Below are 144179 nucleotides of genomic sequence, written 5' to 3'. Positions count from 1 at the left end.
AAACCCATGCAGACACGGGGAGAACACACCAAATTCCTTACAGACAGTCACCCAGAGCGGGACTCGAACACACTACCTCAAGGTCCCTGGAGCTGTGATCCACCCTAAGACACAAATGTTATCAAGAAATCGAAACACTTGCAACATGTAAATATGTTCATATAGCAACTCACCGCAACCCTGAACTGGATAAGTTACAGACAATGACTGATCTATAAAAATGGACAATCAAATAACCTGTTGTCTATTTTAATCAATAACAGCACAGATCAGCATGGCTTGTCTTTAGCAAAATCAGCATATGTTGTTTATGTTCTGGAGACAATGCTTGACAACCAGCACCGGCATCATGTTAGTGACCAGGTAAACACCAGACCAGCAAAAACCAACATACATCAGCAGGCATGGTGGTCTGTGCGTTTGGTTAGCAGCAGGGTGTGGAAAAATAAATACAGTGTAAAAATTTAAAAAGAATATAATTCCACTTGACACAGTGCTGCTCACCTCCTTCAGCTGAGAGTAGTCCATGGGGATGTTTCTGTCTGTCCTGGTAAAGGGCAGAGGCAGGGACCAGCCCATTTAGTCTGAATAGTTGCTAAAAACTTTACCTGCATTGATTAAATGTTAGCTAAATGAAGAGTGAAATGTAAACACCGATGTATTTTGGAGATATGAAAAAACTAATGTTAGACTAAACATCTGGGCTAAACAGGGCTAATTTCCACCACCAAAACAAATCAGATGTTCTGGGTGTTAAGGTTTTGTCAAAGAAGAAAATTAAAATGAGATGTTTTAGTGCTTTAAATAAAGAAATTATGACAGTTTAAATGTTTAATAATTAATAAAATTAATATTTAGGGCCCCTCTAACAGGCCCTTAGAATCATCCTAATTTCCCACCATTCGGCACCCTTGTGTGTTTGAGAAATATTTCAACAAATATGGTCCACGGGAGGCCTATATAATGTGCTGTAATAGCAGCTTCTAACAGCAAGGTTTAAGCACCCATTGAGAGATAGATTTGAACAGCAACAGATGGAGAGGAACCAAAGCTATAAGGAAGAAAAAGCTTTCAGCTGATGGATTATCTCATCATTCCCATTCCTCTCTCTCTCTCTCTCTCTCTCTCTCTCTCTCTCTCTCTCTCTCTCTCTCTTTCTCTCTCTCTCTCTCTCTCTCTCTCTCTCTCTCTCTCTTTCTCTCTCTCACTCTCTCACTCTCTCTCAATCTCTCTCTCCCTACTTTTCTTTTTCTCCTCTCGCCTCTTCTTGTCAGGCCCTCACTTCGAAACATTGTCTTGTATGAGGTCACCACCTTGTATAGCTTTTGATTGCTTTCTTTTCCTCCTGGTGGGTAAAAAGCCGTGAAATGGCACAGCTGCTCAAGTGTCTGTGTCAATCTTTAGCCCTTATCAGCTACTTGTCATAGGAGATTTAGTGAAGTCTTTTCCTCCTATTCAAAGCCAAGAGATCCAAGTGTAGTTGTAAATCAGCAAACTGCATACCGTTCCTCTGTCATATTCTTTGCATTGCTCTCAGAGATGTCAGCTATATTTTTGATTCTGATATTTGAAATATATGCAACTTCCATTAAATTGCCTACATAGATTACATTGAAAATGAAACACTGGACATGTGTCAGTTGCTGATTAAAATTTTGAAGTTTGAATAATTCCTAAAGGGACAGCATGGTGGTGCTGCAGGTATTATTGCTGTCACACAGCTCCAGGGACCTGGAGGTTGTGGGTTCGAGACCCGCCTACCAATGTGTGTTTTTGGACCTTGGGAGAAAACCAGAGCACCTGGTGGAAACCCACGCAGACAACATACCAAACTACTCACAGACAGTCACCCGGAGCGGGACTTGAACCCACAACTCCAGGTGCTTAGAGCTGTGTGACAGTGACACTACCTGCTCAGCCACTCTGCCACCCAACATGTAAATGCATTATTAAATATAAATATCTTCTTACATACACTCAAAAAAATAAACCAAGGGGTTTGTTTGCCTTAGAAAATTAAAATATATTGGACCTATGTAAGTTATTTACGTTTTGGTTCAGTACCTAATTCATTCTTGTCCGATTTACATAAATATAGGAGTTTTTGGGTGAATAAAATGTGTTTAGTTTGGTACAAATAAAATGATATAAACTGGTACAGTATTTCATTCGCTGACTCCTACTGAGCATGTTCAATTCCAAAATGAAATGAGGAACAAGAAGAAACATGACTGCACAGGCGCAATTCCACTGAAGCAGGCTAAAAATCTGAATCCGTCTCCATTCACAAAATACATGTAAGTAAAGTTCTTGTAAGAGAAAAGATATATATTTTACTACTAAATGTCAGCAATATAGGCTTATTTGATTAGTCAATTTGTTTATAACTTTAAATGTTTCTAGCCTGCACAGCTGATAGTAATTCCCTCTTTTAAAACTAAGAAGGAAAAGCAATTTTTGTTTTTACTTTTGTATAATAACCATTTACATATTTGCCTTTGTTGTGGGATGAGTAATGTTTTCAGTGTAGTTGCTGTTCAGGATTTTGTTATAGTAACCAATAGTAAAGGAGATTATAAGCAGGGCAGTAATGACCAGCCTTTACCAGGGAGCAATATATATGGAGCATACAGTCCAATTGCAAGTATTTCAACTTAAACTTTAGTTATTTTAGCTGTTTCTCATAACATGAAATATCATGAAAACTACCATGATACATTTTAAGGCCCTTGTTAACACTAGAATCACTGAGCATCATAACAATCCTTTACAAAAAAAATTAAATTTAAATGACTTACACCAAATACATTATTTTTTATTTCCATATTCCACAGCATCCCAGCTTGGAAATGGGTATGTAAGTATATTCATACTATGCTATTTTGTTTGGCCTGATATTGCCTCAACCTTCACTACTCACAAGAACTGAGAAGTACCTTTGAAGTGCTCCAAAAGATCATCATGAACCTTGATGCAAAGATCATCACCAAAGGTGCAGTTCTTAAAGAACAAGCTTCTACAATGAATAGTTTTGCAAAAGGGACTAAAAACACGTTTTAACTGTGTGTATGCATTAATGGCTGTTTATATGTAGGTTCTCAAACATATATGTATTGGCTATATATTGTTGTTGTCCAAACAAATCCTCTGAATCTCCCAAATGGTTATCTTGGGGGTGTTAAATGCTTCCTGTAAAAAAGTTTCTCCTTGCTCCACAGTTCTGGTTGGAATTGAGCATGCTCAGTAGGATCCCCTCAAAGTTTAGGGACTATACTTCATATAATTAAACTGAAGTTTGTTGCACTAACAAAAACAAATACGTTTAGTTTAGTGAAGGTCAATTAAATTGAACTGACATTTTATACATGCATTCAGTCAACAAATGTAGCTTTAGTTGAAGTAATTACGTTTATATATGCTGATTCTACTCAATGCATTTAGATGTAAATGTGTGGCATAATTAAATTAAATTAAGTTATTCCAACGATTTATGTTTTTGAGTGTACACTCTATGATTAGAATCCGCTCTTTGTACAGCACTCAGACTACACTCCATGCTTCTCTCACATTAGACTGGATTGTATTAGTGCATTAAAGAAGGTGAGACATTCAGCAGGTGGTCACCTTTCTTTTACTGTGCCTTTTGGCTGTGCTATAGATTTTTTCCTGATGTGGGAAGAGTGCATTCATATGCACTGTCAGACGCACTCTTAGTCTTTAAGACTAAAATCCCACAGCATTTGCTCACTAAGGTCAATGTATAGTTCAAAAGCATTCAAAACAAATTCATACAGATTCATTTTTAAAGCTAGGAGAACATGCTCAGTGTTTCAAACTAAATCTCAAATAAGTATGGTGTCCACATTTTTGTTAAGCGGCAATGTTCTTGCTTCTATTTACTATATAAAATAAAAAAAGTAAATAGAAGCAAGAGCATTGCTCATGAACAAAAAATATACTGCATGGGTTTCTTCTGGGTTGGCTAATTAAAAGTGCCTCTAGGTGTGAGTGTGAGAGTGATTGTGTGAGTGTGTGTCACCCTGTGAAGGACTGGTGCCCCCTCCAGGGTGTGATTTTCCGGATAGTCTCCGGACCCAATGCGACCCTGAACTGGATAAGCGGTTACAGACAATGAATGAATGAATGAATATAAATATATGTAAATTAGAGACACCTAAAAATCTTCCCAGCTGTAGCTTTAGATGTGTTAGTTTATGCCACTTCACTGTATGTCTACTGTATGCAAATATTTGGAAAGCAGCAATCAAGCAACTTCTTTCCGTCTTTTTTAGAGCATATGATGATATAGTAGCCACTTTGTTGTTTTGAAGTCCTTGCTGTAGCTCAAAATATTATATTTGTAGCATTACAATACCTTCCTTTTTTGACTTTCAATGAAAAAGTCCCAATTCTCCCAATCATTTTGTTTACAGTTTGAAAAATTGTTTGTGTGACTGCATTGTAGTAACAAAATACAGCTAATTTGTCTTCAAAGGTTTACGAGTGTTTTGATTAAGTTGTCAGTAGTGTATAAAATGGATTAATGACGGAAACATTCTTCTGTAAGTAATTTTCTAATGATATAACTTGTCACATCCAGGCCCAGTCCTGTCTGTTTTCCCCACCATGTGCTCATGTAACACATGGCCCTGTTTGCTGTTGTCCCTGTCTCCGCCCTTGTTCCGCCCTAGCCCCACCTTAGTCCTGCCTCTGTCCTGTTATTGTCTCCAGGTGTTCCTCGTTTGTCTTGTCCTTATATAGTCCCTTTGTTTCAGCGCTCCCTTGTCTGGTGTTGTGTGTGTAGATATGTGTTTCACAGCCTTTCTGTCCACACGTGTCTACTCCGGTTCATGGCTTTTCCCTGTCCGTCCTTGTTTAGCTTTGTTTAGTTAGTTTTGTCTTTATTACCCGTGTTTATTTTGATTCTGTCTGTGTCAAATAAAATTCCTTGCATTTACGTCCATCTCCTCGTCCTCCCTTTGCAGCCGTGACATAACTTTAAGGTCTAAGGTTTTAAGTTGAATATAAGTTTAGCATCTTTGTGCTAGTGTCAGTTTCATAAAAAGAAAGTTAGCTGGAGAGAGAGGCACTCTATAGACAGAATCAGTCATTATGCTTTAAACTTTAAATTGCTTTGACCCTCACTTCTTGAAGACACTATGGAAACCTTTGCTCCTCTACAATTCCTTACTGCTTTGATAACACTGTTTGGTGTAATATTTATGAAGTGGCCTGGCACCTGGACGATTAGGGCCAACTGCCCTGATTCTCTTGTATTTAATCTTGAATCAGGGACCAGTAGCGTAGCGACAGGCCACTTTCATCTGCGGTCTCTGCAGCCTTTATGTTTGATCTTGGCTTCCAGGCTTGTTTTAAAGGACTACAAGGAACAGCAGCAGCCCTGTCATTAGACCCAGCACTTTTATCTGCTTCAAAGCCACCGACTAGACAAAGCCATAAATCATAATGTAAATGCCAGCTGCTTACAGTTCTCACTGTACAATGTGGGCCACTGAAAGCGTACAGTTATGCGCTCACTGATGAGCTGTCACTGAATGTGTTGATTAAAGATTGTTATGGGATAATGCAGTTACAAAAAATGAATGCAAATATGAATGAACAAATGAATTTAATAATTCAGACAGTGTGATCCACATGTCACCGTAGAGGAATGGGTCCATTTTCAACCAGCAAAACATCTGAGATAAATCTTTAAATAAATAACAAACAATTATGCCACTATTAATGTAGGGGTCTGTCCAACAACTGTGGAGAAAATAGTAGGGTTAATCATGAGTATTAATAATGTGCCATCTTTCTTATTGGCTGAGAGTGAGACAAGTACTTCAAGGTGTACTGTCACTTTGGATAACGGCAGGCATTTAGGACTGTTATTAAGCTTTGTTATAGTTAACAGACCTGTCTTAAAAATATTAAATATATGAAATAAAAAGCAAAAATATAAACAAGATTCTCAGTAGCAGATTGATAAAACAGATAGATGACACATCTATGTTTCTTCCAAGAGCAAGATGTGTATCAAATCCAGCAACAATAATGTATAAAGGGCAGTCAGTAGTGGAGATTACTATAATTCCTGGGTTTGGTGTTAAGGCTGGTTATGAGTCAGAGGTCTCTAAGGCCTCAATGCTGTAAACCCTCCTGGTGGACATTAAAGTGTATTGCTCAATACAGTTACATTCCACTCTTTATTACAGTAGGTCTTGGGAAAAAATAATCTATTTCTCAAGTGTCTCTGATGGACTATTCCTCTATAGAGTCACGTATGTTCAAATGATGCAGTTTCATCAATGCTATCCTTCATCTGATTTCACCATAATGTTAAAATAATGGTTCACACATGATTAGATTTCTACATGAACACAGCGGCAGGAAAAGGACATTTATTTTAATATATATATAGTCATTTCAGTAACATTTTGGAAGGGAATATCATTGGTCTCTGAATACCATTATAAAAATGTAGATGGGATTGATTCTTGGCAGCTTGATAGACAGAGAGCCTGTCCAGCCAGCCATCACAGCAGCAAACATATTTCTTACTGAGCTTGTTGCTTAGCTACCAGCTATTTCCATAGGTTTTCATTCTCAATCAGGAAAAGCCTTAGATGAAACACAGAGACTGAAATCTGTGTTTCTTAGAACTGATAGCATCTTTTAGATTACAGCACATGTAATCCATCAAAAGAAATAAATGGTATTTCGTTGTTCATTTGTTATGCACTGATCAAGTTAAAGCCAAAATGAGCAGTTTGAAGAAAAAGACCAGCGCTGGGTTTTTCCAAAAGCTAGGGCATGGCAGATTGCCTCCTAAATCTCAAAAGACAAGAGCCCTGAATGCAAGAAGCAATTAAACATGACAAAGAAAATGGAAGAACACCGTAGTCAATCCCTCCATCCGTGTGGGGCTAGAAGAGTTGGAACAGGAGGAAACTTTTAAAAAGGCCTTTACAAAGGTTGCATCTTTTAAAATTTATGCTGAAAAGAGTACTCTAAAAAAGTGAGCAGTCAAGCCTGTGAACACTCAGATGCAGTAGATCAGAATGGATATTGTTTGTCATGTCTAAAAATGGGCTACAAATTCTCTTACAGCTGATTTAGCATTTACAGACTTCAGAAAAGAGTAATAATGAAAAAGGAAGAGGAATGAATGAGGCATTTCCCAGCTGCATAAGTAACTTCGCCACTAGTCGATTACTATTTAAAACTTGTAAACAGAGAGCTTTAAACATTCAGAACTGACTGCAGTAAATGTATCAGTTGGGTAGAATGATGTGCAGTGCATGGGATTTAACATTTCTGAAAACACTGAAATTCTAATTATATATTTATGTCTTTATGTCCCATGACACACAGAAAGCAGCATGTGGTAGGGGTAGCTTAAGAGATGAGAAAACCTTAAATTGACAGGTCATTAATTAAAAAAATGAAAAAAAAGTGCCACAGTTGTTTTAGTAATTTGATTTCAGTGTGTTAGATACTAAATGGTTATATTAATAAAAACAAACACTTATATAAGCTTTTAAAAACAACTGACATAAAACTACATAAACATCTATAATGGCTTATTCCAACAATTGTCATTTGTCCTCTAAGCTGCTTTATCCAGTTTTACTCTAGAGAGTGTTCAGACAACAACACCTGATTGAATAAGCCCTTTAGATGTTTATGTAGGCTTATGATATTTGAGATGAAAGGATTCTGAGGGAGTCATGTAGCCTCCTGATTTAATGTTTAAATAATATTACTGGATATACGAATTAAATCTAAAACTTTATTAAATGTGTCAATAGAATCTGAAAAATTACCCTATGTATTGTTTTCTTTGGATAAAATGTTTAACACTTTCATCTATCCAGTGATTTCATCCATATAAGCTACACAAACAGTAAAACCCAAACTGATTAATGTAGTAAAACAAACATTTGGCAATTACATTTATTAAATGAAAATTATAATGTGGACCTGAGAAGCGTAAGAGCAATGCTTTGCCCAGAGCCCAGCCTCAGTTTTCAGTATGCTCTGAGATACTGAATATGCTGATGAAATTACCTTCATTGCCACTGTTTTCCTTGTTTATGCATTGAAATTCGAATCACTGATCCCTACAGGCAGATGTTTTAGGAATTAAACGTACGGCCATCCTGATATTCATCAGTACACTGAGCTCTGCAATAGTTCATGTTTGCATAATGAATTAAGAAATTAAAGCTGGGAGCTGCCATTTCCTTTTGTACACAGTCTGTGGCCTGTTTTCAGATGACATTTATCATAGCCAGAGCCACTTGTTTAATTTAATTTTCAGGCAATCAGTATCAGTGTTGCATTTTAAGTGAAGAGGTTGATGATTATTTCAGTTTTCAGCATTTTTAAAATGCTGTGTGAAAATGATACAGCATTAAGTTAGACGTTTTTGTCTTTTTTATTATTGGCATCAAAATTATTGGAATAACTTGAAAAGTAAAACTTAACTCGATACTTTGATACTTTTCAGTGTTTCACATGATGTGAGAACTCCATGTCCAATTAACACTCTCGCAAAATATTTTGATGAACGGACCAATAGAAATAGTCCAAAACTGCACGGAACACAATCATTTGACACTGAACATTAAGAAGGTTTTTATTTTTGTTTTCATATTCTGAGAAGATTGCATTAAGCATCAATGAAGATTTTGTCATACATGAATCTGCAGACTGAAAAAACGTGCTGAAAAACGGGAGAAACTGCACATAAACTCATGGTCCTCATCTGTGTACTGTACTTAGATGTTTGTGATTAGATCACTGTGATACCTGTGAGAAGGCCAGTGTTACTGCTGTTCCCACTGCTGCAGTGCATAAATCCCTAAGGTGTGAGTGTGTTTGACCTGGAAAGAGAGAGCAAGGCTGGAACAGGTGCAGGAGTATGACTCCCGGCCTGGGCTCCTGCTCCTCGGCCTAATTAAGATCTGGGGCTTTGTGCAGCCGTGCCTGGTTACTCTGGCAGCCTATGAGGGCTCAGTTTTAAAGGATTTAGCTGAGCGAACTAATAAACACAACCTTATTCTCCCAAATCACTGTTCTTTTGTCCACTTTCATGGGAAATGCTCTTCTTTGCTGTCCCCTTAATCCTACGTTGGAAGACTTGGCCTGTAAGTGCCCCCACTTCCTGCCCTCTATCTGTCTGTTCTTCTGTCTCTCTCTGTCCCTATGCCTCTGCCTGCTTTGTGCATAAGATAACAAAAAAAATCACTCTCAGTCATATGGGCAGTTTTACAATAGGTGTTATTTTTAAAGCATCCTCTAACCCACAGGGGACATGAAGCGCAAGCCTGTCTAGAGCTCACAATCTCAGGCAGCAGGAGAAAATTAAGTAGAGTTAAAGACCTCTTTCAGGGTATGAACCGAAGAAACACCAGTGATGCAACAGTATTATTCAAACACAGTGTGCTTAGCTGTTTATCAATGCTTTATAAACCCATTACCACTTCTTGAAATATGAAAGCAATAATTATTATTAATAATAACACACCGCCTTGACAACAATATGGGGACAATATTTCTAATTAATGACTATATTTATTTTAGCTACATATTGCAAATAGGTTTATAAAATCTCCATAGATTAGCACTGCCAGAAACATATGCTTAACTGTAAAACTCAGGTACATTTAGCATGGCACTGTCATAAAATGCCACCTTTTCAATAAAGCCATCAACTGTGTCCACACTGTGTCCTGCTAGAGCTGCACTACCCAACTGTATGTGCTGTTGTTTTTGATATGGAGATTTTGACTGGTTTTCACAGAGACCTGACCTCAACTCCATCAAACATCTTTACCAGGAATGCAGACAGCACAGATTAAAGATGTTTCCATGTTTCATGAACTGCTCATGCATTTCTTGTAAGTAAATTATTAATAATATGAGGTTAACTGACTTAGTTAAGGCCACTGAATCTAAAAGACTTCCTAGGTGCAACTCTGAGATTTATATCAAGTGCAATATTGAGCTGGCTTTTCAGTACTGCTTTATATAGACATTTTTGTGCAATGCTTTACTACCATCTCAAACTGAAAGGTTTTGGACACTTCTGCAATAAGCCTTTGAAGTAAAAGGCTATTTTGGGACTGACAGCAACAAAGGAATATCTCATCTGCCCAAAACAAATAAGCTAAAATAACTGATTAAAAAAAAGAAAAAATAACTTTAAAAAATATTATCAGGCTTTTACTGAAGATGAGGATAATTGTTCATCAGCAGGCAATTTCGTGAAATTATGTAGACAATACATGTACCAGACAAACACAAAGACTCTGAAGAGCTGTGCCCTGACATTTGACCACTTTGTTGACCTCTTGTGGGTGGCTTTAAGGCCAGTGCAGCCAATCACCTGCTCACTTAAGCAGTGTGCTTGAAATCATCACAGGGGAACAAGTCAGGACATTACACTTTTGGGCTTAGCCCCAATCAGACCATCTCAAATTTGTGTTTTAAACAATTACACAGATGGACAAGTGCTTTAACTATAACGCAAAGGGTAATCCACATACCAGGGGGCATGGTAAATACATAAAAACCTGGTCAAACCATTGTCCAGTAATTGGTTATTTTTTCTGAAAGGAGTTTTTCTACTGTCACACTTCTAAAAGTGACAGATGTAATGCACAATAGAACAGCCAACAGTTTGTCACTGACATTTGAAAGAAAACTTTGAATGTACTTTGTGAACTTGTCTGACTCATGTTGTTGATGTTGTTGTTGTTGAATAAATTAAATTACCCTAATTTTCCCTCGGTTTAGTCATTGCAAATTCCACCCACTAGCCATGTCTCTGGTAACCACATCATGCTATAAGGCTGAGAGGGTTACGGCCAACACCCTCCGAAACCTGTGAAGCCAGTTACCATCTTATTTCAAACTTCTTATAACACAGTTTCATTTAAATGCTTGGATCTGCTTGGAGGTGACTAACATCTGCTCAGATAACAGACACTTGCATTCACTAGCACACTTAGTGCCATCTTACCCACCCAGAGAAAACATAGACTCTCTTGGACTCACTTGTATCAACAAAAACTAACTCACTTGTATCAACAATACTAAAAAGCATATAAACTGGCTAGTTTAATATGTATATATATTTGACATATCAAAATGGCGGTATTTCCAAAGACATTCAAAATATCTACTTGTAAACGTTCTGGCCCGTCAAACTTCATTTAACTAAATAAGCAGTTGAAAACACTGTGCACATGTTTAAGTCTTTCAATAATGAGCAGTGCACTGTAAAAAACAATCCGTGCAATTTACGGTAAAAAACTGTCAGCTGTGGTTGCCAGAAATTCACAGTAAAATATACAGTCACGTTTTTGGCAATCATAAATTACATTTAAGAACAGTACATTTATGTTAAAAAAACAGATATACACTGTAAAAAAACACAGTATTTACATAAAAATAAAAAAAAACATTGTTTTCCGTAAAATTAACACATAAATTGTGTGACAAATGAGAGAATGGAAAGTGAGATATGGCCATATTTAGGTATAACCAAGCCGCATCCTATATTCAGCCCTTAAAAGGAGATATTGCTGAAAAGACCAAAGAAATGTGTGGTATCTGAGTGCCACACTCCAGCACACAGAACACAGGCTGATGGTGAACCTTCCTGACCAACACACATACAAAATAATCACTCTAATGCATCCCAAAATCAAAAAGTGTCAGAGACAAAAAAAACAAACAAACAAAGAAAATCACAGAAAATATGGAGAATCAAGGCATGCTGGGAGCTCCCTAATGATCTCAGCTCCTCCTAGTACTTGGACACTTGTACCGCCCCTAATGGTTTGTGCATTTAACAGTGAAATAATGTTTTTTACAGTAAAGCAATGTAAAAATTTGTATTTCGGCTGATAAAAGTATTTACGGTATTTCGTTGTTACAGAAACTATTTTCAACCTTTTTAGAGTTTACAGTCATTTACTGGCATGGTTTACAGTTTCTACCATAAAATTCACAGACATTCCACAATTTGGGGGCCCCATTCTAAGAGCAGCCAATAAAAAATAAAAGATTTGCATACGTGAAGATGTTAAGTGAATGTTGTTTATAGTATTGTGTTGCTTCGCACCTTGATATTTAGCAATCACCATAATCTTGTAGTTGCTATTATCAAGGAAATATAATGAATCATGTCATGAGTATAATTAATTTAATGTAAGTTAAATTTAGTACTTGCCATTAGAGCAAACGGAGATTAAATGTTTGGGACCAGCCAGAGGATCTTAACATCACTTAGACTGGAAAGGACAAAAAACGCTTCTTCAACACAAAGTGGTTCAGGAGGAAAATATGTGTATTGTGCATCTCTGGTGAGTCTATTTTACATTAATAAAGCATGTTATATTGGTAATTGTTTCCCTGCTCTGAAATGTTGTTTTATATGTGTTATTACAGTTGCAGACCACAATGATCATATAGAGTTTAATAAATCTTTATTTGTAATGTGATGGTGAATAATTATAAAACGGTAATATACCTGTTGTGTGACCCGCCAGATTTTCCATACCAGAGACACCACTGCATGAAGATATAACTAAAACATGGGAGTAAGTCTTATCAGCATTTTAACACAGAGGTCATTATTAAAGCTATTGAAACTGTATTTAGTACATATCTAGGTTACTCTGCCGCATGGTCAAATGCAGCAAATAAACTTTTAATGAAATTGTAAATTCTACAAAATAAAGCAACAAGAACACACACTTCCTTGTATTGTTCTGTACTGGCTCTGGTACTGATCCGATGTGAAAGACATGTCATGCCAAAATCGCTACCTGCGATTGGTCCTTCTGCATGTCCGTCAAATATATTTTCTGTAGTAGGTGGTTCTTGGAAAGTTAAGTGGCTATAGGTAACAGATTCACCCTCAATGTGAGACTAAGTGGACCCCATAAATATAGTGCCATAAATATAGTTGCTATGGAGTTAGTAGTTAATTGGGGTCATAAAAATAAAACTAAACAAATATACAGTTTGCACTTGAATAATTTTATGTTGTATTATATTTAGATAATAAAATAAAATTAATACATCTAGAAACAAAATAATCAAACAGACCTGTCCGTGGTGTGTTCCTGCCTTGCACCTGAAATCGACATGGTGCTCAGAGTATGTGCTCATACCGGTTACTCAGGGCTGTCAATGCTCGAACATTGGCTGTGAGTCTCACACATCAGCTCTGATCTCACTGTCCTGCCACACTTGCTATTTCTTATCCATTTTAATCATCCCTTATCTGTGGTCTTAGATCATGTTTAAAAAAAAAACCTTGAGTAAAACATTTTGTGCCAGAATACTATTCTGACACACAATGAAATGATTCTATGGACAAACACACTCGTTTTTTGTTTTTTTTTTCATTTCATTATCTGTAACTGCTTATCCAGTTCAGGGTCATGTGGGTCCAGAGCCTACCTGGAATCATTGGGCGCAAGAATACACTGCAGGGGGCGCCCGTCTTTCACAGGGTAACACACACACACATTCACTCACACACTCACATCACCTACCAACATGTGTTTTTGGACTGTGGGAGGAAACCAGAGCACCCGGAGGAAACCCACACGGACACAGGGAGAACACACCAAACTTCAAACACACTCATGCACACTGAAAATCAGACTGCTGTTAATCCAGCCACCTATTGGCAAAATACTGTTAAATAGCTGTGAAGCTCACTCAGTCGGTCTATAATCACTTCAACACATCATGAAAAATATTGTCTATTAATCGTTTCGAGTTCAGAGTTTGTCATAAGGTGCACACATGGAATGTGTACATCAAACTTATGTTGATCTTAGTATAAAAAATGATATATCTAGATTATATTAACAGTTCAGGATAACACAGTAATATTACTCAATTACAAAAGGTCAAAATGACCTGCCAATATTGCAGTATAAATGAATTCCCATATTTAATTAGACAGAAAATGATTCAATTAGAAAACTCCTGCAGTCAATGTACAGCAAGAATTAAATTATATTTTAGTCAAGTTCTGCGAACATAAAAATATGCACAAAGTTGCTTATAAGCAGGTACATCTGCCCAGAATGACTGAAACAAGGTTTCGTGCAAGGTTTCCCTCCCGCAATATTTTTCTTTCTTTCTTGTAATGATAGGGTTTCCCTCATTAACAAATGAAGTGGTAACCAATATTAAATGCCCTAACATTGAAAACTGATGTGTTAACACTGCAAATTTTGTTGTCCATAAATGTTCAACCGCCTGTAGACATCAAAATGTACATGTGGACAGGACCAAAAATGAATGCAGGGAAACAAGAGAAAAAGAACAAAAAGCAGAGGATGGAGTAATTGCATGACAACTGGCTATGAATAAACTGTCCACAGGTGTGACTGTGTGAGTGTGTGATCAGGATGAAGCAGCTAAAGCAGATGAATGATTACATTAATAAATTATTAATTTTGCCTCTAATTTTGCTAGGATTTTACTGTTAAATAGGGCTCTTATTTTCCTAATTTGATGCAAAATTGCCAAAAGGAATTTACTGGGATCTTATTATTCCTCTCATTCACTGAGACCACAGAATATTTGAAAACAACTTAATGTCTAAAGAAGAATCTATTACTTGACATAGACTTTATATTAAAGTGCTCATATGCAATCTTTAAGACACATGACTTGTAATGGAAAAAAAAATTGTTGAATGTTTTTGCAAGCTTATTTCAGGAGTCATAAATGGCTTATAAATGCTGTCCTTCAGCAAAGTGTTAACATTCATTCTAACTTGTTTTTGACCATTGTAATTCTTGCTGTTAAGACACCAATGTCTAATTAAGGGGTAGAACAACATATTACTCAGTTTGTAGCATTTGATAATTGGGTGCTTTTCTCCGTGTGCTGTAAACAATCACAGTGGATTTGTGTAATCAGCGGCAGGCCTTGAGTGAAAGCTCAATGCCTCTGGAAATACAGAGTGTCGAGTTACCTCTCTCTGCCCTAATTACCAGTGCTTTGGTCTGGGAGGTTGCTGAGGGCTGCTGGAGTGTGGTAATAGCCCTGTGAAGGGAAGCATTAACATGGATGAGTAGGCCTGAGGAGGGGGTGGTATAAATACCTGCACACGACATGCATGTGCCACACAGGTGAGTTGATGCTGGCTCTGAAGACTGAGCCTAGTGCGGGTGAAAGGGGGAGAGAGAGAGAGAGAGACAGAGAGAGAGAGAATCATGACCTGCCAGGCCTTCAGCGGTACAGATTCTTTTGCCACACTGAGTGGAGACTCTGCTCTGCCACTGCTCATGCATCACGCTGGAACACCTGACTGTCTGCCCGTCACCAGCCACACAACCAACATGGTGCAGCCAGGTAACTACCACCCTCCTCACCACTTCCAGTCTCATTACATCTCTACTATTTCAGCATCATTTTTCTACTGAATCTGTGGTTCTTTGCTTCCTCATCTTCTCTTTCTTGGAGGGTCCACATCCACCTCTACCCCCAGTCTAACACTTCTAAGTTAATGAAGATATTTGGAAGATCTTGTTCTTGTTTTTTTGTTCTTGCTTTTTTTGGTTTTGTTGTTTTGGTGTTGTTGTTCTTCCTTTTCCTGCAATTTTCACCTTCAACTCCAGTACCACCCGTTGCTCACTCTCCAAAAAACTCAGCATCACTTACAGGCCTGTAATCACCAACATGTTTCTCTGCACTGCCTTCTTCCTTTTCTTCTTGTTTTTGTGCCTGTTATAGTTGTTGTTCTTCTTCTTCACCTCCATCCTAAATCTCACATCCTGACACAGACACAGGTGAAATCAAGCTTCCTTCTTCTTCTTTGTCTTTTTTGATCTTTGCCTTCTTTTCCTTATGTTCTACAATGTCAACTGAAATCTCACACATCTAATCAGGACATCTAAGGCAGAAAATGCTGACTCTAAAATCTAGTGAATGAGTGGTCTTAGCTTGGAAAGGTTGGTGACTACTGTTTTAGGCTTAACTTTCAACAGGTGAAAAGGTCCAAACTACATTTTGTTAACATAATCAGAACCTGTGCAAAGGAATTAGATGTTTTATTAGTGCCGCCTGCAGTTAGATTCTGTTCACATATTGATGGTGTTCCCGGGCACTTTTATTACTTTGCCTCATGCAGTGTAACATTTTCCGAGCTCCCTTCCCCAGTGGAGGACCAGTCTCTCCTGTGTGAATAGGAATAAAGGAAATTTGCATATTTTGTCTTATGGCGTTCTCCCGTGTGGGCGAGGACCAGGAGAATTGTTAGAAGTAAAGGCAGAGTGGCAATAGAGACAGCTGTCTAAGAATGTTCCCAAAGGGATCCCAGGAGCTGGAACCTGACGTGAGAGAGCGAGAGTGAGAGAGAGAGAGAAAGAGAGAGAGAGAGAGAGAGAGAGAGAGAGAGAATTCAGTCATGACTTATTTTGCTTTAGAGAGAGAGTGAGTGTGTGTGTTTTTGTATGTGTGTGAGAGAGAGAGAAAGTGAGATGTGATCAAGCTGGTTATGAGGAGAAACTGTGACCTGTAGACCCTGTGATGCTGCTCTCCTGCTATTGTCATCACTCTCTGTCTGGCTCTCACATTGAAGCCATGACCTTTCGGTTGACCACACATATGAGCTCTTCCTTTTTTCTTCTCTTCTTTTCCTCATTGTATTTATTCTTCATTTTCTTCTTGTTTTGCTAATCCATTTTTTTACTTCTTCAACTGCTGCTTCTTTGTATTAGTAAACATAGCCCCTGAAGCAGTCCTGTATTGGTGCTAGAGAAAAAGGGATACCTTCCTATTTTTGTTCTTGTTACTCATCTTCTTGTTCTTCTTTTCCCTTCATTTTCCCCTTCCCTTTATCTATCTCTGCTTTTAAAGTTCACATTAATCCAATCTGTGGAATACAGCAGCACATACATTTACTGTTACAAGCCTGAACTGCACTCATTACAAGGCTCTTCCTTTAACCCAGATGATCTATTCTGGCTCCACACTGAATTGTATAACACTGCTATTCTATATCTCATTTACATCAGTACAATGCATTACAATGAAAGAAGTGTGTTGTGTTTAATAGCTAAGACAGCAAAGCACTTCGAATGACAACAATTTATTTAAATAAGTGAAAACTATGCAGACATGTCAAATAAGCTCAGTTTTCACAGCTGTTACATTCACATGGGCAATTACAGAAGCAGACGTTATTACTTTGACATGTTGATAACTAAATTAGCATTTGTTCTTTATATTAGGGTTTTAATGTTAGAAACTTCCCTAAAAGTCTAAGTAATCTCCACAAATTTTCTTTGCTCTCCTTGGTTACACACAATAACTCGCAGCACAATTACTTACCTGTGTGATTTAACACAAACAAAGCAGATGATGTGATGTAGCATTTCTCAAGATGTCGTTTCACTGCTTTTCAAACAGAAGTCTTCGCTTAACTGGGTTTTATTCCAGGTCGAGGCACCTGTGAGTGCATGTCAAATCATTCTGATTAACAGGGAAGTGTGACAGAGTGTGTGTCTGTACCCTGAGCATTTTGAAGAGCCCTGGTTATCTAATAACGCATTGACTCAGCCTGTCATGCTGATATCTAAAGTGCCGCCTCATGCTGGGCAGATGAAAAGAACAAATAATGGAGATTATCTTTACAAGATTATGGGTGGGAGGCTTAATTCAATAGAATTCCACTCAAAGTCTGCATGCAGGGGATGGAAATCTTCTGATTAAGCCAGCTGAGGTTGTCTCTGATTGAAAATATGTGAAAGTAAGATAACACTAGTTCCTCATGTGGCGAGTACTGGAATTTTGGATTAATTTTAAGAAATGTATTTTCTGCTAAATTAATTTCGGTGGAAAAATTGCATTTATCCAGGTTTAGAAGTGAAGATAAACCATGTTTTAGTTGATTTAAAAATATATAGCCAGAGGCGATTGCTCTAAGACTGCAAAGGAAGCTCAGCTTCCCCTAAAATGTCAAAAAATAAGGGATCAAATATATACTGTTGTGTGTACATGTCATTGAATAAATATGCATTACAACGCAATCAACTTTTGTTCAGAATCAGCTTCTTATCACTGGTAAAGACTTTCCTCTCAATCATTCCCGCAGCTTCACAGTGATTTAAACAGTGTGAACGCTCAGTTCAATAGTGAAGCAGCGAAGTGCAGCAAAACGAGACGGGTCATTGAATAAGTGCTTGGCTTTGTCCCGCCCATCGGACGCTCAGCGTCTCTGGGGGTCTATGGGGCAGTGGGCTGGCCTCGGCTGGCCCGGACGCTCAGCTTCTGCATGATGATTGGAGGATCTGTCTGAGGCTGAATCCCTTTTTGATTGACAGCGAAATGAGCGAATCAGCGATCCTTTGGTGTAAAGATCTGTTGGAGCATTACATTTTCATTCTGTTTTGAGTTTAACCAGAGACTTTCTTAATCCTTTTAGCGGAATTTTCTTTGTTAAAAACGACTAGCGACAAATCGGGCTTCTGTGGGTTTTTTTGTAGCTGCTTGTGTTTGGAGACTGACTTCTATCACTCTTTCTGACTTCTATCACAGTTTCTGTCCAGCGGGTGCTGCTGAGCCCCTCCACCGTCACAAAGCACTCACAGGCGGACACACTTCACATGGGCCAAGGCCGTTTAAGCAGTCTAGCTCTGCTGGCCATTGAGAGGACACTAGTCAAGTCCCTGGAAAAGACGCCTTGTTGGTACGACAGGGTCACAGATCATTTTCTTAAAAAGGAACGGAGGGTAGAATTTACATATAAATAAACCGACACATTTTATGATGTAGGCCAAAATTGAGCTTCCCCTCCTTGAAAGACCAGCATCCGCCACTATATATAGTATATTAAAGATTAGAATGCTTTACTGACTGCCTTAGTTCATATAATACTTAGGGCATCATACAATGTAATTTTGGCTTAAGAGCTTTTTATTCTTTTATTTACTTATTTATTTTCACCTCCCATAACATCGTTCGTTCATAACATTTCATCACCTTCTTGTTTCTACACTCACTGTCCAATCTCTCAGCTCCACTGACCAGAGAGGAGCACTTTGTAGTTCTACAAATACAGACTGCAGTCCATCTCTTGCTGTGAATACATTTTTTGCTCACTTTCTCCATGTTCTTCAATGGTCAGAGCCACCATAGAGCAGGCATGGTTTGTGTGGTGGATAATTCTTGGCGTATAAGTGACACTGATGTGGTGGTGGTGTATTAGTGTGTTTTCCACTGATACAAGTGGGGCAGAAACAGCAGGATGAACTGCGGTCTGTAATTGAGTGGAGTTTGAGAGAGGGCTGTGAGTGTAGAAACAAAGAGGTGGTCATAATGTTATGGTTGATTGGTGTATGTTTCTTTATTACAAAGACACTGCTGTTGATACGGAATGAGGACAGATAGTATGTAGTAACATAGATTGTCATTTTACCCTAAAATATGTGTAGGGTTATATACCTTGAAAGACTGGTATAGTCACCGTCAACATCTGTGGACATCTGGTAAAATTTTGACAATTTATTGGATGCATTTAATATAGACACTGCTTTAAATGTTTTTACAAACTCTGAAGAGGCACAGAGTCAACTTTATTTGTTGCTAAAATTTTAAATGAGTCTTCAAGGCACCATCAACATCTGTTGACCTTTGGACAGGGACTAAATATATTGAATCTACAACCTTGGAAAAGGTATAGAATCTCTTTAATTGCTACTAGTGGAAAAAAAAACTAATCTTGTATTCACTGCCAATATCTATTGACATCTGGACAGGTGCTCAGATGCTGACAGTGATTTCAAGACTCGGGTAGTGTAAGTGCTCCTTTTATTGATTCTACAACACTGAAAATGGCATAAAGAAAATGCTACTAGATAAAAATTTGCATTTATTTTACATGAGTCTTGCAGTCATCATCAGCATCTGTGGACATCTGGGCAGATGTTGAAAGTGCCTATAAAATTCATGTAATATAGATGGTCCCCTTTCTCTAGAACCACCCCTAGAGACAGTATTCTCTCTTAACCATGTGGAATCAATATAAACGATGGCCTTTTATTCTATCCAGAGAATTCCCAAGGTAGGACATGTCATTCTTCTTGGCACTTTGTTCTTTGGTGTAACTGATAAGATCACATATATTGTCCTGTGCTCCTGTCCACAGTTCCCTCGGGTCTGAACCTTGTCCAGTCGTCCAAGCGGCCTCACATGCATCTATCCACATCTGCCCTCAGTAACGCCTCAGCCGGCCTGCACTACTCAATGCCCCCATGTCACTATGGCAACCAGCAGACCACCTACGGCATGATGGCAGGTGTGTTGAGCCGCCTCACTGCTCAGCTACGTCAGTGCATACTTCAGAAGGACCTGTGGCTCAAGTGCTTTGAGTAGTATAAATCAATCAGTCCTGCTCTTTGCGTGTTTCTGCGTACATGTATGTTTGATGTGTGATCATAGTGTCGATTTTTGTTTTTTGTTCTCAGCACAGGAAATGCTCTCAGCCAGCATTTCTCAAACCCGCATCCTGCAAACCTGCAGTGTTCCACACCCCAACATGGTCAACGGAGCCAACTCACTGCAAGGTACAGCCCACCGCATCTTTTCCAAATTCAGAACTGGGGTAGAGGTTTTATAATACATGCTCAGTCAAATTTTATCAGCTGAAACACTCACTCAGAGAGCCTATAGCTGACATCGTTGAAAGTGGGAATGCCACTGTTGTGTTCTGCTCAGGCATGTGTAGGGCCTGGCATTAAAGCAACTAAATACCAAGTGATTAGTCTAGTTATGTTAGTGTGTTATTTTTATGCATGTGAATTTTTTTTGTATCAATATTGATCCTGGAGTTTCTTTAGAGCCTTAGTTCCTAAATCAAAATAAATATCACTTTAAATTTAAATTTAATCAAATTGTTTTCAGTGTTTCTTTAATGCTTAAATATATAATAACTACTTTTATAATAACTACTTTTCAGCAAATATTTTCTTTTGGCCATCTCCTCCCTTCTGCTTCTGTTGTAGTTTAATTTTTTAATGTCTACATGCTACATTTTTTCTGGAACACACTCAACAAAAAGCTGCTATAAGCCCAATTACACTTATAAAAATATTTAGAAAATTGTATTGAGATATTATCCCTTATATTGCTAGGATATGTTTCTTACATTAGCTGAGAGGCTAAAATCTACTGTTAGAGGTGGAATTATGTTGCCCCCTAGTGTCGCGTGACAGTGATACAAGCACAATGAAGCTGTTAGTAGTGTGATTACATGGAAGAATTTGCTGTGAACTGCCTACTCACCCTTGCGTCCTAATTTCTCAATGCTATTTAGAAGCACGAAGCGCAGCATTCATTGCTGTGTAAAACTGTGGCTGTTTCTGTAACGTGTTGGTTTCAATATTACAAAGACACAGATATATATAATACACAAATCTGTTTTAAGGCCCCATTTTTTTGGATATGACCCATTTGCTCCGTAGAAAATGGCGTACACAAATCAATGAGAAGAAATTGGGTAAGATGCAGTACATAAAGCCAGCACAAGGCGGAGCCACAAACCTGTCCTATTTTGTCAACCCCCAAACTACTTGTCACTGGTGCCTTCAAATGAGATAAGCTTCACATGATTTTACAATAATAGTATAAGGTATAAAAGTATTGTACACCATTGCTAATGAACACATTTCATGGCCAGATTGTCAGTTAAATAAAGCAAGATGCACTATGATTCTTTGATTCTTATAAACTGGTTTACAATTTTCCTGCTGGCCCAGTGTCTAATGCTGCTAACCACTGTCCTCTTCTTGCTGCCATTTTAACCCCATAGGTGCATTGGCTCCATGCTTGTATAAGTTCCCTGAGCATGGTCTGGGAGGGGGGTCATGCACTCTGTCGCACAGCTTCCCCCCTCTGCCGCAGGCCTTGTTCACGGACGAGCCCGGCCTCGGGGACATCAAGCAGGAGATACGCAGGAAGAGTCGCCCCCCAGAGGAGCCCCCCGACATGGACTCACCTCAGATCCGTGAGCTAGAGAAGTTTGCCAACGACTTCAAGCTGAGAAGGATCAAACTTGGTTTGTCCTATTTATTCTTTTAGTTACCAACCATGTGAACCTATGAGAATTTTGGCAGCAATATTTGGACTAAAGTCTGTGAAAAGTACACTATATCTGTAAATGTTTTGGACACCTGCTCATCCTGTTTTTTAAGTTAATAATGTTAAAAAGGAGTTTATCCCTCATCCCCTGCTGTAACAGATTTTGTCTTTGTGGGAAGGCTTTGCACTAGACTTTGGATGATTATTTCTAAATAACAAGTGCCACGCCAACCCATCCAAGCAGTAATAGATGGTGTGCTATCACCCCAAAAAACACAATTCTTCTGCTCCACAGCCAAAGTGCTGGGGAATTTATTCTATTCTAGCCCAGACTTGCTATTGAACTTGGTGATATTAGGCTCATGTGCAGCTATTCCAAGGTGCCCAATTTTCTACTGTGATTACAACAGCTATATATGCACAGCTGAATACATGTCTCATGAGGCAATGAGGGCTGAACTTGTTGGTACATGAATAGATAGATAGATAGATAGATAGATAGATAGATAGATAGATAGATAGATAGATGTGTGGAAACATATCATACATCTATAAAATATGTCCAGTGTTATTTCCAGTGGTATGAACTGAAAATACATCATGTTTTATTAACAGGTTATACTCAGACTAATGTTGGAGAGGCTCTGGCAGCTGTGCATGGCTCTGAGTTCAGTCAGACCACTATTTGCCGCTTCGAGAACCTGCAGCTCAGCTTCAAAAACGCCTGTAAGCTTAAGTCTATCCTGGCTAAGTGGCTGGAAGAGGCAGAGCAGGCTGGAGGTGAGTAGATGTTAAGGGGAACATAATTTTTCCATCCTTTGTTAGGTTAATATGCTGTACCTACACAATATACTGAGTGGAGTGATTGTTTGGCACAGGTTTCTTGCCTGCTGTATATTCCAGGCATAGTCCACATTGATCCAACTATAAGCAAATGAGAGCTGAAAATCAAATATAAAAATAGACACTGCTCAGAAAATCTTTAATAAAAGTGCATTCATGACTAAATGATTGTTTTGCACTTCAGGCAATCCACCTGAAATTTCACCAAACAATATTATAGGCTTGATACAATATAAAACCCATATACTGTATACTGTTTTTGTGCAGCCTTTCCTGTTCTTATCTGGACTCAAATCTGGGTTTATTTTATCTTTAAAAAAAGATTCAAATTCTTCCCACATTTCAGGGCTCTTAAAATTGTAACAAGAATCTTTTTTATTATTGTTTTTCCCCTTGTGGGAAGTAATCACTATGTGCCAGTCAATCCCAGTTGTGTCAGTAACACACATGCTTTGGAAACAAAGTTTTAACGAATGATATTTTAGACAAACCAGAAATCTTAGATTTAGTTTATACGAATTTGACCTCTCTCCACAGCTCTGTTTAATGAGAAAATGGGCATGCAGGAACGCAAGCGGAAGAGAAGAACAACCATCAGGTAAACAGTGCAGCTGAACTCAGCAGAGATATCTGACCTCATTATTTCACAGCGCTATTCGACAGAAATGTATTTTTAATTCACTTCCTCAGTCTGGGGGCTAAGGAGGCTCTGGAGAGGAACTTTGTGGAGAAGAGTAAGCCGTCATCTCAGGAGATAGTGCGCATGGCAGAGGGGCTTCACTTGGAGAAGGAGGTGGTGCGGGTTTGGTTCTGTAACCGCAGACAGCGGGAGAAGAGAGTGAAGACAAGTCTCCACCACAGCTCCCTTATGACCAAAGAAACTTCAGCCTGCAGGTAGAGCTGCCTGCTGTGTTTATTCAGAGCGCAGTGCCTTTACCTCTTAAAAACCACAGACATAACAAGACATAAAGGTAATACTATATTACTGGGATTATCTTAAAATGAATGGTTTGCTGTTTGTTTTGTACCTGACACAAGGCAGTAGAACATTTCGGTGAGATTTTAATGGTATGCAGCCTCAAAAGCGTTAACAAGGCCAAGCCCTGATGCAAGACAGTAGTTCCAGATCATAAATACTACTTGAACTCAAAGGTATTGGAAGATACTAAATCACTCCAGAGAACATAGTCCCAGTGATTCACAGACGATCTTCAACTCCTGTGTAACAGCTCCAAAGCAACCAGATCATGTATGCACTTTAAAGTAGCTCAGTTAATGAATTCTCAGATGTTGGACATGTAGTGTATTTTTTTTTTTGCTGGGTGATTAGCAAAACCAGGAGCATACCAGCATAACCCAGCTTAGATGGTTCAACCAGTATAAATGCATTCATTCAGGTGGGTAGTGAGGAAACATAATCAGACCACACTGCATGCTTGTTATATTCTTAAGCTTCATCAACTCCATACACACTGTGTAGTCATCGTGTTTTATTTATGTTTTTTAATGTTATGTTTTGACAGCTACATACTCGCTTTCCTCTGAAAAAGTGAATATAGCAAACATTTAAGAGACACAGTTGGACCTTAGGGATATGTTTAAACTCTTTGTATCTAAATGAACTAGGTTTAATGTTTTTCTGACAGTGGATAAACTAAGAGGTTGGATTGATAATGTTTTACATGAAGTTTTGTATAAACCTGAGGCTTACACTGTCCGCATTCACAAGCAGGAACAGTTATTCTCACTGCTATTTTTGGAAAGAATATATTTTGCCATGAGAGTAAAAGCTGTGACTGTAATGTGAGTACCATAACATTTCTAAGCAAAGAATTTTTCCTAAAGATTAAAGCTGATATTTTTTTTCTAAGTATTTAACATTATTATTGTAAGAAATGTATTTTTTCCCTCAAAGGTTTTTCCACTGTCCTAATGTTTTTGGAATTATTTAAGTTATTTAAATGTATTTACGCAGATCAGATTATTTTGCTATAAAACGGTGTATAATACTGAATGTAATATATTGAGTCACAGTAAAGTAATCTTGTCACGTATTGTTTCCATGTTCCGTAATCGCTCCTAGACAATGGAGAACTTTGTTCTGAGGAGTGCATATAGTGGCATTGTTTTACAGCAACACAAAACAGAAAGGGATCAATTTGTGAAAGAAAATAGAATTCAATTCTTTATTCAGAGCACTTACACCACAACTAACAACTGTGTGACAAGAGGAACAGGAGAAGAGATACACATTTACACACTGAGAAGTTGTGGAGGGATGAATGTGTCCCAAGTGTGGAAGGCACGTGTTAATTTACGGCTCCAGGTGTGTGGTACATAGTGCAGCATTTGCTCTGTTTTGTCCCTGTTGGGTTTTACTGTGGAATATTTATTGTAATGCTGTAGTCCTCAGAGTAAGAAGGCATTAAAGCATCTCACCAGTGTGCATAACTTCACCAAGCAGACTGGATCATTCTCTACCATCATCAGCACCTTGCCTGTTCTCATATCGGATTTTTTTAAATTAATCTCATAATGAAATTACCCATTTAGTGCTATTATATACAGTGATGATGGTAGATATAGATAAAAGACTATATTTCTCTGTATGTATTTATGAACCAAGGCAAAGGCTTTTCAAAGGCAATTTTAGTTTGTTCATAAAATTATTTTGAATGTCTTTTCTGCACTTACACATCATCATTTCAATATTAATGGCCTTCTCAGAAATTAATCTAGGCAAGGTCATTCTCCAAAAACCCATTAAGACCTAATGTAGAAATGATGTTTGCTAATCATAATGAACAATGGACTGTAATTTAATGCCTTAAAGAGTAACTTCTGGTTCTGAGATTTCACGTCTTACATACTTTAGATAAACTATCCAAATTCACACAAACCATTGAAGTATGAATCATGTATGTAGCATGCAAATACATCAAAGGATATTGAGAATTATTTTATTGTTTACAAAACCAAGATGAACTGTACATTCAGAAAGTATGTGCTGTGATTCACTGGATGTTTGAGTTAAAAAGAAAGATATAAATATATTGCTCCTCTCTAAACTGGCAATGCCTACACCAGAATTCAGTGACAGTGTTATGCATCCTTTACATTTCAAGTAGCACAGCTACTTGCTGTGCAATGGAGACACTAGCTGGACTGCACTTCAGCTAATGAATACTTCAATTATTAAAATAAGAAGCACACCAGAAATACTAAGCTACATTCCCAGCACGGGTCATTCTCATAGCTTCACCATTTTATCAGCAAGTACACAGCTCTGACCAGAACAGGGAATTCACACCTCAGACCTGTACTGTAATTAGTTGCTATGTGTTTGGATAAGGCTGTGATAATGACTTGAAACAAAGTGTTCAGTAAATACAAGACTACATAATTAACCAGAGCTGACATGAGGTTTTCTAGTCTCTCAAACACCTGTGTGTCTTCATTCATTTAACCATTAAACCTCTCAGTTGAGCTTTTGAGCTCGTATTGCTGATACAACAACTTGTACATCATTGCCCATCATGTGCAGACTTCTAAATTACAACTTCCGTCGGTTTGTTAATTAATAACATTCATCACCTATCTGGCGAAACTGCTGAACAGTCATTGTGTCGCAGCACAAAGAGGTGGAGAGGATTTCATCATAATGCCATTAAAAAAATCATGCAAGACTTTCCTATGAGAAGACAAATTCTTATCAAATTCTTACCATCTCATTCATCTCAGTGTAAATAAAGCATTAGTTTACCTTATTTCCAACATTCAGGATACAGAATCTACAGGGAGATAAAGACAAGTGATATAAAGACAAATGAACACTTTATCAGTTACAGAAATATGTTTGGAAATGGCATTAGTTACATACACAGCCCTATCAGCCTTGGGTAACCAAAGTAAACAATGCAAGTGGCCTCTTACCAATTATATTTGTATGCAAACTGTATTACATTTTAAATGTTTATAGTACATTAAAGAAAGTCTTGCTCTGGTGAGCCTCATGTCCGTCAGATTGTTGAGTTGTTATATCCTCTGACCTTCTTTTACACCTGGTACCATGTTGTGCTTTTATATAGTGTCAGTGTCATATTAAAACCATCCCATTATCACCATTTAAGCACCAAAGTTGCCCTCTACAACAGCAGGTATTTCCTATAAAATCTGGTTGCATTACCTTACAATAAAAGTTGCTATTTACATTTACAGCATCATTACACTATAAAATGATGTCAAGCTTGTAACAATAGAGGAACAATTTTTGGTGCAATATAGAACCCTTTTTAAAGGTGATACACAGAACCATCTATAGCACATTCTCCATCAATCTGAAGAACCCTTTCATAATGCAAAGCACCCTTTAATAATGCAAAAGGTTCTTCAGTTGTTCAGTGTTTTATAGAGAACCATTTCCAATACAGAACCCTTGTAGAGACATCATTTTTAAGTGTATATATCCAAAAGTTTGTAGACACATATAATATTTAGAGAAGTATGCAGTTACTTCAAAGTGAACCCAGTGCTGACTCAGGTGTTTCATTGTGCAGACATAGCTTTTATAATTTCCCAAAAGCATTCCCAATAGAATGGGATGCTCTAGGGGACCTGCTTATCAACCTAAGGGCACCATCCCTAAATATACCGCAGCACTGAGCTCAAATCCTCACAGCAATGTTCCATCATCTAGTCTAAGCTTTCCCAGAACTGAACAGGGTGTTTAATTCCACTTTAATGCCCTTCATTTCAGAAGGAATGTTGGATGAGCAGGTGTCCACAAATTTGGCCATAAAGTGAAGATCACATTTACACTTTTAAGTCATTCATTTAATAGCAAGTCCTCTCTAGCCCCTGATGGTGTGTGTGTGTGTGTGTGTGTGTGTTTGCTGTAGCTGTAGCCCTTGGTCATGTTTAGAGTGCAGGTGTATAAAGGATTAGTCCACTCCCAGAGCCTTCAGCTGCCTTTCAATATCTTCGTCTGAAATGGTGGCTGTCTTGGTCTTGGATGCACTAGGGAGCCCCTTTCCAGCTGAAGGAGCTTTCACCATCTGCACAAACACCATTAAAACCATTCAGAAGGGTTACAACAGTTTAATAACTGCCCATATCTGTACAGCTGCCTTTCTCAACTCTTCAGTTTAAGCTTAATACATAATCTTTCTTTATTCCATAAAACTAAGAAAAAGAGCTGTGGTGCCTAGCTCTAAAACAGAAGCAAAGTAATGTGAAGAATATGTTTTGGCCCAAGGGACCACATCACACATCTGTGTGAGTTGAACATGCTGGCAGGAGGCAGGTAACAAACTAAGGGCAAAGCCAAAGGAAACTCATCTGCCAAACCAAATGCTCCAAATAAAAAAATCAGCCAAATGAGCATGTGCTGTAGGTGGAAAGCTAGAGGAAAAGAAAATGTCACAGTAAGCGCATGTCTCACCTTTCCAGAGATTTCAATGCCAATCTCATCCAGCATCTGGTTTACAATGTCCTGACATTCCTCTTCATCGGCTGATTCATCAAATATTTCATCCAGAGTGTTGTTGACTGAGGATGTGAACACAGATTACTGAATCAGTTAACAAGGCCCGTGTTGTACTTCTCCTATCTAAAATATGTCTGTTATTTACAGTCGTTGGAACCACTGAATACTGCAATGTCTCAGAAATCTTTACTTAATTCAGAAAATATACCAAACCCACAAGAAAAACAATGACTGTGTCTAAGCCATCATTTATAAAATGTTTGATCATAAAAAAGCATATTCTATTTTACTTTATTTCATTTCATTAAAAATAATTGTACACAAACTTCTGGGCCACACTACAGTTTTGAATATATAGGATCCTAAAATATATCTAACAATTTGCTTAATATGTGCTACTCACTCATGTCTTCAGTCATCTCCATTTTCAGATTTTCTTTCTGGAAGTCCTGCATTGTCTGTAATGTCTTCTTTGGATCCATTTTTTTATTGACAGCCTGCATGGTCTGCGAAACAGAGACAGACCAGGACATGAATCAAGTTCAGAGAGGCAAAATAGGGCATTATTTGACAGTGTGATAAAACAACAGGCAGAATCCACCATGGATGAATACATTTTGAATTCAGCTCAACATAAATCTGGATGCAAGTAAGTGGAACGAGTGGCACATAAAAAAATAGGTCGAGCTGAGAGCGGGCTTTTTAAAGGCCCTCTGGGTCCACAGTAGCGAGACAGACAAAACAGGAAAAGTCACATTTGATTATAGAGAATAATTTAAACAAATCATCTCTGTCAAACTCTCATTACAGACAGTGTCTCTGCCACCTTCTCCTTCACAAAATCTCCACTACAGCACTACAACTCCCAGGATACTCTGACAGTGAGATGAAGAAATATCCATAGCTTCTGTACTGAAAGAGTGAAGATACAGTATCTTATACACAGAGAGTTTCTTTGTGGCCTCATCCACTGTAAACTAGTGAGAAAAACATGCTGCAAACAAGCTACAAACAATTCTAATTTAAAGTATTTTATGACAATTAGACCAATACACACACACAGAGGGAGAGATGTTCCCTCTGTGTTATATATGTATATATATATATATATATATATCACAGAGGGAACATCTCTCCCTCTGTGTGTGTGTATTGGTCTAATTGTCATAAAATCTGTTGGATAGTAATATAGGCCAGATTTCAGATTTAATTTCAGATATCACAACAGATCTTCTAATAAGTGTTAATGAGGACAATGGTGAGAACCCAGACAAAGGGAGCCGTCCTCTTAACAGTCTTTCTCTGGGGTACAGAATGAAAAAGAGTTTTAAAGCCAGTGCTAAGGAGCCACTCCACAACATGCTAATTAGCCCTGCTTAAGCATTCTTTTGAAGTACAGTATGTGCCACATAAGAGCTTCTGCTTGTGCAGCCTGTGTAAAGTTAGCCCCGCAACACTGACTGGTACAGGTTAAAGGATGTCTTCTGGGACAAAAAAGGTGCAATGTCTCACCTTAGCTGTGGTAGACATTGCTCCAGCCATCTTCATCTGAGAGTTCATGACCTTGGTCTGAGTGGACATGGAGGTGACCTTGGAGCTCACAGCATATGTCCGATTCTTCTGTTTCCTCAGCTGCACCAGCTGTTTAGCCAGGATCTTACACGCCTCTCTGTTTCCAGTCTTAGCCATTTTCTTGATTTCCATTTCCTGTTAAAGATAAATACATATTTACCAAAGACTGCTGTTAGATATGGCTAGATGAGATGCATTGGTTTGGCACCTAGTTTCTACATATTTAGAGATAAAATTGATGATTTAATTTCATATATCACATTCATTTATGGCATTAGCTCTTATTCAGAGCAAAACATAATTAATGTTCATTGTTGTTTCTATCATTACTTAATCATAAATTGTCATATTACCCAATAATTTCGTAGTGCTTATTACTGTCTTATTACTTAATAAGGCTTAAGCACCCTTAATTAATGTACCCTTATTATATTGTATTCATATTTTATATGAATCAATTTTGGAGTAAATGACAGCTATCAGCATACATTTTAGCACACATATAATGCAAGTATCATAAATAGGACCAGGTATAAACATTATGCAAAAACAACCAGTGCACAGAACAACAACATCTGAGTAGATAAAAGAAGCAAACTGGAAATCAGTCTGTTGTACTGTTATCTAATTATTATATTTAAGCTATAATTCTTTAAAACTCACAAACCTCTAAATTTCACATTACACATTTTGTAAAATATATGAAGAATTAACATATTGCACATTTGACACATCCAATGTCATTAAGTCTTTTTTTAAGCCATGGAAATACCCTGTTTGAATATTTTGGAATATTTTTCCTATTCCTGTAAGTCCATTTTGGAGATCAGAGATTTAATAAAAACTACAGAAACTGATGATGCCCTGATTACTAGTTTAGACTCAGAGGTCTGTGGGTCTTTGTTTTACTAAGTGAATGAAAATGGCCTACCAGGGCTCCTGGGAATAAGTGCATCAGACAAATGCTGTATTTGCAGAGTGATGATGGTGAGTGTGCACAGTCCTCTCCTGGGACACTACAAGAGACTCAGTTTACTGGAAGCTAGAGAAGCCCATCAGCTTCACAACAGCTGGGAGCATGCTGTATTTCTGCCTTTACAACATACTTTACATATGGTTTATTAAATAAATTATCCACATTGCTCATAAAAGATCTGCTTCTGCCAAATTTAACAACACAAGTTCTTCATTGCATTCATACTGAACTAATTCTATCCTCAAGGAAAGCCTGAAGTGTTTCTTGAGCCAGATGCAGAGCACACAACATTCCTGCATCACTATCAGCAAATACCTACATACGGGTGTGTGTGTGTGTGTTTTGTCATTTCGTTTTACGGGTTTTGTAATTGGCCATTTTTAGTTACTTATTCTCAACAAAATGAAGTAGTTTCAAGCCCAGGACAGGGAACATCAGAAACAGGTTTCTACTACAACATTCTCCCCAAATAAATAATACCACACAGGTACTCTCAGTAATTTTCTTTTAATGGTCAGTGCAACATTTGATGACATTTTTTTGGCATAATATATGATAAAACCAACAAATCCATAGAAATATTTAATTAATAATGTACAGCAGTGTAAAACATAGCAACAAATATTAAGAATAACATAGATGTAATTGTAACATTATTATTATTCTGTGAAAAAAAAATATTTGTACAACTGAATAGAAAGCTCAGTATTCAAAGTTATGTGCTAATGGAGAGCACACACACACACATAGGTACACTCACGCTCACTTCTACACATTCATGTGGACACAACACTGACAAAAGCATGGTGCATTGTCCTACTTAACAGAAAAGTTGTGTCTTATTATTTCCCAATGTGACAAATAACTCACAGATCCCCTGCCTCTTTTATTGTCAAGGCCACAAAAATGACTGAAATAGGGAATTTCTAGAGAAAACATGCTGGTAAAAATCATTGTGTCATCATGATTATTAATAATGCTGGAAGTGGGAAATGGGAGCAGTGGTATAGGCTTATTAGAGATGCGTTACTACTGTGTCAGCCACTGCACATTTTTTAGATGGTGAGCTGGTGTAAAAATGACAAACAGATGTCTAAAACTGCACTCTCTCCTGTCTGCAGACTGACAGTAGAATCACTGTGAATAAAGCATAGTTAAGATGGCAAAAATAATAACAATAATAAATAAGAACCAAATATCTGAATCCATAACAAAGACATTTCCTTTGTCAAGAAGAGGGTGAGTAAATCGAAAACGAGTAAACCGAATATTTCTGTATTTAATCACTTAGCAATTTACCTCAATAAATAATCAGTTTTTGCTTTTCATTGAACAATGACAGCGGTGCTAATTTTTTTCCTCAAAAAAGTGACCTTATTTTTAGGCCACAATTCTCCAACAGCAGAAATTCATTAATGAAGATTAAGCTCCATTTTTGTCCACAGCCTATGAACTACAGAACAGAACCTAAGGCTACACGCACAGAAAGCACATAGAAAATGAAGGCAAGGAAATGCTTTCATTTGCTTCATTTTCTGCTAAGTTTATATAATCAGGCCACTTCTGAAAATTTCCTTAGTCCAACAACAAAGCCAAGCACCCGCTTAATTAGAATAAAAATTAACCATTAGGAGAAAGGAGCCTCGTGGGAGGCAATTATATTCAGATTTCTGTTATTTAAAAACCAAAGACAAGCAAGTTTCTTCTTTTAATGATTAAAAGCAGGCGAGGGAGAGTAGGGAAATGGCCTTTTACTCAAAAGTCTGTGATAGAGCGAGAGAGCAAGGGGACTCTCTCTATCTCCGAATGCCTCAGGTGTTATACCAAGAACATCCTTCCTCTTACAGCCAATTAGACTGTCTAATTTACCAGCCTCTGGAACCAAAGCACAGAGATCACAATGGGCGTGTCTAAATGAAGCTGTACCTGACTTAATTTTCTTTGCGTTTGAGGCAATCAAGCAAAATTCCACTGGACCTGATGTTAATGGAACCACATTAACATAGAGCAACATGAATAACACCACTGCCTTCCTTATAGAATACTAGGATTCAAATCCCAGTTAATAAAACAGTTAAAATATTTAACAAGACCTAATGTGGATGCTGGCAAAACAAAAATGCCTGGTTTTCAAATAATTTATTGGTGGTCTTTGAAATGTGAGCACTCTCGTTAAAAAATACATTGGGTTTGCAGTGTTAGGAAACACCACTGCAGTAGTGTGAATCAAAGCTTTATGAAATATTCTATTCAGTTTGTATTGATAAAACCATTACAAGCATAATGTTTTACCATTTTTAATTTGGCTAATTATTTGCATAGTATTTTACAGCCACACTCTAAAAACATAAAGGTGCTACTAAGGTTACTTTGAGTAATGCCATAGAAGAACTTCTTTGGTTCCATAAAGAATCATGTTTGTTTAAGAAATGTGTTGGGTGAAGAACCTTTTAAAGGGTTCAAAATCCATCATTTGATAAACTTTAAACCGATTTGCAAAAACGATTCTTGACTGAACCAAAAGAGGTTCTTTTGTGGCATGGCTCAAAAAACCTTTTGTAGCACCTTTATTTTTTAAGAGTTTTTGCTCCACTTACCATTTGTTTCTCCTGTTTCTCCAGAGCAGCTCGGTCTCTGGTGATTTGTCTCTGGGTGCCTCTCAGCTCTTTGGTCTGCTCTTTGATGATATCTGTGACAGACCAGGGGGAAAAAATTTGTAATAAAGCTGTCTGCAAAATCCAGGCACAGTTCACTGAGCCAAAACCCTGCAGTTCTCTCTTGGCCTAATACATGTAAAGGACAATATGTGGGTCCCTAAGCCTGTTTTGAACATGACACGACTTATGTAACAATAAGACAGCAGCCCCTGCTCTTTAGCAAAACTTACAGAATACTTTTCAAACAAAGATAAACTAGTATCAAAACTTTCACAAGAGGATGAAACAAGATGTATTGTTCAAAAAATAACTTCTCTTTTTCTCATTTCACATTTGTGCAGTGTAGCTATTTTTTATATTGTGACAAATGTTGTTACTTGAAAAATGGAAAGGTTAAAATAGCAAAAAACATTACTACATTAAATTGTGAAAAAACATTTTTTCTTCTAATGTAAAAATGGCAATACATTCACTGCCTGAAGAAAACTCAAATGTTACTTTATAAAAGAAACAAAAATTTTTAAAGGAGTTTAGTACTAAACCTTTGGTCATTATTGATCTTATTATTGGTCAGTGGGAAGGAAAAAAGCTGGGATTTTTAAATGCCCTAAAAATGAAACACAAAATAAGGACTCGGTGATGTGGAAAAAACTCCTTGTGGTGCAGTTCCTAAACGAGTGAGTGATTAGGAGTAGTATGATTACGTGAGTAAGTGAGGTACAAGCCAGGGTAGGGTTTCCTAAATCTTTCGTAACTCTAAGTACTTTGTAACCAAGTACTGAAGAACATTCGTAAAAATTAAGAGCATGTCCAGAAACCCTTCATAACTAAGGTAGTACATAAATTCCTAAATAGAATTCTAGGCAAGTCTTCATTTCACAAGTGTTTATGTGTGGATTGAATGTTGACTGTAAAGCATCCGTGGGTTTCCTCCGGGTGCTCCGGTTTCCTCCCACAGTCCAAAAACACACGTTGGTAGGTGGATTGGTGATTCAAAAGTGTCCGTAGGTGTGAGTGTGTGAGTGAATGTGTGAGTGTGTGTTGCTCTGTGAAGGACTGGTGCCCCCTCCAGGGTGTATTCCCGCCTTGCGCCCAATGATTCCAGGTAGGCTCTGGACCCACCACAACCCTGAACTGGATAAGCAGTTAGAGATAATGAATGAATGAATGATTGAATGAATGTAAAGCATCCTAAATGTAAAGTGGGTTTCTAGAAAGGCGCTATATAAGTGTAACGTTAAAGGAATACGTTAAAAAATAAATAAAAGTTGATTCACTGCCTCTGGTTGTAACACTGGTGTATTCCTGTTCTTGGATGGTTTTCCTGCACAGTTTATACCTAGTGGAGTTCTGGCCCTGGTCAGAGTTAAAAACATAACCCTGCCAACCCAGTGAGGTGATTTTCCCGATTTCCTCCACATCTGCTCTCATTTTCTCACTCACGCTTGTTGTCAGGTCAAGTGAAAACCAGGTGAAAAACCTGTTAAATGATCGTTATTATTCATAACTCACTCATCATTAAGAGATCTGATTGGCAGTAGCACATTTTGGGTATATTCATAAAGCTAATTGTGTATTTGTTGTGTGGTTTCCTGGAGGTTTGTATTTATTTCTTTTAATCGAAACTATCAAACATTATATTGAACCTTTCTCTTATCAATATCTTATCAATATCAATTATGTTTCTCTCACGATAGATAATATTATTGTTTTACCATGCCTACAGTGTCAAATTCACAATTTTTAATTTCAATTTGCATGACATTCTTTGCTTAATATTGAATTATTCCAGCTCTGTTTATGAAGCTTTATGTTGAAACAAAAGAGCATTAATGTTATTCTCCAGTCAATCATCAGAATGAAATGCCTAAACATCTAGATGATAGAAATACAGAAAAAAAATTAAAAAGAGGCTTTTTCCTTGCTCTTAATAAATACTGCTACATACACTATATACATAATTTGAAACATCACCATACAGCATGGCTTTCTGAGAGATATTGGTTACTTTAACTGAATTGACACTGAAATACATCCTCAAAAGTCCACTTAAGTTTTAGAAATGAGAGATTTAGACCTGGTTTCTTTGTTACAGAGGGATTAAACAAGTGCAAGAGACCAACATTTCAGACATTCTCAAATATATCTTCTTATGACAATTTCAAAATCAGGATACAATGATCCCAAAAATTGTACATCTTTACCATTTACCATCATCCACAACAGTCATCCTTGCCTGTAAACTGTAAATGTTTTCATTCATGTATTCATTGCCTTTAAATGCTTATCCATTTCAGTGCTGCGGTGGGTCCGGAGCCTACCCGGAATTACTGGGAGGTCCTTTGCAGGGCGACACACACTCACACATTCACTCACACACTCACACCTAGGGACACTTTTGAGTATACTACCAATCTACCTACCAATGTGTATTTTTGGACAGTGGGAGGAAACTCAAAGAAAATCCTAGTCATCTGCAATGTCAGGTTGTTTCTGTCCATATGAAACTCTTGTTTACAACACTGGGCTACACTTATGCAATTAATCAGTTTGAAGTTCATTTTAAAGAGAAAGACTTTCACAAAGCTGTGGAAATATCAAATAGAATAAAATAAAACAAAAATGATCTCAGTAGAACAGCAGCATTATACAATCCATAGACAAAGATGTGAACAATCCTATCTTTCCAATCAAATCACTACTGGTCCCTCAGACCACTCCCGCCCCTGTAGAAAACTCAATTACTTTCTCTGAACATTGCCTTGAGTGAAACAGTCAAGCGTTTTTATGAGATGAGGGAGAAAGCAGACATGGATGCAATACATGGTGGGTTTAACTGGGGGCAAACTACACAAACATTTTCATATGTTTTTTGATGCGCTAAAAGTTAACCTTCACCTACACTGCATCATACACACACACACATACACACAGCCATTTAGGCATCCAGAGCGTACATCCTCATGCCCACAGGAACGTTACGCACCCTTACACTGCAATCAGACACACACGGTTCTCATGAAAGTCAATCATACCATGTTATAAGCCCCTCAGCAGATTACAATTATTTTGCCTGTGGTACAAAAACTCAGGATAATACAGGAAAGGCCATTTACACATCTAAAGACGTGTGGGGGTGGTCCAATATTCACCAAAAAGCCAAAAGAGGAGTAAAGAAAAACAGTAGTGAATAATGTCACTGACGACAAAAATAAATAACAATGTAAATAAAGAAAAAAATATGTAAAAAAAAAAAAAAAGAATAATGAAGTAAAAGAAATTATGAAGTAATAACAAACATGAACGTCCGTATATAAAGTAATAAACACACACAATGATGGGACAAATGAATAATGAAAAAATATGTAGTTTGTATGAAGGGAAAAGTATTGTGCAGCCACTAGTTAAACAGAAAACCAAAAGTTATCCAGAAAAAATTCCTGTGACCTAAAAATATTCCTTCTAAATCTATCCCAAAAATATTAAAAAGACTCTGTACCAACTATTTCCCTCGCTACGTAAAAGGTGACGTATTCCGAAACGTAATGGAGGGAGGGTTTGTCGTCCACACACAAGTCTAAGAGCTAAAACCAACTGTGCCATCTCAAAGTAATCGAGGGGATGCCGTGATTCACTGATCCTGCGCTAACCCTGGCACCTAGACCTGAGAAACACACCGCTAAAGACTGGACAGGATGCAACAGCAATGGCAAATGAACATTGACAACATGTAAGTAACAACTGGATAATGTTATATAAATTATAACATTCTGTCAAATCTTAAAACTTTAATTCTAAATGTAGATATTTTTAAAGGGTATTTTTCTAACAAATGGTTTCCAATTCCAAACAAATCACTACCAAACTAATCCAATTACATATTTATTGGAAACTACAATGAAGGAGATAACCAATACTGGTGTAACGTGTAACTCTGCAGTGCATGTACTTTGTATCTGACAGTACAAAGGACCTACAGTAAAGACAGTAAGCTGCCAAATCTAAGGCAGATTGAATAATGAATGCTTGGTGGGTGAAGGCTATTTGGACAGGAGCCAGTCACTGTGTTTGCATTGTGTGCTACAGAAAACATATTTCCAAAGGAAATCTCTAAAATGTAAAAGAAACGTGGTTAGGAGTACAGTGTGTTCAAACTAGCTGGTGCCACAAAACGATGTGAAGTTAATTTAACCCCCTGCAGTGAAGCGAAAGGAACTTTGCAATAAAGATATAAATAATGCAGAAGAGCGACCGACCATGACTTAAGCACTTAGTCCAGCTCCAGGAGCTCTTTGACTAAATCAGTATCAATAACCCTTTGATTCACATCATGACTCTCAAAAAATTAATTATTAATTATAGCTTATAACTTACCAATCACTAGCTCATATTAAATGTGAACTAAATATATAAACTTATTAGTGTCTTATTATTATATATTCACATATTCAGACTATTAACGGAAACAATATCTTTATAGATTATATTTAGTTTATATAACTAACAACAGCCTTTAATTCATATTATTGACAGTTAACAGAGATAATCAACCAGCAAATTAACTTATAAATTCCTTATTACTATACTAATTAATATACTCTACTACAAAGCACCCATCGATTTATATAACTGAGTTAACAGAGCTTTTAAACCAACAATGAATTTATTAAAAATGTATTACCGGCTTATAAGTATGTTACACACATGCTAAACATTTAAAAATACCAATTGCCATCCTTTACCTTACTCTGTGTACACACACACACACACAGAGAGAGAGAGAGAGAGAGAGAGAGAGAGAGAGAGAGGTTTATTTACAGATGAGTTTAAACTTTGGCACACTGACTCGTCTATTGATTTCAGTAATGATGACTTTATCACAAAAGAATGATTTAGTATAATTTTTACTGGCTTTCTAACTATAAATGAAAAGATAAGTAGAAATAAAAAAAGAACAAAAAAGTAAAAAGAAAAAACAAACCCTTCACATACTTAACGGACTCAAACTGTCAAAGTGGTCAAATACTTCATACTTTTCAAGAAAAACGACACGGTAACTTAGGTTTCACGTTTAGCTAAATGAAAACGTAATAATGTTACTCTTAAAAATATAAAGAGAAGTGTGTCCATGCAGAAGAGTGCACTGTAGCTGCTGACGTTAAATACAGGTGTAAACTGTCAGTCAGTTCCCCATGTGCTCTCTGAGTTTACACACAACAGCAGGTTTGAATGGGACACGCTTAGTCGCACTAACACTAATGTTCACCGAACTGACATTAATGGCAGTGATGAATGAACCGGTAAAAGTGTGTAACTTACCGTCAGCGGTTTTCTTCTTAAACAAGGATGCCATTTTGCCTCAGTGAACGTTTAAAACTAAACTAAATCTACAGAAGGACGTGATGAATCTGCCTGAACTAACTCCTGATTTCCGTGTTGTTATCGGACTGACTTTCTCCACATGACCGACACTGAGCCAGTCTCTGACGTCACAGACGAGTCCTCCTGACATTCAGCACTAAATCCTCCAGAGGGCGCTGTTAGGTTTCCATTAAACACACTCATACCTCAGACGCGAACTGGATATGAACTGCTTTACTGTACTCTGCAAGATAGGATGGGATGGGAAAGCAAAGGAATGGAAAGGAAAATGCAAGAAAATGAAAGGCATGGACAAAAAATGAAAGAAGTAAAAAGAAAGAAAGGAAGGAAAGAAGATGAAAGACAAAGAAAAGAAGAAATAAACAGAATACAGGGCATTTCTGAGACTCAGTCCAGTGTTCTATTCTCCCAGTATTTTTATGCAAAGCATAACCAGTTCTGTCAGAATTGAACAATCAGATTAATTAACATTAGTTTTTAGTTTTATTTCACACTCTAATGTTGCTTTGTCAGATACATTCCTTTTATATTGTGAATCATTTGCCAGTGTTTTCACTTGAGCCATATTCTCTGTGTCTGAGAGGCTGAGATCTGTGGCTGTGGGTAAATTGAGAATGAGAGACCTGGAGAATGAGGGCAGGGGATTACTGAAGCAGAGCTAAAGAAGGAAGGCGAAAAGATGAGAGGGTGACTTTGGGAGGGACAGCAGTATGTGTGTGTATCCCCTCCAGGCACTTTATAGCCCCTGTACTCTCTCTCTCTCTCCCTCTCTCTCCCTCTCTCTCTGTCTCTGAGGAGGAAATTGACCATCCTGGGGCATTTTTCTTGTTAAGGTTATTAGGGAGATGTTTTGGTATAATCAGTGAGGCTGGCAACAGGGACCAGCACTAAATGTTCTCATAATGATAATAAGCCCACTGGTGATCAGTCTTGCCCCAAGCACACACACCAATTCTGGGCAATAATGAGACAACACTACAATTTCATTTGCCACTGAGGATGTCTTCAAAGCATATTAAAAATCTACATCACATATTGGCGTGAACATACTCAGTTACTGCTGGAGAACTCCCACCGAGGCGAGTTTGAAACATTTATCTCTTTCTCTCTTCATGATATTGCCCAAGGCCAGTAGACATTCAGTGTTAATGTGCTAACTATGCAGCCAGACAGTGGAATAAGACATTTCAGCTGTGAAATTACACCCGTGTTGTGATCCTGTTTCAGAGCTATCATATTATCTGAGAAACCAATTATCCGAGGGTCCTTTTGTATAAACAAGGCTGTACCTCCTCACTAGCTGTTGGTGGTCTTAGTGTGTTTGTCTATGGTACAATAGAGCTTCCACAAAGCGCTACACATTTGCATCCTTAATAAAAACACTTCTTTTATAATTGGTCAGAAGGTTGTAGAAAAGGAGTTAGGAAATATAAACTGGTTGTGTGGGTGTATTACTGCTCAAAGGTCGGAGACTTCCTAGACAATAAAATGTAAATTGATTTATCTGGTCAGTAAATATTAGAATTGCTCAGCATGTATTAGTATAAATACAAACTAATACATAAAAAACACATTGTAATTTGATGTGAGATACCATCCAATAACTTTCCATCAATCCCTACCTCAGCAAAGCAGACCTTTATTAAATTAAGTCATGTGTGACTAATGTATGTTAACAATTCCATGTGTGCCGTGAGAAGACTAGAATGAAACCTACATTCTTCAGAATGCCAACCCAGCATATTGTATTAATACAAAATTTGGCTTAAGTACACAAGTGTTGGTTCTGTGATTGGGAAATTTCAAGTTCAGTCCCCAGCAATATCACAGCCCTCTGAGCCCAGGAGATCAAGAGACTATAATTGGCCTCACTCTGGGTGGGTTTGGGGGTGGCCCTCCCCCCATTCCTCAAGCTCAGCTGGACAACCCTGGCACATAATGGCTGATGTAACAGATTTGAGCAGTTCGAGCATGTTGAGCTGTCCAACAACACGGTGTTAGGAGTTATTTGACAATGATTTAGCATATAAACTAAATCAAATTAAATATTTAGTTTTTAAAATTAAAATGAACAATAAATCAAAATTATATGACGTTACACTGTGTATGTCAATAAAGAAGACACAAGAGAACTCTAGTTCTTAAACTGGATCCCTTCCAGATTCTTGAAAACTTAGTTAATTCCAGTGAACCGGCCCGCGTTTCGAAGAGAAGGGAACATTCAGCGGGAGGCTGTGGTTAAATACAGCGCCAGAGCCACAGATGAACAGTCAGAGTGATGATAGGGTCATGGTTTCTTTTTTGTTTACTGTGGAGTCTAATATAATGTGTGTGTAAATGTTGCCGAGTTCAGAGCCGTCCTGCTGAATCACACAAAAACAGAGCGTGTTCCTGTTTTCATTTCCTATTATTTATTTATATGAAACTCCCGTGCTGCACGATGACGCCGTATCTGAGGGTCGAGCTCTTTCTTGAGTTACTGAGCCTCGACACGGCCACGAACGACGCCACGGTTCGCGAACCAGTTTATGTCGGTGGAAACGCGCCAAACTGTTCTAAATGTAGTTCGCGAACTGGAACCGGTTCGGTTCCTGGTTGGTGTAAAAGCACTATTAGTGTCAACATAACAGATTTTGTATGTTGCAGACTCCAGAAATGCAATATTGTATAAGACTGTGTTGATGACCCTGAAAACAAGGCAATACATTCCCAGTAAACATTTAGCCGTTGATTCAACGTTGAAATAACGTAATGACTGCCGTCTAATCAACGTTCTCTTAAGGTTGAAAATGAAAGTTGAAAAGACGTCCAAACACAGACATTGAAAAGACAACTATTAGACGTATTTTGGACGTCCATTGACGTTATTAATTGGTCCCGAAATAAATTACTTGTATAAAACGCATTTTCGACGTCCACTGACGTTATCGATTGGTCACCACTTAACTAACTTATTAAGATGGATTTTGGACGTCCACTGACGTTTAAAATATGTCCTTGATGGACAGACTACTTTTACACCTATTTTGAACGTCCAGGGACGTTCCTTGTTTACTGGGTTGTTTTAAGTTGTCCAAATTTTCAAAATATATACAGCTTATACTGAATATCTATTTTTTGTATAGGACAGTTAGGCAGTGCGCATAGAGCCCATAATACAAATAATTTGTGTTTTTATTATTTGATTGTAGCTCTTGCTGGAGACAAAATAAGGTCTATGTTATGGCCTCAGTATATAAGACATGACTTGCCAACATGCAAACAGGGACAGAGGAATCTGGGCTCTATCAGGCTGATTTAGAGGCCACATCTTTTCGGTGATAAATGTGTTGTGCTTCAGTGCTCTGGAGCAGAGGCAGAGAGCTCATATATCCAGTGACTTCCCTCCATCTGCCCCTGGGATGAATAGAGCTCAGGAGCGTCCCACACCACACCGCACAACAGCACCCTGGGAGCGTGGGTAATGAGAGATTATCACCCCTGTTGAGCTGCAGTTGTTCAGGTACACACATACATACAGAGTTACACACACACACAGACACACACACACACATACCAAAGATAGTCACAAGGCCTGCACCATCGTTAATGACCCACCAATTAATCAATCCTGTTCCAATATGTCTCACACATGGATAGCACTGCCACTGCAAATTAATAAAAACGTCTCAGTCTGTAACATTCAATAGTTTCTTCAATGACAGTGGACCCTCCAAAGGCAATGTCTGCCCTCTCTCTTTCTGCAGCTGACAGACTAGTCCTGGTGAGGTGAGTTACAACAGTAAAGTAGGCTACCAATGTGTAATTGCCAGGTCTTCCCCCTGCTCTTTGGTAAGCACAGCCTCAGGGTTAAACAGAAGCCAAAATTATTCAACTGGAGCAAATGAATAGTATTTGCATGGGGAATTAGAATCATTAAAGTAAGAAGGGCACAGGGAGGAGAAGTCCTTCAGAGAGAGGGACACTGAATTCCATACAGACTTAGCTAGTGTCAGAGCACCCTGTCTGTATTCAGTACATGCTCTCAACAGAATGTAATTATAACCTGACTGAAAAAATTAGCTGCATCTTCTGATGATTATTTATAATGTTGTTACAGCAAAAAAAAAAAAAAGGTTTAATCTTCTTTTCTCTTTTATCACAAACACTCTCCTTAAAGATGAGGCACCTTGCAAGAATTATGTGAAAGAAATGGACATTCATTTTCTGCTTAACAAGGCTAACTCAAAGCAGAATCACTGGTTAATTAAAACTCCAAATTCGCAGATCAGATAACGTAACTAGCCTGCAATTGAACAAAATTTTGAATACACCAAAGACAATGAATATGCTGATGTTCAAAAGAATTCACAATTAATATTTCCCTCCAGCTGAGAGGTCTTTGTTTGATCTCCAGTCATATTGTCTTTGGAATGCAAAAGAACAGATGAGTGTGAATATTTCTACCTATGGGGTCTCTGTACCTCTATCAGCTCATTTACAGGAGATGAATGCACTCTCCAGCCCTTCTCCATTATCTCCACATTTTCAAAATGATGACATTTACAGAAAACAGAAATGCCTAATTATGTGCTGTTCATGCATGGGCCCAGCACTCAAGATGGGCCTGATATAGCTGTAAATTCATTTAAATTGCAAGTATGTAGAACAATTAGCATGAAGAGCTTTGGTGTCTGGACTCACTCTGTGGTGGCCACACCAACGGAAATTAGCTTCTTTTAAGTGTCACATATGCAATTAAAACTCACATTTAGGACACCGCGTTGGTTTGACTGTGTAAATGTGAAACAGTAGACAATTAATTGTATGAAGAAGACGTCTGGGTAAGGACATGCTTGTTGGTTTGTTGTATTAAATATGTGTATTTCGTCATTTGTCCAGTAAATGGGATTTTAATCCTCACAAACACATTATATATTGAGTTGCAGCTTGACATTTTGCACCCATTTAACCTGTTAGCTCTGCAGACAAATGAGCACATGATTGCTTATTTCTGCAGAAGGTCTGAATTTTTTTTCCTCACATTCTAAATTGCTAAATTGCACTGCTTGAAGACAGTCACAGTCACCCTTAATGCAGGCTGAAGATTTAAGAATAATTATGTCGTGTGATGTGCCTCCAGTAATGATGATATTGTGATATTAAGAAATGTGATGTAGCCTTCAGAAAAACTAGTCTGAGAACATCCTGGTTTGGTAGATCACACTTATTTAACAACAGAATGCAAGCATTTTTTCAAATAGACATTGAGCACACTGTGAGACACAGAAACTGGCCAAAGGGATGTGTGTGTCTCAGATTCAAAAACTATGTACAAAAGCATTGCTTACACCTTATATGAAGGTGTACAGATCCCTTGGTGTACAACAAGCACTGCTCATCAAAACGTTTATTTTTTTATAATGGCATAATTGACAGAAAGCAAATAGCCAGTTTTTCTATACTGAACACTTCCTAGGGGTGGGTGATATATAGTGATATGATAATATTATCATTCAAATTATGTGATAATAAGCATTTCTAACCTTTTTTGTAACATGGTCAAATTTTAATAGCTGCAATATTTCTTTAAAAATGATTTAGTCTTCATTCATTCATTATCTGTAACCGCTTATCCAGTTCAGGGTCGCGGTGGGTCCAGAGCATACCTGGAATCATTGGGCGCAAGGCAGGAATACACCCTGGAGGGGGCACCAGTCCTTCACAGGGCAACACACACACACATTCACTCACACCTACGGACAATTTTGAGTCACTAATCCACCCACCATCGTGTGTTTTTTTTGGACTAGGGGAGGAAACCGGAGCACCCGGAGGAAACCCACGCGGACACAGGGAGAACACATCAACTCCTCACAGACAGTCACCCGGAGTGGGAATCGAACCCACAACCTCCAGGCCCCTGGAGCTGTGTGACACTACCTTCTGCGCCACCGTGTCGCCCTGATTTAGTCTTATGGTTGGGAATTTTTATTCCAGTAATGCCAGAACTCTATGAGTGCATAACTGAATACATGAATATATTCTCGCTTTCCAAAGAAAAACATGCATCTCCATTTTTATTTTACTGCATCATTTAAACACAAAAGCTCCTTCACATTGTGTGAAATTTTCATAGTAAATGAAAATAGAAAAGCTACAGAAATACTTGGAATACATTTTTAAATACTGACTTTCATTAAAGTTAAGGTTTTTCTCTTTTTCTATACACACACTATTTTGGAGATACATTTTTGGGATGGACTGGTGCCCCCTCCAGGGTGTATTCCCGCCTTGCGCCCAATGATTCCAGGTAGGCTCTGGACCCACCACGACCCTGAATTGGATAAGCGGTTACAGATAATGAATGAATGAATGTTTCTCTTTGGACAGCAATAAAATATACTGTTTGTTGCACACAAAATAAATAAAACTATTTGACAAGAATCTTTTACAGTGCAGCACTGTTATTTTTATATCAAATATTAAAAACACCAGTTGGAAAATATCAATCTGCAAATTTTGTGTGTAAATATCCCTCTCATGAGCACAGAGAGTGGTACTGAACACACTGGTTATAATATTGTCTTTTTTCATTCTGGAAAGGTTTTTACCCCCTTTGATTTAAAGTTTCCTTTGTGCACTAATCCATTTCTGCACTTGAGAGAATTTTATGTGCTCAGATTTTGAAATAGGTGGGTTTTTAACAGTTTGGGGTCAGCGGCAGGGCTGGTTTTCTCAGTGCTATTGGCTAATGTCTCCTGCTTCTGTGAGTGCCTGCCTCATAGGCTATATATGACCAGCCTACTATAGGCCCAATTCTCTCTGTGCTCACGCTATTTGCATTGCGGCATAGAAATAATGCAGAATCCAGAAAATAGTGCAGAGTATTTCTTCATCATATAGATTTTACATTTTTAAATAACTCATATTAGTGTTTTTCATTAGTAGTTATGATCTAATACAGGTCATAATGCTCAATGCTCAATGCACAGTGAATACACAATAAACAGTAGATGTGCTGCTGTAATATCTTACTAAAACTGCTGCTGTATTGTTCTATTTCTGACAGACTGCACACTATATTGGTATGTTTTTATATTGGATTAATCTTATGATTCAGTGGGTTGTGTGTCTTCTCTCCGTAGGTCATTATTCACCTGGACCTCTGGTCAGCTGCACTGGACACTCAGTATCATGTCTGAAGCAGTGAGCTGAAAGTAGCTGTGTATATTTATTCCTTGTGTCATGCAGGTGTGTATATTATGTGCTTCTGCTAATTAACAGATGAGATGACTAAGCTGTTTATTTGATAAAATCAAAATTTGAATATATTGCTATATTTCCCTCCTGTACTAACACATGTCCACACCACGATTCCTCTCTCCACCAGGCTGAGGGATGGCTGGATTAAGAGTGAAGGCAAAGTGGAGGATAAACATTTTAATGTTCCACTCCATGTCTCAAGAGTTTGCTCAAGTCCTAGAGGCTTTCTCTAAAAGAACCACCTATAGCACATTCTCCATCAGTATAAAGAACACCTTCATGATATAAAGAAGCATTCAATTGGTTCTCTGAGTGTTCAGGGTTCTATATTAAAATCTTTCTTTTTTTTAACTAAAGAAGTTTTGTAGAACTATCATTTGTAAGTGTGTAGAAGAAGGAAAGGTCATGTCTCATTAATAAATGTACAGCTCATTAATAAATGTATGAACAGAGCAGTCTTCATACTGTAAGTGTAATGATAGTTATTTTATGAATGTGATCATTCTTTCTGCATTTATAGTGCAAAAAAAGAGCCCATTATGTGCTATTCATTAGAAAAGTCCTGTGTATGAATCCTAACAAAGACAGAGGCACTAATTTGTATTTAATTAGGGGGTTAATGTCAATGTCTATTCTAAAAAAAAGAAAAGCCCACAGGTTCAAACTGATGTGATGGCATTTAGACGACATAATAAATCAACCTGTCTTTCTGCTGAACACTTGTGAGATTCAGTTAGAGGTAGATAAATACTGTCTTGGCTGTGGAACACCATGTTTTCTTTTTTATTCTGTCTAACTAGTCACATCCAAATCTTACAGCCAAATTCTGGTAATATTAAAGATTAAAATGTTTGGACACATACACATCTAACCGCAACATTCCATACTGTTCTTTAGAGGATTTTAGATTAGATGTTGAAAACTACTGTGAGGATCTGATGGCATTCAACCACAAGGGTATTAATGAGGTAGGGTTCTAATGATGGATAACAAAACATTCCAACCCTAAATGGAATTGGATGTTGCTACATCACTTCAGAGAACACAGTTCCTCTGTTCTACAGCTGCATGTAGGGGCATTTATACCCTTTGAATAAACCTTCAGCTGTTCCAGTGTCCCATTTCATTTTCTGTGAAGATTCTTTCAACCTGTGTGTCTAGGTTCACAATGGCTCTAAATGAAATGGCACTTTATTACAGTGGAATGTCTGTGCCAGTGCAGCCAAATTAAAGTATGAAATTCCTCTGGTGTAGTGTTAAGTCTCCAAATCCTTTGTGGATAGGTGGGCCAGAAAAAAAGAGAATGAAAAAAACTACCCCCAAAAAGACTGCTCTTATCGTAAAAGTCCCTTTATGAACATGATTGTAATCATCTGTGGAGGGAGGAAAGGGAGACGTTGTCTCTGTAGTGTCATTCTCAGATATTAGCCTACAGGGTCAGTAAGTGTGTGACATATTCTGTCATCATACAATCACTGTGCCCCAGATATTCCACATTCTCAGTATCAAAACAAAGCTAAATTATTCACTCTCCATCTGTGATTCCTACTATTGGAGTGAATACATTTGTAATAAACACAAGAACAGATGAAAACTGGGTATAGAGAGGAAAAATTTACTTTTTTTTTATACAGCTGTGTATCAGTCAGTTACAATAAGCCTTGTGATATTAAATTCTCCCATAATGCTCCATGTTGCCTTTTGTTCTGAAATTAGTGCAATGTTAGAGACTGTCTGATGAAATAATGCTTTTACATATGAATAAAAGAAAACATTTTCCATCTGCAGCATTCTACAGGTCAGATTCTCTTACCCAGAAAGGCTTTTTCGTGTAGTGGGATGTTCCCGTCCAAGCTGGGAATTAAACCCCTATCTGTTGTACTGACCTCTAAATGTGAGCTGCTATAGCATGTATATATTATCATCATGGTGTGGTGTATTGTTGCCCATTATTAGCATCCATAATGTGGTATAATTTGACATTGTGCAACTATAAATTAAATGCATGTCATCAATCACACATACAAGATACAGTGAAAAGCTTTGAGAGAATATCCTAATGGGACAGACGCAGCACTAACAGAGAACTTGTTAGTATTCAAGAAGATGCACATCCCACAACTGCTCTTTGACAGAGCGTTCACTGTGGTGCATCAAAGCATCTGAGTAACTGCACAGAAACGAGTAACTACATGTTCACAGTCATTTTTATTACTGTTTATACACAACTTTGGTCATTAACAGCAAATATTAATCTTAACAGCAGTCTTATTATACTCGTATTTTTAGAATCTATAAATATATTTTATATATTTGAATTAGTGGATTGTCACATTGAACAGTTTTCTAGGTTTATAGAGAATAAGCATTTAGTACAACTTCGCAATAGGGCAGCACGGTGGCGCAGCAGGTAGTGTCACAGTCACGCAGCTCTAGGGGCCTGGAGGTTGTGGGTTTGATTCCTGCTCCAGGTGACTGTCTGTGAGGAGTTTGGTGTGTTCTCCCTGTGTCTGTGTGGGTTTCCTCCGGGTGCTCCGGTTTCCTCCCACAGTCCAAAAACACACGTTGGTAGGTGGATTGGAGTCCGTAAAAAGTATCCGTATGTGTGAGTGTAGCCCTGTGAAGGACTGGCGCCCCCTCCAGGGTGTAATCCCGCCTTGCGCCCAATGATTCCAGGTAGGCTCTGGACTCACCGCGACCCTGAGCTGGATACAGATAATGAATGAACAAAACTTTGCAATAGATTTTGAAACATTTCTGTGTATGTTTGGTAGCATTCATCCTCTAGAGCTTTAGTAAGATCTGGATGACTGAATGATTAATTTTAGATTACAAACAATACTGCAACTCATCCCAATAGTGTTTCCATAGCCCACTTTCCTGTGCTTAGCAATGAACATGGTGACCATAAGCTCCTGTGCAGCAGCTCCAGAGCATCTCATTTCAATACAAAAAAACACTTATGTGTATATTACACAGGCTGTGCGGGATAAATTAAGATCTATGCCCATAATGAGGGCAGCGCCAAGAAGCTGAAATCACTAATACAAAACGTGTCCCCAAACATTTGAACAAAATCCACTCGTGTTTGTAGGAAAACTGTCGGCCACAGCACCACATCTTTTCTACAGCAGAGGGCAGCACATGTCTAATTCAGATTCACCTCAAAGATGATTTATGTATAAACAGGAATAAACACCTTAAATTCCCCATCTGAGCTTGTAGTTGCACACGCACATGGAAAGCAGCAGCATAAAAAAGAAACCTTTATGTTGAGTAATCATGTTTTAACCGAGGTTTGCCATGCATGAACAAAGTTAAAATATTACTACTACAGCGCATCTTTTGTCCACGTGCAAATTGTTACAAAGATTATTAGGGAATAGAACCCTATTGTATTTCTTATTTAATATTATAGTTAATTTCTGACAGTGAAAGAAAAGAATTAAATACAATAATATAAACCCCAATAATCACTGCTAATGCTCAAAACCAAAGGGGCTGAAGACAGCTCTATTATTCTGGCAGTTTGTTGAACCTATCTTACTATCTGGCACCGGTGAGTCCTGTATCATTTAAGATGGAACTGAAAATTAAAATCCAGGACGCTTTGTGTGTTCCGAAAATACTCGCCCAGTTTCACGGCAGACCTTGAGATGGGTGTGTGTGTGTTTTACTGTCAGCTGCGTCCAATCGAGCTGAACTTCCATCCAACCAGTGCGACGGGCTCTAAACTTCCAGCCAATCAGAGCGTTCCGGAGAGTTGGTAGACTCTTTAGAGACTCGCTCGCCGTCCGTGCCTTTATTTTGATGGACGGAGCCTCGATGGGGACGCGATTTTTATGCTAATCTCTCCTTTCATTCGCTGCGGTGCTTTTGTGAGTGCCCTGCTTTAAAAAGAGGTAATGGTGCTGTTAGCCGTGAGCGCTCACTGAGGAGCCGAAACCAGATCTTACCAAAACACCTCTCCACTTTCCAGCTCCCTGCCATGAGTTGTTTGGATGTTATGTATCATCAGAATTATGGAGCACATCACTACTTGCCAGCGACATCGGTGGCAGCAGCAGCAGCCTACAAAGCAGCGTACTACCATCACCATCATCATCATCACCATACTCACCAGCAGCAGCAGGTAGGTCTTTCCTGAGTCCCTGCTTAATTACACCTACAGACGACTACAAGCTCAGAAACCTAAGTGTTCCCTGTGCCAACGTTCGCTAAAACAACAAAACGTAACTGTGACTTATTCAGAAGTTATGATTTCAGAGGCTTTTTTTCTGTTTCACTAGCAGTTTTACTTTTATTTGGCTTAGTTTCTCTCAGTGGATAATCAAATGGTGGGTGATAGAGCAGGAATATCAATATCATGATACTGAAAGATATGATACTCGATATCTTTGAAACACAGACAAAATAAAAGTATCACATTTACCAATAAATCCAAGGAATTGTACTGAACGTTTCACATACCGCACTAAACAAACAAACAGACCTAATTTTGACCTGACCTAATTTTTAGTGAACCATGTGACAGGACCATGTTAATTAAATACAGACAACAATAACAATGTTCAGTGAAGAACAATATAAGTTAATAGAGTTATAGCTTATTTTTGTAATTTGTTTTTAATATATGTAGCTTTCCTAAATGAAAAATCAGTCAAAATAGTGTTTTTTTTTCTTATAACACGTTGATTTGATGAAAAATCAAATTAGAACTGTTTATAAAGACATTCATACATCGATGGCTGATTATGTTGTATCAGCTCAAGAATCTAAAAACAGCAGCCCATTAAATGCTGAAGACTCACATGAACGACAGCAGATTGTTAGTGAAGTCCCTCATAGAGAATATTTTAAGCCTTTATATCAGCATTACAAGCTTGTGTTGAGCAGCAGCACATCGCTGTTATAAAATGTGGGCAACATTCCACTCCTGAGCCAAGTGTAGGCAGTGGGCCAGTGATCCCTTGTAGATTCTCAAATATGCAGAGATTTTTTTTTTGGTCCAGCATTAGATACGGAATGTATAGGCGATGTTTTAAAAAAATACGTCTTAATCACCCTGTGTTTTTCGGGTGTCTGTCTGCAGAAAAAGTTCAGCGTCTACAGTAAGATGCAGGGCTCTCTGGACTTGCCTGGGCAGTGTAGTCAGAGTAAACAATCTGAGAAGTCCAGTGCAGAGTCAGAGCTGAGAAGAGAAGTGCAGCAGGACAGCTTGGAGGAAGAGACCAGGTGTAAGGAGCCACAGCCTGCTGAGGCTGAGTACCTAAGTGCCAGGTGTGTACTATTCACATATTTCCGTGGAGACATCGGGGACGTGGTGGATGAGCACTTTTCCCGAGCCCTCAGTCAACCCAGTGCCTTCACCAATGACACCAAGGACAGACATGGCCCCAGCACACAGTGGAAAGGTAAAACAAGCCAATAACTTCACACACTGTTGAAGGTTCACTTTATACATTGTATTATGTTTGATACTTTGCTTTTTAAATAACTTTTTTAATCTTGAGGATTCAATATTATTACTGTTCAAAAAAGCTTTTTTTCTACATCATTTAATCACAGGAAACTTGAGTGGAAGTCAGAGCGGAACGACAATAATATCACAAAATTACTTTAGAATAATGCCTCTTTACATTAAGGAAAGTTTTGGCTTTCTTGTGTAAAGTTACCATTTTGGAGATACTTGGGTTTTCTTTGTTATTTTATTTATTTATAATTATAATCCATAATTGTGTACATTTTTCTCTAATAGATCTCTAATTCACAACCTTTCTTTACACCTAAGTATTAAAACAGCTGTACTGTGCACGTGTATATATGTATATGACTGCTATTATCACTGGCTATGCTGCCGCAAACCAAACTGGATTTATATACTCATCATATCATTAATGTCAAAGGCTAAACTGCTGTATTCTGTAAACTAAAGTTTTCAGGACCTCACAAAAATGGTCCCTTTACAACATTTATATAAATGTAATTAATAATAACATTCAAAATGGGCCCCTTACAAATAATTATTATTGATTGACTTCCTATATCTGGACAACTGCATGTAATTTGTGCAGTGAGGGCCTTGTACGTGGGTCTGTGTACACGATTTACGGTGTTAATAGATGGCCTGTAATATCTACATATGTGGTTAGGAGAATAACAGCTTTTTTCCTGTGACTTTCAGATGGAGGCTCTGTTAACGATGGTCAGTGTGGCTCTTTGCCATCATCACTGTGGAGCAGCAGTTATCCATCTCAGGCCCTCTCTTCAGTTCATGCTGAGTTCCCCACCACTGCCTTTCACCCAGCAGACTCTGCCATTTGGAGCAGTCACAGCCTCACTCAGCCTGGACTGCCCCCTCCCTCAGCTCTCACAGAGTCCTGGCCCTATGGCCTGGCCAGCCAGAGTGGAGCTGGATACCCCCACGTTCATGAGATGTACACTCACATGCACACGCGCCACCCACACCCACACACCCACCCCATGCTTCATCACACCCACAGCACAGCGCTGGACCCACGTTTCAGCCCCCTTCTTCTGCCTGGCATGAGGCCATCCTGCAGTCCCTCTTCAGCCGCAGAGGGAGTGAAGACAGAGCTGGAGCCCAATTGCTCCACAGCATCCAACTGGCCAGTGTCCTTCCAAGGCTCTGTGGACATCTTTGACACAGGTAAGAGAGTTAGTAGATATTCTGCATTAATAAATAGCATATTAAACATAGATCAACCAAAATTACATGATCTCACTGTCTGTTGCCTCCGCTCTGATTACCATATATACACATGGTGTAGTTCTACAATTATACAATGGATTACATCAGTGGCTTTTTATACGTTAGCCCCCTTTTAACCTGGTCTTCAATGGTCAGGAGCACTATATCCCAGGTATTATATAAGTGGTGGATCATTCTTAGCAGTGCAGTAACACTGGTGTTTTGATTTTGTATTAGTGTGTGATGAACTGGTATGAGAGGAACAGGCATAAGAGTGCTCCTGGAGTTTTCAAACACTGTGTTTTTCTTAGATATACATCCAAGCTTTATTAAAACGTCATATTCTCTCTCCCACAGCACTGGAACAGGACAAGGCAAAGTCCAGTGTTTGGTTCTGAAACCGATAAGACAACTTGCTGGTGACTGGTGACAGCCTTGAAGCAGAGAAGCTCTGACAGGAGCAGTACGAGAGCTAACCCATAGACCTGCAGAGGAATCTCTACCTGGAAAGCTTTCAAATTTCCTGGGAAGAGACTCAGGAAAGGAAACTTTGTCTCCCTCCACGAGACTAGCACATTAACGAACTCAGAGGAAAACAGCCTTTCTATAAAAGAGAACCATCCTGTTACTGAGTCAGTGTGTCTGGTGTGCACTCTTGGAGAGCGAATCATTAACAAATTCATCTTGAGAGCTCAACCACCTGGACATTCAAAGAGCACTCAGAAGGAAACTGCAATGAAGGACACCCTTTAGATATGTTGAAGAGGTATATTTTCCTACTTTTTGTAAACCTTGTTGAACTTTTCCTATGTGGTGGTTGATGTTCAAAAGCCTCGAGTTTGTGTATTTTACCACTGGTTCTGTTGAAAGAGCTGACTGTGTTGGTGCAGAGAAGGGCAGTTCTGTGTTCATACAGTTTTGAATGTATGAATGTTTTGAGTAGCAGACTTATCCAAATAGAACTTTACTTTAATATATTTTGTCAATGGTTGTGTGATTTTACAGATTCGTGAATTCTGTCATTTGTGTGAGTTGTTTCTACCAAATTGTTTTGTTACATTACTTTCAGTGTTGGAATAAAAAATTTGTTTTGCAAAAATAAATGGATTCGATTCTATCGCCACATATGCTATGTTGAATGGGTTGGTTGAAGGTTTTTAAAAGACTCTCAGTTAATACTGACTCATGGATATCAATGTTAGTATGTCAGCTATGGCAAATCATGTTACACTTATGTTAGAATTATTAGTGGAATAAATCATTTAAATGGGACAATTATGAGCTTTGTTGAGGGCTCTGAAATGCACTCAGTAAAGGTTTTACTCTAGACCAAGTCTGACAGTGTTTTTGACCAATTTTGGGAAAACACTGAGACCACAGAATCCCAGAAGGAACAGTGTCATTCCATTCAAATGCAGCAGAGCAACCTCATTTTTACAAAAGCCACAGACATTGAGAAATGTTTGGAGCTACGACGTATGCAGAGCAATGATTATGTATATGGCCTGAAATGTCAAATGTGGAATGTTTTTTCCTGTTTAGCTAAGAACACCAAATTAAATGGCTGTGAACAAATGTCATTTTTAGCCAACTCTGCACATCCGTGTACATTACAAACAGAATCCAAAGGGTCCTAATGTAGACTTAGATCAACCAGAGGAATGTGGAGATCTTCTGTTTAGAGCTTCGACCCAAAGTCAGACCAAGAATGTGAAGTGTGCACAATATGTGCTCTGGTGTGAAATTGGACATTATTTTGGAGAACTCCAGCTTTAAATATTTTGATAGGAGCCGAGTGCCAGAAGCTGTATTATTTTCAGCCTAACGCACAGCTGCTGGGTCAGTTGTGGATGTGTTTAGGAAAGAGAAAGGTCTGCTTTACAGAATGCATTGCCCGGGGATATGAAATTTCTGACCAGGTGTCAAGGCTGGCCCGAACAGTGTTGATGCTGTCATATTAATACACAAGCAGAAACAATGACATTCATTATCTTTAGATAAGCAAGGCTGCACATATATTTACAATAGTTCAGTAAAACTAGCAGTATTCTACATACAATTCAAAGTAAAAACAAATTGGAGTAAATTTACAAAAGTACTTACTTATAAATGTAAAAGTATAAGAGACAGATCTATTACAGCTACTAAGAGCAAAAACATCACGAGAAATGTAAATCTTGGTAAAATATTATTAAAGTACTATTATTAAAGGCTTACTTATGAATATGCATAAGGTTTTTCCTAATTATGTAACATATAACTAAAATATGTGACAGAACAGTATAATGTTATATTTATAATACATTTATTTATTTATAAATTGATTTAACATTATGTTTATGAGTTAGATTTATTAAAGAGGCTTATGTGGACTCATGAAAATAATAAATTAAAAGATCAAGGTCTCTAATAAAACATCTATAATAAGAGTTAAATAATGGAAGTACCTACATTTATAAGGGATGTTTAAGTATATTTATTAGCAAAGCACTTTCATACTCTAAATGGAGTACAAATATTACACTGTAAATTCACCAGTGTTAAATCAACACTATTAGTGTTAAATTAACACTGTTAATGTAATAATGTAACACTCTCAGTGTTAAGTTAACACTAATAGTGTTGATTTAACACTGGAGGATTTGCTGTGTATGAAGTACTTCTACATTAATTTTTTTTAACAATAATGTCTGCTTTAACCTTAAATATAAGTAAAATTCATAAAAAAGTGCAAAATATTGCCTATGCCTGGACAAAAAGAGTGCTGTTGAGAGCTTTGAGTGAAGGCTTTTGGGAATATGTTTTCTTGTTTGTTCAGACTAGTCTAGCATTTTATTTTTTTTGTGGTGACTACTGTATGGAAATCATACATGTTAGTACGCTGACAGTTGCAGTTGAGTGTTTTATAGAATCCTGTTTTAGAAATCTATATTAGGAGCTTTTACCTGCGTCCATCTTCAAACCACCAGTGCTCTTTGATGTTAAACTGTCTGTTTGGGGCATTAAAATACTGAATATTGAAGTGAAATGACACATGTTGAATAATGGGATTGTAGTGGATGAACAGGACCACTCAGAATAGAAGGATAAACAGCACTGGTGCTCTGCTAATTGCTACTCTCCATTATATAAGTCTTGAGAAGCATAGAGCAGAAGGCCTGTGATGCAGTGCAGGGGGAGAGTTCCTCAAGTGGCCCATACAGAGAAGGAGTGCAGGATAAAGGCCTAGAGGGATCCACTTAATATGTCTAACCACTCTCCATGAAAAGAGAATAAACAGAAAAAGCATGACCCTGTACATCCTGTACCCTCTCACAAAGCATAAGCCACTTGTGTTCTATCAGCCTTATCAGGCTGATCAATACTGATTTATAAATCAGGCCTTAGTTCAGGAGTGATGCAGCATTTAGAGTAAATCAGTTCTCTGAAAGTTTTCATAATTCCTATTTTGTTGGCTGCTTGTCTGTTTCAAAAATACTCAGAGAGGCAGAGTCCGATTTCAATATATGTTTCTAAAATGTATACATTCATTGTTTATTAAAGGCATATAAATATTTTTAAGTGTCAAGCTAAGATTTGTGCTTTTCTAACTTTAATGTACAAAATCAAACACATGAAACAGAGCAGGGCTGTTAGATGAAATGTTTGTCTGTGTGCACAAATGTTTTAAACAGTGAAAAGTTTTAGTAACAAACCAGAAAAGCAGATATTATAATGCATTAGTATTATTCTTATAAATCTTCATCAAGCCAGCATATGTCACTATGAATATTATGTTTTCCAGAGCATGTTGATCAATCAACATGATTAAACATGTTGATTAATAACAATCTCATGCTAAGCCCTGAAGCCAAAATATGATCATACATCAGTAAATGTAGCAGTTATATGCATGATAACTTATGTATGATTTTAAAATTGTTTAACAGCATTTATTTGTGCAATGACCGAAAAAATGTCACTGTCATTCTCAAGAGTACATATTCATACCTTAAGTTAGGGAACATAAGTGCACCTTAATCTATAATAATTGTAGACTTTAAAATAGTGTTGGTTTCATACACCCATTGTAATCTCCAGCACTTATATTATCTTATTTTATTTTACACAGTTCTATAATGAAATATTCACCTCTTCTAGTGGAGAAGAGAATGTGATGTACATTAAGGGAACAAAAGTGGATTTTAAAACCACTGTTGTACCTTTAAAGGTACGTTTTTACTGTTTGTACTTTTAATGATCAATAATGTACCTCTTTTTTTTCTGAGAGTGTGTTATTTATCAGTGTTTTTGCACAAATGTGAATTCAGCATATTTATATAAAGGATGTTTGTTTGTATTAATCTTGTGTGCAATGCTTATCACATCATAGGGTCTGCAATATGCTTATTTTCTTAACTTTTACTCTCTATTAATATTTCAGTAATAAATGACTAATTAGCTTTAGGTTTTAATTCAGCATTAAGGACAGTTCATAGTTCAGATTCATTTAGCAAAGAACTAATTGGATATCTTCATATTTTTATTTCATGTTTACATGTTTATCACATGTAACGCAAAAAAAAAGGCTTAATTTACTCTAGTTATTCTTAATAAAGTAGTAATAAGCAGCTATTTGATCACCAACTTCTGGCTTGATAAATCTTAATTAGAGCACTGTACTGCACCCCAAGACTGTAAAGTTGTATGTGCAGTGTTATATCAGTCTGTTTGTTTTCAGCATTTAATAATTCACATAATTATACCTTTAATTGATCATTTAAAGATGCAAGCTGCATTTTGCAATGTGAATTTTTGATGAGAAACAAATTGACTTGATATTTCCCAAAAATCATATTATTTTTATTATTATTAATCTTATAAGTTCCAGGCCTATTCTAACATTATCTATGTTCTAGTCCGTCTCATTGTGGGCTGATAGTAGTTGACAGCTTGATATTAGTAGAGAATCCACCTCTTCAGTCAAAAAGAGGAGAAGGAGGATGCTCCACTTTCTGCAGTGGATTCTCAGTAGTGCAGAAGGAAAGTAACCCTCTCCCCCAGCTCGCTCTCCAGGTGTAGCCCCTCCCTCAGGAAACCAGCCATTGGAAACATGCAGCTCCTGCCTGGAGCACAGGAATCAAAGCACTCAGCTTGTAGTGCCTGCATTAACATGTAATGCAGTGATATGCAAATTCACTCAGGGTTCCTACTGCTAGCTTTTGGACACACAGCAGGCACTTCCAAACCAACCTCAAAAATGTTCTGCTACTTCCTGTGCATGAGGGGAAAATATGATAAATTAAAATCACCAGCAATAGTCTGATAACCTTTAACAACCAACATTATACACATTTTAATGATCACATATCCACAGCTGGTACAGAGTAAGGGTAAAACCAATGCAGTCAAAATCCAGACCAAATTAAGCTAATAATCATGTTGATTAATTACAATCTAAAGCTAAGCACTGAAGCCAAATAATGATGATACATCAGTATATGTAGCACTTATGCATGATAATCTATGTATGATTTAAAATTGTTTAACAGCATACATAGCTATTAAAGATAGACTGTATGGCAAAATGCTTAAAGACGCCCGCTCATTTACAACATTTCTTTTGAACTCAAGAGTATTAATTGGGTGTTTGGCCACTCTTTCCTTCAGTATTAGCTCCTACTGTGTGTGTATACAAATATACATATAAAATATATGAACCTATAATGTATTTATAACAGTTTCCCTTGTTTTTACTGTAATATGACTTTTACTAATTTTATATTTATTGTATTTTTATACATGTACTTTTGATGTTATGCGTTTTATTTTGATTTGATAAGTGCATTAAGCTGCATCTCAACACATGAAAGGTGTTACATAAATAAACACATAATATTATAATTATTTTATTATAATATAATAATATTACTATATTAATAATTTTACATAAAATCCCAGCATATACACGCATACACACCCACACACACACCGTAGATTTGGAAAACATTCCTTTTATCAAATAAAAATGTGAAGCCTACTTCAACCTAAACCATAAAAAAGTAGATTGTACGACAGATCATGAGTTGTTAATATCATGAGAGATCATGAGAGAGAGAGAGAGAGAGAGAGAGAGAGTTAGCGTTGGGATGTCAGAGCAGAGCTCTCTCCCTCATCTGTCAGCCCCATTCCTGCGTAATTGAGCGGATGATTAGTCTAACAATCACCAACACAACGCCAGCTGTCTGGATGTGAAACTGCATAAATACAGCCGCCCCTATTTCATTACACTGCTTTGGCACGCCTCTGTTTTCTCAGCAATGTACAAGAGCATATGGCAGTCATAAAGCCAGCCTCAACTCGGCCTGATCTAGACCCTAACATCCACACGCCAATTTCTCCTCCAATCTGAAGGAATAATTTGGACTAATTTGCTTTCCTCATGCAAGCAGCCGGAGATGAAACACGGCGCTCCACTTGTGTTTGGATATTAAAGGCAGGGCCCATTTTCTTCAGCCAATACATGTCAGCACCCTTGTAAGTTCAGTTAAATGGAGCGTGGTGCTTTTATTAAACTGCACATGTCCTTTGATTGGAGCTCACTCTTGTTTTCAGTACCACCTGAGCACTCATTACTGAACTACACTTAAAACACTTCAGTGGAGCAGCACAGAAGAGTACAAATGGACCACAGCAACTGAAGCCTTTTTTTTTTTAACTAAAAAAAGAATCTGTTTTTTTGTGTGAAATTATACAGCATTTATACAAAGATGTGCAATTACATTTAGCTTTCACAACATGACACTAAATGATATATATATATATATATATATATATATATATATATATATATATATACTTTATGATACATGAAGATACATGAATTTATATCAGTAAATAATAGTAAATAACATACTAGTTAAACAATAAAATAATAAATTATTAAATAAATGATAAAATAATAAATTAGTTATAAACAATAAAATAAATGTCAGCGGGCACTTATGTTGTTGCATTATAGGGCCAGAACAGGTGATTCTGGAGCTGTAGCAGAGTCCATACACTGGGAGGCATACATTGGGACATGCCTAATCATTGAATTCAGGTATCAGTCCCACCATCACAGTTGTATAACCTTAAGTGCCTAGCCATGCACTCTGCCTTTACAAGCCTTTGTGAAAGAATGGATTATTCTGAAGAGTTCACTGGATTGTAATAGGGTGCTTATTATAAAAGTGTAATAGGACACCACCACTGCAACAAGTCAAGTTGTGAAATTACTGTTTAGGAATCACAGCAGGAGGACGACATGTTTTTCCAGAGAACTGTGGCTGAGTGCTGAGGCACATAGTGTGTAAAAATCTGACTCAATAACTGCAGCATTCCAAACCATTTGCTGTAATATCAGGACAAAAACTGTGCACCAAGAGCTTCATGGCATGGGTTTTCATGGCCGAGCAGCTGCATGCAACCTTACATCACCAAGAACAATACCCAGCTTCAGAAGAAGTGGTGTAAATGCACATGGCCACTGGACTCTGGAGCAGTGGAAATGTGTTCTGTGGAGTGTCAAATCATGCTTCTCTATCTGGAAGTCTGATGGACGGGTGTGGGTTTTGTGAAGGCCAGGAGAACATTACCTGCCTGAGTGTAGTAACATTTGGTGGAGGAGGGATTGTTCTCAGGGGTTGGCCCCTAAGGAAGTACCACTAAGTTTTATTTATGATCATTTTAACCTACACAAGAGTAAGTTCACATATGTTTTTGAAACTGTTTGAATATTTGAATTATGCAAAAACTTTCAGATGGTTGCAGATGCCAGTTCTTACCATGTGATGCTTGTTTTAAAAAAAAAAAGAAAAAGAAAAATCAAAATGCACCTGAAAAGTCATAGGTCAGAAAAAAGTATACTCATATATTTTTGTAGTTTACAGAAACAATTTTCAGCATATTTTCATATGTGTTTATTGTCTCACATATTTACTGTGTATTCACACTGTTGTGTGTCTGAACATTATATGGTCATGTGAATGTGTTTCTTGTTTGTGTTGAATCATGCCCCGGATTAATCACATTTTGTTTAAATACATACACAACATAATGAGGAATGACAGTAAAGACCACTTAAAGTGACTTTCCAAAAAGAATAACAAACAACAGCATATTGTAAGCTACATTTCCAAGTCTTACTTAAGTAGTTGTTGTAGTATTGCGCATTAAGTGTGTTATTCTCAAATGCAAAATTAACATTATACTGATGAACATAGTATGCGAATACGAAATAATTCACATAAATCTTTAGACTTTCACCAAGTTTCAATTTAGAAAACTCTTCCCACATGCATGTGATAATCAGATTCATTTCCATACAGTAATATTGCATGCAATGACATATGACATATTTTCACTAGTGATATCTCCAAATGCCCAAAAGTTATATTTGTATCAAGATGTAAACCTTTAAGATGGCATGTAGATTTGCTGTGAAACTACAACCAAACAGGATGCAGCACAACATTACAATTTATAGAAGCTCCTCCCAGGGCAGGAAAAGTTAAGCATCCAGCCAAAGTGAACACCAAACTGGTCAAACCACTTACTCGTGCTAACAGCCTTCCAGTGCACAATTCAATTCAGTAAAGAAAAGAAACAAACATACACACAGTGCTGAGTTTCCCATCAGTCACTGGCCTGCTCTTCGTACTACAGAGTTTTCTGCCCCATTGGGCCTCACAGAATCTATTCACTTGTATTGCTTCAATATGTTATTGGCAGTTGTGTGAAGAAAAAGCATATTTGCAGTGCAGCATTAAATGAGTAGTGCATGCATCTGGCCAGTGGAAAAGATGACAAGTGACATGGCAGTAAATCAAAGTGAAACATGGTTTAAAATATGGGCTTAGGTCAACACTGATGAGTGTTTATAATCAGGCTTCAGAATCATCAGCATTTCAGTGCTCTCCACCTGCAGAGCCCACTTGCCCACCCACCAAGCAATGAGAGCACATTCCTCCCACTCACTGAAAGCTTAGTTTGCTTTATTCTACACCAGGCAATAAAGCCTAATGATTCTATCAAATATTTATTACTGTACAACAGTGGCAATAATAGTGCAGCTAATATGTGTAGACTGATAGGTAATTTACTATATGAAATTAAGGGAACATGTTAAAATCTGTGTCTGCAACCATTTCTTTGGGTGTGGATTTGCCATGTTTCAGTGCTCCGCTGCTCAACTGAACTTTGCACATCTCACGCCATTACATTTGATTTATAGCACACAATTCACGGGTCATACCTACACTTTAAAGACTTTACTGTGTGTTTTTACATTTTGGCTTTTCTTGTCCAGCACTCCTTGTGACTAAGGTAAAATCAGATTCCAGATTAAAAAGAAATACATAAAATATGCCTAATTTATCGGTTCCTGCCAGAGTCATGAAGATTACGGCAAAAGAAGACCAACAATTTAAGGAGGTGATGAAGAATTATCTCGCAGAATCTCTCCTCTATCTACTTCTAGTTATATCTGTATTATTATGATCTGGACCATGGAAAAGAAAATAAACTGGCTACATTTGGCCTAGAAAAACCAAGCCTCAAAATTACTGACAGGCCAGACAGCAATGTCTAATACTCTAATATAAAAATTGCAGTATTTTTTCATATATTTATTTATATAAACACATGGGATATTACAAAATGGTTTCAGGTTTTCATGATTCAATCCTGTGAGCTAATGTATTTATATTGGCAGCAATTTGAGATCATTGTACTATAATTTTATGTGAAATTATTCACTGTCACACACAAGAAAATCGTACTTATGTCTCTTACTGACTGGTTATTAATTCACAGTGACATTCCAGCAAATTCACAGAGCATTTATTCCCAGCAAGATGCTATGTTTTTATTTATTCACCCTTCACTTTATTAATCTCTCACAACTCTTATCCAATTAAAACAAAAATAACAATAATTCAGTTTAAAACCCTGTCTGCATGTGTGTAATGTCTATTGCAGAAAGTATCCCAGTAATGTTCTCAGTGGATTTTGCACATTAAAATCATTTGCAGTTGAAGGCCAAGACACACCACAAACACTCATGTTCTAAAGCCGGATCTCTGATACTGCTGAGAGTGAGAACGGTCTGGATAAGGTCAGGACATGGCAAATATTTTCATTAGTGGTGCTAAGCACTGGGGCTTGTGGTCATCTGATGAGAGGAAAGGATTCATTAGCAGTGCTGTCCTTGCCTGCACCTCAGCCTCCACTTGTCATGTCTAAACACAATCTGGCTTGTTGATGGATGGTCTACACCAGGAGCAGATGGGATGCATGAAACAGTCTCAAGCTGACCAGCAGCACTGATGAGTGCACTCTGACAGACTGATATCTGCACAGTCCGCATACACTCTTGCTTTAGACCCACAGTTTTCTGCAGGTAGAGAAGGAGACAATGTGCTTAAAAATTCTGATATAGTAGCAGGTGCGGATCTCCAACTTAGGTGTTCTGTGTGTACACTAAACAATCTAAAACAATCTCCCAGTCTCCCTAGAATATTACTGATTAAAAGCATCTGCACGTGAGCCTATGTAGGAACATAAAGCCTGTATCTTCGTGATGGAACTTCATACTGTATATTGGTAAGTTGGAGTGACTTTTGTGATCCAGTATTTTCATGACTGAATGCCATCAAATACTCAAGAACTAAAGACTTCACAGATGAGAAGAGCCTGTTACTGCACCAAAGGGCAAAATACAACAAGAACAACACAATGCATATCTGACCAATATGCATCTACCGTTATCCTAGTGATTTACACATTTACTTTTTAAACAGTCTACCTAAATATTTTTAAAGTATCCATTCCTCATGTAATATGTGCTTTTCACCCCCAAAACCCAAAGGCTCATAGAGTGAGTGGGTTGTGCACAAGCCTGGTTAGGTAATGAGAGGCAGTGCTTAGCTGTGGTCTAGAATAACATCCCTGCACAGGCATAGCTGGAATACTTCTCCATTTTAATAAGAGATTAGTGGGCACCCTCCACCTGTTTCCGCGGCTCAGGCGCTTGGCAGCAATCTGGTGGGCCTGGGCGCGAGACCACAGTCTTTACATCTGTTTGGCATGTTGTGCTTTTCAATCACAGTGGCCTCGGACGGCCATGCCACAGGCTTCCTGAACTCACAATCAAATTAGTGTGTTCTGCTCAAACCTTGCTTTTCACCACAGCAAAGTCAATAGCTGAAGAGGAATGTAAATTCACAACACCATCACTTATTTGAAGTTCACTTTTAAAAAAAGGGTTCATTTGTCCTGCAGCCCAAGGTTTCAGAAGAATCCCCAAGGTGTGGGAGAGTCAAAGGGCCAGGTTTTGAAGAAAGCAAATGAAATTCTTGCAACCAAAATCCTGCTGGTATATTTTTTCCACACTCAATAATTTGTAGACAGTATATATTTTAAATCAACCAGAGTGGAGCATATTAACAGTGCCAACTCTGAGCACAGTGCTGAAGGTTGTGTGTGCCAGACAGGTATCTGTAATCTTTAAAAAAAAAAGTTAAAATAAAAATCCTCTGGCTGAGCACAATAGAGACACACTTCAGCCAAATAACTGTTGCACAGCTGACTCAAACTACCGTTTCCTGCATAAACCTTACAGGTCCTTAACATAAGTAAGCACAGTACACTACAAAAACACCTACTACTATCAGAGGCCAACCCACTAATCATGCATTACCCCAAAATCTCATTAAATATATTTTTTTACATATTTACCATATTTTAACATATATAGACCTAGTATCTCCACACTTGAGCATGTACAGGAGAAAATAATTCTTAACTTTCATGAAAGCTTAACACAATGTAGAAAACTCCCTGTTTGTTTCTATGTACATAAATAAATTTAATTAGCAGTTAGTATCGCAGTCACACAACTCAAGGGATATGGAGGTTGTGGGTTCAAGTCCTGTTCCGGGTGACTGTGAGGAGTTTGGTGTGTTCTCCCTGTGTCTGTGTGGGTTTCCTCCCATGGTCCAAAACCACAGGTTGGTAGGTGGCTATTCAAAAGTGTCCGTAGGTGAGTGTGTGTCGCCCTGTGAAGGATTGGCGCCCCCAGGGTGTGTTCCGTCCTTGCGCCCAGTGATTCTGGGTTGGCTTTGCACCCTGCAACCCTGCACTGGATAAGCGGTTACAGAAAATGAATGAATGAAAAATTAATAAAATGGAGATTTGTTTGTCTGAGCACTGACAATTGGAATGACGCCTAAGTTAAAATTGTGGAGCTTTAAAGCAATGGTTGGCCAAAAATTGCATTTTATTATGGATAATCAAAGACTTGGTGTCAGTTACGTTTAGATTGTTTGTTTGTTTTTCACAGGAGCAATGATGTGTGCTCCTATTAATGTACCTAATAAGTAAATGTGTATTATAGCAAGCAGTATTGTATTAATAAATGAAAAAGACTTCATTTGAAGCACTATATGATGTTCTGTTATTAGCATCATTTTGTTTGCAGAATTATGCTTCACTAGCTACATAGCATCATTACAAACTTGCACACTTGGATCTGACATGGATATCATACCTTAGCTCATGGACATTTATAATGCATGTATGAGACATTGTTTATATGAAAAATTGTGAATATTTTTGGCCAAAAAAATTACTTTAATAGTGAGATACACATATAGATCCAATTAGATTTATTGCCCCATAAGAATTGCCAGTTCTCCTCACTATCCCCTGTTCCTGACCATTTGGACGGTTGAACTGACGGACTATCTTGCAGCACTAAATGCCATCATTCCTGATATTTCAGCATGTTGCTGAACTTAAGAGTAACTTAGAAACTTAAAAGCACTGTAATCCTCTGGCTTTATTAGCAGCTCTACTAAATTTGTTTAGATAGATTCTAGAATACTACAAGTCTCTGCCAGCCTGCATCTTCTGAAGGCTGTTCCTTCCTGTGCCATTGACCTGCTGCTTTCCGACAGCCCCCTGTTGTGGTGAATCAACCTAAACACACAAACAGCAAAGCTCTCATTCTGTGGAACCAGCACCAGCCTTCTCCCTTCAAACACAGCTATTGTCAGCTAATTGAGTTAAAACAGGCCTGAGTCTTTATACAGGAAGTGATCCGTCAAAATCATCTCATGTTCCCAATTAAGCTAATCAGTTCAACCAGCCCTCAGCTATTCAGGGCCTTGCTCTATATCTCTAAAGTATCTTATCAAGTACTAAGCCTCAAACTTGTTAACGCTTGCTAATGTTGAATTAAATTAAATGAAGATATGAAACATAAGTAATAATTTAACACAGTGTATACAAATTAAAAGGCAAGATATTTGTCTTATATAGCACACCATAGCAAAACTGTTTAAGTAAACATCACTTCTGATTGTCAGTCGTTGCATTTTCCTGAAAGACACTCTGTAAGAGTCTATTTCTATTTTATGTCAGCAATCACTCTTAGTCTGAAAACCTCACAATGAACTGAACCCTCTCTACCAGATGAGTCCTTAGTAAATGATTTTATACCCATCTCAAAACAAGGGTCCATGGAAAACGTCTTTGGTTGACACTAATACATTTAGGAATTCACCTCCACCACCTGCTCCACATTCCAGGCCTTTGCTGAACCCTAAACCCCTACCTGCTTTGATTGTGTCTGTGTGGGTGAGGTAGGTCAACCACCATTTCTGGTGCAGCAAACTTGAATTTGGTATAGTCAGTCATTTTCATGTTATGTAGGGCATTTTCTATATGACTATGCATGTAGAATAAGATGTTTTTTATGATACACTAGAGTGTGTTATGGTTCTGTACAGTGAATGATAAGCAGGCTATATAAAAATTATATAACATTCCTGTGCAAATGAATTTTATTGATTTCTAACTGAAAATAAATACACATGCTATACGAAGGACACACTTGTGCATATGGTCTGCACATGTGGAATTGTTATTCTGTTGAATATTGATTAAAAAAGTTTATTGGAAGAAGTCAAATATGCAAAATAATATATCCAATCTAGTAAATAAAAATAAATTGTGCTGTAAAAATTAAAGAAAACTGCAATATTTCATTTTCTTCCCTGAAAACAATGTGATAACTTAATGGAGTAATGCAGTAACTTTGCCATGTGACTGTGTGTATGACAGATTATATTGTAAACTACCATAATCTGTGCATTTTTATGATGGTATGTTGTTTATGATTAGGACTGGATACATAGTGTACAGACATGTGCATACAGTGTGAACAAGGATGTATTTACTGTGTTGATATAGAGGCATCTAAGGCTTTCATTCAACTTCACACCTGTGTGTGATAATACAGGAGATTTAATTTGGTCCTGATCCAGTTATAAACTGAGCTGAGTTTGAGGACAGGGGCAGAGTCAGTGTCTCTCACTTGCTCTTCCTGAGCTGCCACCTGCCACATACATCACACTGAGAGTCAGGGGAGGGCAGACATGACAGGGGGGAGGCACTTCACATATGTGAAATGTCTCTCCGATGGCAGCCCCTTGAAATACCTGTCAATCAGGCCCAAGGGAGCTAGAGGAAGCTGGATGGAGCTGGAGGAAGCTGAAGTAGCAGCGGCTGGTGTTTTGAGGCACAGGGGCCGGCTCTGCTGTCGGTCAGTGTGAGCTCTGCCCAGCAGGAGAGCTGATCTACACACAGCCCCACTCTAGTAGGTCTCTCCCCAGGCAGGCTGGGGCCTAAACAAGCAAGCCTGCTGGGCCCTGGAGGGAACAAGCCCGTTGCTGTCAAGGGCTCATACCCAATGGTGGGACAATGGCAGGACAATGGAATTAACTACCAATTTGTATGACTTCCCCTCAGGACAGAGCCATCTTATCCTGTTAGGAGCTCTCTCTCTCTCGGCTGGCCTACACAGCCCCTGCTTTGAGGCAGAAATGGGTTAAGCAGGATAAAGCCCTTGTTATCCCACTTTCCCCTCAAAGAGATTACAATCTCCGCTGTGGAGCGGCTTTTGGGTGGCGTTCGCATGCTTCCCACGCTTGACTGACACTGTGCCCCGGGAGGCGTCATTCCTCCAGGACACATCAAGAGTCAGCAGCTCAGGTGCTGAGGCCTGGTCTTAAATGAGACATACCACACTCTTTCCGGCACTTTCTGCTGACTTCTCCACACCAGCTGGGGGTAGGAGCAGCGTTCATGCAGCAGAAAGGGCAGGGGGAGTGGACAGGGGACAGAGCCTGAATGGACTGAAGCGTGCTGCCTTGTGCGTCAGGGGGCAGTATGAGTGGAATGCGCGATTGATAATGGACTGTGGCGGGTTGGCTCTGTTCGCCCTGTGCCACAATGGCGTCTTTGACAGCTGAGAGAATGCTGCCTTTGTGCAGCCCTGCCACTGACACTACACATTGTTGTGAATGCTCCGCATAACTGGCATTCTGCCTCGTGCCTTCTTCTGTCTTCTGAGCTTATCAAAAATTCCTCTTTCTTTTCTCTCTCCCGCACTTCTTTCTGGGTGTGTGTGTGAGTGTGTGGCTGCACATTGTATTGACAGCTACTGCTGAGGCCAAAGGACCCTCACAGAATGACTTCTTTAAACACCAGCAGCTCCTGCAGATGATCTCATTCAAACATACGAACCCTGGGAGAGAATGATGCAATGAAAAAATTTACATAATACTAGCATTCAAACAAATGCAGAAGAAAAATCTGTTACCATCTGTCTGATGATTTATCTTACCCAGCACATATTCAGAACAAACCTACAGAGATGAACTAAGTGATTTTTTACAAAAACACTTATTAATACAATGTTCCTTTATCATATCAGTTCTGCTGTAGGACATCCAGAACTTCCTGGCATGAGGTCTTTATTATTTTCATTTAAAGAATATTAGCTAAATCTCTGATTCATTGTCCCTCCTATATATATATCTGCAGTCCTCAGATGCTGATCAGGAAAGAGTAGTGAGTAATAAACAGAGGCAGAAGAGAGTCTTCCAAAGCAGCAACACAAAGCACAACCCTTGTCAGATAGAGCAAAACACTTCAGTGTTCTCATTTTGCTTTTACAATAAATCAGAACATCTCTTATTTGAAGAGGAGCAGTGGTGCACTCACAAGGGGATACACTAATTGGGTTTCCATCCCATGTCTTTTAGTAATTGGGCCTTATTACGCACATGGATGAGAAAAGGGTATGGGACATTGGAAAAAAAAAAAAAGAAAAGAAAATAACCAAATTAAAAATGATCTTCGTTTAATTGCTTAGAATCCTCATATAACAAGTTGCCAGAAATAATTATCTGTCTGTAACATCTATAGGAACTGTGTACAGGTGCTTACAAATATGTTATAATCTACAGCACATTCATCAAATTATGGATTGATCTGAATGTAAAACAGAGAAGGATGAATAAAAACAGAATAAAAGTATGAAATACTGAGAAAGTATGGGTATTGAAGAACGTGTGCAAAGCCGCTACACCACAAACTGCCTACTGTACACAGAGAGCAGGATATCCATTTACTGTACAAACACATAGATCCTGCAAATCCTATGCTTGACCAGAAACAGTGTGTCATTTGGCCTCATACCAGAGGCAATTGCTCTAAGACTGCAAGTGAAGCTCAGCTTCCCCTAAAATGTCAAAAAATAAGTGATCAAATATATACTGTTGTGTGTACATGTCATTGAATAAATATGCACTACAACGCGCTCAATTTTTGTTCAGAATCAGCTTCTTATCACTGGTAAAGACGTGGCTTTCCTCTCAATCATTCCCGCAGCCTCACAGTGCTTTAAACAGTGTTCAATAGTGAAGCAGCGAAGTGCAGCAAAACGAGACGAGTCATTGGATAAATGCTGGGCTTTGTCCCGCCCATCGGGCGCTCAGCATCTCTGGGGGTCTATGGGGCAGTGGGCTGACCTCGGCTGGCCCGGACGCTCAGCTTCTGCATGATGATTGGAGGATCTGTCTGAGGCCGAATCCCTTTTTGATTGACAGCGAAATGAGCGAATCAGCGATCCTTTGGTGTAAAGATCCGTGGGAGCAGTACATTTTCATTCTGTTCTGAGTTGAACCGGAGACTTTCTGAATCCTCTAAGTGGCATTCTCTTTGTTAAAAATGACTAGTGACAAATCGAGCTTCTATTTCTGGTGGGTTTTTTGTAGCTGCTTGTGTTTGGAGACTGACTTCTATCACTCTTTCTGATTTCTATCGCAGTTTCTGACCGGCGGGTGCTGCTGAGCCCCTCCACCATCACAAAGCACTCACAGGCGGACACACTTCAATAAACCGACACATTTTATGATGTAGGCCGAAACTGAGCTTCCCCTCCTTGAAAGACCAGCATCCGCCACTGCCTCATACATACTGCTGAAACCCTATGTAAAGTTAAAGGATAATTCAAATGATTTTCAAACATTCTGTTGAAATACATTCTGAGATGCATTACAATTAAATTAAATTAACAATGTCTTTCAGAGAAGTTCACTGTGTAATACGCCACTCTTGAGAAACGTACAGAGTTAGAGTGCTGGTGATATAAACCAGATGTCTAAAAAGTTTAATGTCTCTATAACTTGCTACAGAAAAACAAATTAAGCAAAACAGCTACAGCTACATCGTCTGGTGCCTGACATGTGCACTGATAAGGCTTTGGATGAAAACATTTTTATTACACCAAAAATATTGTAAAAAGTTTTTTTTTCTTCCTTTACCAGTGGGTATCATGACACATGGTCCATAACGAACACAGTAAAGTCTGAGTTAAAGGAAATGTCTATGATTGTGGGTAATCACAGTTCTCTCTGGTTGTTTACATTCCAAAGTGTTTTTTAAGGAAAAAACGACTATTTTTTGTACATGGGCAAAGATTAACTTCTCTGTACATATAATTCACTCTTTGAATTAACACAGAAAATCCTTTCTACCTCAAGTTGTTAAGTTGATTTTTTTTAATTACAATGGGGAACCTACGCCTTTAATAAAACTCTTTGACTAACTTGGAAGAAAATCTAATTACAGTAATATTTATTATTGGTTTTATTAGTTATTAATTCATTTTCCTGCTTCTACAAATTGACCATACTGCAGGTAACTTTTTCTGTCATAGTGAAACTTATTTTCTGTGAACACTCGAGAAATGAGTGGGGATGCTGTGTAAAGTGAGCTACAGCCAAGACAGCCACCATTATGGCAAGTTGAGCTTAGTCCAGAAGGGCACGGTAATGAGACTGGAATTGAGTCAGTTTCCTGTCCTTTCACCATCTGACAAAAAACAAGGGATTTTATTAAGAGAAAACATCATTCCTTGCTATGTTCCAGGGCCCCTCCCTTTCTCACACAACCCTGCTGTGATACAGCCCAGTGTGGGCCAGGCTGCTGCTCATATATGGTATCCACATGTGCATGTTCTCTCTCTTGTCCTCTCTCATTCTGTCTCTCTCTCTCTCTCTCTCTCTTTCTCTCTCTCTAATATACAGTACAGTGCACATAGAATGAATACCACAGATTCCTCGCAAGTGGCTGGCACAGCAATGATCTACATAATATGTCCAAAGGTTTGTAGATTCTTCTCATAATTAATGAATTCCAATATTTTATGGTGAACCCATCATGTACACACCATGTCTATGACCGCCATAAAAATAACTAATTAAAGAAATAAAGAAATAAAAAAATTAAATGGGCTGATCTGGAGCAGCTGTATTCAAACTAAGACCATCACTCTTAATGCCAAACACAAGCCAGAGAGATATAAAGGCACTGGGCTCTCTCTCTCTCTCTCTCTCTGTATATATATATATATATATATATATATATATATATATATATATACACACACACAAAGAGAGAGAGAGAGAGAGAGAGAGAGAGAGAGAGAGCGAGAGCGAGAGAGTGAGTATAGGCTGTGTTCACACACCCCCTAAGTCTGGCAAAGTTACATCCCAGCTGTTGCACCACCACTTCAGTGCCAGCTTGCTGTTTGGCCCAATGTTTGATCTTTTAGATTGCACAGCTGTAACATGAATCTGCACTTATTTAGTGTGTTTATGTCTCCCTCACACGCGTTCACTGGCATATGGCATGGATAGGACAGCAAATCACATCAAAGACTTTGCACAATGTGAACCTCCTGTCTGTGCAACAACGTCAAATAATCATAAACGGAAAACAGCATTTTTCCATCCTCTGCTGCTTTCTCTAATATATTTTATGTTTATAAACTACACATGCAAACTACGTAAAACTCCACTTTAACCAGTAGATTCAGCTTTAAGATGTAAGATTCAGCTTTCTCACTGCTGACAGAGTGCAACTGGACACCATGTCACCTTTCCCAGTGTCAAACGTCAAAAATATGAAACCTACCAAATTTTTTGCCATTTGAGATCCACATCTATTCATCCAACATCAGTACCAGACATCACAATGGTTGTGTACGATCACTATAAAATCCTCACAGCTATGTTCCAGCTTTGAGAAGTCTTCCCAATAGAATACATATAAATTTCATTTCAGAATTCAGATGCCTAGAATATGGTCTTTAGATAAATACATTAAACTGAGTTTTCATTTATCTGTGTTCTGTCCTATTAAATCAATAAAAACTTTACCCTGGAAGGCTCAAAGCTTTTGCAGCTTTAAAAGAAGTCGATCTCGAGGTGTTTAGAGAAAGGTATTGAAAGACAGAGTGTGTAGTTATAACCATATAGGAAAACTGGACAGAAAACAAGGGTAAGTAAGGACAGTTTGAAATGCCAGAACGGACAGGGGTATGGAGCACACTACCACAAAGAAACATACATACAAACATTGTCAAACCTGACACAAACACAATGTAAGACACAATGCTAAAACTAGTGCTTCCTAAACCTTTTTGGCAGTGCACCCCTTTAGTAGATATATGTTTAAGAGCACCCTTAATTTATTTTAAACATTTTAATTCATACAAACCTGCAACTTTTTATTGAACAGAATGAAATAATATGACAAATTTCTTTAACGGTGGAAGTGACATTTTGTATCTATTCATTTGCCTTACTGCACAATTCATGCAATAGCTCCACACCACCTATTTTGAGAGTCACTGCACTAGACAGGGAACAAAGAGCACCAGAGAATAATAATCAGCCTATTGGCCACTCTAAGGTGCAAGACATGAGCGGGCAGAGCTAAGGAAATCAAGGAAGGTGCAACCAACAAATATAAAAACAGAAGCAGGTGGAGGGAAGGAAACAAAGGTAGATTGGGTCAGATTCTTACAGGTATATGTGTTTATCATTTGTTCCAATTCATTTGCTTTAATGTACATTTTACGACAGACACTTACCGATGCCTTTTATGTTTAGGTGAATGCAAATTTACAAACACGAGTGACAATTGCCTCGAGTAGATGACGGCCTCGATGCTGTGCATTTCATTTTGTCCACTTTAAACAATTTGCCTCTAAACCAGATTATGTTATGTCCCAGTTAGCCATCCTGCAGTCTCCCTGCCTTAGAATGGTGTGCTAATTAAGAAAGATAAGAACATGTGTATGCTCCATTAAACCTTAGGGCATCCTGGGGAGCTTTTGGAGCAGGTTCAACACCACTTCATCAAATTTATCACCACTGCACTGGGAATAACATTAACAAAAGGAATTAAGCATCGCAGCCCACCTGGGAATTGGCTCATAAGAAACAATGTCTGTTTCTGCATGGGTGAATTTTTATTTGCTGTAAGACTTGTAAGGCAGTAAATGGAGTGATCTGTTCTGTTGTAAAGCATTGCACTGGCGAGTAGAGGAGATGAGTAGAGGGGCTTTACTGCTAATAGTAAAAATCACTGTGGGGGAGGCAGGGACTATCCATGTGGTTCCTCCCAAGAAAGCTATTTAGATTTTTGCCAAAGGATCTAGAGCAACAACAAACAAACAAGCATCCTCCCTTTACTCAAAAGTGGGTCAGTATGAAACCCGCTAAATAAGAGAGAACACAACTTAGAGACACAAACGTTAGAGCATGAACATTTCATGCTATATAAGGGGGTAAATACTTGCTTAGTCCTTCTGAACCTTAAATGGGCCCTGAGTATGTTTTTTTATGTATTTAATGTAATTTGGCAAACCAATTCAGAGTGTGACAAGATATTTTTATATTTTCTTATGTTTCAAAAGTAATTCATTCTTCTTCTATTGTTGCAAACAAAATAATGGTATCAGGTTACGTGAAACCCCTAAGTAGAATATCGCTTAAGGACCTCCACTAGACACTGCTGGGAAATAATGGATTGAGCTAAAGACGTGGTTTCCTTTTGAATGGATACAATCGTGGGCTAAATAAACTGATCAAATTTACGAGATAGATGCGTGAAAAATGGCATAGCAGAACAGATGCTGCCATCAACGTAACATAGTGATATTAAACCAAGAAAATAAGCAGAAAATCTAAGTGAATTAATCCGTAAGTGCATTCTTCACAAATATACTTGAACAAAACTAGAAATTATAATTTAAAAAATGTATTTGTGTAACTGTAACAGTTTTTACAAGACTTCTCTGTTTATAAGAGACTATGTGAATGTGATGGGAATAACTGGCTTGGACGACTATGCGAAAGGATGCAGAAGTGAGGGACTAAGGAGGCTCTGGGCAGAGAGCGAGGGAGAGACAGAAAAAGCTCAGGAGAACCTGCCCTCGCGTCTGTTAGTGTGGCCCTGAGAACTCGGCTAATCTGCCCAGTTCGCTCCAAACACAGCGCTGGCCCTGAGCCCGCTACACATTCCACAACTTCCAGACAGCTCCAACTTTATTTTCAGGCAAAACGGCATCGGCCTCCTCACATGACATTCCCAAAAAAGGCACTGAGGCCTCAGCCTGCCCCGATCACTCTATATGACTCAACCATTTAGGAATTAAAACAATATGAGATATAGCACAACCAGTGGAGGAAGGTGACTCAATTCCTCAGAAAAGAGGATCTGTGAAGCAGAGGAGGCCAATAGAAACACACTGAGATTTTCCAACATTGTGGATTGCTCACAGCAGCTGAATAAGACAATGTTTCATTCAGTTAAACACCGTGCTTCTTAGACACAACATTGGTTTCACGAACTAAAGCCTTTTTCCCAGTAGACAGGGGTATCTCACCAAGAAAACTAAGCTTCAGGTCCACCATACCAAACATACATGCTTTTACCATCTGTCTGTTGACTGATTTTTGGCAAGTGGGCCTGCAGTGCAAAATCAGACACTACCCCTCATTGTTTTTTCCCCAATCAAATCTACCTTAAGCACACGTTATTCATTCATTAAATATTTCTGAGATTAGATATAAAGCAAGGGCACCAAGTGTCATTGATTTGTGGCACTGAAATAGCTCCTCTTGAAGAACAATTTATTAAATGTGAGTGAGCGAATGTAAGAAAACACGAATTTCCAAACTATAGTTCAAAACTGACAGTACACTAAGATACATAAACTACAACCACTCAAACTGGTAGACCACAAAAACTGTCACAGTCAGATACATTGTACTTAAAGATATTTAAACATATAAGAGACAGGAGAAAATCAAGATGCAGATGTAAACTGCCCATCCTTCAACTGTTACACACAACTCTTACTCTTAGTCCCAAAAAAACGTGTAGTTGTCACATTTGATATGAATCTTGACGATTATATGTAGGTTTAAGATACGTTTTGAAACAAATGAAATAAATACCATAATGTATTGTTTTGTAACAAAATTAATTCAGGTGATAACTGACTTTTGAACAGTAATGTATCTGTTTATGGAAAGCTCTACCTGTTCTGCCATTCACCAAGTCCAAATTGCTGCCCATTCCCTTGCTTACTTTTCCCTGTGCCCTTTTAAGAGTTCAATAAATGTTGTGTGAAAAACATAATAGTGGCTTTGTCTTGGTTGAACTTGTGGATTCACTATGGCAGCAAATTAAAAGCCATAGAAGAAAGATGTTCTGCAGGAAGCACCCCCATGAGCTAAAAAAAATGTGAGAGGTTGAAATTTAAAGAGCTGAACTTGCACATTCAGAAGGTTTGTAATATATGCAAAGCATTTATGCTGTATAGAGGGTCAGACCTTTCCATAAGCAAAGTGCTGGACAGATGAAAAAGAAAAGACAATAAAGGGACTCCCTATAAAAATTAGTTTTGCAGGCAGATATATTCATAGACACAAAAGAGAATTCATAAGCAGAGTAATAATGGGTGTCAGAGGGTAAAATTGGATTCTACCAGTCTATCTTAATCCAAACTTGTCTTGTAAAATAATTCCCAGTTTATCCAAACACAGTGAAATACGGGGCTGAAGAAATAACAAAAACACTGATATAATAACTAATAATTTAACTTGCTATAATTCTTTATAAAGTACAGTCCATACCTGCTGCTGTGGATGTGATGTCACAGCACATTGGACTTTTATGTCTTTTCACAAGCTATGTATTCATTTATTCATTCATTCATATTCCATATATATTCTATATGTGCGGACAGGAACACACCCTAGAAAGTGCCCTAGTCCATCTCATTTTTTTTATTGGATACACATGTGCAAAATCACTACAAAAAAATTATTCTGGAGGCAGCACTGCCTTTGAGGAAGGAGGAGTGTAACTGGTTACCAGCCAACAGGCGTGGATGAACGTGATTGGTTCAAATGCATTGAGTGGACACTTTCAAATACCACACCATAAACCAGTAAAGCTCCACAAAACCATCATGGTTTGCCTGCTCTGACTGACAGAAATGACTTTGGAAGAATGTGCAATATACTGTACACTTATTTCTGATTCATAATTTGTTAGAAGTGCTGCAAATATCTCAGTATTTTCATTTACATTAGGATAAAGTAACTCTGTGCCTCTGAGGAAGCTGCAGAATGTTATAATGCTCTACTGCCTCTGTAGTGAGGCAGTTCAAATGTGTTAAGACAACAGTGCTGATGATGTAGGCAGTAATGATTAAAAACCAAGATCCTTGAGTTGTGAAAATTGCACTCTTGCAACTTGCATACGCAGAGGTTCATACAAATGTTCCTTCTCCCTCTACTGCAGCACGAAATACTCATGTTCATCTGTCTCCACTTGTGAAAACAATGAAATCTGACCATGTCTTAGTATAATAGGCATAAGCAACAGCTATTGCTGAGAGAGGGGGGGGGTAGAGAGAGAGAGAGAGAGAGAGAGAGAGAGAGAGAGAGAGAGATTGATTTCAGTATGAAAAAACACTCCTGGTCATTTTCTACCCCAAGACCCAAAAATGTAATATTCAGTAGGCTCCAAAGTAAAAATCTCCACAGTACTTTAACTTAAAATTTCCCCCTAAGTGTGACTAATGCTCAGTAATATCTATCATTTGCTAACAGCTGACTGAAACTGTGCAAATCAAAATCTTATATCGAAATAAAAAGATTAAAAAATTTGACCGAAAGACTAATTTTGAGATTGAGGCAATTGGAGATTTTTTCATTAAAATTACATTCTGCCTTTAAATATTTATGCTCTAATTAAACTGGGCAAAATTAATTCCATATATATCGCCTGACAGCAAATGGTCCATAAACACAAAAAAATTTTGCCAAGTAAATCACTGAAGCCTTTAATATTTAAAAAATATATGTGTGTGTGTGTGCACTTTTGGGTGCCGTCTACTGAGGAGAAAAAAGGCTGCCACATGTTGCTTGAGCTATGCCCTTGCACTTAAAGTTTAACCCTAAATCACGGATCAAATCTACAAAGACTTTCGAGGCATCACACTCAAAAGCTGTAGCTCATCTCCAGTTTGAATGGTTTAATTGCACTGGGTACACATGACACACTGTGTCTCCTCGAGTTACTTATTTGCATAAACAACACATCTCTGAGGGAATGCAAATGAACACCAATCAAGGGCCAATCATTTTCACAGCAGTTTAAGCATTTTCATTTTAATTGAACCACTGCAAGTTTCTGCCAATAAAGTGCCATATCAAGATGCAGCAGATAATTGGATCACACGGTTGAACATAGGATGATATCAATATTTCCCAAATTTGATTTTCTTTTACTGTGATCTCCTAAGGCAGAATTGGTGTGTGGTGTACTGTCATGAAACAAAGGACACAATTATCACCCAATAATCATCTAAACACAGAGCTGCTGCCTGCATGCTGCAGAACCAACTATTAGAGAACTCAGTTAAAACCTGACAAGTTTGGCCAGGTTTAGATTTAGCTTAAAATTCCATTAAAACAGTACTGTTCATAAGTCAGATATCACCTTACATTTATTTTATTTTCAATCAAAACTGCCATTGGTGAAAACTATTAATTTTTCATAGGAAGGAATGATCGGATAATCCACTTGAATAAAAAAAAAGGAAAGTCAAAAAGAAAAAAGTAAAAGAACAAGTGTTTCCAAAACTGGAATTTCAAGATATTATGAAAATGGGACACGTAACAAGTCATCATCAGATAAACAGCACTTAAAGTTTTCTTATTTGAGAGACAGTAGAAAATGAAGCTCTATTCTTGCTTCAAATTGATGTTTTTTTCCTCCATCTTCCCTGTGCTATTAGTCCAAAAGGAAGTCTAACTTTCAAGAAACTTTTATTGAGAAAAGCAAAAAAAAAAATGCTATTTTTCTCATAGTAACAGACTGGCTCCAGAGCCCAGACCTTAAAATATATGTGTTTAGAATTGCTCGCAACTAAAATTGCAAACGACTCAGCTTTGGGGGTGTAAAAAAATAAATTAATAAACTTATGGAAGCTTGCTAGTTGGCTATTTTACATGTTATATAGACTGTTTAATGATATGATGGACCTGGAGGTTGTGGGTTCGATTCCCACTCCGGGTGACCATCTGTGAGGAGTTGGTGTGTTCTCCCTGTGTCAGCGTGGGTTTCCTCCGGGTGCTCCGGTTTCCTCCCACAGTCCAAAAACACACGTTGGTAGGTGGACTGGCGACTCAAAGGTGTCTGTAGGTGTGAGTGTGTGAGTGAATGTGTGAGTGTGTGAGTGTGTGTGTTGCCCTGTGAAGGACTGGCGCCCCCTCAAGGGTGTAATCCTGCCTTGCGCCCAATGATTCCAGGTAGGCTCTGGACCCACCGCGACCCTGAACTGGATAAGCGCTTACATATAATGAATGAGATGAAGATAAGATGTAAAATATCCTATGCCAGTCCATTAGAGCTTCACATAGGGCCCACCCCACAGTCTTCCTACTGACAGTCACATAATTTCTATTGTTCCAATCCTACAGCTACTCCCTCAGTTTGCTGTTGCCATTTATGATCCGATCAGCAACCAGCTACCCTTAATATCTACGGTTACTCACTGAGCCTATCAGATGAGTACCCAAACCACCCACTGCATCGCTAGCTCTTCACAGGGGTCATCAGGTAGGCACCTCCCCTCATCAGTCTTTCACTGAACTAAGCCCACGACATCTCCAGAAGGCTCAATAGTAAAGTCTGGCGTCCCAGACCCACCACCCTCCAAGCCAGCTTTACAGCCCTACCTTACCCTTTACCATCAACAACCGTAAATCCACACTTCCCTGGTGACTAAGGTACCTAGCTCCACTGGCACCGTTAATGCATGCGCAGTGCCACCAGTTCCATGTGATCTTTATGTGCTAAATCACCAACCAGCCTCTGATGCCGAACTGCACAAGCAGGGATCTCCACCGGTCTAACATGTGCCTGCCACCCACGTTCCCTCACCTCAACCGCCAAGTCCGCATATTTCAGCTTCTTCCTTTCGAATGCTTCATCTACTGCATATTCAAAAGGAACTGATAACTCTGTGAAATAAACTATCTGTTTACTTTGAGAGTATAGCACTATATCTTGCCTCAGTGTAGTTAATGCAACACACTCTGGGACCTGCAGTTTTTTTACCTAAGTCCTCGAGCAATTTCCTCCAAGCAAAAACTTAATACAACTTGCCTCCATCGTCCACAATTCTTGCCAAGTGATCTTCCGCTTCTCTAGATTCTTCATGTTTGTATTATTTGTACTTAATAACAGATTTGAATCGAAACAGGGAGGTCTCTGATTTCTTTCTTTTGATTGCAAATACCACTGCAGAAAGTGTTGTCTAAAAGTGGGTGGATTAGTGCTTCATTAGATACAAACACTCATCCAAACAGGATATGTATAAGCTTATGTTAATTTGATGAGTTTAAATTGTGAACAGACACCAGGCTGTAAAGCAATTCGTGTTTGTCATTAATCCAATATCTGCAAATCTGCTCCTCATCCAATTTTCCATTTGAACTGTTTTAAACTTGCAGAACCAAACTGCAGACAATAGATTGAGTCATTGTGGTTTAAGTAAGATGGATTTTCTACTTTAAACGCATTTAACTCTCAATTAGCTCAGTTTGACTGGATATTCTCTCTCAGATAAACTGTCACTGTGGTGGTACCCTCAAGGTACCATTCACTATGTTTAGCCACTCTTCTTGAGTAAGTGAAGTGTGCTGCTGCCCTCGTCTGTTTGCCATTGTTTGCAGAAACAGATCAGAATTTCCAGGTGGTGCAAACAGTTTACTGTATGAAAAGAAATATTCCTATATATGACTAAGTCCGTAAGGGCTATTTAACTTGTTTGTGTCCTGGGGGATATTGAAATTGGTTGCAAACGGCTTAATGTAGACTAGCCAGTAATTAGACAAAAAGAGGGACAACATCAATCATTTGTGATAGGTTTAAACCCCCAAAGCATAATTTTCCTACATTAGTCTGGCTTGCATTTCTTCTGTGAAATGGAAATGTTTTCAGCAGCGTTGTGATCATTATCAGCATTGCTCAAATCAGACTAGGGCTGTCATAGAAAAGGCCTGCAGAAAATTCCGAATATAAAACTGCGAGTTTTGGGTCTTTGTTCTTGTCGATTTCTCTTCTGGCGGATATTAAATGGACGCTGCTCTTTGCAGTTGTTAATGTGCCCTTTCTACTTAAAACGTATTTACAAATCAAAGTGAAAGATTATTTTTTGTGAACGGTTGGACAGCGCCATCTCGCGAGCGTACCAAAAAATGCAGTGAAATTTTTAAAAACAATATACGGATATACAGGAAGACATTTGGCTTTTGTTATAATTCTCCCTCTCTTCATGAAAAACATCTCCTTTGTTCCGATTTATACGGCTGCATGCATTGCTTTAAGAAAAATAAAAGATAATATTTTGGTCCCTCCGCCTTACTGATGTGAATCACTGTTGTAATGGAAAGCTGGCCTGCGGGCATGATTAGTGTATTAATCAACTGATGGAATAACTGATTGTATATTTGATACTGGTCATTCAAATTTCGAACAAAACTGTGCACGCTTCCATGAACGCATTTTGTTGTTTTGTGCAAAAACGTCTTCCGATATTTTTTCCTTCTGGGAGCGTTGATCACAGTTAGAACTACTCCGTTTTTCCACGAGAGGGCTCCCTTGTTCACGGGATGAACAGAGGACAGGTTGCCAAGTCATCTACAAAACTGTGGAATGTTGATTAAATTAATTAAGGAGATTGAGAAACAATTCCACTTTGCATACTGAGCTATTAAATTGTCGAACGTGCGCAACAATTCAGATAGGTAAACAAAAGTCAGAATATTAAGCTGTGTATCTTTTTGCTCACACCATTTTGTTTCTCGTGACCTGGCAACCCAGTGTGGAACACGCGATGACGTCACTACTTCTCTCTTTATACCAGAGAAGAGACACGTGCTTTTGGCTCATGAACTGCGTATATTGAGCGAGCAAACGCTATAATAAAAATAAACCAGTTAACGGCAGGTAATTTATGTAAGTCAATTTGGTTTTACACTCGTTAGTGCATCGCGTTTTCTTGAACAGGTCCAGGCGCGTGCAGACTGACCAATTAAATGTTTACCGAGAAGGTTATCTACCAATAACGGTAGCCCTACAGTCAGACCGTCCAATCAGAAGATTTTAGGGTACTTCACCACGCCCCCTTCTCACTCAAGCGAACCAATCCGAGAAGGGGGGTAGGGCGGGACTAGTTTGTGAACGAAACGCTTCTCGAAATTCTATGTCAGCTCTAGAACAGGGGTGCCCAACTCCAGTCCTGGAGGGCCGGTATCCAGCAAAGGTTGGTGATTGCTCTGCTAAAACACACCCCTTAAACCTGGCAATTAACAGATGAGTTGACTCAGGTGTGTGTGAGCAGAAGTATAACCAAAAATTGCTGGATACCGGCCCTCCAGCACTGGAGTTGGGCACCCCTGCTCTAGAAAAACAAAATCCCGGACGTTTGTGGAATTCCGCCCGGGCATTTTTTTTAGGTCTAAAAAAGAGGACATGTCCGGGTAAAAGAGGACGTCTGGTCACCCTAATTAAGTTAACTAACGGTGTTTAGAAAATCTTGTACAAAAAGACTGAATAAATGCCATTTGAAATGTAGTTGCTCTCTGGAAGTGTGTTAGCCTTCACTCTCCCAGCTTGCTAGCATTGTCAGCTGAGACCTGACTAGTGGGTGGAATTGGCAATAATGGATTCGTGGGGAAAAATCCACATACCGCAACATCTGCTAACTTTCGTGCCGTGCCAAACTATCAGATCTAGATATTTGAGTCTGTACTTCAGAAACCTGAATGAGATTTGATAACACAAAGATGATGATTCATCTGTATAAAACAATTTTGCTCAGCCCACATTATAAACCCAAAGTCTTTTAAAGACTGGTTTAGTTAAAATCGTGCTATGATGACTAGTTTATGCTGAGGTTGCGACCAGTGAACCTAAAAGCATGTATTACCTGAGCACAAACTTGTTCCATTACTGGGCGTTACCACAGAGAACCATTTTTAATTTTTTCCCCCGTTTTTCTATAGGTGAAGTGCATATGGGAGATGCAGATGGTCAATCCCAAGGTATACAATTTACATTCATGTAACATATGGAAAAATTATTGTATTTGCAAAATACAGTTAATTGGAATCTAAGGCTATGTCACAAGTTAAAACAGTAGATTTACTGCACGGCTAGGTGCTAATGTTAAAATATGTGCAAGGATGACTAAACAATGCTGAGGCTATGACCAATGAAACATAGCATGTATTACCTGAGCACATTGTTTTATTTATTTGTTCTTCTTTTTTTTTGGACCTATCATTTAATAAGCTGTTTTCCCCTCACTTTATTGTTGAAGGTTGCCATGTGGTTTGCACAACTACAAAAATTGTATGATCCCTCCTTAATTCAGTAATGGTATGTATTTAAGACAATGAATACCCTCGACACGCTCTTTGCTTTTAGCCAAGATGCTAATGTTGTTAAAGCCTGGCATGTTTGAGTTGGTGTATGTAATCTGACAAATGTTTTTTCAATTTCTTGTAGGTTAATACTGGAAAATATGGTTTAAGTCTGTGGATACACTGGCTGTGGGGCAATGGACTTCTTTTTCTTATATAACAGCCTTTGTTAAAGTTTGTATTAGGTCCAAGGTATCTGGTGGTTGATCATTTGAAAATGTACAAACCGTTCAGATTTTCATAAGTAATTTAGAAGTCAAAGGAGTCAATGCTGAACAGTAAATGGGTAGAAACATTTGTTTTTGTTTGTTACTGGAGATGCATGTATAAATTAGGACTTGTTTGGTTTGAACTTCAATAGCCCCTTTCACACATGTGCCGTATCTATGAATGCAAACACCCATAACTTTTTGTCCAAGACATTACCTGGAAATTATCCTGCTCGCACCCTAGTACACAATCTGGGTAATGTCAGTTAGTGCAGGTGTGAATGAAGCCAGGAATGTTCCAGATAATTTGTGCAGCATCTCCTGAAGGCCACTTCCAGCTGCAAGAATGTCTGCCACAATCTCCGGATGCAAGGAGTTAATATTAAAGTGCCTGCTTGTCATAAAATAAATGTTAAACTACTTGCCCTAGTCTATAATTGGAATCATTTTCATGTCATTACACTAATACAGTGGTACAGGTTTTTTTTTTTTTTTTCATGCTTTACTGAACTGATTAAAAACAGCCAGCTCAAGAATATTTAACGACAGTTGAGCAAAGTCCTTTAATTGAAATAAAGCAATTTTACCAACAAAAATTGTTACAAGAAATCAGCCATGAGTTATTAATCCATATTTCCTTCATCCTCCTCTCCTTCCTGATAATGGCGGTATTCCGATTTCAGTTCCCAGGTGCTTTTGTGGGGCCCTCTGGAATTATACACCCCAATCTCTCTGAGGATTTCTTTCAGGTAGATCTATGAATAGGTCAGATTAAAGAGACTGCAGTTTCAATCAGAATAAGCCAAGAAGCTGCTGTAATGGAACTTGTGACATGGTGAAAATACTACTTCACTGTGAAGTAAGTGTTGGTACTTCCAGCTGCGCACTGGAATTATCTTTAAAGATTTTGATAGAATACAAAAATTGCTCTAAACATTCAAGCAGCAGACAATAACCACTCACATTTGCAGTTTGGTGTAATTAATAAGCCTGACCACTAGATGTCTAACGGTTTATCTGAAATCTTTCTTGGGTCTTGATTAGGCTCATTATTCAAGCTGTATAGACATGAGTCATACAACTTCATGACATTTACATTTCTAGCACCAAGAGAAACCAGCATTTAAGTGGGTGCTATCCTTGAGAAAACTAAGCACACTTACCAATGATAATGTAATCAGAGAGGGATACAAAGCCTACCTGAGAAACTTTGTTCTAGGGCCATCATGTATCACATTGATATTCATGCTTGGATATAATGCCCTATGGAAGTGGTACTGGTTGTTTCAGGGGACACAATTATGTGCTAACACGTTGTGCTTACTTAATAAAGGCCTTAAGAGTCTCAACTTAAGAAATGGTTAAAATAAAGTTAAACAATGCAATTATTAGACTAAATATCTGTAGATTATATACATTTTTATATTTAGTATATTGTCACTCCAATTAAAACCATCTGTTTTTGTTTACATTTTTAGTTAATTACATTTGAACACAGCAGCTGTCCTTCACATCTTGTGAAAAGTTCACGATGAATGAACAGATAAAAATGCTCCAAATTAATCAGAAAAAAAAAAATTACGTTGACTTCCACTGAAAGTTAGTTTTTACTGTAAAGTTACTATTTTGAGAGATACGTTTTAATTGGACAGCAACAGTATGTGACATGTTTGCTGTGGTAATGGGTGGTGGGTGTGGTTCCTTCATAAGCTGTCTACTGTCAGAGCAAGATCATTCAGTGCCACTGCTCCCAGACAGTGCAACGCCTTTCCTCAAAACATCCATGACTGCATCAGAAAATCTGTATTTAAGACAAAACTAAAAACAACTTGTACTAAAGAATACCATGCATTACATATCGCCTGATCAAATTAGTAATGTTTTATTTTTGTCTTTTACACAGAAAAGTGACCCCAGGTCTACGACAACTCTATACAAATAAAAAATTTTTTAATTGTACTCATTATATATTTTTCATTATGTTCACCTGCCAAGTTGAAATCATCTCTCTCTGCTACCTCTAATATGGTGTTATTGTGTGTTGTGCTGGTACAAGTGGATCAGACATCAATGCTGCTGGCATTTTTAAATACCTCTGGTGTCACTGCTGGACAAATTAATCCACCAACTAAAATATCCAAGTTGTAAGTGTAGAAACTGGAGAGTTAAATTAGATGAAAATGGAAAGTAATTGTGCCAAACAAGTAACTCAAGACCAAAAATATTGAGGTAAACAAATTAAATATATGAATACATGTCATTGCTACGGTTAAATAAAAAACCCAGCAAGGATTCTGCCCTCTGTTATAAAACACAGGACTATGCTTAGATGTTTTGAAACACCCTATATCAAGCCCCTGTTCATGGCTATATTTGGAGCTGTGGGGTTTGTGGAGGCGCACAGGTATGAAACTCTGCGTGGTTGGCTGTAAAGCCACGGATCCAGTACATAAACGTTGGCATCATTCCATCACCTACTAGCAAAGCTACAGGTGATGCTGAATGACTCATTATTACAGAAATCAGTCGGAGGATAATTCACACTCAAACTGACAACTGGTTTGGAACGGTCAGGCTTCACACATCTGGTTGATTAATAAACAGTGTGACTCACCACAGGTTGTTTAGTAATCTCCACCAGGTTCTTAATGTTGTAGTACTGGTGTTTCTCAAAAGCAGAGAAAAGCATTTCCAGAACTTTCTCCTTTTCAGCCCTAGCTCTCTTGCCTTCTTCTTTCTTTTTCTTTTCATATTCCACCTGCACATAGAGAACTCGAGTAATGCAGTGTAGATACGTGGATGTAAACAAACAAACATACATAAATATAACATAAATACAAAACATAAATACATGCTTACATTGTAAGAGTGATTGGACACAGGTTTGTAATTGGTGGTAATTGCTTTCTCTAGCCGCTGAGACAGTCTGACAGGTTTTGTTGATTCTGCAATCTGGAGCCTGCAAACAGCATTCCAGAATTAGGAACACAGTTATTCCAACACATTTTATATTCTAAGCCATTTTTGCAGTAAGCCAATTGGTTTTCTTTAATACTTGGTTGGTATAACGTAGCGGATTAGAACACTTCCTCTAATGCTGCTGTACTGAGTTGAATGGACACCACTACACCATGGGCAAGACTCCTAACCTTACATTCACCTACAGCTGTAACATGATTAAAAACTGTATGTGGATTGTCTGCTAAATGGCAATTTAAACATACTCACTTCTTTAATTTCACATAGCTCTCTTGAACTGCAGGTCTACACTCAGCCCGCTGTATCACCATGCCTTCAACTGAAATTTGGTCTTTGGAACAATGAAAGAGAAGATGGGGAAAAATAACACTGTTCAGAACAATAAAAATCAAGTATGTTCAAAATAATAATAATAAATGTGTTAAAAAAATAAGAGTGTAATATTAGCTTGAATACAAAAACAAACATGATAAATAATAAGTGATCAACATGCTGTTTTCGTCATTGTAAGTTGACGGTAAGGTGCCCTGCTCAAGGGCACGCCACCTGTGGATGTCAAGGCAGTAGACAGTACTAATTTTTTTTTTGTCCCCCTTCCCCTAATTTGCCTGCTGGTTGTGGGGATTGAACTGGCAATGTTCCAGTAGTCCCAAGCCTGTCTAACCTTTAGGCTACGGGTGTCCAACTCAATGGATTGAAAAATACAAATCACTAGTGCACACAGCTATTTATATATATATATATATAATTTAATTTAATTTATTTCAACCAGAATGTCTACAAAGCAAATGCTAGGTTGTAATAATACTTACAACCTAGCATTTGTATTTTGCGCATACACAAACTAGATGCTAGATGTTCCTGACAAAATGACTCATATCTGCAGGTAAAGGTAGGTGGTGCAGTTCTGTATAATAATTGACTGGTTGAACATTCATATACCTAAAATGAGAAATTTAGGCACAAATCAGAATTGCACAAAATCTCTAGATTTTATCAGTAACTTTCACCACAAATAAATAGTGGCACTTGGCAAAGTTCAATAGAGAAGGACTGAACAATACAGGACAATGCTTTACAGAATGGAGCACCCTCTATTGTAGTGTTGGCACAAAACCTCTTTTCACAATTCAACTTGACATTTGAAATCTTGTGATTCAGCTGAGCAGTTTCTCCTCCTCAGTGCTGAAGTGTTTGGCTTTTTTATTGCCCATGGCCTGTCCGACCAGTGGTGCATTTTATCGCCCTCTCCTGAGCTCTGTTGAACCCTCTACAGAAAACCATTTCACTGCTCAGCTATCTGCTGCCTCCCATTTGTTGGCATATTCTGAAGAAGGGTGATGGTTATCTGACCTCTAAGGCTCTGCATATTTCCACTTATCTGAAAACCCACACCCACACAAACACATTTATATATTACATTTATATACAGTATATTCTTGATGTCTGAAAGTGAACCTCATTGTCTTCAGCATTACGACCTACGTCTGCAAATTACTGTCCGACAGAAAACCTTTTGGAATGGCTGTAGTATTTCATCAACCAAATCCATCACTGGGATTTGCTAATGCATTCAATTATTAGCAATTAAGAGTGTGGAAGCACTTGGAGTGACTTGATAAATACACCCACTTGTGTTTCACAACTTCACCAAAGCATCCGTTTCTCTCGCAATTACTCAGAGGTGTATACACAGGGTTCAGAGGTGCCAGAGGGCAGAGAGAATGGATCTTCACTCAGCATTCACTCACTTTTCGATGGATCCCCAAGCAACACGTGAGGGCTCCTGCTGCAGGCTCTTTAATGTTACATAAGTATAATCACAGAAACATCATGCTAAAACTGTCAGTTATGTAGGAGAGGTATTTACATCTGTGCTGAATGGAGCTGTTGGGGGTGGCGTGAGCTGCTCAGGCAGGCTGTAGGCTGATGAACCGCTGTGGAGATGTTGGCAGGGTTGGAGGTCAATCATCCACCCCCTCACAGGTTCCCATCCGATCTGCTCAGCCTAGGCACGAAACATGCTAGTGCTAACATTCCCAGCACTCCACAGGACACCCCACCCCAACTCTCTCCAACCCACTTACAACAGCAGCTCAAATCCCCAGACGTCTGAGTTCATCCACATACAACCGTTGAGAATGAGCAATTCACAGCAGCTCTGTGCTTCCTTCCCTCACCCCTGTTGCTTGTACTCATTTCAAAACGATTTAGGAAATGTGTCAAACGATTCACTTGTTAATGCATTCTGAAGAGGAAAAGTATCACATGGAGCATTGTGCTGAATATTTTTTGTATTTTTGATCCTTGCAATTTACTTAGGTTCCATATGTAGGATTTTTTTTATTTATAAATGTTGTCATCATAAAGTATAATACAAAGTCTGCCAGTTCTATGGGTATTTTTCCATGTCAAAATTCATTCTTAGAATTGGGTTCAATTGTACAATCCAAGAAATTCCAAAGACATTCAAGGATATTGAGGTATGGGCAACACCAGCAGATGTTGATAAATAATAATAATAATTTTTGTCAATTTCCTTTTCTCTGTAACCACCCACAGCTTTACAGGCTTTCAAATGCATAGTGCTATTCCCTCACCATCTCCCTAGATGTGAAAACGAATAAATGTACCCATTGTTTATCTGATGGTGACAGTTTTGTTGGTATGCCAGATTTTGAGTCTAGTTTTTCCCTATAAGTTTTCTATGACTCACACTTTCCTTGGGCAAGCCCATCATCTTATAATCTACTCTCAAAATATCTCCAGAAAAATTCAGTAAGTCATATGCAATTGCAGTTTTGTTGGAAATTATACAAATGAACTGTGGTCTCCGACTTGCAAAGTATTTGGATGCTAAAAAGAATTGCAGAGTGACAAACCCTCATCTTCCCTAATCTGTATACACTGAGACAATGTGAAAAACAACCAAGGCATCAAAGGTGTAAGAGAAAAGGTGGAGATAATCTTCATCTGTGTTACTTTTACTTTAGCACATCTTTCATCGCTATCACCTCCCTGTTACACAATGATGTCAGCTACAATTTGCAGTTAGAAAATGGCAAATGTCTCATGTATAAGTTGACCAAATTACATAGCTAACACCTCGGCAAACTCTGAATAATTTAGCGGGTTTACCATTTCTAAAGATTCCTGGCATGGTACAAAATGACTGTGCACTATAATTATCACCCGATTAGCTTCACAGACTTTGAAAATGAAGGTTACATTTGCCATTACACAGCATATATACTCACTAAATATGTAATAACATAAATTGTACAAATGCAAAAAGCTCACTTTTGTTTGCCTTCATTATGTTTGGATAATACCACTAAAGGCATGCTGATTAGAAATAGTCACGTCTGACAGATGTACTCAAACATGATTAATTCTGATGAGCTGTTACTCATAAATATTCAGTGTTATTTAATTCCAAGTTAACATTAATATACATTTATGTCTGGCACTGCAATGTGGCCATTAGAGGCATTTCATCAAAGCTTAAATATAGATAATAGATCACATGAAAAGGTACATCTGCTGTGAAAAACAACATTATCTCTTGCATACTAGTGGTTAAAAAAGCACTTAGTACACAGTCTAACCAATTTACTCATCCAAATAGGCTAATTAATGCACTATAATGAAGGGTCTACATATCGGTTACATCTTTAAGCATTCCTGATTTTAGAACAAAACCACGGTGACTATGACCAAGAAAAATTACAGACACAATTCAGGTAGAGATATTGAGTAAAATATTTAATAAAGTATATAAAAGTATATGTTTTTCTATTTTTTTTAGTCAAAATGGCCATTTGAATATTCACTTTCTAGTATTATGGGAAAGCCTAAACACCTACACACAACATTCATAATTTCCATAGTTTTTTCTCCATAACATCTTTTGGGAGACTCTTTCAGCTTTAATATATAAATAAAAACACTCAGATAATTGTTCCACAAATCCAAATTTCATTATTAGAAGCTGGTTAGAACCGCAACCCTGAATTGGATAAGCGGTTACAGATAATGAATGAATGAATGAAAGCTGGTTAGATTTTCTCCTTCTAACAAATTAATGCCAAACACATTTAGTAAATGTTGAGTCTGGGCTCTGAAGAATCCAGGACTTAAAACAAACGACTCAGCAACGTGTTTAATTAGCATGTTTTCTTATCTACAGTACATTTTCTGAGTTACATATTCTTTCAGACCCATATCAGGGGGTCTTTTCAGAGAATGGATTGGCAGAAAATCAGTATATTTTTTCCTTTGAGTATCTACTTCCTTGTGAAAGTGTATGGTCTTATATGTAATTGTCTCAAAAAATTTGCTGGTCAATGTATTATTTGTATTTGCCTAGAATTTAATATGAATTATACATCTGTATTTTCCACTGTTCTGTATTAATACTGTAACTGTTCTGGCTAGATCACAGTACACCATGGATTTAATTTTTGTAATTGGTATATTAAAAAGAATAAAATGCATTTATCAAGCTGATTAAAATACCACTTTGCACAAAAACCCTACAGCACAGCTGTAATATATAGCTTCAATATAAAGAGTGGTTGCTGCATTTATATTATAGTTACATCCCAGCCCTGTTGCTATTGTTATACAGTACACTATTTACATGTTGACAACACAGAGCAAAAGAGGCCCAAAGCAAAGAGATAATGCTGAATGACTGACAGGTTGTCATTGCTGACAGCTTAGGAAGGTCTCAGATGGTTTTCTGCAGAGGGTGACCAACACTGCCCAGGACACATTAGCACAACACTGTGCATACAAGCATGTCTCCTTAGAGACAAACTGAGGCTCTGCTTAGGCTGCCTGTCACTGTCATCCCACATTCACAAGGCACTATATTAAGAATAACAAATCTGAGTCCTTTTTAGTTACACTATATTGTCTCAACCAATTTTACAGCATCCTGAGACCATCCCCAACCATCCTGACTAATCAAAGACTCATGCTCCCACTGGTGGTAATTAGGCCACTTCTTACAAGGATGAATGTGAGTATGACAAAGGGTAAGACAGGCTTTTGCTCCTCTTAAGTATTTTTAAGGGAGGCAAGGCAGCAAAGCTTGTATTCATGCCTTTGGAAAGATGAGAAACAAGTCATTTACATAAACACATCAATTCTCTGCTTTCGATCTGGCCCTCATTTATTACGAATCTGCCAATTGTCGCTACACCACACAATGGTGACAGATGGACCTCAGAAGCAAAGATTTTGTCAACATGCACAGACGTTTATCATGAACATTTTCAGATCCCCGATTTTCCCACTGGCTACATTTAAGCAGAGTGCAATAAGTGGGGTCTCTGCAATTTGGCCCACTCCTGCGCGCTCACGTGGTGCTGCCCAGCTGATGAGGCCCTTTCATCAGAGCGGAGCAGTGCTAATTGCTGAAGCCGAGCGGAGGAGCACGCTGGAGTGGAGAGGTGATTAAATCCAGCCTTTAAAGTGGAGGGCAGCAAGCAACGCACTCCCTCCTTCCTCAGTCCCCCTCCACTGACGCACATAAGCCCAACCCTAACACCCGTCCTCCACCCCCTCTTCCTCTTGCGAGCGTGTGAACGCGTGCAAGTGCGTGTATGGCTGTGAAAGGCTCCGGCACTGCTGGCAGCACTTAGCTCTCCCGCGCTCAATGCCAGCAAAGCTCAGCTGAGCTCCGATTCGCTTGCTCGCCTGCACACACATACACAACTCCTCCTCCCCCCTCCCCTTAACCTCCCACCACCACACACGCTCCGACAAGGCTGGGCTCTGGAAACGGCATGGAATGGAATCTCAGAAGGATGGAGAGCGAACTGAGGCAGATCAATCCGGACTTGCTGCAGCCCAGCAAGAGCTTTAAGAAGCCTTCCTCAGGCACCATCACCATCAATGTGGGGGGCTACCTGTACGCAGCGCAGCGGCAGACGCTGGCCAAGCATGCCGGCTCCCTGCTGGAGGAGATGGTCAATGGCAAGAGGCCCGTGCAGCACATTGACTCCATGGGCAACGCCTTCATCGACCGAGACGGCCCCGTCTTCCGGCACGTGTTGAATTTCCTACGAACGGGTGAGCTGATCCTGCCAGACGACTTCAAGGAAGTGGCGCTCCTGCGCCGTGAGGCTGAGTATTACAGACTCAGTGAACTGTCCCAAGCCCTGCAGGACTGGGAACAGCAGCAGGCAGTCCACCGTGAACCTGCCTTCTTAGAGGTGACAGACAGCCACGAGCGCTCCCAAGGCCTCAAGGTCTACTGCAGTGACACAAGCTTCATTGAGAAGGTGAAGGGGCGCCTTGTGCAAATCTCCAAGAGCCGACTAGATGGCTTTCCTGAGGAGTTTGAGGTGTCATCCAACATCATCCAGTTTCGCCACTTTATCAAGTCAGAGCAAGGCTCAAGGCTTGTGCTGAAGGAGGACAGCACGTTCCTATGCACGCTGGAGACGCTCAAGTTGGAGACGGTGATGATGGCTCTCAAAGGGGGGTACCGCCTGCTCACCAGCCTGGACAGCAGCCGGGGATCAGTGGTGCAATGTGAGGCGCTACACTTTGTCAAGTGACCCGACGGACCTGCTGCTGTGAACCACATGACCCGCAGAGACCCAGCGCCACTACCACCATCCATCCCACGTTGACATCCCCCCTGTCATCAGCAAAGTCCATGCAGGACATGCAATGGATTACAAAAAGGGACACTGCAAAAGTAACTCGGCTTCTGCGTTTCTCAAGCTCCTAACGACAGCCTTGAAAAGTAAAAGAGGTGTTAAGTATTGTGTTTTCTTCTGGTATACTGTGTATAGTCCCTCATTTTTGACAAAAGCTGGCATTTTTGTGAAAAGAAGAGGAATAGCACATGGACATGGCCTCTGAACTGCAGAGAATTCCACCTGATGAGTTCTTCACAGAATCTCTTCAGATAAGTGGAAAAGGCAACAGGCTACATATTTACAACTACTGTGATTTCTGATCAACAGGTTGAAATACTACCTAATGCATGTGCAATTTCTGTCTCTGGGAGCCTTTGTGTTTGCTGGTCTTGTGAAAAAGTGACGCTGACGGCAAAATGTCATTGAGAATGTGTAAATGTTTTCCAAAATAAAGATTCAACATACTACCTACTGCTACATGACTTAAAAATTTTTCCTAAGGCTGCTATAGTTTTTATTCTTCTGTGGTAAACATGAAAGAATGAATATATCGGTCATTAGCTGTGTTAGACATTGTGTAATATACTTTGATGAAATGCAGTGGATCCAGTATACACACAGCTACAGTTCATTTCCTTGGTAACAGTGAAGACAGCTTGTAACAGAAACTACATCATGCCCTAAATAAGTCTTTGCAATATTCTGCATGACCTAAAAACAGAGTCACAATTCAATAATTGTTTAATATCTCCTCAAGCATTGATCCTAATTTAAAAGCTGCACAGCTATTAGTTTGAGAGACCACGTAAAAGGCAAGTTACTCATGTGATTACAAAAATAACAAATAAAAAAAAAAACAACAATGATATATAGATATCGTGTTTAAATAAAAATATGTAAATATAAAACTCACACCTGTAAAACAGTTCATGTCTTTGACCAGTTACAGACACATGTATCTCTGAATATGGTGTCAGTATTTGCTTCCAGTTTGTGAAACTCATGCAGAGGACTAATGATACAAATAACTGTGTCATACATACATACACACATCCCTGAAAGTGGCTATAATGGACAAGTGACATACCACCATGATTCTATTTCGTTAATACAGAGCTCAGTCAGGGTCCAAAGCCACTCATTCTTAAATAAAGTAACATTGAACATATGGTTACACCCACAAATGAAGCAGACTGCATCTCCACACAAAAATCCATCTGTTTCCATAGAATCTGTCCTGCTCCCATCTCCCTCTAATGAGTCATAATAAATTCTTCTCACAAGGAAATGAAACCAGACCCAACCCCACAGTTTGTTGTGGGAACATCAAACCAGGTTCCATTTTTAATTGCAGATAAGGGTCATTCATTTTTGATGAGAGACTGTGGGGCTTATTAGCCCTTATCCGCGACTGATGATGTATCTCCAACCCACAGGCAGCGGGGCAACTAACACATTGTGCGGTGGAGTGGGGGGTCGAGCGCATTTATTTTAGATGGAAGCACCCATTATCTGCTCAAATATTCATGGATCAGTCTCACATCCATTTGCTGCCAGGCGAATGAGACTCCTACATTACAACAAAAGCCTACTGATTCTCATCAAGTGTTCCAGGGGAGGAATGACTAATATCTCTCCTTTCCAATATAATTAATTGGTCAAGCTAACATGTGAATTCAAGGTGGCACATGCCCCTGAGAGCCTGATTTCTCAACTACATTTCTGTCTCTACATGGAGACACAGCATTGAGAACACATCAGATTCTTGTTAATGAATTTATAAAGCAAGTCAATGCTTAACTAAGATTTAAGTGAACTTCGTTAAGTCACACATTTATGCTTTATTACTTCACAGAATCTTAACAAAACATTTGCCTGAAGCTTCCTTTAATGAAAACATCAATTCTAACTACATACTTATACCAAGTATACAGAGAAAATTAGATTACAATCACTTAACACTCACGTTACAGATAGCTGGGCATTTGAAGTGTCTCTAAACTGGCAATACACTGCAATCCAACACTGAAATTCCATTTCAGATGTATGGAAATGCACATGACCTGAATGCTTTGCCTGCAGCAGATTTAGGCCATGTTTACTTATGAAGACATGAGAAACGAGGAGCAATTTCTGCACAAGTGCTTTATAATAAAGTGATTTATAAGGACAAACTCAATTACAGCTCCTATGATGGAAATTGTCAGAGCACTTGAGACTTAGATCACAGCATGCAGTGTGTTTAAAAATTCCCTATAATTAGATCCAAAATCAAGTCTCTAAAGATTTTTTTACATCTATCTGCAATTTTCCAAGAAAGAATCTCTAGCATAAGCACAAAAGAGATTTTTAAAAAATATTTCAAATGCTATAGATTAGGTACTTTTGCATGTTTAAGATCCATTTATGAAGGAAAATTACAGTTCATTTTCTGGGCTTTAGTTATTACATAGAAGGAAATCAGTGTGAACAGTGTGTTGTTGTTTTTTTACACTCCCTAGCCCTGTGCATATAAACAGATCAACAAATCTTCTTATTGAAATGATCCTGTGTAAAGTAACCAATGAAAATGTGAAACACGTACTTGGAGGGGCAGGTTTCATTCTTTGTTTTATGTCTTAATTCAACAAAGAGGTAACACACGTATCTTTGAAGTCCTTTGTGACTGTTCCAAGCAAACAAATTCATAGATATACATGATGAAGTTTACATGCATGCATATATTACATGCAACCCTGAACTGTATGAAGTTGTTAGGGAAAATGAATGAATGAAGAGTAAAATTCATTAAGTATGCTTCTCAATTTGCTTCCCAACCCCCCTCACTGATTCTATGTTCCTTAGATGTTGTTCAACCAGTGTAGCTCAACAGCCACATATGCTAGATATCCATATTACGTAGAATACATACTGTATTGTGTCAGATGGCATATAATTGTTGAATTAAAAAAACATGTATCTCCCAAAAAAAACTTTACAGGAGAAGGAAAAAACCTTCTTAATTTTCAATGGAAATCAACGTAAAAAAGATTTTATTCTAGTAATTTTGGAGCATTTCTATTGGTCCATTCATGTTTGAACAATATGAAGGACAGCTGCTGTGTTCCAATGATGTAAACTAAAAATCCACAAAAACGTAGATACATGTTTTTAATAATACAGAGACGATATACTAATGTTTATATGCTCATTTACATCCATATGTGAGAATACAATTACATTGTTTTGGTTGGAACTAAATAAATGAATCAATAAAATTGGGTTTTGTTCTGTCACTAAATGAGTTTTGTTGTCACTGGGGGCTGTTACCGTGGTAACTCCGTTAACCACCACAAGGCACAGGACTGTTCACATCATTGCTGAATGTACTGAGCACAGAATGTTTCACAATATTTGTCAAATGGTTCAAAGCTCAACACTACAAAATAGAACATTTTTAAGCATCGCATTACATTCTAAACACCAGAGTGCTTAGCATCTTAAACAGATCATGGGCTGTGGTGCTAAGTAGATGTACAAAATAAAGATAAGACTGCCACAGACACCACAATCAGTGTTTCACATTAATAATGTGCAGTGGTAGAAGGGTGAGAAGAGACTGTTGCGAAGCATGCAAGCCCCTGAGGATAATGGAATGCTTTCCAAAAATCAACAGACTACGCATTTTGCAGTCGTTAATCTTGCCCTACTTGGTTCTTTAGCATTAATAAAGTACAACAAGGAATCGTGAGTGATTCCCCACACATATTAATGTAGCATTTTCTAGAAACAGCTTGCTCTCTACTGTCATTGTATGGAATCTAAACTAAGGACTAAAATAATTGAATGGTCTAATTTCTGACCATATGATGATAATAGTCGTTTTGCTGGTTTGTACTAAATTACACTGTTAGATCCCCGATTGTATTCTCAGAAAGTGACCATTCAAAATGAACTTCATTAACAGAACATTTAGTGGTTCAGCAACCACAAAGCTGAACATACTGCTGCAATTCTTGGCTTGCTGTGGTACACTGTAACACGATGGGAAGATGTAATCCTACCTGAGTTAACAGAGCAACAGAGCTGACACTGAGGATGGCTACATGCTGGTACAGTGTCTCTGATCAGCTACTATGACTCATGTTTACCTCTCTAAACATGCTTCAGGCTCATGCTGTTCTCCATACACAGAATAATTGAGAAAAACCATGGTGAGAAAAACCAACTATAGCAGCTCCAAATCTTCTGCACTGGTTATCTTGGTCATGTGACTCCTTTGTATGAGCTGAAAAGCAACATTCTATTTTGGGCTACAGATGAAAGTGTGTGTTACTGTGCAAAGCATTGTTTATGTCTTCTTCGTATTTCTAAATGCCTCATTCTCAGTTACAGTTCTTTCAAATAAGTACTGTAGTTCGGTGAATTCATGGATGTGTGTGTGTTTCTACATCCTGCTTTCTGCTCTAGTCTGACCTAGCAACAGGCTGTATGCGCCTACGTGAGTCAAGGTAAGTTGTCTCTCCAGCCTACCTGTCACTGCCAGAGAGCCGGTGCTGTTAACAAGCAGCGAATTTCACATTTGACCCTGACACCTTATTAAAGTCTCTGCAGCACCTCCATTCACCAACGCCCTCTTATCACACGCACTCTTATCGCAAACCACACATCCTGCTCACTTCAGAGAAATGAAACACCTCCATAAAAACACAACTCATACTCTCTGGCCTCGTTTTTTCAATGGCTTCCCAAAAATACACATATACATTTCCAAATACAAACTCCATTTAGTAGCTAGAAAGCACTGAATTGATCCATGAGTGAATCATAAATACCAATGAATCATAAAAGAATATCAGTTACATATGGAGAATGCCACATCCCTTAAATGCCTAGATGTGGCCCTTAGAACCACAACACAAGGGTAGGACAAAGGATATAGTGGACATTATGTTAAAAACAGTACCATGTGAACACATTGAAATGGGAGCCGCAATTAAAGCTCATCATAAGCATCAAGAGTCAATGGGTCATTGATTTCAATTTATAGAGTAGCAGTTCTTATCTATTATAATTTTTCTCCTTTTTATACCCACATGACAAGGGACGTGCAGCAGAAATAAACGGTTTTAAATGCTTAATACGTATAGGCCAAGGGTTTATGTAAACTGAGACTACATGGCAACAGCACAAGCTGATAGAGTAATAAAACATTTCTCCTGCCAAAGAAATTTGCTGCTGTTGGATAATGATTAGACGATATAGCTTTTATATTATTTGCATCCCTTATAATCCCAGTGTATTCATTTTAATACAGAAAGCAACCAAGAAGAGTTTGGAAATGCTAGAAACTACTATTGAGCCAGCATGATTGTAGTATCAAATCAGCCAATTCATGTCCATTCAATTACACCAAAGTCTGAAAGAGGAGCCCTATAAAGTACACCAATAAAAACAGATTATACACTACCCCATAATAATTTAGTGTAGTTTTCTGTCTGTGAATAAAAACTTGAAAACTGTTTACTTCCATCACATCAGGAAAGCATTTATCGTCTGATTCTGGGGGAAATTCTCAGAGTGTTTGGCAGCTTTGAGTGTTTACGTTTGGTGGCATCTGATGGAGAGCTTTTCACCCTGATCTCAATTCATAAGTTGCTTAGAAAAAGATTTCCCCCTCCCTTTCAACCCCATTGCCCAGAGAAAGCTTTTAACTGCACGGTAGAGCCTCTATTCATTGCCAACTTCTGTGGCCAACCTGTTGCTTAGCAACCACTTAATCAATACCTGCGGCTTGCAAGAGCGAGGCAGACAGCTGAAAAAATTCATAAGCAACGGGAACAAAGCATAGAAAACTACAACAGAAATTTAACATTTCGCTGGCACTGAATTCAGACACTAATGGGGATGTTTATCATTTATGCTAAATATGTAAACCCTGCTAATTCTCAATCCCACTTCAGGGTGTCAGTGCATAATTTCTTAGACGGTTTTGCTAAAGCACAATTATAGATAGGGTTAGTTTGTTTCATTAAACACATTTATGGTGTGTCTTTCTAATGAGAAGAACGAAACTAATGACAAAAAAAGCAAGTAAATCAAACCTCAATCCTCAAATGAGACTGACCAACAAGCATATGATGGAGTGATACTGGTTGTTGTGCTTTTGTGTGTAATTTGATGCTTACGTTCTGATTTGAAAGATGGTTATATTTTAGTTGCAAAACACAGCTTGGAGAAGATGGTGAGATGCATCCCTGAGGTTTTTGAAGTCCTTGGAGTTCAGCACAATGGAGACCAACTATGCTTCAACCAACTGACATGTGAGTTTGTGCCTTAAAAGCTCCCCTGCTGTTCAGCACGGTGCCAGCATGCTGAAGATAGAAAACTCAGGTATGAAATCTCAGGTTGGTGAGATGAAGGATGTGTGTCTTATAGACAAAGAACAAATGCATACAAATCACAAGTCCACAAAATTGGGATACTTTGTGAGATCGTAATAAAAAACAGTTTGTCTTGCATTCGATTTGAAACAAAAAACATTGGTGTGCTACTTTACAAAAATTGTTGCTACATACAGAAGCTCATTAAAGAGATGAAAGAAGATCAGTTTCCCATGTGTTGCATCATTATTTCTTTTAATGCTCAGTAAATATTTTGAGGCTGAAGAAATTAAGTGACCCAAATATTTTAGCTGTTCACATCCCATGAGAGAGAAATCCCATGGCGATCCCTGACCTATACTAGCTCATTAAGGACAAGGCCTTTCCTGGATTCTCATTTTTTCTGAAGCATGAAATGTTTTTACCTCAGTCTTAAATTCATTCATTCATTGTCTGGAACCGCTTATCCAGTTCAGGGTCACGGTGGGTGGAGACCCTACCTGGAATCATTGGCCACAAGGACAGAACACACCCTGGAGGGGGCGCCAGTCCTTCACAGGGCAACACACACACTCACACCTATAGACACTTTTTGAGTCGCCAATCCACCTACCAACATGTGTTTTTGGACCATGGAAGGAAACCAGATCACCTGGAGGAAACCCATGTAGACACAGGGAGAACACACCACACTCCTCACAGACAGTCACCCGGAGGAAACCCACACAGACACAGGGAGAACACACCAAACTCCTCACAGTCAGTCACTTGGAGTGGGACTTGAACCTGAAGACTGCGACCTGAAGACACTGCCTTCTGTGCAACCATGACGCCCTCAGTCTTAAATTGCATATGTCAAATTATTTTCCTCATTCTTATTATCCTCATCTTTTTAAAAAAGGTAAAAGAGCAAAGATTCTCTGTATTATTGACCTGTACATTTTAAATATATTTATTTTTGTAACTGGGTTTTGCAAGTTTCTCTTTAAAAACACCTCTTCCATAAGACGGGTTTGAGGCTCACCTGAGGAGCTCTCTGTAAAGACAGCCAAAGTCTGCCCCCCTACAGACTGCATGGTGAAAGGATGTTCTCTTGGGGCTCGCACTGATGAGGCCTTCTCCCCTGAACTCTCTACCACTGTCAGTTCTTCGTTCAGATTGAAGGACACCTTAAAAACAAATCCATCAACCCATCAAATGCCATCCCCAGCTAGGTCGGAATATGTACTGTGGTGCACTCAAATGCATTTTGCAAAGCACTAAGTGTTAAAATATTGTTTCAATAGGCTACTCCTACGCAATATATCAATAGTGACATCATGTAGCAAACTCAAGGGCTCTAAAGCCATGCTCTGGCTTTTTTTTCTTTTTTTCTAAGCCAATTAGTTTACCTCCGTTGTGTTATATAATGCTCTTATTCATGAACTCAAATCTTTACAAACACAAATTTAGAGCTAAATGCAAAATCGAATCTCAAGCCAACACACAGGACACTGGTACATATATATTTGTTCTGTTTAAAAGCAGCTGGTTCTGGTTCTTCTATTTACACCTATACATCCCATAACTCAAATACACGCATGTAGCAATCATAGACATCATAATATGAAAGGCCCATTAGTGGTGAAACTCACCATAGTTTTCCCTTGGTTTCTTGTAGAGATGAAACATTTTGGAAAATAATTATTCATAGAGTTTTGATATTAATAGGGTGTTAATTTTTATGCATTCACGATAAGGCGTACTTAGCTATTTTAAGCTTCCCAACTTCTCCACGTCCAGACGCTTTTCCCCACTGTTTGGAAAGATACTTGGGAACCTATTAAAAGATGTCAGACTTTATATATTTTATAAGCAAATTCAGGCATAGCTCATTTGTGATAGTTATTAAATGAAATGAAAAGCACCTAGCGTTTTATATTAAGAACCTATCGCGAACCTTTACCAGCCAAACACTCGTATTTTGCTTGGCTTTTGTTAAATCAACATCTTGGCCTTTTTCCGACATGGCTGCACCTCTCACCTCCACCACCGTCACTACAGACTATAGCATGTGGGCAGCTCCACCCAGCGGCCACTCTTAGGAACAACAACCAATTACTTCAAATGTGAACTCCAACCGTTTTCCAAATTTCTGTAGCAACCAATGGTGAGGAGGTAAACAAATGTATTCGCAGTGGTATGATATGAAATAATGCTGGAGAAACTTACCTACTTGTATGTCTCTGAGTGTGGCAGGTTAAGAAAGAAGGGGCAAGATGTCTGAAACAGACCAGTACAAGACCTCGGGTGGCGTAGTTGGGCAGAGCAGGCGCTTGGCATGCCGTAGTGCTCAGATTTAACTGATATTTGTTGTGGTGATTTAGTTGTTTAAATCACAACATCAGTACTGTTCTGTTAATTTAGAATGTAATTCTCTATTCAGAGTTTGTGTCTGTTTGTAGTGAACTAACCCACCTGTTTTTGTGACTAACTCAGAAAGTTTCACAGCATTTAACTACATTGTTCCTCATCACAACAACACCTGACCTGTGTATGACCATGTGTATAAACACAAATTACATTCAAAATAAACCCTTGCCCATATTTGTAGCCTGTGTATTAAATAATTAATTAATTCATCATTCCTTCACTCACTGTCTGTAACCGTTTATCCAGGTCAGGTTTGCAGTGGGTCTTAATCTACACTTAATCACAGGACGGGAAGGTAGGAACACACTCGGTATGGGGTAACAGTCCATAGTAGGGCACCACACACTCACATTCAATTACACTTAAACCTATGGACTAGGGTGGCACGGACCACCGTGCCACCCTATACATCGAAGATTTCGCAGTTAGACAAATATCGTAAGCCCAATTTAGAGGACTCTTTGACAGGAATCTTCCTCTGCTCTGTTCCTGGACAGGATTCATTTTGGGCTTAGGTTATTTGGCTAAACTGAGACATGAGACAGCTTAGATCAACTCATGCTGATCTTAGAAGGTTGATTCCCAAAATATGTCTTGGGTAGCCCTCCCCATTTTTCCCCTATGCTATCACACGTAACTCAGCACACAGGTGAGGTAAACTAGATGAAGGAAAACATTGTATAGGCTCCCAGGACTATGTACGTTACACGTGAGAAAACACACATAATTAACCAGTAGGTGGAGCTCGTGGACGGTACCAAATGATCTACATTATGTATATATTAGCCAAACCACAACAAAATATAGGCTCCATTCCACATTACAAGCAAAACTACACATCCCATACTTATAATACCAATGAATGAAGTCCTAGCACTGGTATATTTCATAGACACTAGTATGGCCAGGTGCTGAGTCTCAGATGACTTTACTTTGTCAGTATAGTCATTTGGTTTTCAATTCTAAAATTGTTCTACTGAAAGATTTGATATAAAACATGAAACAGAAATAGAGGTTTTCAGAGGTACACATCATCTTTCATCACATTTTGATATGAAATCAAACTTCAGAAACAAACTCCTTAACAACTACTGTGGTCATAGCCAATGACAGAGTCCAGAAATATTGTGTAAAAAGCACACTCTTCAAGGACACAGAGAAGATATCAGCTGCACTGAAAGTAGCTCTTACTGCTCACCTCACACAGGCATATTGAATAGAAAATAGCCTGTAGAAGATATAAATACTGTCACGTAACAGGGTTGTCATAGATTTTTTTTTGCTGTTAATGCCAGACTTCACTCCTTTTTTTACACCAGTTTATACCTTAAACTTACAATTACGTTATTTTGTAGTACTAAGAATTAATTTCCAGCAACCTGCTGAATATGTAAATTACAGTGACATACATTTGGTTTCTGCTTTCCAAAGCTGCAGCCAAATTGTATATATGAATGGTGTGACACTACCAAGCAACACTTGAAAAAAAAAATATTTGTCTATATAAATTTAAATTTTCCATAACACAATCCCTGTTACAAATTGTATAATTGCTTTTTTGAACATAGAGAGAGATAATGTATTAGATTAAACTATCAGCAACAACCAGCTGCAAACTGATATCAACTATAATTTTTGTATCCGTTTTTAATTAAAACATTTTCTTGAGTTCAAATATGTGTTAAAGGTGATGCTGATGATTGTGATCAAAAGACATTTTTTAAAATAAAATTCCTCACCATAACTTCCTGTCTGTTTGCATGCTGGAAACTGATCTAATGTTTTTACAAAAGCCCCATATTCCGGAAATGAGTAAAAAAAACAAAGTGGCTTGGTCAGATATGCTAGGCATCATCTCTCTCTGCTTCACAAACATTGAAAATCATGAAAAGAGATGAGGATATTTCTTTATTACTGCCACATATGTTGACAATATAGTTGGGGAGTCGACTCATTGTGTGAATCGGTTCAAATTCAAATCAATGATTCAAAACATTGTTTACAAACTGGGACTACACATGCACTGACCTCGTGTACACACAGCTACGGGGCAACTCAGAGACAACACACAACTCGCCTTAAACACTGGATTATACTTCCGAACGCGTGTTTGTGACTGAAACTGGGGAATAACGCATTAAACGAGTCACAGAATGTACTTTGGAACTTTGAATGATATCTAATTATTGAGTGTTTTCTACAATGGATTGGTTAATCACGGATCACTGGACATAGCAGAAAGCCACTCGCAAACACATCGGAAGCCTTGATAAGAAACTGAAAGAATTGCCCGAAACGAATTGTGGGAGTGGGGGAGGGGGTGTGGACGACGTTTTCAAGGCGGCCTCCCTTCGTAGTCTAACTAAAGCACTACGGGAAACCCTGTTTAGGTAGGAACCTACTCTACATTCTAAATTCTACATGAAAGTAAACACAGACCCATAATGCAACCAAAAAAGGTTCTGTGGTAATTCAAACAGTGTATTATTTGTCTGGAAAACTTACAGACAAGTTAAACATCAGCCACGTACAAACAACAGTCGTTTTTCTCCTCAAACATGCCGCCTTAAAAGACACAGTGCTATTGAACGTGAACAAAACAGTGAATTGCAGTTCCCCACAAACGTAGATGTTGCCTTTAATGTAATATTATTGAAAGAAAGATAAAGTTTTGTACAATATTAAAACCTGGTATGGCTCAAATATTAAGAACTAGTCTGCATAAAAGATATAAATAAAAAAAAAAGGAAGTATTGCATGAGAGACATTCATTTCATGATGTCACCGCTCAAAGGGTTAAGATAATTTAAATAAAAATTGTTTTGTAATCTTTACAATGTTTTATTTATTTATTTACCTTTTGCCCAAGTACAACCACAGGATTCAAAGACAAGAAAGTATTAATTATGCTGTCAAGAATATAATTTAGTTGCATGTCAAGACAGCTCCAAATCCAGATTCCAAATCACACTCTCATCAATGTTTTCTCATTAAAGGAAGACATTACCAGCATGAAAAACACATTTTTATTCATCAAATAATAAAAGTGATATTAATAATAATGTAGTATTGATACTCCTTGTATGCATGAAGGCCACTCCCAGTAACATGTCCTGAAAAGAAAGAACATTCTTGAAATTTGTCTATAATCAGATGTTGCTGTGGTTTAAGAATGTGTGGAATCTATGGGACTCTTAGAGGTTCTCTGTTTATCAACTCAAACACCTGAGAGCTTAAATTTGGAAACTATGTATTAATTCATCTGCACCAAAACAAGTGAAATGCAAATGATTCGGAAAGTGTCTAAGACGTGTTTTTATTCTAAGCGTGTTATGTTATTCTAATAGTTAATTTAACTAGCAATTTCTTAGTGAAATATAATAATGGATTATTGATGAGTGTTAGTTAATTATGAGTGTTAGTTCAAGAAATGTTTCATATCATTATGAGGTCTCCAGTGAATTATTTTAATATTATAACATTTAGCTCTTAACGTTTGCAGAATTTATTATTATTTTTAAGTAAGTTATCAGGTAATTTATTTATTTTCTTAAACATTAATAGATGACATTCATATATTCATATACTCTCAAAATCTGTGCAATTTTATTTTTTCTTTGTCATGTTATTTACTGTCCTGATGGATCTGAATTTGACTGGACTGAGGCTAGAAACAACAAGGGAGAAGCAACTTAGGAAAGTGAATGAAAGCGGGGACACCTAGTATATAGAGTTAGTGCCAGGAAATGCTTTACAACCAGATAAAACAAGCTTTCATTGCCCTGATAACTCTTGTTATTGATTCCTATTGCTGAGCTGGAAACAAGGCCCAGATTTCTGGTTGAAGATCTGTATTAAGAAAGACTTTAGGGGCAGCTTAGCTGGAAATATTTCTGTTCCTCCTTTTTCCAAAATTGTTTGTTGTTTCAAGAATTTCACCTTGCTTCAGAACAATATTGTCAAAGTAGCAGCTTTATATGCTGTCTTCACATACTTCAAAATCAATTAACAACTTAGAACCTGTTGAAATGTTTGTATGTCAGTGGTAGAGAACTGCAGTGAAGGTAAAGGCTCCTTTCTGTTGTTTGGCTTTCCTCTGAAAACCTTGGATTAAACACAAACAGTGACTAAACAGTATGTCCTATGCTTTCATCTAATCATAAAGATATAATTTTAATAAATGTTTATAAACTAAATTCAGACAACAGTGACCATAATTGTTCAGGAGGACAATAGCTCTGTCTTTTTTTTTTTTGTGGAGTGCCAGTGTGATTTAAAGCTGCTGACAGCACCAGACGCTTACATTGCAATCAGCTCTCGCTGGCTCTCTCCCTCCGACATTTCTATGGATGGGTACAGCCTGTCTGCCTGCGCTGAATATTGAGCAGTGACAATAGCCACACATTCATTTTGTTAGGGTACATTATATATATTAAACATTGCTGATATTGTATACTAGATTATTTATGGATCAGGTTAAGTGACAGATCTAAAGAGGAAGGATATATATGGCAAGAACTCTCCATCAGAAGAAACCTAACAGAGGTCTTAGTCTTAAATTTGTGTGTCAGATTCATGTACAACCCTGGCAAATATTATGGAATCACCACACTATTCACCCATGATATTTATTTCATAGCAAGTAAACAAATCACAGATGTGATAATATTAAGCAACTTTTGTATAATAGGCGAACATTCTGGCTTCACGAAACATACCTCAAACAAATTCATTTATTCATCCTCTGCAGACTATTCAGGTCAGACTGTTTAGACTATCAAGGGCAGTAGTCAACCGCAGGGCACCACACACTCCCCCAGTCACTCACATGCTCAAACCTGTGAACTATTTTGCACAACCAATCAACTGTTTTTTTCAGTTGTGGAAAGAAATGAGAACACCCAGAGGAAACCCATGTAGACACAGGGAGAACACACCAAACTATAATAGTAATGATAATAATAATACTTATTATTGTTATTATTATTATTATTATTATTATTAATGGCATGTGTTTTCCCTGATCAAGCTGAGAAAAAAAAAAAATCAACACAAAATTCATCATTAAGAATTTGATTTTCCTCCTTGGGTAAGAATACTTTTAGACATGGATTTCACAAATAAAAAACAATATACTGCACCAAGCTGGTTCTGTTCGCTCCAATATCTCACTTAAATGGGGTGCAATAGGTAGTATTGCTGTCCCACAGCTCCAGAGATCTGGGGATGTGGGTTCGAGCCTTACTCCGGGTGACTTTCTGCAAGAAGTTTGGTGTGTTCTCTCCGTTTCCGCATGGGTTTTCTCTGGGGCTCTGGTTTCCTCCCACGGTCTAAAAACACAGGTTGGTAGGTGGAATGGCTACTCAAAAGTGTCCTTAGATGTGAGTGTGTGAGTGAATATGTGAGTGTGTGTCACCCTCTGAAGGACTGGGGCCCACTTTAGGGTGTGTTCCCGTCTTGCACACAATGTCTCCGGGAAGACTCCTGACCCACCGTGACCATGATCTGGATAAGTGGTTACAAGCAAAAGTATGAACATTCCCCTAACATCAAAACACTACCTCTGGCAGAATTTACGGAATCACCACAATTAGAGGATGTTTTTTTACATAATAAATAAACATCACATATAAGGCACAAAGCTATGTTTTTTTAAATAACTGAACATACTTATTTACAAATTATTTGAATTAATGGCACATTTGAGCAACAGGTAATGTCACTGCATCACAGCTCCAGGGAGCTGACTTTGAGTTTGTTGTGCTCTCCCTGTGTCTGCATGGTTTTCCCCCAGGTGCTCAGTTTTACTCCCACAATCCTAAAACACACATTGCTAGGTGGATTAGTCATACAAAAGTAGCCTTAGGTGTGTGTTAGTGAGTGCTCGTTGCAATGTGATGGCCTGGTACCTTGTCCAGGGTGTGTTCCTGCCTTGCCCCCCATGCTTCTATATATTCTCCAGACCCACCGGCCTTAACTGGTTAAGAGGTTACAGACACTCTATCAATCAATTAATTTAATCATTTATGATTTAGTATTGAATTACCTGCTTAACCCATAATCAGCTAAACAGAAGAAAACAGTTACAGTGGACTAAAGAAAAGCAATCATGGATTGTGGATGACTGAATGAAAATTATGTTTACTGATGAATTAAGTATCTGTACTGGTCGCTCAAGGACATGACGCTTGTGTCTTGTGCCATTCTGATAAAACATAAATAAGATGACTGCACAAATAAAACAATCAAATGATCCACATTCATTTGTGAGGAATGTCAGCTAAAGGACCAGGGGAGATGGCCATAATTACACTCTCAGAAGAATAAGGTATGTTAGAGGTACATTATTGGTCACTAAAGGTACAAACAGTGCAACTGTTTCTTTAAAGGTACAACAGTGTTTAAAAGTCCAGTTGTGTTTCATAAAGCTACATTACATTCTCTTATCCAAAAGAAGAGGTAAATATTTGTAAGTTTTCAGTATAGAACAGTGTCAAATAAAAAAAATAATAATAATATAAGACCTGGAGATTAAATGGGGCGTATCAACACAAATTTTAAATCTACAATTATAATAGAATAATGTACAATTATGTTTCCTAATGAAAAGTGGAAATATGTACCCTTGAAGGTACTTCCACAGTGACAAATTGTCGGACAGTGTACCTCAGCAGTGCACAGATGTACACTGAAACTCTGGACACATTTCTCACTCCATTGATAATGGTGATAAAAGTCATTTTTGGGAGGATAATGCATCTGAACAATTAGCAAGCAAGTTTTACTTTTATTTAGCAAAGACCTATAAACTCATCAAACAATTCAGATCTCTATCTGATAGCAAATGTATGGTGGAAATTATAAAAATATTATTTATCCCTGATAAGACTCTATCCCACCAAACTGATCTGTTAACGGCTGTTAAAGATAGCTGGAACCAGACTGATGTGAATTAGTCACATTAAGTCAATGCCTCAATTAATTCAGCCCATCATAAAAGCCAGAACAGAACCCATTTTAACTTTCTCCCACATTTCTCCCTGAGCTTATTTTTGTGTTAGTGGTTACATAATATACACCATATCAGACAAACATAAAATAGAGTACTCTACAACAAGGAGTGGTAAATGCATTCTATATTTATCCAGGATACTACCACAGATGTGACACCTAAATAAATGTCCAGGAGAGATCATGGCTCTGAATTTGCCTTCTGCTTTACAAAGCTTTTGATCTGTACAACTACATAGATACCTGTCAAAACATGCCCTAGTTGTACACATAACCAACGTCAATGTCCATTACCAAGAATGAATGTTATATTTTGAAAACTTTGACACAGACAGTTACTGGAACTTTAGCTCTTTAGTTCTTCTCCAAACAGAGGGGACCAACAATCAGTGTGTGAAATAATTGTGCAGTGAACACATGTGTTTGGTTGTTCTCTTCTGTCTGTGGAAAAATCTGGCACCTCTTTCAGTGTAGTTGTTCTGTGAAAACGGGGCAAATTTCTGGACCACGTTAACAGGCTTGTTTCCCCCATACATCTGTTTACATCTTGTTAAGCTGCTGATCCAGATAAAAACAAACTCAGTATTGAACAAACAATTTATGCTGTATGTCATGTATCTTAATGATTGGATTTAATTCAATGTAATTATGAACCACAGGTCTGGTTGGCATTTTTTGAAATCGTTGTTTATTTTAAAGGCTTAAAAATGCACAAGTTGGATGTGGAATTAGTGTTTAATGAACAATTAAAGGGGGCTCTGTAGTAAAGATTTTACATTAAAGCATTATTAAAGACTAATTGAAGGCAAAATCTAGAGTTACATCTAAGGCACTTTTAATTACTAATAATTATTAAATAATATTAATTTTGTAGTGAAGTAATTGAACAGAGAGATGTTTGGGTTTGGTTTAACAGATGACGTTCTGAATAAACATGCTAAGATCAATGCAAGTAAAGAAATATATTTCTTAATAGTTTTCCAGTATAAAGATTATTAATCCTTTATAAAAACGTTATGTATCGTTCAGGATTTTGCTAAATCCAATTGTTGTATGTTATGTGAGCACAAGTTGAACTGTTAACATTGGTTGACTAATATAGCCTATAGATATAAGACACATCTACAGATACAACATCGTGAGTTTTGAGGCGGGAATGCAACGCTGCGCAGCTTGACATATAATATTAGTTAAAAGAAATGCTAATTTAGGGCCTGAATGTCTCTTTAATTAGCTTCACTGATCCGAGAGGGCATGAGAGATGAGGCCAACGCCCATTCTCCATCATCACCTTGACAGCCCTGGGAGGTCCAGCCTAATGACAAACCTCTCATTCACTTTATCGTTCTTATGTCTTTCAGTCACTAACGAGAAGAGTAAATAAGCTCAGTAGCCAGCTCTTATATATGTAAAGTGGTCACAGAAGTTGACACGTCTTCTGGGGGCTGATACTTTGGCCTCGGACCTCATGTCTAGCTCTGTATCCCCCTCCCGTGACTCTTCCCTTGTTTCTAGGCTCTTTTCCGCCCCCCTCCCTCAGACTGGCTTTATGTCTGGCTGTTGGCGGCGTAAATAGACATGCGCTGTCGCCATGTTATCAGCTTCTCCTCCCCCTTTGGGTCTCGTCACTCACGGCAGATAGCAATAGCACAGGCTACGTTACAGAGAGACAGAGACAGAGCCCTGATACTGGTGCCGCTAACACTGGATTAAAACAAAGAAGACGAACTAAAGGAATAAACGCGGACTGCAGCGTCGTTCAGTGGTTTGGGACACAGCATTCCGGTCTGACGCCGTCGACGGATTGTGTGATTTTGTACAGAACATAACGTTAGGTTCAAAATGCGACTCAGTCGTGTCTAGCTGTTACTTTGATGCATGCACTTGTAGCCAGCGCAGTTAGATATTGCTTACTGTGTTTAAATGGTTGTTGTGTGTGCTAAGTGCGTAAAATTCCAGACGTACAATGTTAAACTGATCGTTCTGCGAAACGTAAGCGCTGAAAAGAAAGTCTAAACGAACCGGTGTTAGCCAGGTTGGGAGCTAGCATTACTCAACGACGACTGTTTTTAACTTAGCTAACATTAAGCTAGCAGCTAGCATTCTCGCGTGCACCCCGGCCGGGGACATTGTTTAAACACCGCGAACTGAAGTGGAATTATCGACTCCTGGCTGTTATTGGAAGGCAGCCATTAGTTTTATGTGGAAACTACTTGGGCGAGGAGAAATTCCTGCTGAAAAAGACCCTGTCCACACGGCAGTTCTTGTAAGCTGTATTTACAATTCTGCCGGAGACCACCCTCTGGAAATGCATCACCCCGACTCATTGGGAGATTCGGCGAACGCCCGAAAAATGATACAAACGACGAGTTTTCCCCGGCGAGGTGCCAGCAACACCGCTACTGCTTCTCCCACTTCGCTGACATCGTCGGGAAGTACTAGCCTGAGTAACAACCTGATGCCGGCAGATGATTATAAGCCTTCAGCGCTGGCCCCAGCAGCGTCCTCTCTCGGGACTCAGCTCCCTCCTCAAAGCCTCAGCATCCACTCCCAGCCCACACTGCTTCCCCAAAACCTCTCGGTGCCAGCAGGAGCACAGATCAAGAAGAAAAGTGGCTTTCAGATCACCAGCGTCACCCCTGCCCAGATCTCTGTCAGCACGAATAACAGCATCACAGAGGACACAGAGAGTTGTGATGACTTGGATGAGTCCCACACAGAAGACCTGTCTTCTTCTGAGATACTAGATGTGTCTTTGTCACGGGCTAATGATGCAGGGGGACCTGAGAGAAGCTCCTCTGAAGAGACCTTGAACAACTTTCATGAGGCAGAAACCCCAGGGGCTGTGTCCCCAAATCAACCACCAATTATCCCCCAGGCTCATGGCACTATGGTGAATGGCACAGTTCACCACCATCACCATCTGGGGCATCACGCCCAACACCACCACCATTTTCAGTCCACACTCTCTGGAAATACTCATTCTGCTTCATCAGGCTCTGGTAGGACTCAAGCTAGCGTCCCGCTTGGTGGTGTAGTGGCATCCACTGTCACACCAAGCACTGTAGCTTTACCAATCATGGGCCAGAAAATGCCTTCGAATGTGGGTGGGACCCTGGAAAATGCCTCGGCAGGCACAACCACTGTCGCCAGTCATCCTTTGGTTGCCCCAGGAACAGCTACTGGAATGGTCTCTGCAGCAGGTGCTACAGTTAGTATAGTTAAGCCTTTACCAAACAATGTAAGTAATGTTAATATATCAAACTCCAATGTGCCTGGTTTGGGTGGCATAAGTACAAATAGTAGCAGCATAGTTTTTTCCTCTGGCTTGAATAATACTAATAACCAAAATGTAAATCTAATGCAACAGCAAAGTGGTGTAGTAAGTAGTGTCGTCACCATGACAACGGGCACAACTGCTTCTGCAGTTATTGGGTCAACAAATGCTAGTCATGTGGGAACAGCTGACATGACCCAGCCTTCAACTGCTATCCCTGGCTCCAGTGCACAGCCTCAGCCCCCTCCTGTGACTACCAGTTCACGCTTTAGAGTGGTCAAACTGGACTCTAGTTCAGAGCCTTTTAAGAAAGGCAGATGGACATGCACAGAGTATTATGACAAAGAGGCTCCAGGTTCAGGTTCTTCTGAAAATGCGCCTAGCACCCGAACGGTGGAGAGTATCCGCCAGTTTGTACAGGAGAGTGTGGTGGGCTTGGAGAGAGAGAATGTAAGCACAAGCTCAGTCAGCACTCTGAGCCACTACTCTGAGAGTGTAAGCAGTGGTGATGTTGGAAGCTCCTCAGCTGTGCAGCAGGTCTTTCCACAACCACCCACTCAAATGCCTGACTACTCCACCCCTGCGAATGTCTCCAAGCCTCAAATGCAGCGCCCGGACATGGTGCATCCCCACCTACAAGGTAATGCGCCAACCTCCATGCCAGCCTGCACTCAGCAGCAACAGCCAACTCAAGTCAATATGGGAGGCTTGCAGACAAACACTGGACATCCTTCTCCTGCAGTGGCCCAGCAACATCTGACATACTCCCAGGCTGCACAACTGACTCCAGAACAGGGCCTGTCAGGAATCACGCAGCAGCAGATGGCCTACCAGCCTGCACAACAGGCCATGCAAGCCCAGGTAGCCCCAGCGCATGTCAACCCTTTAAGCCAAGCCGGCAGCCTGCCACATGACTTTGCTCAGTCTCAGCAGATCATCCCGTCAGCAGCTCCAGGATCAGCGCAAGCCCTGCCCCACCTGTCCAGCTCCATCCCCCCTGTTGCTGTAGCAGGCAATGGTCAGATGATGCCAGCTTCACAATCACCTGCAGGCAACATGCCCACTGCTGTGGCTCAGTCACTTTCTCAAGGGCTGATGCAAGCACAGCAGACTCCCTCATCCCAGATAGTCCAACCGCCCACTGGTGGGGTCATGCCACAACCCGTACAGTCCACAGGGCCCAATATTCTCCAGAAGCCCCAAGGAACACAACTTTGCTCTCAGCTCTCTGTTGAGCAGCAGCTACCACTCAATGGTCAGGCCCTAGGAACACAGTATGTCCCTGCAGTTCCATCAAGCCTGCCCACGTCAATTGTGCCTCCCAATCCTCCAAGTGATCCTCAGTCCAACGTGGTACAGAATGGCGCTAAGGATGCTGGCACCCAGCCTGCTGTCAGTGCCCTATATGCCACACTGCCCTCACTGATGTCCACACAGCTGGAGGATGCCCAACGCCTTCTCTTTCAACACCAGTCTGTCCTCTCAATTCCCAAGATGGCAGCTGGTGAATGTGCCTCCCAAATTGGCACCTCCATAGTTCCTGATGAAAGTGGTGGAGTCAGTGCCTTAACTGCCTCAGCCAGTCTGCTGAAGAACTTGCCTGTTGATGGAGAGGAAGATGGGTAAGTGTCAAAATGAAATGTTTTGAAGTTTCTGTTTTTTCCTCCTCTTATCTTAATAACAAGTTTTCTCTGTTATTTTATGCACTAATTGCAGTGAAACATTTGAGATTTATTTCACTACATAAAACTGTAGGTCCACATGTGTGGGTGTATTGCTGGTGCATGTTTTCTACACACTAAAAACAGCTTTTCAGGTATAAATTATAAGAACTTCAAATAATTCAAGATGACCAGAATAACTTAAGTATTCTGAGAGATGTGGGGGAGTTTGATAATCCCGTTGTTGCTGAAACAGATCAATGAAGCAAATAGAACAGTCTCAAATACATTGTTACAATAAATGGTTAGGTTCCTTTGTGAGGTGAAAGCTTTAGGTACTGGGTGAAAGAAAACATTGTTTTAAAGTAGACAGTGCTCAAAGTCAATGCCATATTGACTCACTCATTTTTTTTTTTTTCCCCCAAAAAGCAAAATCATGTATCCCCCTCACCTGTCATGTAATTTAGTAACATGTCTAAACTGAACTCTAGAGCATTATCTCTGTGATAATGCGACCAAGCCTGTCCTTTTTTAATTAAGTATTCCAAACTCCAGTAGACACTGAATTTTAGTCATCACCCTTATGAAGATGTGTATAACAAAACAAGTGGACATGTTTTGCTAATAAGATGGTGGTCACAGTCACACATTTTTATGTGTATTTACAATGTGAAAACTATGTAAGTTTATGTGCATTGAATACACAATGCATGATAAACATATGACTCCTCAGCAGAGCCTGACAGAGCTTGCTAACTGACGTTTCAGGGATGATGAACTGCTCAGTCACCTGACACTCCTTAATAAAACTGGCAGTTCTCTCATAGAGGTTTGAAGACAGACATTATCAGGAAATACTAGCTTTAGGGAAGCATACAGTTAATTAAATTGAGGCTTTGTCCTATATTGTTAATTATGAAAACAGTTAATACATTAAAATGCCTGCTAAACACTTACTAAATATTAACAACTAATCATACTGAAAATAAAAAATCATAAGTTTTCTTTCTCCCCTGTAGACCACCCCAAGAAATCACATAACCTGACAGATCATAAGAGACTTGTATTCCTTCTCTGAGGATAATCAGCGTTTCTCTGTGATTTTTAGTCCTGTTGGACGTGTGCTAGTGTTTCATGTCTTTAAAAATGAAGTTAAACTATTCCTCAGAAAAACTAAATATTCTGTCATATCCATCACCAGTGAAGAAATATTGAGCATTTAAAAAAAAAAAGTTTATTGCTATAAAAAAAATGATTACATTTTCTTAAAGTTTCTATAAAGGGCATGGGGCACAGAGAGAATATTTATTTATTTATTTGTGATTTGGTGGATGACTAAGAAGTGAGAAATTACCTAACAGAAAATCACCCTGTATGGATAATGAGTAAGGAGCCTGCAACTGACATGGAGTTGACACAACAAGATTAACTTAGAAAGAAGTGACACAGCACTAACTCGGGACCCTGAGTTTTTATCTACTTTACATACTGTCTTGTGGGTTGTTTTCCAAACTTCAGTTCACTGTGTAGTCTTATGTTGTAGCCATGAAATAGAAAATATTTCTCATGAGCTACATATTTGTTTTTATTCTGTTTATTCTCAATCATTTAAATAATTTAAATTGCTGTGCAAATATTGTCTGTTCGTTTTTAGTCAGTATATCTAATCATGTTTAATCTAGTTAATAGTTTTGTTGCACCTGTCATGTTGACTATAGACAGTGGCTAAATTGTCCAGGAAAACACATTTTATGATTTTCATTTTCATAATAATTGCATCTAATGACTCCAAGTTGCAACCTGCCATGCTTCAGTAGAGATAGGATTTCAGTAAATGGATTTTTTTTTCTCAAAGTAGAAGCCAAACATGCATGCTTTTAGTTTTACCACAGGGAAAATAGGCTGTCTGTGCTGACTTGTAAAACATCAGCAAACATTCAGTAAATTAGTCCTTGGTTTTAATTTAGTTGTAAATGTCCTACCCATTTTCTAATGCCAGGAACTTTTTCTATGATTTTTCATGGCTTTGTTCAAAATTTCTGCATCAGATTGTTTGATTAGCAGATTATCTCATTTGGCAGTAGGCTTGACGGTAACTGGATGGTCCTTTGACTTAATTTACTGGACAGCTTTATTGTTGTTCAGTGCTTTCAGCACTGTTTAGTTTTAGTTTCTTCAGAACCCCATCAATACCATTTGATCTGCATCTGCACAAATTTTGTTCTTGTTTTTGTAGTGTTCTTAGGTCATGGTGTCGACTGGTGGACCCGTTTAGGAAGATGATTATCTCATGTTTGCTTTTTTGAAAGTAATCTGCTCTTGGCAGTGATAGAAGCTGCACACGAGAGTCTCAATGAATTGCTCTTTGTGTGGAGATCAAGTAGATTATCTCTCCAATTAATGGGCCCTGTGGAATGGGAGAGGAGAGGAAATGCTTTCACCCTGCCAGTTTAGACCAGAACAGATAACAAGGTGGATGATGGTATGTCATGTTGGAGCTGGGTCTCATGTTTGGTCTATCTCTCATTCAACAGGCTGTGCTCCTAATGTGACTGTGACAGATGTTGCTTTTTGCTCTGCTCTGGGACTTCCAAGATGTTTATTTTCCCCAGATGTTGGAAATTAGTTTCTAATGCCTTCTCAGTTTTCATGAGTAAATATACGTTGTAGCAATATCTTGCTAGAACCCCAGGAGTGCTTCATATCACCTGTAATGCCTGTTTTATGATTATTTTTTAAAGTGTGTTTTACCCAAGAAGGTATTTTGTACAGATGGCTCTGGGATGCCTCTTTTACACAGTGATGCTACTGGGATGCTATACTAGTGATGCTATTTTGTAGTTTCAAAATAGTACAAAGACATTATGGAGGATGGAAATAGCGAAGAAATATTGAAAGAAATCAGCTGTACTTCCCTAACTGTCTAAACAGAGTATCTAATGTTTTGAGCAAATTGTGATTTATTGTTTAGGTTTTCTTTAGAGGAGGACATTGCTGATTATTCTGCTCTTTTAAACTGTTGGTATTTGTTCCAGAGCCTTCAAAATTAAACTGTTGTTGTTACTGAACATTTGAAATGTGACTCATACACTAGAAACAGCTAGTTCAAATGATCATTTCGTTTGTAATTGATCTCTTCTCAGGCTCTTGTCAAATAATTAATGCTAGTAAGCTGTGTGTGTGTGTGTGTGTGTGTGTGTGTATATATATATATAGTGTATGTGTATATATGTAAACAAAATTTCTTTATTATAAGCATTGTTCTCACACATGTAGCATACTGGAGAGTGCCAAGGAACAGCACATTACCCATAAACTATATTAGTCATAGGGGCATTTGTCTGGCTTACTCAGCCAGTTTAATTCAAATGCTGTTTGAACAGCAAAATGTTTAATAGACAACAACAACAACTGTATTGCCAACTCTCCACTGAGGCCATGGCATTGCTGCCAAAGGTTAATTGAATCATTCTTTTCTTAATGGACAATTTAGAATTTGCTTTGATGTATGTAATAAAAGATGTTGTACTTCCAGTTTGCTCATTGTTGTTAGCCCTCTATGTCCAGGAGCAGGGAGGAATTAGTATTGTGTATTATAAATAATGATAGGAAAGGCCATTGTTCTGTTTAGTTTGAACGCTCAGACCTATTGCATTTGAATTACATGAAGCAATATTCTGCCTGGCTGATTATGTTAACAGAAAATTACATTGGAGTTTCAAAACTAAATATAATTTTACAAATTATATATGCACATGAATAAATGCATTCTTTGAGACCCAAGGCTTAGAGTTGTTTTTGCCCAATGGAAAAGTGGACAGAAAAGCAGTTTTAAGCTAAGTAGCTTCTCTTAAGGATGGAAGATTTAAATACCCTATCAGATATGACAGTATCATATTTAGCAGTCTGCCAGCTTTGCAAAGTTATTGGATTCCCATTTTTCTGTATATTTTAATGAACTAATCTCACTTGAAGTATATCTTGAAAAATGAAAAATTTGATGGCTTTGATAGATAAAAATATTTTTTTTGTGACTTAATTTTTGCTCAATAATGATAAGCTTTGGGTAATAGAGCTCAATAAACCTGGTTATCACAGCCAACTGCACACTATCAGGTGCATATACTCATGCTATTACAGTAAATGAACATAGGCGACCACATGACGCGACAACGCAAAAAAAAAACTTTAATAGGTTTAGTTCAAGTGCTTGTGTGTATGTATTAAATTATATATACTATTGTCACCTGTTTACTCTTTGTTTTGGAGTGTATTTGTCTGGTATGGTGACCCCACTATCAGAACACAAGCTCAGAAACTTTCCCTCATGCTCTGGGAGAACCTGGTGGGTTTTTCTTTACTCAGAGTGTATTTTTCTCCTGGGAAATGTTTTCCTGTTTGCAACATTTTTGGCCATATCGCCCAGCTCTAGTTTAAAGTAAAATTATCACAATTGACAGGAGGCCACTGAAAACCTTAAAACCATAAATCTCTTACTGATCTGATAGGTCTGACTAGTACAGGAAGCTTCTTGTATATTTTTTGTTTTTATTGAAGATGTAGCAAGGAAGAACATTTCTGTCCTGTCTAGTTACTTGTTAGAGCGTGTTACCATTTTACTGTTTGATACTAATAGTTTACTACTAGTTCGAGAGTGTGCGCTGATGACATGTAACTATAGGGAAATTATTTTATATATCCACACTAACACATTTGCTGTAGCTTTTACTGATTAGCTGTCTTGGACAGATCTCTCTGTGAGTCAGCAGATTTGGAATGTCTTTTTACTGCGGTTTTAGGCAGCACATAAAAGCTCTAGCTAAAGCATGCAACCTTGAGCATGTGCCCATGTGCTGCTTGTGCTCTGTTAAACATGCACAATGAGATTTCCCCTCCTTGTGGCATTGGGCTGAGCAGTGTGAAATGAGGTCACGATGGACACAATGGTGGCTGCTGCAGAAAAGGATGCCTCCCACCCATTACATTTTTATTTGAATATTTGGCTTTTCTCAAAGAAATGGTTTAGCAATCTTTTTGTCATAAGCTTGGCTTAATATTCACAGTAGGCAGCCCGTCCTTTTAACGATTAAATGAACATAAGTGCTAACCGTTACATGTTGCTCTTGTGCAATACATTTGTCCCAATTGCCTCTTTAATAGGCCATACTTTCAGTCCTTTTTTTTAACATCTTTTGCCACAGTGTACCTATATTTCCACTTCCAGCTCACCCATACCATATGTGAGTACCCATGCTGAATCTGGGAACACTTTTGCCTGTCAAGATGAAATCTGTGTATTTGAATCAGTTATTTGACCAGACTATGAACTTTTCTGGTTTGAAGAGGTGCTAAGATGCTCTGTGGAAGAAACACTATGATATGCTTTGTGGATTGTGAATGATTTCAATCAAATCCTTCCAGAAACTCAGTTTTTGGAACAAATGTCATGTGAACACACACTTTTGCTGTATTATTTATGTTAAATTAGTTAAATATCTAGACTTTAATAGGTGTAACTCTTATTGTTCAATCTTTTTTTTTTTTTTTTTTTTTCCCAAGTTGACACAGTCCTACTGGACGGTAAAGTATGCTCTGGCTGCCTGCTCTTGTGGGGCTTTATAGTTGGTCTCCTCTTCACTTTGTCTAAAATAATCCCTCTTTCTGTGTGAGGAGGCTGAATGAGAGTTGGGCCCTGCATTTAGCATCCAGCGTGCCACTGTGTGAGCCATTAGCACTGAGTCATTGTTTCAGCAGCACTGCCAGTGTCGCCTGGCTGCCAGCCATATCGCTGTTCTCCGTTCCTGCCCCACATGCTAGTCAGCCCTGTCTTTTATGCCAGTCTGCCCGCTTGTCTGAGCCACAACCAAGCTGCTATAGCGACAACCTAAAACCCCCTAACACAGCCATTCCAGAGCCAATATGTGTCTCACCCTCCTCAATGAGCTTATCGCATTTAGGGAGTTTTTCTTGGTGTTTTCTAAAACCTAGTCATGTGTCTCGAAGAGGATTTTGTGCCTTGAACTTTGAACTGATTGAATTGTTTGTGAATTAACTATAGGTTACAGTTTATGAAGCCTGAATGTGTGTTTCATGATTAAAAACAGATAAACCTAGTACTGTGGCTGCCAGTTTATAATCATTCTAATCCTGTGCCAATGTAAGTTTTCCAAATATTCTGCTCTTCTGGAGTGCAGTGCAGTACATAAATCCAGTATTGGTGGATACCAGTTCAAGCCCGTTTTGCATCCCTATTTCATGCCATCTGTCCCAATCTTTATGATGGTAGCTGCTGTAGAGCTTTTAGGACCAAAACCCTGGTTATTTTCAAAGCAACCCCATGGAAAGGGACTCAAAAAGAACTTTGACATAAGCTACACATTTGAGTGTATTCTCTTCGTGCCTGTCTTCCGTCTGAGGTTCATGGTGAATGGAAAACTTGTGAAGGCAGAATGTTTATGTTTATTTGTAATAACAGTGGTGGAGTTGTCAGGCAGTGCAGAAGCTTGCGGAAGCTGTTGCCATGCTCCTGTCTAGGTCACTGACTGGCTGCTGGTGTTTTCAAATGACCCCATCTCTTTACAGCCCTTTCCCATGACTCTCTCAATCTGCAGAAAAGCTATCTTAGTCTATGAGTGATCAAAACTTGCATTTTGGTTTATTTTATCTTTCAGTTAAGTTAGGTGTATATAGTAGTACTTGTAATTAGATTTGGTTGTTTTTCAGTGTTTCACAGTGTTTCTAAATGCAGTTTTAATGTAGTACCAAACATTGACTAAAATAGCTGTCCATTGCAGATTTATTTCGGAATAAGCTTTTACTTTTCTGCCGATTTTTTTTTTATTATTCCAATATCACAATCGCCAACAATCTGCATTTTAGGAATATTTTATATTTCATTTTAATAGGATGATTTTTTATTATACATATTGTGGGTCTTAAAAACATACTAAGGTTGATTGTTATCAGGAAATAGCTTCCCTTCTCTGTGAGGGACCTCCTGAAAGTCTGAGATTTCTGCCTAAGCTTGTTGGAGACTGCAGTGCCTGGGGCTCCTCTTCTGAGCTGGGTTTAGTTCTCTGTTAATCATGGCTATGTCCCTCCTGGCCATTTATACACACACGCACACATGCACGTACATTCTGAGACCTGTTTTCCCACTCTTTGGAACTGAGGGGTTCTGCTCCAGGATAGGATTCACCTTTCTAACAACGAACTACTCTCCTACAACACTGCAGTGTGATTAAAGCATTTAGATTCTGCATTGGCTCACTTACTGAAAGGTGCCATTTACTGTCTAGTCTGAGCAGCAACCAATCTTCACTGGCACAGCTGCAGGATACACCCCCCCCACCCGACTTGGTGGAGAACCTGTGATTATTTTATTTGTTTGTGAGAACTGTTATTGTTTCCAGGGCTTCTGAGTGAGTGTGTGTGTGTGTGAGACTATGCATATGGTGGTATGACAGGTGCTGTGAGTTATTGTTTAAATTGCACATCGGCAAGTCCCCTTTCTTGTTAAATTATTTACCTAAGCTTAACTTTGCTAACATCAGCACACTGCATTTATCAAGATTCTTTTAGTTATTCATATGTATTCAACCTTAATTAATAATATCAGTGAGGGTAGTATTTCTATTTGGAGTAACTATCATTATGCTTAATGTATTCTTTAAATTCTTGACATTTGTTCTGTAGGGTTATATCTACAATATGCTTGGATTGATAAATAAGGCCATGTAAAATCAAGAGGTTAACGGGGTTTCTTTTTTCATTCATTATTATTTTTTGTGTAATTTAACAAATCATAATTAATTTGAAACTAAATGAGGCAGAGAGTAGGGCTATTCTATTGCTCAGTCTTTGTCAGTCGATGACTCATACCTGGTATGCTTTATAGAGGCATGACTAATAGTGAGTGTAAATGGAATGAAAACTATCTTGTATAGTTTCCTCAGGTGTGTCATACAGTGGCACTCCCCCCACCCCCCAAACTATTGAAGTTGCAGGAGGTATGAGTATTTATTCTCTGGTTTCTGATTTGCATTTAGATAAGGCAGTGAAGAAATATGATACAAAGACAAAGATTAGTCACTTTGGATTTATTAGGGTTATTTTGTGTTTAATTGATGCTTGGCGTCTATAGTAAAGACTATCAGGAATAGATCCAGTGATATTCATGCAGTATTGATGGAGAACTATCCTCTGAGACCTCACAGGCTGTCCGTTTACTGTGGGTTCAGGTAATATGAGAGGGTCTCTCACTCTCACTCTCACACATGCGTGCACACACAAGTTTGAGCTACCTGCATTGTCCTACATTCATTCATGTGTGGATGTCAGCATTAGTCTTCCATACCACACCTGTGTGAACTGCCAGTAATGGTAACAACACTTGTTTTCAGTAGTTAGTTTTCTGTCATTATAATACCTCATGGGCTTGTTGTATTTATCAAATATATATATATATATATAGGTATGCCATATGCACACAATTACTGTAAATGTTTATGCAAAGTGTGGGATAATTATTTTAAAGAATATTATATAACTGATGGTGACAGAGGTCCCCAAGACTACTTGTAAAAACAGCAAAGGTATATATATAATATTCTTTAAAATAATTATTTAATGTCTGAAGGCCCTGTGGTCTCAAAATTAAAAATCCCACACTTTGCATAAACATTTACAGTAATTGTGTGCATATGGCATACTTTTTGGGCCAAAATATTAAAGTAGTTGTTCACCTGGACACGTCAAAATGATAATAAAAAAGCAGTGAATACACCTGAATTTTGAGTCCATACAAGTCATTTAATTCCATGTGAACACTTAATATTATTGTGTCTGACCAAATGGTTTTTAAAAGATTTAGCCTACATGGTATGCCACACAAAGGCTGTTCAGTGTAGCCTCTTTTCTATTCATTTAATTTTAACTACAGGACTGCACAAGGTTGGCCAGTAAAAGTATTCATGTTCAACATTTTTTTAAAGAAAGGATTATAGATTTTCGTTATAAACTTTGATGTACAAAGACTGTGTTGTCCTAATGGTGTATTGCAGTGAAGTGCTGAATTACAAGGCTAAATCAGACTCTCAGAGCTCTCAGTATGCAACTTGTTCATCTGTAGTTGGACTAAATCTATAACTCTGTAGGTTAGCAGTATAATATATATTAGTATAATATATATAATATATATTAGTGTTCTCCTCATGCCCATAAGGTCTTGGTTATAGAAATGCAGTTGTCACCCTGTTTGGTTGTCATTGACCACAAGGCCTGTTGGACTCAGGCAGTAGGCTGTTACATAAGTGTCAGTAAGCTGTTAGTATAACTGTCTGGTTTTCTGAGGACTTGTAGTGGTCAGTATACTCTCTGAGAAATATTATTCTTTGTTGATTTGGCATTAGGCTCTATAGTCACAGATCTTTAAAAATCACAAGTGTGACTGGATGTTTTTATTTGGAAACTAATAACCTGGTATTGCATCATTTCTAATATGTAGATAAAATTAAAGGCATTCATACATTCTTTCATTCAAAAAAATAAAAAGAGAGTCTGAGTCAATATTGCTAATACCTCATGTGAAACATATCCCACACTTCCTTTATGGAGACTGACATCTCTTGAAGAGAATGAGGCTTCACTGTAGCATTATGACTCAGGCTGCAGTGTTGCTCAATGGATGCTTGTGTGGCAGGCAGCATAGTTTTCACATGACAAAAATGACTGATCTATTTCTCTCCTGAAACCATGAAACAAAATTTAACAAAGCACTGCTGCCTTGCACTCAGCAAGTGTCAGGATCGCACCCGTATTAGCACACCATCAAACCATCAATGAAAGACAGAGAATGTTGGTTTTGAACTATTAGGTGCTTTGAACTATTAAGGTGCTGATAATTGCAATTTTTTTTTTATGATGAAATGGTGAAGGTAGTCAAACTGTAACGTAAATTACAGACAGAGGACACTTTCATCCATCAGCCTGTGATAGACTGGAGCTAATCTCAGTTTACGAACTGCTGAATCATACGCTTACACAACTCAGTCTGGAGTATTTCTTTTGGGACCTGATGTTTTCATTAAGTCATCTCAGTGTTTCCCTCTGTGTCGTTGATTGGTAATAAGCTCTCCTGATATTGTCTTTTTCTAAAAGAATGGGGTTTGTGAATAAGTCGGTAGTCAAACGCTACAGATGGTGCAGTGATGCGTTGAATTCTCTGACTCCTAGAAAACATTTGTTTCATTCGACGCCATCCAGTGGTCTTAGATGGGAACTGCTGATTAATCTCCTGAAATGTTTTGTTGTCTCTGCAGCCATCTAGAGGGCATTAAAGACTCAAACAGGAAAAAAAATGTAGACGTTTTGGAAATTGGAAAGTATTGATACAAATTATAGAGGGATAAATCAAATTATCTGTAGTTTTTCTATCAGTGATGTGGTATATGATTTAGAAGAATAACATTTGATGTTTGAACTAGGCGGTGAATGTGCCCTTCCTTCAAAAGCTGTTTTTTGTTGAGTTGCCCTGTCCAAGCTGCTTTGTTTGTTGCACGTTTGCAAATTGTATATCATTGAAATCATCTACAGCGCCTTTTTAAAGTGTCATATAGATCTTGTCTCACAGGTGTTGCATATGTAAAAATCAGATAACTATGTACCTGTCTAGGAATGTACAAGGGACATTTATGCCTATTTATAAAATGTGTAGGTTATCTATAGTGGATTTAATATACAGATTTCCTTATGCAGTGCAACACTGATATTACCATAATTACCAAAATGTTATTACTATAATTAAAAATTGACTAAATTATAGGAGGAAGAAATCCTACCTTGATATGGTCACTGCTATTGTACACTTACCTACTTAGAGCTAATTTAGACTCTCAAAGGGATTGATATTCTTCAAACTTCAGGAAGTTTCCAGATTTAAAGCATGCATGCCCTGCTGGTATTTAAAGACAAATTGATGTACATTTTATATATATATATATATATATATATATAATTTCAAATTAATTTCAAATTTTTATTAACGCACTGTTAACCTATTTCACACACTTTTTTCGCAATACAATAACAACCTCAAATTATTCGCTCCCCTTATTGTAGTCTCGTGCTTGGCAATGTCTTTTACGTACATTAGAGAGCACACACGGAACCCTAGAGGGTTCACTTTTAATGTTAGGTCTCCACAGATTTCACCTCCAGTTTCTGTGTTTCAGATAAAGGGTTTCACTATGTGGATGTTTGTAGAAATGAAAATTGCATTTATTTCTGCAGCTAACAGAACAGAATGGGAATTAATAGTCAACCAGTAGTCTGACCAGCAGCCATCTCAACACTGGACTCATTCTCATTTTGGATTTATGTACCTCTTGACTTGGGTACCTTGGGTATTTAGGCTTGAGGCCTAAATAAAAACACTAATATACTCATGGTTTGTAGGGGTTTGTAAGGTAGTACAGAATAGACATAGCCTTAATATGACTATCATTTTGTTTAAAAAAAATGCAGGCAGAGAATACAGTGGAGTTTATCACCTCTACTGACATGCAAACTCTGACTCAGAGTCATGCGCACTGTGTTCTGTCTTTGTCTTGTGTTCTTGTGTATTTAAGAATGAGGAATAGTGCGTGGAAAAATGTGTATCTTTGTGCACATGTTGAAATTAATCTGCTATGTGATTTACAGTATCTTAATACTGTCAATAACATTGAGAGATGTGTCATGGTAAACTGTCAACTGGATAGATTTATTTATTTATTTATTTAAATAATCAGCTCTATGTGAAATGGCAGAAAAACAGCACTCATATTTCCACCACTGATTTGAGCTATAATGGCATTCTCATTTTATACCAGAATACATCTTGTGCAGTGCTGTTATGAATCACTCTTCACTGACCCATATTCTGGAAATGAAACACCTTTCAAAACAGTGAACAATCACACGTAATGTGTCTACTCCCTGGCCTATGAAAGTTTTTAGGTCATTGGAGCATCGAGTTTAAGAGTCTTTTGTGTGGAATGAGGTTGTTTACAGTAGCCGTGGAGACATTTGAGGGCAAAAGTAACTCCCACAAAGGTTATGATTTCTTGAGTTACAAAGTCAGATTGCTTTTTCTTCTTTCATAAAGTCAGGCATGACTTGGTTTCACTGTCAAGCCAGGTTAATTGTTCCAGCAATTGTATCATCTGTATTGTTCCAGCAAAATATAAATGCCTCGGTTACTCACCAGACTTATTACTTAGAATTGTGGCATTGTATATCTCTCCCTCTCTCTCTCTATCTCTCTATCTATCTATCTAGTTTTGATATCTAAAGTCTTTAATAAATATCAGTTTGGAATTCTATATCAGTGTCCAACATGTTTAAATTATAAACTGGAACATATGTTGTTCTTCTGTACTTATAATGCTTAATTTTATTCAGTATATTCAGGAAAGTATTAGTGAGTAAGACCTTATTATGTTAAAGATGCAGGCGGCACAGCTTTACGTCTGACGTAATTCTGCAGTAATCAGGGATACTGGTCTCTTTGACACTGAGTATTAAATGAGACGAGACTAGTGATTAGGAGTATGATATGCAGAAGTGTCAAAGTACTAAATTTATCCAATCAACAAAAGCCTTTATAGATTGACATTTAATTATCCACAGTAAAAAAAAACATAAGGCACTTACACTCACCACTTAGTTTAAAGAGTAATTTGGATTAAAAAAAAACAACCTAATAAAAATTAATTATTGACATTGATTATGCCCTGAATATGGCACATTAATTATTTGTTAAAGGTGTGTCACTTTTCATTTTTGTTGTGCTTAACTGAGTCTGAATGAATAGGTGTATTACTGAGAATCTGACTTTTTTAAACACTCTCAGAGAATCAGACGAACGCTTGGTGGTAGTTGGTTGCCCAAAGAAATTACCAAAAATGTTTTTTGACTGTTATTATTTTGCAATTATTTACCATTCCCCCATTGTTGTACTTTTGGTAGATACGACATTTAATACCAGGCAACTTTAGGCATATATTAACAGAAATTGTTGTATTGGATATTCCAAGGGGAAAAATGAATCTGCTCCAATGCTTTAAATATAGCCTGAAATTATGCACACCCACATGTCTTGTCATGTTGTTAGCTCTGTAATTTGTCAGCCAAAAGATGTGTTAATTATAGCTATATTCATATGGTTCATTGGGATTCAGTTTGTTGCTTTTCCCCAAAAAATAAATTATCTATGTTTTTGTTTGTTTTGCTTTTTTAAAATGTAGCTCCAGCTGTCGTAATATGTGATTATAGGTGTGTTGAATATTTGATCTGACTCCAGATTTTCAACTTTTTCCCGGAACCCTGACTCTTTCTTATCAAAGCATTCTTCATTTCTTTATGGTCACAGCATACCTCGGTTCTTCAGCCAAGCTTGCGGAAGGAGGCAGTGTTCCCTCTGCTCACACCCCCTTCCTGCTCTAACAAAAGGGCACAAAGGAGAGGGCCTAGTGTGGGGAGTGCTGCCATGCTCCATGAGAGATTAGTTCGAATGGGGGGTCCTGCACTAAATTAACAGCTGTTATGTAATGCAATTTGTACAGACAGTGCTTGAGGATTTTTCTGTTCATTGCATGTTGGTTCAGAAAGCATTACAGGACAGGCCTAATGTAGCAGATTTTTTATTTTTTTCAGATGACAACTGAAATAAGGTCCCTTGCTACACGTTATTGCTAGCATCTTTGAGACTGATGGAAGGGAGAAAGAAGAGTCTTATGTACTCCTAAAAGATGAATTCACTCTTTAACTTGGATTTTTCTACTCCATTTGGCGGCCAGGATCTGGTTACTTAATTAGCTCCTCTGTTGTGACCCAGTTCATAGTTATTGGTTTAGATGTTCGGTTGTGTTTAAAATAGTGTATCACTTTCAGTAGCATGATTTGATGCCACTTTGTGTGCATTGAAAATAGGACTCAATATCATATCTCATTTTACTCAGACTAAGAAGAACACATTTTCCATTGAAAATTTTAAATATACATTTAAAATTATATATTTAGTTACTTCAGGGTGTGATCATATTTCTCCATGTATAATACAATGGTGCCATGAAGTTCATTCAGACCTGTTTTATGTTGCATTTTTACTGTTTAACTGCAGACTAGCTATGATGTAGCAGGTATGTGTTCACACCAAGCTGATCTTTTGAAACATAGATGCTGTTAAAGATTGAAGGGTGGGCTTTTCAGTCCTCAGCGAACTGGATTGTGCCGGTTGGTGTTGCCTGTTAATTTTCCTCTTGGAATTAGGACAGAGCAGCAGGGAGAGGAACAGTCATCACAGACTGATGTGACAGATGGAGGCAGAGAGAAAGGCCGGGGTAGTAAGAATCTGGAAAAATGGACAACATGCCCTATAATAGAAATGAGGCAACAGAATAAGCAGTAAAATGTCAGGCAGATGACGTTAAGCTGTGCTAAATATATATCTGAATTTGTTTTGACTTGGCTGTTACCACTAATCTTAATGAGAGGAGATGATAAACAAATAACTTGTTTGTAATGGTAACATTTTATTATTCATAATTACAGCTGTAATTTGATGCTTTGTTTGTGCTACCAAAGTATCATGAGCTTCATGACAATGAATTGTTTAAATTGTCCTGTATTAATGATATATTTAGGTACAATATTGGTTTAACGGGACATATTCCTGTGAACTTGAGGCAGTGTCAGTGTTTATATTTTCTGTATTGCTTCTCAGATTGTACTAATAATTGCAGGCACTACTGATAACCCTGTTTTATTATATTTTTATTTTTTATATATTTATATATTTAACACTATATAATTTATAGTTAATGACCTAAGTCTAACGCACCTAGTTTGTGGGTCTTATAAAGTATGTGTTCTGCAATGTTTTTATTAACAGCGAAAGCTATAGAAACAATAGAAGGTTTGCTAAAATATCTAGGGTAGCATGAATTTTCAGATTTTTCGTACTTGCTTTGAAGTGGGGCACAAATGAATAAACATGGTTCTCATTCTGAAACCTACAAAAAGACGCTTCACAGCTATAAATCCTCACTTTTCATGGCAGTCCCAGCTGAGGAAATTCCACATCTTGACTGTGCATGCAAACATACAGCAAAGTCGACAAATCACATTAGGAGTTCGAGTGGAAGTAATGCTTGCGCTTGACTGGCCATCTGTATCAAGAACATCGTGTACAATATAAACAACCCCCTCATGGTTCCCTCAAATCGGTCACGTCCCCGCTATTGTCTCACTTGATCAGCTAACTGGAGCTTGTCCATGCCATGTTCAATGCCTGTCTGCTTCAACAGAATGTTTGCTGTACTACAGTATTTGATTGTTGAATTTAGAACAGGGGGCGTGTATGTATACTTCTTCCTGACTCATAAATACTATTTTTCATAGTGAAGAACATAGTTTGCCTTTATGGTTCTCACATCATACATCACAACAGTGCCTTAACTGTCACGTTATATAAAGGCTACAGTGCTTCCAGACAAAGGGAGAGAACGCGCGGGCTGGTGCTGCTGTAACAACAGTGAGGCAAGAAAGCCTCTACTGTTGTAACTGCAGGCACTTTCTTCATGCCTTTTGCAGAAGAGTCCACTTCAGTGATTTGACCCAGGGCTTCTTCCCAGACTGTTTTATCTTTGGGCTAATCCTGCTAATGCCAGGTTTCACTCCACATTACTTATACCTGCTGCTTCTGTATGCACACTGGCTCAGTTATATAACCAGTAATGTGTGAGGAAGCCTGGCTGCTTTAGCACTTCCTTAAATGCTGGAACAATATAGAGATGCTTTTTGATTTGTTTCTCTATTACTTGATTTTGGGAATTCAGTTGGTATCTTACTTTCAGATAAATTGTAATTACTGTTGATGAAGAATTTAATATATAAATTTGCTGTTTGTTGATGTCCTTTTTATAGTGATATTATACATATCATCTTAAGTGCAAACCTGGTTAGCCCTGTTCAATAAGTCTGAGATTTTAGGGATGAGTAATGGTAGAATCATAGCAGATAGACTGTATTATAGCTTTAAAACAGATTAAAGTGTTGACAACCAGTTGAGTTGAGATACCACCTGTGCAAAACGTGTAGTGTGTTAGGTCTTATAGGAAATGTAGCTATCCATGTACACAAGTATGTGAGGTAATTTTATAGAAATTAAAAACTGCATATCAAGGAAACAAATCATAACCTGGATATGAAAGTCTCATAATCATAGTTTGTTTTCTGCAATTTCACAAGCCTGATCTAATCCTTGCCCTCCCAGCATCTAACAACCATTGATGTATGACCCAGCAATATTCCTGGTAAGCCATAGATGTGTCAAATGGGCTTGCACATTGAAGCAGATCTCACATGCTTCTTTTCTTGCTAATGAAGTGAAACGTGCTGAGGCCGTCCAGACTTTTCTCTGTGTGCTGCACTGTGAGAGTGGGAGCTGGAGAATACAGGATAGAACTCTGTTGTGCAACCTGCTGCTGTCAGCCTAAATGGCAAAATGACATGCACTCTGACACAGAGTGGCAATGTGGCTCTCAGTTGTCTGTGTCACAATTCCACAAAGCAGAGGGTACATCCGGTACCCCATAGCTATCCACACAAGCTGCTGGCAAAGTTTAGATTCACTATCTTTAGGTGGAAAACTTCAGTCTATGTTGGGTTCATTAGCCTGAAGCAGAGTCTGTATGCTCATGCTGATGATGTGTTTGCAGCTCATAAAGAGGCATCTCAGCACAGCTGCATCTCAGCACCATCCAAAGCCCCCACTCAGTGCACTCTGAGCAGGTACAATCCCTCCCATTGTTGTATTCTGTATTGTTTTTTTTACTGAGAGCAGCCTAAGCCTGGGGAGACGTGTGTGTGCTTCATCAGCCGTGGGCATGCTAAGCCTGTGCTGGGCTACAGTACTGATGAGAAGTGACAAGATAAGACCAGGCTGAAGTGCAGGGGCCTGTCTCTCTGCCCAGCCCCAGTAAGAGGAGGGGAGAAGTGTACATTGCCATGCAGGGAAAAGAGGAGGAGGAGACAAGAGGGTTGGGATACGTTAGATTTGGGTGGCCGCTGAGGCAGTGTGGGCGGCAGGCTCCTAAGCATCAACTTGTAAAAATACTGATCGTTGGTAAGATCTTAATCTCTGCTGAAGGTTTATATAACAGTGAGTCACATGATGTGACATCACAGCAGCTCTGCTCTTGTTTTCGATCAGTCAGTTGCGAATCTGCCTGATGTACAAAGCTAGCACAGTGGAGACAATCGGAAGTAGACACGCAACCCTCAACCAGCCTTTTTTGCATTTGTCTACCATCATTGAGTGATACAAATTGAAGGATACTGACCAATGCACCGATGTGCTTGTGTTTAAGCCTTTTGGAGAGTTGTGGAATACATTCTGTTTTGGGGGAAGCGCTGATTGACACCTCAATGAGAGAAACGGTTATCCAAGTGCAGGGCCGGGACGAAATGTCCATGAAGCTATTGTTCTGGGAGTTGGAACAACATTTGAAGAGGTAAAGCCCTTTGCAGCTGTGTAGGGCAAGTGTTTGGTGTAACATTTGCTTTTAGCAGTTCCTATCAATGCAGCTGTTTATTTTGTAAATGGAAAGCTTTCATTATTTCATATAATGCTCTTTAAATGTATGGAATAATCTTTTTAATATTCAAATAAATCTTGCCCAGATTGAAATATATTTTTCATTTGCATTCACTGAACACAGTACATGTAATTGTTTCACATGATGGTATTACATTAGTTCGTCTAGTAGACATTTTGTATTAATAAAAACATAAACAATATTTTGTTTTCAGCATGTAATACTCTAATTGTTTCAGTGGTGACGTGGGTTTTTTTTGGGAGGGTTTTTTTTGTCTGTTTCACCCAGCAGTTGGTTGTCATAGAGTTCAAACTGAATGAAATAATCTATATTCATTTTTGATGTGTAGACTTTAAACACTGATTCATCCAAGTCAGCAGATTGTTCACACAACTTTTAAAGAACTTCTAGATTGCATGTTTGAGCACTAAACCTTTTTAATGAACTGTGCTATTTTGTAGGACAGTCACTTGTGAAGTTCTATGTTGTTGTTGTTTTTTCCCCCTCAACACAAAATTGTGATTGACAAGTTAATTACGATAGGATCACTTGAGTCATGGTCTGTTTTGGCATTGTGGATGCACTCTGGTTGGTCCTAAGCAATTGAGGTGCTTAAAGTTTCTGTAATAGGAAGGAGCATCAGTGTGAGCAGTAAGTTGTGTGAATGAGTAATTTAAAAAATGGTATTTACACAATGAGGCCAGGCCACAGAGAGAAGAGGTATTTTGGGGCTCCCTAATTGTTTAAATCCTTTTCCAGTCATAGAGTGCCGGAAGAACTTGTTGAGCTATGAGCTGCTTAGATTTTAGTCCTCATTTGATCTGCTGCTACATTTAATTGGGATAAGTGGTCTATATTTACTGTGTGTGTGTGTGTGTGTATATATATATATATATATATATATATATATATATATATATATATATATATATATATATATATATTGAACTATTCAACACATACCTACCAGCAAAAACAGGTTATGGACCCTGAAAGGTTTGTTCCCAGCTGGAACCATTGTAGGTCTTCAGCAAAAACAGTGATGATTCTGTGGGTGTGCCGAGCTAAAGAACATCAGTTATGGTACACTACCTGTTATTCCCTTTTTACAGAAAGCCTGTGGTCAGTGTAACTCTATGCTGGCTCTAGGTGAAATGGCTTAAAACAGCCAACTAACAAGTTGTGTCTGTGTTAGAGGTGGGCGATATAATATCATTCACGATAAGACTTTTTCCATCATCACAATAGTGTGACGTAGGCACAAACGTGACTTCAGCTGAAGCTAAAGCTGGGGGATGTATCAATACATTTCTTAGTATTTATTTTTATTTTGAAAGTGACCTTTTTAAACCATATACTCCATGGCTCCCAAATCAAAGAATGTGCTTCTTATTAATCATCACTTTTATTTAGCCAATCAGCAGCCAATCATCATTTAGTGCTGCAGCCAATTGAGTCACAGTACCACCTACAGGGGTTTGTTGGTTTTGTGGCGATGTTAAGAGAAGCAGGTCAGTGTTTTAAAAAAATGTAAATATAATAAAAATCTTATATTACAAAAAAGAAAGTCTCAAACTACATTTTTTCCCTCAACACATGATGAATAAAACTGACTGACTTTTAGAATCAAAGTAATTCTTTATACATAAATATCACGTTAGTTAATAGGAGATATATATAAAATTATGTATATGAACTGTTTGTGAAGAATGTCTGTTAAAAAAAAACTAGCAGCAGCTTGGATGCAGGCAGTTTGTTTCTTAATGAGAGTTTACTTGAACTGTGTTTGTAAAAGTACTATCTAGGAAAATCTAAGTATCAGATCAGGAGAATATCGGGAGATACTCAATATTTAAAGACTCCTAGGCAAAAAAAAACTTGATCAGGACTTCACTATTTTTTAGACATACAGTACGATAATTACAGTTAGATAATGCAGCATGTTCTTTTTGGTGTTAAAAATAAACATATACTTTTACTTTTTCTTATGGTTTTCATAATGTATCATATCGTATATCACCATTTTTAGGCATATCGAGAGATGACTTTTATGGTCATATCCTCTATTCACCAGTGTCAAACAAAGTGGAATGTCTCTCAGGACATGCATAAATATTATCATCATCATCATCATCTTTGCCGCTTAATCCATTTCAGGGTCACGATGCATAAATATCTCTATCTAAATAACATTTCAACCTGAAACATCAAGATCTTCACTGATTATCATTCATCCATTAATTGTCTGTAACCGCTAATCCAGTTCAAGGTCACGGTGGGTCCGGAGTCTACCCAGAATCACTGGACACAAGGCAGGAACACACCCTGGAGGGGGCGCCAGTCCCGCGACACACACATTCACTCACACATATGAAAACTTTTGATTCACCAATCCAATTACCAACGTTTTCTTTTTCTTTTCTTTTTTTTTGGACCATGGGAGGAATAATGTGCATGGTTGTTAGAAGTACTTATACACACAGACAGATGGCAAAAAAAAATTAATAAAATTGTGTTATGTACTTCTGTGGGTGGTGCATCTAAGGCGGAAACTGGAGAGTTTTGCTGGTGATTACCTGTTTTAATGTCACTCAATTGCACAATATTCAGATCTGATATTCATCAAAAAACATTCATTTCTCAGGCTAAAGGGAGGGCAACTTGCATCAAGATAGTGTACGGTGTGATGGCAGTTTTAAAAATATATTAGCACTGAGATTTGGTATGATTGAATTCCTTAAAAATGTAAACAAATCCACAATGGTAGCAGTTCCTTCTGCCCTTGTATAATATCCTCATTTATTTATACAAAGGTACAAATCAAAGGCTTGGCTGTATGTGCTAAAAATTGTCATAGTGATTGTGTTTTTAATTTGTCCCTTTGTAACAACTGGTTGATTAAAATGACTACAATATGTGTATGATTCTTCAGCTTATGATTATCTTTTAAAGAGAAAGGTGAACTTCTGTTTTAGGCTTGTTTTTGCTGTGTAATTACAGTATTGCCTGTTTGTTGTGAATGCACCCAGATTATGTTGGAGTCTGTCATGTGGCATGGTATTCACTTCGGGCTAGCATCCAAAGAACTTTGAGGAGGGGAAAACGTTCATTTCACAGTTCCTTGTGTGGACACTTAATTTTTAGAATGCTGGTTAGTGTGTGAGTGTTTTTGTCTCTGTAAACTGACTAATGCTTGTGTGGGCTGATCTGGCAGTGTATTACATTAAGTTGCTGATAAACGACTATTGTTTGCTACCAGGACCCTTGAATATTACATGCAGAATATCTCTAGATAATGTCTCCAGGTTACGCTTAATATCTGTACATACAATAATTCATGCTGGCAAGCATATTATTAACACTGCAATAGTTTTCTTGCTAATTTATTTCAACCTGTTCTTGGCTTCAGGAATATCAGATTTACATTATTCAAACTTGAACAAGCTCTGTAGATCAGAGAGCTCACATAAGATTTGTTAACTAATTTGCTTTTCAAATTGACTGATGATATAATTTCACTGTTACTGTGGATTGGGAAGGCGTGTGCTTGTGATGTGCGTTTTGCATCTTAGAAAAAAACAATAGGTTCACATCCAGCTGCTGTCCCGCTTACCGCCAACAAGTGGCAGCAAATACAAACCTGACAGACCTGGCGCGCGCCTTCACGTGGATATGTTTTTCACTTAAACGGTTAAAACCATATAAAACGAAAGCCCGTGTATTTATTTTAGTCTTTGTTATTTAAGTTTGTTTTAAGAAGCCTGGAACTTTTAATATTCATCTTAGGCTCCACAGACTTTAGTCCATGTGCAGTTTCGTGTGTATTGTGCTCTGACGACCGGAATTTCCTTATTAGGGAACGGCGTATGGAATAAATGAAACGTTGTGTCGACTGAGCTCGGGTGGAGGCGTGCCTGCATATATTAGACAAATCACCTCCTCCCTCCGCCAATAGGGAGCAGAGCTGTGCTGTTTTTCTTGGATAAATTATGCAAATAGCTCAGGCTGCAGGTTTTCACCAGAGCAGGGATGAGCTGACCTTGGAGATTCTTTGTGCCGCGGCGGTGGATGGATGTTCTCCTGAAACGCAGCGCTTGCTCAGCGGAGCTCCGCTTTGAACGCCGTTTGACCGCTTTAACCTGCGGTAGAAATATGTAACGTTAATGCTCGTTCGCTGCGAAGAGCTTTTGTTTCTTTCCCTCTGCGTCGGTATATATGGATGAAATAGCATGAATTCTCAGTGCTACTCGGTGGCGATGGATCTTGGTGTATGTCAACTAAGAAATTTTTCAATATCGTTTTTATCATCATTACTGGGAACTGAAACTTCGTCTGTGCGGCTGGACAATAGGTAAAATAACAAAGCTCTGTTTTGTGAGCAAATATATGCTAGCTTTACATGGCATGAGTAGTAATGATGCACCTTTACATTGTATAGCCGTCGATGATATGATGTGCATTTTCTCCTCATTGTGATATATTGCAGTAGTCTCGGCAGGGGCTAAATCAGAGGATTTCTTACATTTGTGCTGTTAGCCGTTTTTCTAGAACAAGATGCTACATACAATCAACGATGATCAGTGGATGAATTTATGCAGCGATATGCCCTTTCAGCGATAAGGGTTTTTTTTATATACGAGTTGCTCATGACATTGTAGATATTTTATTTGTTCTCACAAGAGTAGCATGTAAATAGCATTTGTCTTGTGAACATTTCACACGATAGAATAAAATCAAGTATATTATTTGTACATAAGAGCTGTGTGTGTCTTTGGCCTTCGGGTTATTTTTCTGCTCCCTGGTTAATTAATGCATTTTCTGCTTTCATTTCAGTTCTTCGGGTGCCAGTGTTGTGGCCATAGACAACAAAATCGAACAAGCAATGGTAAGTGTGCGCTCCTGTTTTACTACACAATTAGTGAATAAGGTAGAGAGGTACGTTTTATCCAGTAAAATGAGTGATTTTAGTTGCCTGAGGGCACAATGAGTAAGTGAATGAATTACATAATAATCATTGGCACTGCACTGAAAAGCCCTGGCAAACATCACCTTCAGCTCACAGCGCGTTGACGGTGCAGTGCTGTTTCTCTACGATGTTTATCTGATTTAGGCACGTCGTGTGTAGAGTTAGCTGAATGTTGGCGTTATAAACGAGAGTTCCAGACATCGTTTTTCTGTTGAATCAGGTAGAATTAAAAGTTAACTCGACGTTTTGCTGGAGTGTAAAGGCCAGTGCTCACATGTCATGAACAGCCAAGAGGTTGTTTTATGATCATTTGGTTTCTGTGCCTAAGTGTGTGAAATCCATGGAGCAATGGGGTTCTCCGTTAATGTGTGTGGACTGTGCTTACGCCGCTCTGAGCCGCGTTACTGTTGCTAGGCGAAGCTCGAAGCTTTTACACGCGGTTATAAATATCTCAAGCTCTGATTGGCTGAGCTCACAGGGTGCCGGCCATTTTGTTGTGTGGTGACGCCGTGGAGGAGCGCAGGTGGAGCCGCACTGACTTAAAACAACACCCCTCCTTCCCTACTTCACTTCCTCACTCAGCTCCTGATTTTTAAACATTTAGCTACATACAATAATCGAATACATATAAGGCTTTCAGTTAACGTTATTACTTAAAGAATTTGTGGTCATCTGAAAACAACTGTGCATGCATATTTAAAACAAAACAATAATGCATTTTAATGTAAGACAATGTAACAAATTATGATATTCAATTTATGTGGAACATTGTAAATAGCATAATTTAAAATACATTAAATTATAAGTTTTGTATTGGTTAATTTGTCATGAACATACACATTCTACAGGACGGTAACATTTATTTATGTAAAAAAATAATGAATAAAAAAGCCAAAAATTGATGTACAGAGCTTTGTTGCATTTGCATTTATTTGATATGTGATTTTTGTGGTTCACTGACTGCCCTGAACTCTTCAATGTTTTTTTTTTTTCCCTTTACCTTCAGGATCTTGTGAAGAGTCACTTGATGTATGCTGTTCGGGAGGAAGTAGAAGTCTTGAAAGAACAGATCAAAGAACTAATTGAAAGAAACTCTCAACTGGAGCAGGAAAACAACCTGCTGAAAAATCTAGCCAGTCCAGAGCAACTTGCACAGTTCCAGGCACAAGTTCAAAGCGGCTCACCCCCATCATCAACGCAGGGGGTGCAGCAGCCAGCCATGGCCCAGCTCCCTGCACAGAACTCTGGACCCTCAGCATAGCACACAAGCATTCCCTGCGACAGGGAATAAGTGGTTAACTGAACTGAAGACTCAAGTTAAGAGCAAGTATGCCTCATTCACAGGAGGATTCATTCACAATTTGCACATATTTAAAGTCTCAAAACTTGACAAAGGCTACAATGAAATGCTGTACACACTGACAGTTCAGTAGGTTGCTGACACATTGGATATTGCCAAACTCCATGGACTGCAACTTTCTGGAGGAAAATAAAGATGGACACAACTCAAGAATCACTGTGCCTCTGTCTAAAGGATTTTATGTCATTTTTCAGTGGTAACTCTGGCTTTGTAAGAGTGTTTCCATGCTTCTCTTACTTTTGTAGTGGAAATGCTGACCACAGTCCTATTTTTCAGGCTGCAAATAGCAAGCACTTTAATGATGACGAATGTGACAAGTCTTTGATGAACAACATATCAGTGCACCATCAGGTAAGAGGAAGATGAATGTTGATGGTGACCTCAATATTTGCATTAGTGTCATCATTATACCTGGGTGAATGAAGGGAGTAAAGTTGCCTAAGAGGAAATCAAACAAACATTTTCAGTATTTAAAATCGAATTCCTCATTCTCCATTGTGGCATCAAAACTGCTCTAACAGTGCGGTAACTGTTGCAAGAATATGAAAATATGCTGAATGAAGGGGAAGGCTCTTGTATATTCTTGTATATTAAGTGTAAGGAATTTGTAAAATAGCAATATTGGGAGAAACACTAAGAGACATTATTTAGGTTGTACAAACTAAAAATGAGGTTGTTGGTTTGCCTGAGACATTTGACCATCTTTTTTTATGCTGTTATACAAAATGGAGGTATCAGAGTATTTACATGACAATAGACAACTACTCAACTTCTTGGCTATGTTAATACCTACTGTAAACCACTGTTCACTTGAAGTTATTTGAAGTATATTGCACCCATGTGATTTCTGTTTCCATTTTTGACAGTGAAGTAATATGGAGATCAAACTTTTAACTTACAGTTATTCTGAAAATCATTAAGATCTGATGCATTATTACTACATTGTATGTATAAGTTGTATGCTTATGTTCTGTGCATGTCCCTCAAAACCGGAGATAAGGTGTAAAATAGTTCAATTGCACTTCATAACTTTCAATAAAATGTTGAAGGAATCATGGCTGATTAAATGTCTGTTATGTGCATTTCTGTTGTAGGTCTACAGTAGCATTTTCAGTAATCTAACAATAACAGCAGTGAAGGTAGATTAATAGTGTGCAAAAGTGTGAATGTGGTAAAATTACCCCTTGTTGATGGCATCTGTCATTTTCAGCACTTGTGTACAATTTTTCTTGTGTAGATTTTTCCATTTTCAAATACATAAAATTTACCGGATTCACAGGGATTGTGAATTAAAAGGTGCTGAATTTTGTTTTCTGTAGTGTGTCATATCACAGGTGAACAGCTAACTTCCAGTGGTGAGTTAAACAAATTAAGTTTATTTCAAGCATCTAGTTTTCAAAAGTTCACATAATTTTTTTTCTGTATTATTTATCTCCAATTACTGATTTGTCTAGTGAACACAAATGATTGAATTTAAGTTTTAACGATTAAAGAAGGGCTCCAAGGTTTTACTTGTTTGCTTTATCACAATATCCAGTGTTTAAGACGTGATAAATATCGCAGTGTATTGTTTTTCACAAAATATTGTCCCACTTCCTTCATCACTTTGGAAACCTTAAAATGTGATTTTAAATGAAAAGTTTACATCTGACTATAATGATAAATGTAGGAACAAGAGAACTGGCACCGCCATAGCAACCTGTGGTGGTCGATTTGTACAACTTTCTTTCCCTTATTTTACTTGCTAATAAGGTAGTTATGTAACCTCTGTATGAACTCCAACCTGTTTCTTAAAACCAAGAACATTAGGGCTTTTTGGGCAGGTGGAAAAACCGGTGATACCAGACACTTCCCAAATGTATAATATTTATTTTAAAAATTCTTACAGGACAGACAAATATATAAACAGATCGTGGCACATTATTAATGATCACAAAAGCATGTTATCTATTGCACAAAAAAGTATGACCCATGATAAGAAATAAGAAGGCAATGCCAGCCACAATGGATCAGTATAAAAGCACTTGTTCCTGTTGTCCAGGTACATTGTAAACAAGTGATTGACTATGTTGAGTACTGTACACAGGATATGGCTCCTTAGCATACAGCTCACATTAAGATTTCTAAGTCTCCAGATTTCTGTCAGGTTGTGCTGCAGAGCACTGGCTCTGATGGGCATGTAAATTAGGGCACGCTGAGTGGGCTGAGGCTCATATACCCATCCTGATGCTCTGGATGATCTGAAAGATGGCTGAGAAGACAAGAGAGGTAAGGAAATACACACAAGGAAAACTAGAGCACACTATTTATTATATTTATTATTATATTTATTTTATATAACTTAAATTCAAAGAGCATATATAAATTATAGTATATAAATTATTACCTGAACCACAGACAACAAATACAAAGAGTGCCAAAAGCCATGGCCCCACTGGATATTTCTCCTCTTGTGGTCGCTAAAAAGTAATATGAAAAAAACGACATGCATTTAGCATCAAAGAAAAAATTGACTAGCAGCATGTGCATGTGCTTTCATGAGATTTTCATTTCGAAATTCAGAAATGGAATGCTATCTGATGAATACTGATTATTTTATAAGTATTCTCGCACAGTTATATTCAGTGTACGTAATGCCATACATTTTTTAATTTTTTAACATAGTTGCATTAATGGACAGATCGTTAAATTAAGGCAAGTGTGTAAACCTCAGAAAATTAAATGTGCAGGGTTCATATTTTACACAGCTACACTATACAGTCAAAATGTGTTGACACCCCGTATTATTAGTTAATTAATCCACTTTAAAGTGCTTACACACTTTTCTGTGGTATAACCTTCATAGACAAGTGTGAAACAAAAGGGTATGGTCAGAATTTGTTGCATGTCTTGTATACTTTGCCAATTCTAGGTCTTAATACTGGATCCTGTGGAAGTGTGTTCTCTGGAGTGATGAATCATAGGGTTTTAAGAACTGATTATCCAACATCAGTACCTGACCTCATTAATGCTCTTGATGCAGAATGCCATCAAACCTTAACTGCAATCCTATTTAGTCTAAAACCTTCCCTGGAAAGTAGAGGCTTACTGCAGGGGACAAATTGCTTAGTAGTATTGCCTTGAGTTCAAAAGAAATGCTAAATAAGCTGATGTCCAAATTTATGGCCATAGAGTGTATCATGGCCACCCAAGACTGACTGTCTACAACTGTATAAAAGTAGCAGAGACACGTATAGTGGAATTTAATCACATTTTAAACAGATTTTATAAATTGAAAGTTTGACCCTTCAAACTTGTAGAAAAATTGTATACATTTGGGCCCATATTTAAAAGCTTTTCAGAATGCAGTTCCTGTCAGAAGGTCTGTCCTAGACCAGGACTCTCAGAGAGGCTTTGTAAATAAGGGCCCTGGGCTTATTACCATGTGTTCATTGTCATTGTCTATAACCCATTAGCATGTGGTATGAACAAACCCAGGCTGCTACATTCCAACTATCTTGACCTCTGCAATGTCACTGGAACAAATGTATTCTCAGTGTGGCCTCATGAAAAATGTCAGGGAAGTTTGTGGTGCAGTAGACATCACACCTGCCTTAAAGTAAATCCTACAGCATCCAGCCAATATATTTCACATTGGATGCAGACGGCTATACTAACACGTATCAGAAAAAATTAAAAAACAGCTTTAGAGATTCAACACTTTCACAGGCTATACTGACAAATGACATGGCAATATGACTGAATATCAGACAGTTAAAACTGACTAAAGTTAAATTCTTTCCATTAATATTTTTGTTATAACATTAAATTTCAATAATTTATGGACACTCCAGTAGCACTGAAGTGCCTGATCACACATTTATGAACTGTTGTACAGTAATTACTTTTATTGTTACCTCTGAGGGAAAATTAAATAATGAAATATTTCTCAGGCTTTTGTACATATACAGGAAGTAAAAAATTGGGACTCGCTTACACCCAGTAAACAATTAGCCGTTGATTCAACGTTGAAATAACGTTATGACTGCCGTCTAATCAATGTTCTCTTAAGGTTGAAAATGAAAGTTGAAAAGACGACTATTACACGTATTTTGGACGTCCGTTGACGTTATCAATTGGTCCCAGAATAAATTACTTGTATAAAACGCATTTTGGACGTCCACAGATGTTATCAACTGGTCACCACTTAACTAACTTATTAAGATGGATTTTGGACGTCCATTGACGTTTAAAATATGTCCTTGATGGACAGACTACTTTTAGACCTGTTTTGAACGTCCAGGGACGTTCCTTGTTTGCTGGGCATAAAATGTTTGAGTATTAATATGAAATACATATTGTAATAAGTATATAAAAATTGTCAGTAGATGTGAAGCTTTTTATTGGGAAAATGCTACATATATTGCAAGCTGTTGGTAACGTAAGCACAACATTTTGAAACTGGTATTTCAAAACCGATATTTATAGACATAAATCTTTTGTCCTGGAAAACCTTTAGATAAAAAAGACCTAAAATGTTAATAAATTATGAAGTAACATTTGGGTTTGTCCAAACTTTTGACTGGTGAGGTAAAACAGGAAATTTGAGCCCAGTCCAAAAACAGAAAATATTACTACTAGTGTTGCCTTACATGAAAACGCATGCTAATTCACAGACACACATTTGACCTAATAACAGAATAATTACACATAGAAGCAGCCTGCTGTTACACAAATAGTGCCAACAATTCTGTGTATTATTCAGAACTGAAATAGCTGTAAGACAAATGAGTGCATGTGATTTCTTGCAATAAAAGGCACTGAACATATACAGCCTGAGGGCAGACAGCTAAAAAAAGTACTGAACTGGATGAAATTAGTTGCATCTATGAATGTATGCCCTTTAAACCTGGATGCATAGAAGACATCCCTGGTGTGACTGTTCTTATTGGAAATGACTTCTCTAGAAGTCTGATGCCAGTATCATGGTAAGTCCAGGTGACCAAGGCATGTAAAATTAGGCTAGCAATGTACAGTATGTTCTGTTAACTGTCAACTAACAGACAGTACCCATGTGCTAATATAATGTGATGTGGTCTTTAAGAGCTAAAAATATCCCGTGCTTATTTCTTTGCATTTAACTGTTATGCTAACTATGCTAAACGTGCAAACTCCTCAGCACCTGGCATGGATAAAACTATTGGATAAATATATACACATAGATACTGTCTTTCTGTAAATATTATAATAAAATATAATTTCACCCTTTGACTGTACACCCCTTACTAGTGGCCATACAGTATTTTGAGCCCTGAAATTAGTTTTAGGCCTAATGTGTGCACATGAACCTGGCTGTAATTATTGCCACATATCAGAGGGCGTGACCATTGGGTTGCACTGCAGTTTAGAAAAGCCTTGTGTTCAAAGCCACTTGTTTCACAAGTCCATAAGCCAGCCCTCAAACATCATGTACAGGTTAGTATCATTATTGCACTGACACCAGCTAATAGGTTTTGTGTTAAACTATTGAATAATTTCACCATTCTCTGGCTACATCATTTGGAAGTGGAGTGGTGATAAGATTCGTAACCTAGGATTTTTAGTCTGTGTGTAGAAGTCAACTATCTGATCTCTAACGGCTTTAAATACCAATAGACTGCGAGGTTATTATCAATAGGCTATTAGCAAACACAGGCAGTCTCGGACAATAATAAAGAGCTCCGTTATCCGTGATAAATTAATGGACACCGACAGACAAACGCCAAATCACCTTTAGCTTCAAAAACACGTTTGAACCTGGTATTTATCCACAAACACATTCACACATTTCCAGCTAAGACTTCTCCCAGAGCTCAGTAAAACCCCCGTCTTACCAGCGTCTTAGCCACGTTGCCTCTCTGAGTGATGTTTTTGCTGTGTTTCTCGTTGGCCATCCGAATCCTTTGTTTGGCTACCATCTTCCGTCCAAAATAAAAACGGATCAATATTAACTCCTCTCTAAAACCACACCGTATTCGCTTTATGTGTAGAGATGCTTCTCCTCTTATTTCCAGCACCTGCTCCCCGAAAACACAGCGAGGAGAGACAAGAGCGCCTCCATAAAATACCGTGAGAAGGGGCGAGCTGAACCCTAACTGAAAAAACCCTTCATTTCTCGGGTCTAGTGCTCTACTCGTTAGTCTGGCGGGAGTGGGTCAGTTTTAAAGGTGTAACGAATTAGTGGAAATTTCTGTTGAAATAGACAGCCGTCATTTATGTCTTAAACGATCAAGGGTGAAAAATTTGTCTGATATTTTGAGGGACCAGACTGCTATCTCAGTCTATATTATGTATAATAATATTAACATATTATTATATCATTATAAAGTCTACAATTTCATTATATATATATATATATATATATATATATATATATATATATATTCATTT

General features: G+C 38.3%; 7 protein-coding genes and 2 long non-coding RNA genes across 13 annotated transcripts; 6 read left to right on the top strand and 3 right to left on the bottom strand.

The window, feature by feature from the left end:
* The first annotated feature begins 15263 nt into the window (after positions 1-15263).
* Positions 15264-23869, top strand: pou1f1 (POU class 1 homeobox 1). The gene is made up of 7 exons (XM_066641256.1): positions 15264-15402; positions 20198-20347; positions 20517-20615; positions 21860-22105; positions 22744-22908; positions 23509-23569; positions 23662-23869. The coding sequence occupies exons 1-7, from the start codon at positions 15264-15266 to the stop codon at positions 23867-23869; spliced, it is 1068 nt and encodes a 355-aa protein (XP_066497353.1).
* A 1305-nt stretch (positions 23870-25174) lies between these two features.
* On the bottom strand, positions 25175-39119 carry chmp2ba (charged multivesicular body protein 2Ba). The gene is made up of 6 exons (XM_066686928.1): positions 38981-39119; positions 33602-33693; positions 29969-30163; positions 28860-28962; positions 28412-28518; positions 25175-28025 (listed from the first exon to the last, which is right to left on the bottom strand). The coding sequence occupies exons 1-6, from the start codon at positions 39012-39014 to the stop codon at positions 27912-27914; spliced, it is 645 nt and encodes a 214-aa protein (XP_066543025.1). The 5' UTR covers positions 39015-39119; the 3' UTR covers positions 25175-27911.
* LOC136710993 (uncharacterized) lies at positions 37279-46704 on the top strand. Its single transcript, XR_010804692.1, has 3 exons — positions 37279-37391; positions 46171-46276; positions 46416-46704. It is a non-coding gene; the product is annotated as an uncharacterized lncRNA (long non-coding RNA).
* A 3387-nt stretch (positions 46705-50091) lies between these two features.
* On the top strand, positions 50092-54029 carry vgll3 (vestigial-like family member 3). The gene is made up of 4 exons (XM_066641151.1): positions 50092-50420; positions 51381-51702; positions 52473-52958; positions 53358-54029. Exons 1-4 carry the CDS (start codon positions 50277-50279, stop codon positions 53396-53398), a joined length of 993 nt encoding a protein of 330 aa, XP_066497248.1. The 5' UTR covers positions 50092-50276; the 3' UTR covers positions 53399-54029.
* Positions 54030-81679: 27650 nt separating this feature from the next.
* Positions 81680-83719, top strand: LOC136710392 (uncharacterized). Of its 2 annotated transcripts, XR_010804627.1 has the most exons (4): positions 81680-81758; positions 82817-82855; positions 83134-83192; positions 83322-83719. It is a non-coding gene; the product is annotated as an uncharacterized lncRNA (long non-coding RNA). The 2 variants fall into 2 exon arrangements; XR_010804626.1 differs by lacking the exon at positions 81680-81758 and having other exon boundaries at positions 82723-82855.
* Positions 83720-84009: 290 nt separating this feature from the next.
* gtf2f2b (general transcription factor IIF, polypeptide 2b) lies at positions 84010-101536 on the bottom strand. Of its 2 annotated transcripts, none has more exons than XM_066686659.1 (8): positions 101385-101536; positions 101191-101264; positions 101080-101098; positions 100470-100614; positions 86674-86755; positions 86305-86404; positions 86060-86203; positions 84010-84200 (listed from the first exon to the last, which is right to left on the bottom strand). In XM_066686659.1, the coding sequence occupies exons 1-8, from the start codon at positions 101451-101453 to the stop codon at positions 84069-84071; spliced, it is 765 nt and encodes a 254-aa protein (XP_066542756.1). In that variant the 5' UTR covers positions 101454-101536; the 3' UTR covers positions 84010-84068. The 2 variants fall into 2 exon arrangements, with proteins under 2 accessions (XP_066542756.1, XP_066542757.1); XM_066686660.1 differs by having other exon boundaries at positions 101391-101513.
* Positions 92050-93538, top strand: kctd4 (potassium channel tetramerization domain containing 4). The gene has a single exon (XM_066686658.1). The coding sequence runs from the start codon at positions 92220-92222 to the stop codon at positions 92994-92996; it is 777 nt and encodes a 258-aa protein (XP_066542755.1). The 5' UTR covers positions 92050-92219; the 3' UTR covers positions 92997-93538.
* An 8859-nt stretch (positions 101537-110395) lies between the features above and the next one.
* tsc22d1 (TSC22 domain family, member 1) lies at positions 110396-138924 on the top strand. 3 transcript variants are annotated; one of them, XM_066686437.1, is made up of 3 exons: positions 110396-113767; positions 136279-136330; positions 137418-138924. In XM_066686437.1, exons 1-3 carry the CDS (start codon positions 111069-111071, stop codon positions 137670-137672), a joined length of 3006 nt encoding a protein of 1001 aa, XP_066542534.1. In that variant the 5' UTR covers positions 110396-111068; the 3' UTR covers positions 137673-138924. The 3 variants fall into 3 exon arrangements, with proteins under 3 accessions (XP_066542534.1, XP_066542535.1, XP_066542536.1); XM_066686438.1 differs by lacking the exon at positions 110396-113767 and adding an exon at positions 131101-131361 and having other exon boundaries at positions 137418-138865; XM_066686439.1 differs by lacking the exon at positions 110396-113767 and adding an exon at positions 135510-135796 and having other exon boundaries at positions 137418-138864.
* A 737-nt stretch (positions 138925-139661) lies between these two features.
* serp2 (stress-associated endoplasmic reticulum protein family member 2) lies at positions 139662-143897 on the bottom strand. Its single transcript, XM_066641293.1, has 3 exons — positions 143624-143897; positions 140158-140230; positions 139662-140022 (listed from the first exon to the last, which is right to left on the bottom strand). Exons 1-3 carry the CDS (start codon positions 143705-143707, stop codon positions 139982-139984), a joined length of 198 nt encoding a protein of 65 aa, XP_066497390.1. The 5' UTR covers positions 143708-143897; the 3' UTR covers positions 139662-139981.
* Between the last annotated feature and the right edge of the window lie 282 nt (positions 143898-144179).

This window comes from Hoplias malabaricus, chromosome 12 (assembly GCF_029633855.1).
Source record: "Hoplias malabaricus isolate fHopMal1 chromosome 12, fHopMal1.hap1, whole genome shotgun sequence".
Lineage (NCBI taxonomy): Eukaryota > Metazoa > Chordata > Actinopteri > Characiformes > Erythrinidae > Hoplias > Hoplias malabaricus.
This window is presented reverse-complemented; position numbering and strand designations above follow the sequence as displayed.

Coding starts and splice junctions, on each gene's coding strand:
- pou1f1 (XM_066641256.1), top strand. CDS start 15,264: ATGACCTGCCAGGCCTTCAGCGGTACAGATTCTTTTGCCACACTGAGT. Junction 22,909..23,508: donor AGAGGCAGAGCAGGCTGGAG/GTGAGTAGATGT, acceptor CTCTCTCCACAG/CTCTGTTTAATGAGAAAATG. Junction 23,570..23,661: donor AAGAGAAGAACAACCATCAG/GTAAACAGTGCA, acceptor TCACTTCCTCAG/TCTGGGGGCTAAGGAGGCTC.
- chmp2ba (XM_066686928.1), bottom strand. CDS start 39,014: ATGGCATCCTTGTTTAAGAAGAAAACCGCTGACG. Junction 30,164..33,601: donor AGAAACAGGAGAAACAAATG/GTAAGTGGAGCA, acceptor TATCTTTAACAG/GAAATGGAAATCAAGAAAAT. Junction 28,519..28,859: donor GGAGATGACTGAAGACATGA/GTGAGTAGCACA, acceptor TCACATCCTCAG/TCAACAACACTCTGGATGAA.
- vgll3 (XM_066641151.1), top strand. CDS start 50,277: ATGAGTTGTTTGGATGTTATGTATCATCAGAATTATGGAGCACATCAC. Junction 50,421..51,380: donor ATACTCACCAGCAGCAGCAG/GTAGGTCTTTCC, acceptor GTCTGTCTGCAG/AAAAAGTTCAGCGTCTACAG. Junction 52,959..53,357: donor TGTGGACATCTTTGACACAG/GTAAGAGAGTTA, acceptor TCTCTCCCACAG/CACTGGAACAGGACAAGGCA.
- kctd4 (XM_066686658.1), top strand. CDS start 92,220: ATGGAATGGAATCTCAGAAGGATGGAGAGCGAACTGAGGCAGATCAAT.
- gtf2f2b (XM_066686659.1), bottom strand. CDS start 101,453: ATGTCGGAAAAAGGCCAAGATGTTGATTTAACAAAAGCCAAGCAAAAT. Junction 86,405..86,673: donor AGCTATGTGAAATTAAAGAA/GTGAGTATGTTT, acceptor TGCTGTTTGCAG/GCTCCAGATTGCAGAATCAA. Junction 84,201..86,059: donor AGATTACTAAACAACCTGTG/GTGAGTCACACT, acceptor ACCTATTCATAG/ATCTACCTGAAAGAAATCCT.
- tsc22d1 (XM_066686437.1), top strand. CDS start 111,069: ATGTGGAAACTACTTGGGCGAGGAGAAATTCCTGCTGAAAAAGACCCT. Junction 113,768..136,278: donor GTTGATGGAGAGGAAGATGG/GTAAGTGTCAAA, acceptor CTTTCATTTCAG/TTCTTCGGGTGCCAGTGTTG. Junction 136,331..137,417: donor ACAAAATCGAACAAGCAATG/GTAAGTGTGCGC, acceptor CTTTACCTTCAG/GATCTTGTGAAGAGTCACTT.
- serp2 (XM_066641293.1), bottom strand. CDS start 143,707: ATGGTAGCCAAACAAAGGATTCGGATGGCCAACGAGAAACACAGCAAA. Junction 140,231..143,623: donor GCAACGTGGCTAAGACGCTG/GTAAGACGGGGG, acceptor ATTACTTTTTAG/CGACCACAAGAGGAGAAATA. Junction 140,023..140,157: donor ATTTGTTGTCTGTGGTTCAG/GTAATAATTTAT, acceptor TTGTCTTCTCAG/CCATCTTTCAGATCATCCAG.